At 59.8% G+C, this 121896-nt stretch overlaps 4 protein-coding genes across 4 annotated transcripts; 1 reads left to right on the top strand and 3 right to left on the bottom strand.

Moving 5' to 3' along the window:
* Positions 1-237: 237 nt before the first annotated feature.
* Positions 238-45724, bottom strand: CACNA1S (calcium voltage-gated channel subunit alpha1 S; the record flags this gene model as incomplete). Its single annotated transcript, XM_081038944.1, has 44 exons — positions 45517-45724; positions 43928-44033; positions 38195-38334; positions 36494-36636; positions 36175-36327; positions 35254-35459; positions 33890-33993; positions 33539-33684; positions 33139-33220; positions 31042-31202; positions 28185-28410; positions 27180-27387; positions 26103-26223; positions 25195-25309; positions 24057-24147; positions 23315-23384; positions 22771-22903; positions 22017-22146; positions 21057-21116; positions 19445-19551; positions 18866-18953; positions 18542-18649; positions 17616-17668; positions 17194-17340; positions 16613-16814; positions 16067-16225; positions 14690-14800; positions 14043-14126; positions 11703-11759; positions 10779-10907; positions 10588-10653; positions 10057-10148; positions 9260-9419; positions 8232-8359; positions 7234-7330; positions 6829-6931; positions 5935-6036; positions 5543-5667; positions 4100-4228; positions 3154-3404; positions 1844-1935; positions 943-1013; positions 623-751; positions 238-489 (listed from the first exon to the last, which is right to left on the bottom strand). The coding sequence occupies exons 1-44, from the start codon at positions 45666-45668 to the stop codon at positions 238-240; spliced, it is 5589 nt and encodes a 1862-aa protein (XP_080895070.1). The 5' UTR covers positions 45669-45724.
* Positions 45725-46443: 719 nt separating this feature from the next.
* Positions 46444-50478, bottom strand: ASCL5 (achaete-scute family bHLH transcription factor 5). The gene is made up of 2 exons (XM_081039250.1): positions 50319-50478; positions 46444-48235 (listed from the first exon to the last, which is right to left on the bottom strand). Exon 2 carries the CDS (start codon positions 47785-47787, stop codon positions 47278-47280), a length of 510 nt encoding a protein of 169 aa, XP_080895376.1. The 5' UTR covers positions 47788-48235; positions 50319-50478; the 3' UTR covers positions 46444-47277.
* Positions 50479-58277: 7799 nt separating this feature from the next.
* On the bottom strand, positions 58278-70761 carry TMEM9 (transmembrane protein 9). Its single transcript, XM_081039457.1, has 6 exons — positions 70613-70761; positions 70245-70341; positions 68871-68962; positions 67960-68068; positions 65612-65743; positions 58278-59213 (listed from the first exon to the last, which is right to left on the bottom strand). The coding sequence occupies exons 2-6, from the start codon at positions 70308-70310 to the stop codon at positions 59061-59063; spliced, it is 552 nt and encodes a 183-aa protein (XP_080895583.1). The 5' UTR covers positions 70311-70341; positions 70613-70761; the 3' UTR covers positions 58278-59060.
* Positions 70762-93286: 22525 nt separating this feature from the next.
* On the top strand, positions 93287-114998 carry IGFN1 (immunoglobulin like and fibronectin type III domain containing 1; the record flags this gene model as incomplete). The annotated part of the gene is made up of 24 exons (XM_081039175.1): positions 93287-93293; positions 93724-93843; positions 94988-95127; positions 95753-95852; positions 96342-96386; positions 96651-96693; positions 97240-97420; positions 98349-98462; positions 99184-99352; positions 100396-100668; positions 101384-102037; positions 102803-103394; positions 104157-105274; positions 105716-105840; positions 106568-106709; positions 107023-107322; positions 107740-108039; positions 108472-108645; positions 109327-109455; positions 110504-110806; positions 111646-111728; positions 113043-113238; positions 113897-114196; positions 114525-114998. 24 exons carry the CDS (start codon positions 93287-93289, stop codon positions 114926-114928), a joined length of 6012 nt encoding a protein of 2003 aa, XP_080895301.1. The 3' UTR covers positions 114929-114998.
* Positions 114999-121896: the final 6898 nt, after the last annotated feature.

Here is a 121896-nt window from a genome sequence, read left to right as displayed (position 1 = left end):
GGGTGGCCTCACACAGCCAGGCACTGTACTGACCAGGCCAATCTGAAGGACGGGACGATCGCCATCTAACTGCGCCTGGTCTGGTGGGGAGACCCGCCTGCCAATCTGCTTCCTCCCGACGTCTGGGGGCTCCTGACCATCCATTTAGCTGCTGGCAACGAGGTTGCCGCGGTGGCAGCCTTCTCCCTCCAGCAACCCGTCCCCAGCACTGGTCATGCTGGCTCCCAGGAGCGGGCTTCACGGCCTGGGGGGAATGAGGGTCTCCTGGGAGCCCTGCTGCTGGTCCAGGCTGCCCAGGGAGGACCTGAGGCTCAGGCTGCCCAAGGGACGGGCCAAGCCCTGGGGACACTCTCGTCCCCTCAGTAGCTCGGTGGCTGCCACCTCCACTTCTTCTGGTTCCATCCGGCAGGCGTCTGCCAGGGCGTGGCCTGTTGCCATGACAAAGCCAGCATCGGCCGCCAAAGTGTCCAGGCCCCCTCGAAGCAGAGCCTGCAGGGAGGACAGGAGCTGTGTGGGGTCTTCCTGGGGGGCTGCCTGGGGCCTGCCTCCTCTGGCCCTGCCTCGCCCTTCCCCAGGCCACCCCTGAATGCGGCCCGCAGCTCTCGCCCAGCCCTGGCCTCACCTCTTGGACCAGCAGGGCCGTAGCTGGAGCCGGGCACCTGGATGGACTCCCCTGGGTCCTACTGCTGTGGGGGGTTTCCTCAGGCAGAGACCCTGGCATGGGGCATCTCCTCGCCTCAGGCATGGGGGGCTGTTCCAAATGCACAAAAGCAAAGACTCACACAGGATGTTGGAGCCCAATGGGCCCAGCGAAACCACAGCTCTTTCAGGGGGAGCTCAGCCAAGACCCGAGAAAGGGGCAGAGCCAGGAGTCGGGTCCCCGCTGCAATGGACTGGAAGCCCTTCCTGAGCATGGAGTTCCTCCCTGCCCTGCCCTGTTACCTGGGCTGTGGGCGTCAACCTCTGAGTCAGCTGTCCTCTTCGCTTTGCCATGTGGGATTTGCTGAGGGGTCCTGTGGGCAAGACGGGGAAGGACAGGAGGGGCTGGGACTCCTACCAGCAGCCCTGTCAACAGAGCTGGGCTTGGCCAGTCAGCCACACTCAGAGGCCCTCGGCTGGGGAGGGAGTCCTGCAGGGTGGACACGTGCTGAGGCCCAGCCACGTCCAGGCTTGCGGGATGCGCTGCACTCTCCACTTGCCCTGCTCTTTGTCCTTGTGGGTTTGGGAGGGAGGATCAGGCCAGAGTCTGAGCAGCTCTGGCCAAGCTGCTTTGTGTCGGTGTGGATGTGTGCACAGGTGTGTGTGTGCACAGGTGTGTGTGCACACAGGTGTGTGTGTGTGTGAGCACAGGTGTGTGCGTGCACAGGTGTGTGTGTGCACAGGTGTGTGTGCGCACAGGTATGTGTGTATGTATGTGAGCATAGCTGTGTGTGTGCACAGGTGTGTGTGTGTATGTATGTGAGCACAGCTGTGTGTGTGTACAGGTGTATGTGTGTACGTGTGTGCACAGGTATGTGTGCACAGGTATGCGTGCACAGGTGTGTGTGTTGGGGATCAGGGCAAGTACCCACGCCTCCTCTGAAGTCCAGCTCCCTCAGGGCTCCCACTGTCACACACAGCGGCCTCGACCTACTGGGAGACTGCAGGCCATCTGCTGAAGGGCCCAGAGCCGTGTCCCGGGCGTGTCCTTAGGGTTCCCCTTGTCTCACTCACGCTTCTCCTCTGCCGGGCCGAGGAGCTGGCCCTGACAGCGCCCCCATTTCAGGCCCAGCTGCTTCTCCTTGAACAGGCTCCCCAGCTATCAGGCGAAGTGGGTTCCCCGGCCCCCTGGGAGGAGACTCACTTTCTGGGGTGCACAGAGCAGACGGATCCAGGGCTCCTCCTCTGGCAGCAGGCATCTCTGTCTCCCCAGGGGACTCCCTGTCATAGTGGACGCTGGAATGGAAGCAAGGCCGGTGAAGCAGAGCAGGCTGCTGGGCCTCTCGCTGGGCATCCTGTTCCCTCAGGCTCTGGACCCGGCACCTTCCAGTGGCCTGGACTCCAGGGCTGGCGCTCCCACCGCCCTGCCCAGCCAGCCCCGAGTCCCCAGGAGGAATCCGCTGCACACATTCCCACCTCCGCCCCTCGCTCCCTGTCAGAGATGCCATCGCTGCTCATCCTTTGGGGCCCAGCTGCAGCCCCTCAGCCCGAGGACACTGGTTCTCTGCACAGACTGCACCGTGGTCCCCCGGAAACTTGAAGACCTAACCGCGGCCGTGTGCCCCTTTCCACCCCGGGCCCAGAGCCACGGTGAGGCCCAGGTGCTGCCGTTTTCACAGCTCCCACGTGTTCCTCACGCTGCTGAGCTCAGCTCTGGGCTTCTCCAGCCCCTCTGCCTTCTCAGGACACCCACTCTTTGAAATGATTTGGTCCCGATTGTATCACAGGACGCATCCATCAATAGGACAACAACCCATCCTCTACACCCGGTAGCAGCACCAGCACCCAAAGGCGCAGCATCCCTCAAGGTGTCGGCCGAATTCCAGGCTCTCTGTCTGGAAGCGGGTGCCGGTGGCCCAGGTCACAGGAGGTGGCTTCTGGCCTGACCCGCCCACTCCTGAGGGCACAGGACTCAGCCTTTCTAGGCAGAGACCTCGGTCTCCTGGCCTCCTGCCCAGAACAGAAGCTCCGCTTGGCACTCAGGCCCACAGAGGACTGAGAGGCTCCCCATCCCGCTGTTGCCATGACGCTGACGTGACCACAGGTTTGGGGTTGCAGAGATGGGAAGCACCCAGCACAGCGGGGCCTCCCTGGGCCCCAAATCCAACACGTGGCCCTCAATTGTTCCCAGTGTTTCGTAGCATGTGCTGCCACTGAGGGTCCCTTTCCTGACCAAATATGTCAGGTCTCAGCTCCTGGACCTGCTGCTGGAGGTGATGGAGTAACGGACCCACTGACCGGTGCCAACGCCGACCCCAGACTGCCCCCTGCTGGCCGCAGGCTCTCTGCAGTCCAGGCCTGCCTCTGGCATTAAGGTGCTGGGTGGACTCCAGCAAAGGACACTCACTACACATTTCCGGGCGGCCCCTCCGAAACAGCCTGGGGCCCACTAACCATGTTTTCCCAGTCCTACCCCAGAGCGCCCACATCCAGGCTGGCAGGTGCCACCGCTACCTGGAAAACACCCGGCTGTCACTATGGCTGCTGCTGCCACGGGCCGCGTTGGCGTTAGCGTTATTGGTGTTGGCTCGAGCAAGGGGGTTGGCTCCCGGCTCCTGAGGGAAGTCCTCCAAGAAGACAGGTGATTCCAGCTCCTCCATCTCTATCTCAGCAAACTGCAGGGGTCTCTGGTTGGCCATGACGGGGGCCAGGGAGTTGGCCCTGTCCAGGAAGTTGTCCACCTGGCCAAACAGGCCTCCCGTCCTCTAGGGACAAAGGGGAGAGTGGAGGGACTGAGAGCAGTGATGGGGGTGAGGGCTGGAAGTGGGGGCTGTCGCCCTGGGATGGCCGCTGTGCTGGGCACAGTGATGGCTTGGGGAGACTAACCCCATGCAGAGGAGACTGGGCTGGGCTGGGGGCCAGAGAAGAGACCCTTCCCCTCAGAGAGTTCTCAAGTTGAGGGGGTGGACAGGACATGCCCGAGGAACTCTGCAGGAGATGTGGACACGGCGTAGTGGGCAGACCATGGATTTGGGGGCCTGGAGGGCTGGTCACAGTCCCACCTCTGAAACGACCTTGTCTCTTTGGGCCATTATTTTCTCACGAATGACCCAAGAAGGTTTAACCAGGTGTTCACGAGAACTTTCCAGCTTTACAGCGTCAGTAGACAGAGCTGAAGACTGAGAACTGGTGTAACTGGAAGCAGGGGTGGCATTTAGTGTTGGGGGGCTTGTGAGAGACGAGGGCTGACTAGGCGTTGTGGGGAGGGAGGGGGGGTGAGACTTGGCAGAGGAAGATGGGAAAGGATGTTATATCTGACACCTCGAGGCGGTTGGGTTATTGATTCTGAGTCCCTGGGGGTGTGGGTGCTGGTGTGCGGCTTCCGTGCTCCTTCCTGGGTGGCGGGTTCCTAGCCTGCCTTTCTGGGGGACGTTGCCGGCCCCTGTGCCGGAACACTTACCCGGAATATCCCTTCTTCCATCGCAGCCTCCACCATGGCTCGCTCCAGCTCCTCTTCAGCTGTCAGGTCTCCTGAGATGGTTCGACGGATCTCAGGAGCGGCCTCCTCCTCAATGGCCCGCAGTCCAGCCTGGGGATGGAAGAGAGACTCAGGGACCCCTCCAGCTCAGGACGGGAGACCAGACTGCTTCCCACCGCCTCACTCATTTCTAATCCTTGCAGCTGGGGCTCCAGCCTCTCCTGCTCTTCAATGTCCCAGGGCTCCATGAGGCCACCAGGTCCTGCTCAGGCCTCTGGAGTACTCCACATGCTCCTGGTCCCCGAGGAGTCTTCTCTCTATCTCATGGAGGATTTCATACCCTCCCAGGCCTCCAGGGTGAGAAATCCTTTCAGTCAGCACAGTTTTCTAGACAAATGATCTCGTGATTGCACATGCCACTAATACAATTCTTTTGAGCTGGTCAAAGCTCCTATCACCAGCAATGGGACAAATCAAGATTGGTATCACCTGATAGTTTGCAATGACAACACGGCATCACTTCTGTGACATTCCTGTCCAAGATGCGTATCCTAAATCTACCATGAGGAAACACTACACAAACCCACTCTGACGGACATCCAGGCCTGTGATCTTCCAAAGTGTCAAGGTCATGTCAAGGAAAGACCAAAGAACTTGTCCCACGTGCAAGTGACGAAAGAGCTATGACAACTAAATGCAATGGATGACTCTGGGTTGGATCTTTGGGCTGTAAAGGACATTACTGACAACTGGTGAAGCTGGCATGGGCAGCAATGTATCAGTGTTAACATCCTGAATTTGGTTGCATCGTGGCACCTTGGAGAATGATGTCAGAGAAGGCCCTCGTTTGCAGGAAATACACCTTAAGGAAATAGACTGTGTTGATGGAACATCATGTTGGGAAATGCTCTCAGATGGTTCAGGAAAAAATGTTTTTGTATTATACATGCAACTTTTACAATTGCGGGATTGTTTCAAAGTGAAAATCACAATGGAAGTAAAATTTTGAGCACACAGCCCATGCGCATGTGTATTTTTATAACTTTATAAATTATGTACATTGTAATTAACACCGAAAACTACAAATACAAAGCAGATGAGATAAAACAAAGTTGTAAATTCCTTTGCACACCCAGGGGCTTGTTTTAAGCACCCTTGGGAGCTCTGCCGTCTTTGGAGAATATGGTTCTTCTCTAGCTCAAATCTCTCCTTTGAGCAAACCCCAGTTCCTATGGTCTTATCACCCAGAGATGTGAGAGCTCCTGGCTCTTCTGAGGCTGAAACGTCTCCCACCGTGGACCACCCAGAACTGTCACTTCCTTTCCTCACTGGTCTCCATCACAGGCCCTCAAGGACGCGAAGAGGGAGCGGAGTCCTGAGACCTGGCTCGGGAGCAGGGTCCCTTGGGGCTCGGGCTGGACTCACCTGGATTTGGACGGCATCCTTCTTGGGCCTATACCCATAATACTCCTCCTGCCGTTTCATGAACTTCCGGAAGTGCTCCTGGATGAGGAACGTGGCGTAGAACTTGCCCACAGTCACCTCGTCATCTGCAGAGGGGCCAACAAGGCCGGTGGCAACGTGACATAGGGTTCAGCGTGGGAGCCAGGCGGAGCCAGGACCGGGCACTTCAGACCCCCCTCCTCTTGCTGACCTAGCCAGCGGGCAGTTTCAACCCTGATGGCCGCCATGGGGCCTATCCAAGGTATTCACGGAAGGCCTGAGCCCTTCTCACACTCCCACGAGGCTTCCTGGAGAAGTCCCCGTCCCCTTTCCTCAGCTGCCTCTGGGCTCCAGCCTCTCAGAGCAGCACCCACCTCCTATTGGAGGAATGACCTGGTCCAGAAGCTTCATGCTGGTTCTCTTCCAGATCTTCTTGATGATGGCCCTCAGCTCCTCGTTTGCCTGCTCAAAGTTACCTAGGGACGAGGGACAGGCAGGCGCGGCCCTAGGTCATCCAGGCCAAGCCAACTGCACTTGACAAAGCCACTTCTGAACTTCTCACTCGGAAACGTTGGCTGGGTTTCCTTTTGTGGCAGCTACTGTGCTGGTCACGGGCAATGGGGGGAGGGTGTCCCTGTCCCCCTGGGGCCTTGTGCTCACTCCCCATAGGCCTTGGCTCCCAGGGCCCCGAGTGGCTGACTTCCAAGGCTGTCATCTCCTGAGCGAGGTCTGCCCCGAGGACCCAGGCCAGCTCCCTGTGCTCTGACGGGGCTGCTTCCTGACTGTTGGCCTTTCTCTCCTGCCTTGTGGCTCCCAGCAGCCTCAACGGTCCTGACCTCCCGTGGGGATGGCTCTGACACAGCCCAGTCCCAAGCGAGGGCTCAAGGACAGTCCCGAGACCCCACCTGCTCTCATCACGTCTGTCTCCCCGGCAGGTGGGGACCTGCAGGTTCAGGGGCGCTCAGCGAGGACTCCATCAGGCTACCTGTGCTCATGCCCAGGACCGAACCTCAGGGCACCCCCAACCCCCTCTCTCTACTGCCACTTCTGGGCCACAGACACAGCTGTGTGGGGACAGATCCTTGCGACTGTGCCCAGTGGACAATGTCAGGCTCCCTCTGAGCCCCGAGGGGCATGATGGTTTTCTGGTCATGGGCTCGGGCCCTCCCTCTGCTTTTCCTCATGGCTCTTGGTTCCAACCTTTTTCTCAGAGGATCAGGCAGAATCTGCACCAGAAAACTCATCCTCGCGGGGTGGGGGGGGCTCACCTTCGGTCTTGATCTTGAGGGCCGTGCGGACCAGGGCGAAGAGAGTGGCGTTGAAGGTGACCGTGCCGTCACTGTTCAGGGGCATGTTCATGCCCACAAGTCGCTGTGGGGACAGGTGGGGACTCGCTGCTGAGCCAGCCAGGCCTGCAGGTCACCCTGACCCCGTCTGGGGGCCGGGAAATGAGACTGGCTGGGGGGTGGGCAGGCTGAGCAGGACGCCCTTCACGACGGGAGGGAGGGATGAGCTGGGGACATTGGCGACTTCAGATCCTCAGGGAGGCACTGGGGACCCAGGTGATGACCCAGGCTCTAAGGTGACTCAGCCCACCAGGCCTCCACCAGTTACCCCGCAGGCCCCTGTGCCCCCTGTTCTCCCAGGGCCACCCTCTTGGCAGCTCAGGTTACCTTACAGGCCACCCGGTGCGGGCAGAACTTCCCGAAGCCCAGAGGGGGCTGGATCCTTCTGAGCAGGGTCACCACATCCAAATGTTTGATTCTGCCCCTGCAGGAGGACACACAGCTCGGGACCTGGCAGCCCCACCCAGAGAATAGGCCAACGGGAAGAGAACCAGGACATGGGGAACGAATGCATCCTTATTTCCCAACTGTGTTTAGGAACTGGGAGCCTGCTTCCCACTTAGAGAAGAATGTTTGAACTCACAGGCGCCTGGTACCAGGCATGGGCTACCTCTGGGCAGGCAGGGCCAGGAGCCCCGCAGATATTGGGCTCCCAGGGCTGCACCTGGGCCTCTTTTCCCCACAGTGGGGCCTTCCTTAGGTTTTCATAAAGCTGGCTATGGGCTCTCAGACTATATCAATAGAAGGAGCAGGTGTGGTTCAAGGGAGGTGGAAGCCCATCGGGGGCGTGTGTCTCACAGGTTGTCGTAAGGATTAAATGCCACAGTGCACTTGGGGCAGTCATCAGGCATGAGCTCACGACCGTTTTAGAAAGGCTGTAAGGCGACAGTATCTGCTGATGCCCTGAGGAGTAGGCTAAGAGCGCGGAGTCTGAGCCTGCTGGGGTGGGGCCGGGGCTCTGCTGTTTTGTCAGGCTCCAAGCTGCTGGTCCGTGGACCACACTCTGAGTAGCCTGGGCCTGAGTGTCTGGTGAAGTGCTGAGCTCCCCACTCCTGGAAGTCTGCACGCAGAAGCTGGATGACCGTTTCCCCATGAAGTCAAGGGGATTTGGGCCCTGTGGGGGCGGGGGTGCAGGCAGTGGGACCCCTTCCAACCCTGAGAAGCTGCAGTTCTCTGATCTGGGACCTTGGGTACTGAAGGGATAGGAAGCCCGTGTGTTCTTATTAAACTGGAGAGTGCCCGCCTTTTGGACACCAGGACGGGCCTAGGATGGAGAGGTGGACAGGTGAGGGAGTGCCTGGCACGAGCCTGCAGCCTGGACTCACTTAGCCTCCGGGTCATACTCTGCCCAAATGGCCTTGAACTCATCCAGATGATGAGGACCCAGGATGGACCAGTCCCGCGTGAGGTAGTCAAAGTTGTCCATGATGACCGCCACGAAGAGGTTGATGATCTGTAAAAGGTGACCAAGGGCTCCCAACATGGCAGGCGGTACAGGGACAGGGTGGGGGCTGGGAGCGGCCTGCTGGGTACGGGGGGCCTATAGCTTCTCATACCTGGGCCTTCGGAGCAACCTGTCCTCCCCCGACAAGCAGCCTGTGTCCCAGCTGTGAGCTCTGGCACAGGCAGTGTCACTGCCAGGGAGCTTGGTGCCACCCTTTATCACCCAGCTCCAGCCCCTCCAGTCCCAGCCTGTTGTCCTCTCCCTGGAAGGCCATCTCCCCTGCATGGTGCCCTCCTGAGCCAGAGCCCCTGTCACTGCTCTTGCTTTTTCCGTATATACAGGTGTCCCCTGGAGTTGCAGGATTGCCGATACAGACACCCCCCTCGGTGCCCAGTGAGCTCCTGTGGGGCCAGGACTGTGTCCCTTCCTGTTTCTGTCCCCTGCACTGAGCCCAGCGCCTGGCACACATCAGATACTCACACAACTGTTCTAAGTGAATACAGGAAAGAAAACAGCGAGGGGCCGAGAGCCCAGTGCACGCTGCTGCTGGCTGTCTTCCAGGTGAGTGAGCAGACAGCAGCCCTGTGTCCAAAACAATGGGGGCCTCGGGGGGCACCTGGTTTCCAGGCCTTACTGTCCTCCTCATGGGAGGAGTAGAGGGCAAACAGCTCTGTTGGAAGCCCCACCTACTTAGGACGGAGCCTCATTAATTCTTTAGGTTAGAAAACAATTCTAACAACAACAACAACAAACAACCCAAGGAAAACCTGAAGCCACCCCTCTGGGGCACGAAAAAGCGAGGATGCCCAGAACGGGGGGGTCGGGGGGTGCCACCTGAGCAGAGCCTGAGGTCAAGCCCTGCAGAGCCAGCAGCTGACCAGGAAGGACCTGCGCCCTGCGGTGTCTCACCAGGAAGGCACACAGCATGTAGAAGCTGATAAAATAGTAGTAGGCAAAGTTCGTGCCGCAGGAGTACTCCTCGCCAGGTGCGTAGTCCGACGCGGGGTCGCACAGCTTGCCAGGGCTGCAGGCCAGCAGGATCTCCTGCCATGCCTCCCCTGTTGCACACCTGGAAGGGAGGGGCTCCTGTTGGCCCGTTGCGTGGCTGCAGGGAGGCCAGCAGCCAGGCCAGCAGCCGGGGCTGGGAGCAGGGCGGGCAGGAGGGCTGACTGGGCCACCCCTCCAAGTAGGGAGGCCAGACCCCGGGTTTACCATGCAGTTCAGGGCATGCCTGGCGTCAGTTTCCCCTCTGTGCTCTACCTATTGGGGCAGGAGCTAAAGGGGTTTCTTGGCTGGAGGGGCAAAATCAATCCACAATTCGAGTCCCTGGTTGGGGGTGGGGCACAGCAAGAGAGCACCTGTGCTGACCAAGCTCGGCAGGGTTGGAGGTCATCGAGGCTGTTTGACCTCTGTCTCCTGCTCTGGGGTGAGAGTGTGGGAACTGGACCGGCTACAATCTTTGGGGGCTCAGCGTGAAATGAAGACATGGGGCTGCTTGTTCAAAAATGCCTTGCAAAGTGGCCTTGGTTGTACAGTGGTGAGCCGAGCGGCCTTCCAGAAATGACAAGCACCATAGCCTGCTGTGCACAGGCCCCGTGTGGCCGCACAGGTCACGCCAGGCAGCCAGCCCTGCCTCCAGTGCAGGGAGTGCAGCGTAAAGGCCCAGGGGTGAGTGGGGTGGGAAGGAGGACAGGGGGGCCTCGTGCCTGAAGAGCAGCAGCACAGCCTGGGGGAAGGTCTGGAAGTTGTTGTTCCGGTTTATTTGGGTCCCGTCCACCAAGGCGATCTTCCCAAACATCTGCAAATCACACAGGGCTGACGGGGAGGCCTCCATAGTCTGCCTGCCGCCATCTGCCCCCTGAGCCCTGCCCAGCTCCTTCCACCTCCTCCTGTCCTTCCGCCCCAGACCTGAATACATCTGCCTGTTTGTGCGGTTGGTTCTTCCCAAGAAAAAAAAAAGCCCAAGAAAAGAAGCAGGTGCACGGGCTTTCCTAAGGGGACGCTCGCTGATTTGGGGACACCAAGTAGAGAAGGGGGACAGGGCTGTCGGGGAGCCTGACTGGGCGGCCTGGGCCTGCCGGAGGAGGGTCCCTCCAGCGCTCCTACCTGACTGCACCCCGGCTTTCGGGGCAGCCCCTGGGCTGCGGGGCTGCGAGGTGGGGGGGGCCCCCCCGCACCGGGATTCCCTGAGGCCCCGCCCGCTGGGCCAGGACGTTCGCGTGCCGGGGCCCCCTTACCTGCATGCCGATGACCGCGTAGATGAAGAAAAGCATGACGATGAGCAGGGCCACGTAGGGCAGGGCCTGGGGGAGGGGGGTCAGTCACGGGGCCTGCTCCCTTTGCAGCCTGACTGCCCCCTGCTCGCCAGGCCCCCAGGGCTCCCCCGCCCTCCTGGCGCGGCCCTGGAGCAGCGGCTGCACAAACACACCTGGAAGGACTTGATAAAGGTCCACAGCAGGGTCCGCACGCCCTCTGCCCGGTTCAGCAGCTTGATCAGCCTCATGACCCGGAACAGGCGGAAGAAGGCGCTGGAGATACGGGCGCTTTCGTCGGGGTCCTGCGGGCGGCACCTCCGTGGGGTCGGGGGCGGCAGGGGGGAGGGCAGGAGGAGATCCGTGGTGGGGCTCGTGCCAGGGACGCGTGACAGCGCTGGGCTATCCTGGGCTCAGGGCTCTGGGCTTGTCCCGCTGGGAGGAGGGGCGGGGTGTGGCGCCAAGCATGCAGGGAGCCCCTTGTCAGGAGAGGCCACTGGGACTTGGCCCTGTCCCGGGTGACGCTGGCCAGGCCCACGCTGGCCTCTGGGCCTCCGGCCTCATCGCACCTTGTGCTCAGGTTGCCACTGAGCCGAGGACCCCGGCAGCCCCACCCTCTAGGAGTCCCCAAGTACAGAGGATCCCTAAAGCTCAGTGCTCTGTCACCGTAATTTGGCTCGTCCCCACCACCCTACTCCACATATGCTGTCCTCTGACAAGGCCAGCCTCTGACCTTGTGCTAGCCTTAGACACCTGGTAACTTTGGAGGGGGCCCCCTCTGCCCAGCTTCCTGTGCCCCCAAAGCCTTGTGCCTGTGACCTGTCACTAAGGTCCTCTGCCAGCCAGCACCGCTGTCCTCTCTGGATATTCCCTTCTGCACAGAGGGTGCCAAAGAAACCCCTCGTCCCATTTCCCTGGGCTCTGAGAAAGCCACTACAACCATGCACGCTCTAGCAGAGAGCCCCTGCCCCAACCTTAACTTGGCCCTGGGGGGCCTGCTTTGGGGGAGGGAGCCCTGAGTGCCGGGTCCACCCCATGCAACCCATGGCCAGGCCTGAGCATGCAAGCTAGAGGGCAGAGCTCATGCAGCCTGGAATTACAACGGTCCCGCAGCCTCCACCCAGGCAATAGAGTCCCCCGCTGGAGGCCAGGAAAGTCTGTGGAGAGAAGAGATGGGGGGGGGAGGGAGGAGAGGAGGTAGGACATGGTGGGGGGGGGTATCAGAAAGGACAGATACGAGAAAAGTTAAGAGAGAAAAAGAGAGGCAGGGGGTGGAGACCTCAACTGGCTGCCCCTCAGGGTGGGGTAGGTGGGCGTGAGGACAAAGCTGTGGGGACGGGGGCAACAGGCTGGGGGCAAGGAAGCAGGAAGAGGGGGAAGGACGCACACAGATAGGTCCCTTTTTGTGTTCAGGCTGCATCTACAGCTGACAAGGGCCTCAGGCTCTTCCTGTGTGTCTGGGTTACGTGACACTGGGGACATACCAGAGGGGTCACTTTGGAAAGTACGTGCACACCATCGTGAAGGGGTTACCTCCCTATCTCCCTGGGTCAGGGGTGCTGGGCAGCGCCCTCATGCCACTGAGGCCCTTACAGATGTGCCATCCTCTAGGCTGAGACCATCCACCAGGTGCTTCTCCAGCCTGGCCTGGGAGCAGGACCACGGCTTCCAGCTCATGGCCGGGCTCTCAAAGGGCAGGCTCGGGGTGGGAGCACGTTTTTCTCCCACGCTCAACGTCTCCCTCGGCCACATGTCAGGGGCAGCCCTGTTCTGCCATTCTGGACAGGGGACGTCCTCGCTTCATATTCTAGTGATTTTGGGGTGGGCTGGTTCCCAGCACACGGGTGGTTTTCCCCACCAAGGCATTCTCTTGGGCAGCTTCTCCCTGGACCACCGGCTGTCATCCAACCCTGGCTGCATATCAGCACTTAGAGATATATGGGTTCCTTCTCTGGGTCCCCACCCAGGCTAGTGACATCAGCCTCCAGAGGATGGACCTGATTTGGGGATAACTGTGCCCTGGGTGCTTCATATGCAGCCAGGGTGACAGTGGCCACCAGGCTGTGTGGCTATTTGAATTATGGTGGAAAAGAAACACAAGCAGAAATTCATTTCCTCAGTTGCACTAGCCACAATCCGAGTGACCCACAGCCACGTGAGGCAGAACTTCCGTCACTGCAGGAAGTTCTGACAGACCGCGCTGGCCCAGCCTGCTCCCTGGTTTGTGTATCAGGAATATAGAGCAGCACCTGAATTTCAAGTCTCAACGTGGCTGCGAACAAACGTTACTGGTAAGGGACGTCTGCTGCTCCTAAACATCGAATGATGACCCAATGACACCCGCCGGTCCTCCAGCTGATGGGCCCGCCCAGACTCAGACCCCTGCCCCATGACGGTAGGGCACCCCTGTCATTTTCCTGTGGTGTATTCATCACAGCAGCTGTGTCTCAGGGGGCACGGTGCAGCCACCCTCACGCCCGCCATCCTCCCTGGCCACGGCCCTCAGACTCAGGGCCTTTGCACGAACTCGCTCCTCCCCCTGCAGCATGCTGTCCTGATTCCTGCCTGGCTCACTCCCTCGCTTCATTCAGGTCTCTGCTCAGACACCATCTTGACCCCCACCTCTCCTCTCATCCCTCCCGCCCCCCCAGCCTTTGACCTGCTTTGTCTTTATAGAGCTCGGCACACCTGCCGTGTTATAGATTGGTTTTTGTTGCCTATTCTACCCAATGCCCTGTTCATGCTGTGACTGCAGGGACGGGAAGCACCAGATACTGTTTGGGGAGGAAACGACAACTGACTCTGTAACAGGCCCCTATTTCCAGCTGTTCAGACGTCCTGCCCCTCGCCTCCAGGTGAACTCTGAAAAGAATCCTTCACTCCTCGCACTGCCCTGGTAGAGCTTCAGGGGCCTCGCACAGCCCCCCCACTCCCCAGCCGTACCTCCCCTTCCCTTCTCTGCGTGTTCAGACTTCTGCTGAACCAGACCACGCAGCGTGCCCAGAACCTTCTTTGCTGTGTTTCCTACTCTCTGCTGCTCCTCGTACATCCTGCTTGTGGTGCTTGTTCTCTTCCCCAAGTCCAGTCACCATGTGGGTTTCCCTCAGGCCCCACTTCAGGCTGCACCACCACCATGAAGCCTTCCCCACCCGGAGGTGACCACTGCCTTCCACTACAGCTCTTTCCTCGGTTAGGCACGCCCGTTATGTCCGCCTGGAATCTGAGTTGTCTGCTCTGCAGGACTGTCACTCCTGTCATTTCCGCCTTTGTCACCCCTGGGGTCCCAGGCTGGACATGCACTGGGTTCCCCACAAACATCTGTAGACAAGACACGTGCTTCCACCTGCCTCAGGGACGGCTCCACCCACCCCTCTGTTGGCCCCGCCCACCCCTCCGATGGCCCCGCCCACCCGGGACGCCTCCGCCCTCCCCATACTCACGTCAATCTCGCTGAGGATGACGTCAATGATACTGCCGATGACGATGAGGAAGTCGAACACGTTCCAAGGGTCCCCGAAGTAGCCCTGGGGGGACGGACGGAGGCGGGTGAGCTGTGAGCCGAGGCGCTGCGGCGGCCGGCAGGGGGTGCGGGCGCTGAGCGCGGGGCGCAGGGTGCGGGCCGCCCAGCGGGTGTCCCCTGCGCGCGCGCCGTCCTGCGCCCCCAGCTGCCGGCCTTTGGTGTGTCCTCCGGGGCGTAAGGTAGTGGGGGCGGGGGCGGAGGACGGGGCGCTGGGGCTCAGGCGGTGGGGTTCACGTCTGCACGGGGGGCCTTTCATCCTGCCCCCTCGAAACCCGGCTTGGGGCTGCACACAGGGGCTGGACTAGGGGACCGGAGACACGCGAGGTCGTCCCCCCACGCCCACGCGCAGCTCCGCCTGAGCTGTCAGGAGCTCTCTGGGCGGCAGGAGGGTGAGACCGGCGCCGGGAGGGGCGGCCCGATGTGTCGCCCACCCTGCGTCTGGAGGGAGATGTGGCCGAAGGCGTGAGCAGGCGGGGAGCAGACACGCGGGGTGAGGGGCTTCTGGGGACCAGGCTGGGCTGGGCTGCTCCGTGACAAGGTCCCCGCCCCGTCGGGCCCCACACTCACCCTGGCTTTGAACGCCATGAGCTTGAGCACCATCTCCAGGGTGAAGATGATGGTGAAGGCCACGTTGAGGATGTCTGAGATGTGGTTCATCTGCTCGGACTGGTTGTAGTGCTGGGGGAGGACCCGGAAGGGCGCTAGGAGGGCCGCGCTGCCCCATCCTGCATGCAGCATGCACACAGCCCCACCCTTTTCCTGGTGGCCCCATCACCTGCCTGGGTCCCCCCTTTTTTAAATCTCAAAACACTAGGAGCCTGGTTAGCAATCCCCCGAGTTCTACCCAGTCTAATGAGTATCCCCTCACCCCCCAAGTAGATGATGGAGGAGGAGGACAGGCGGCCCCGTCCATGTTCTGCTGAGTGGGTTCATCTACACACGGCTGCGAGGCCAGACTTGTTCACGTCTGTTCTGCGATGACCAGAGGAGGTCCCCCAGCAGGGCTGTGTGACATGCTCCTTCTGGTCATTTGGACACAGGACAAGGGAGAGAGGAGCCCTGGGTTCCAGAGCTGGTGGGATGCTGAGATCACCAAGTCCACTGCATGTGCACCTGGCCCCGTGATGGGAGGTAGCTCAGAGCCATAACCTTAGCCCCCTTCACCCACTATGGCCTTTCTTCTCAAACTTCCCAGGAATCCCTTACCCTCTTTCTTCCCTGGAAAGTGGATCACTTCCCACTTCTTCCACAAAACCTCCCAAGCCAGTTCAGGACAGTCTGCTGGTTGCCCCCATCCCACCGTCCTGGCAGGACGACCCTCGTCTACTGCCTGCCTTGGGCCCAAACGCGAGCCCTTGGTCCCGATGCTCTGTACGACCAGGGCCTGCTGGCACAGGGATTCCCTCCACGTCCTCACCGCCTGGCAGTGGGCGGTCACAGCTGGCTGTGTTGGCCTCCGGGGACCAGGAAGCCTCACTGTGAGGTTCTGTGTACACAGGCCCTAAGGGATCAGATCTTTAATTACGGCTTCCTGATGTTGCTGTCTAGGACATTGTCTGTGACGTGTGCTCGACTCCTAAGGGACTCCAGTTCTGCGAATATTAAATCCATTCTCCTTGGGACCAGAGCCAACATCCCAACGAGCTCAACCATCCAGATCTTCAGCAGCAGAGACACAGAGCATGGAGCACGTGCGTATCTGACACTCCCTCATCCTTCCGCATGGCCCTCTCCTGTTTACAGAGTTGCACAGCTGCTGGAATGCTTGAGTTACGCCCTTAACAAACCGCTAGGTGCTTGGCAACAAGGTGTGGGGCAGTTCCCTTGTTGGTCCCGCGTAGCACCCGCCCACACCATGCCTGGTGCGCAGCAGGTGGCAGGAAGAGTGGCCTGGGGAACCGGCCTGCAGCCCTGCCGTCGGGGCCGTGTGTCCGTGGTCCTCACCTGCATGCCCAGGCAGATGGTGTTGAGCATGATGAGGGCAAACATCAGGTACTCAAAGTAGGACGAGGTGACCAAGTACCACACCTGGTACTGGTACGGGTTCTTGGGAATGTAGCACCGCAGGGGGCGGGCCTTCAGGGCGTACTGCACACACTGGCGCTGAGATGGGACACAGTGGCCGGCCGTCAGCTCCTCCGAGGGCCCCACTCCTCCACACCCACATCCATGGGCTGGAGGGAGCCCGAGCCCGGGGCTGAGGGACTCTGCTGGACCGCTGAGGAGAGGCGTCCCATTGGCTGGTGGGGCCCTCAGGGTCCTCACGGCCCTTTCCTGACACGGCCGGAACCCAGCCCAGGGCTTTGAAGGGCTCCCTTCTTCTGGGCATCATGAGGGTCCCATGAGAAGCCCCCTCCCGACCAGCTGGTGTTGCTTCAGTTTGGCGATGGAGTGAGGTGCGTGGGGGCTGGGCTTCCTTAGAGGACCGGGGTCACCCCAGCCCCAGGACTCTTCACAGTCAGGAGGCCTGGGCCCCATGTCCCCAGGCACCTGGTTTTTGTCCAGCTCACAGTTCTTGTACTCGGTCTCCCCCTGCTCCTGGAAGGTGACGATGACAAAGCCCACGAAGATGTTCATCATGAAGAAGGCGATGAGGATGATGTAGACGATGAAGAAGATGGCCATCTCCACGCGGTTGTTGTACACGGGGCCCGTGTCGTCCTTGTTGGAGTCGATGGCCTTGAACAGTAGCCTGGGGCGGGCAGAGGGGACAGGGCGCTGGGCTGGGCGAGGGGGGCCGGGGCAGGGAGCCAGGGCTGTGCCCACCCCCAGGGGCCGCGGGAGCCTTGGGAACGGCTGAGCGACCGGAGAGGAGTCAGGGCCGGGCCAGGGACAGGTCCTGGACTGGCCTGCCTTTCCCGGGGGCCCTCTCCTGCCTCCGCTGTAGGGCGCCCCCTGTGGGGGACAGCGTCTTTGCTGAGAGCTCCCCTGTCAGACTCTCTGTGGAGTGACCAGCGCACACAGCAGTCCTGCAGACCCGCGAGCCGGCGGCGTCGGCTGAGCACCTACCCGGGCCTGGCCCTGCCCCGACCTGACTGGGCCCCAGGCCCCAGGCCCCAGGCGTCACTCACTGCGGCCACCCCTCGAAGGTGGACACTGTGAACAGGGACATCATGGCCGACAGCACGTTGTCAAAGTGGAATTCGTTGTGTATCCACTCGCGGGGGTGCAGCTCTATCTGCGTGGGGTCCCCATCCTTGTACTCGTAGTAATAGCCCCTGACGAGTGTGGGGAGACCTGGTCACCACTGCACACGGCCGTGCTGCCCCCCCGTGTCCTTGGGGTCCCAGGCAGTGGGTGTGCAGGAGAAATGAAGGTGCAGAAGGGACACCACTGGGCGCTCCCTTCCCACGGGGTTACCCAAGGCAAGGTGCTGGTGGGAGCACCCCTCCTGCACTGAGGGGCGCGGTTCCCAGCTCCTCCAGCCGGGAGGGCCACCTGCCCCCTCACACATCCCCGTCTGGTCACCCTTGGCCAGCAGAGCACAGCGCACCTGCACTCCTCCTCTGTCATCTTGGACAAGTCATTGCAGCTGAAGAACTTCCCCTGCATCCAGGAGGAGGGAGGGAGACATGTTGTCATGGAAACAAGATGGAAAATGGGTGTCAACAGAGCAGGAAGGCAGGGCCTCTGGAAGGAGGAGCCTGGGTCTTCCTCTCAGAGTGGGTGGGGGGCCTCCTTCCCCACCACCCTCAGCCTGTTCCTGGCTTTGCTTGGTGAGGCCCTCAGCCCTAGCAGAGGCCCCGACCCAGAGAACGAGCGCCGCAAACGTTTGCTGAATGAGCGCCTGATGGGCCACAGTGGCAGGGTACATCTGCGTCTGCCTGGGCTAAATCTCGTGCTTTAACAGACCACACTTGGCGGTGGGAACAGATTGGGTCACAAAAGGAGCATTCAGGGTGTCGATGGTGTGCCCAGCTATCAATTTCTGTGTCCTGCAGAAGATCCCAAAGCCAGAGGCTTCTGCAAACCAGCTCTGTGGGAGGGACACGCAGGTAGGGCTGGTTCCTGAAAAGGAGCTGAGCAGCCCTGTCCTTCCGGAAACTAACAGAGTGGGGTTGGCTCCCAGACCAGCAAAGATGGCCTGCCACTCTCAGAAGCTCCTGGAAGACAAGTGACAGCAGGAGTCCCAGCCAGCACATGGGGTGCGGAAACCCAGCTGACTGACAGTCCTGGGGTGGGGAGCGTTTTAGACAGGCCTGGCGGGGTGGGAGAAGGGGTGGGAGAGGGTGAGGATGGGGAGGGCTGACTGCAGGGCTGGCGAAGGGTGGGGGGCGGGGGGCGGTCCCTTCGTCATCCAGAAGCCAGGAAGATGGCAGATACCCTGGGAAGGCTGCCCACAGGGCCCTGGCGGACCCCTGGGGCCCCCTCCGCTTGGAGGGGAAATGGGCGGGCTCCAGCGAGGGCCTGCGGGCTCACCTTGAACAGCTGGACCCCAATGCAGGCAAACATGAACTGCAGGAGGGTGGTGACCAGTACGATGTTCCCGATGGTGCGGATGGCCACGAACACGCACTGCACCACGTGCTGGGGGGGGACGGGCTGGTGGGGGCCACGGCGGGAGCCCCCACCCTCCACATCCCAGCCGAGGGACCCCAGAAGTGCCAGCCGGCTGGGGGACATGGCCGCCCACCCTCACCCTCACCCTCACCCACGACCAGCACAGGGGATGGGCTGAGGACTGCGGGGTCAGGCCCCCGGAAGCCCCCGCACCCCCCACTAGGTGCCACCCGGTCCCCTCACCTTTAGCCCTTTCGCTCTGTTAATGGCTCGCAGGGGCCGCAGCACCCTCAGGACCCTCAGAATCTTCACCACCGATATGGAGCTGGACCTGGGCCGGTGGCCGGGGGCAGGGCTGAGGGCAGCGCCCAGCTTCCCGCCTCCTGCTCCCCACAGGCCTGTTTCTGCCTGAAAGCACTCCCGTCTTCCCCTCTGCTGCCCGTGGCTGCGTGTGCCTCCTGCTAATGGGCATGCCCCCCTCTGGTGCCGGCTGCACAGCAAGGGCTCCCTCTGCACTGGCTACAGGCTGTGTCCCACGTCTAGCTGGAGGCACCAAGGGCCGGGGCTGTGCTCCCCATGGGCAGCTGGGGGACAGCACTCTCCTCTCCGCATTCCCTCCTAGTCTCCGGCACGTCGCTCTGCTTACCTAGCACTGTCACTTGGGTCCAGTTGATGACACCCCAAGGGACCAGACCCCTGTGAATGTTGCTGAGACACCCTCCCCTTAAGGCTCAGTTTGACCACCGAGCAGCACTCCCACTCTGAGGCCCTGGCATGGAGCAGAGGGGCCCCCCGACCCCCGCCGGCCCTGCCGCTGCTCACGGAAGTCCCATGGAGATGAGGGACACGGCCACCACCAGCAGGTCCAGGATGTTGAAATAGTTGCGGCAGAAGGAGCCTTTGTGCAGGAAGGCACCGTAGGTGGTCATCTGGGGACAGAGAGGCAGTACCCTGGGTGGGGCCGGGCTGGGGACAGGCATGTCCCCAAAGGAAGGGCTTCTGGGGGGAAGATTTGCCTCAGTCTGCTCTGCAAGAGGCAAGGGTCTGCCAGAAGTTCTCTGTTTTTCTCCCCACTTCTCGCTGTGTCCTAAGCATGTTCCCCATTTTCTGCTCCCTGTTCGGGAAGCATAGGGCCCTCTCAAAGCCTGTCTCTTTTGTCAGATGCCATAGTCTCCATCCCTGTGGGGTCACAGAGTGGGGAAGCCCTGGCCTCCTCTCTCCTACAGGATGTGATACCATTCCTCCTTGCAAGAAGCTTCTTCAGACGTCACCTCTGCCCTAAGGATGCCTGAGTTGGCTGAAGAACCCCAGCAGGAGTTGAAGACCTTCACCAAGCCCCTGACCCCTCTCTTTCTAGCCCCCTGCACCCCTGGCTGCACCTCTCAGCTTCTCTCCCGCATTCTCTGACAATCCCCCAGGCCCTTTGCACAAACACATATGCCCCTAACGTCTGACAGGGTTGAGGACTTTCATGGCATTCAGGGCCCTGTGTGATTTCCTCTCAAGCTGCCTTCCCAGCCTCTGAAGCCAGGCCTCCCTGTATGTGTGTCATACCCCTGCCCAAAGGGGCCACTCTCTGAGCATGTCCCAAACATCTTACAGTGCATTTGTTACGGTTCTGTCCCCCCGGACTGCTCTTGTTCTCTCTCCCTAATGAAGTTCTTCAAGGTCTAACTGTAATGCCACCACCTTCAAGAAGTCCTCCTGGATCTCATGGAAGCCACCATCTCCTTCTGCTCAACTCCTTTGATAGTAAGGATCCTGAAATAAGGGACCGTCCTCATTTCATACTGTAGCGTGCTCAGCAGGGCTTTTCTCCTGCATGGCTGCCCTCTCCCCTCCTTGCTTGTGAAGGCGAAGGCTGGGGCTTCTGGGGCTCAGTCACACAGGTAGCCCCCCTCTGCCTCCCAGATCCTCCACCACGGTATTGTGGCCCCAGTGCGTCCACCTGGAGGATAGGCGAGCAGCAATGTGCTGTAGACAAGAAGTGGGACAGAGCAGGGCGGCCAGACACCCAGCCCAGGGCAGCAGACACTTCTCTGAGGGTGCCTGGCGAGGGGCCCTCTCAGTCACTGCTAATGAAGGTCTAGGAAGGAATCAGAGCTCCCCGGCTCTACTCTCAGGTGAACTGTGTCTTGAACATGGAAGGAAAATGCCCAGTGCTCCACATGACATGACATGACATGACTGTTTGGCTGAGAGGTGTGGGCTGCAGGGGCTACACGTCATGTCCCCACTGTCCACCTGCTCAAGCACTCAGCCCAGCCTGTGAGCGGAAACCTAAGCTGTCTCCAGGGTCAAGTCTCCCTGCTGCTCTCGGCCTCTCCTTGCTTTTCCCTCATCCCTGCCGTCCAGCTCCCAAGTGATGCTGTGTGAATAAGTTGGAGCCATGTCAGGCGTGGTTCCCTGGCCCCACATGACAGCCTCTACTCACCTTGAGGACAATCTCCACAGTGAAGACAGAGGTGAATGCAATGTCAAAATACCCGAGGATCTGGGGGCAGGACAGGGGAGGAGAAGTCAGTGAGAGGAAGGGTGGAGCAGAAATATCACCATCACCTCCATCACCACCACCATCACCACATTCACCACCATCACCATCATCACCACCATCATCATCATCACCACCATCACCATCATCATCACCACCATCACCATCATCACCACCATCATCATCATCACCACCATCACCACCACCACCACCACCACCATCACCCTTATCACCATCACCACCATCACCACCATCACCACCACCATCACCACCATCACCACCACCATCACCGCCACCATCACCACATTCACCACCACCACCACCACCATCACCACCACCATCACCACCACCACCACCACCACCACCCTCATCACCATCACCACCACCACCATCACCACCATCACCACCACCACCATCACCACCACCACCCTCATCACCATCACCACCACCACCATCACCACCACCACCATCACCACCACCATCACCACCACCACCACCATCACCACCACCACCACCACCACCACCCTCATCACCATCACCACCACCACCATCACCACCACCACCACCACCATCACCACCACCATCACCACCACCACCACCATCACCATCACCACCACCATCACCATCTTCATCACCCTCATCACCACCATCACCACCACCCTCACCACCATCATTAAAACCAGGCAACAAGAGCCCGTCTGTGCTACATGCTGTGACGATACTATTCAGAAGAAGTAGATTGGGCAGTCTTGGTCTTCCAGGGACTTAAAAGCTAAGAAACTCTGATACCTATAGGCACACAGATGATACAGTTGAACTTGGGAGCAGGGTGAGGTGTGCGGGTAGCTGAGGACTGGAGTAGGGCGGGGTGCTGAGCCGCCGAGGGCAGGGGTCTGCTGTCACCTGATTCCTCATGGACTCGGCCTGGATGGGGTCCTCGGCGGCCAGCGCAGCACTGCTGAGCATGATGAAGAGCAGAATGAAGTTGGTGAACCAGGTGGCGTTTACGATACGATGGCACGTGACACGGATCCTGCAAGGGCAGTGGGTGGGGTTCGGGGGGGCTGTGAGCCGCTGGGCCTTACCAGCCTCTGCCCTCCACGGGGACACTGGATCCCTCCCTCCCAGGTCAGTGGAGAAGGATGGCCGGCATCTGGCTGGACATGCAAGGTGCCCTGCCCTTCCTTCTGTCCCGTAGCCTTAGTCCCACGCCCCAGCAAGCCGCTCCCCACTACCCCACCACCACCACCCCGTTGCCCCACCAAAAGAGCGGGACAAGCGGGTCTCTATCTATGAGGCAGATACATGGGGCTCCTTGAAGATTACAGTCGGTGTTTCAAAGGTGTGAAGTATGAAGCCAGTAAGAACTACAGCTCCCCCAGCTCTCACCCCCTTGTCCTGTCTAAAATCGCTCTTGGAAAGGAACCAGTGTACCAGTGCCTCTCAAGTGCAAGTAACAGAGAAGACTGACAACTTTCCTTTGCCCAGAGATGCTAGCATTTTAGACAGGACACGAGCTATTAGCTGAAGGAATGAGTTTCTCATCGCGTAATTGTAGGCTCAGAGATCCGGAGATGGGAGTCTTTTTAGAGCAGGGAAAGAGCCTTCTCTGCGTGCCCCATAAATCACCCCACACAGCGGCCAGGGGGCCACTCACTTGTTGGTGGGGCTGAAGATGAAGAAGGAGCTGGCTTCTGGAATGGGCACCGCCTTCTCTTTCAGCTGCAGCTCAGCCAGGGGCCGTGGTCGGGGGCTCACTGGGATCTCGGGCTCATCTTCTTCATCATCCCCTACAGGGAGGGAGACAGAAATTGGCTGTGTTTCCATACTTTACTGCTCCCCTGGCTTCTGCACTCTGAACCCAACCATGAGCCCCAGCAGCCAGCAATCAAGGTGGTGCCAGACCAGAGCAGGACACGAGGACGGCAGCAGAGGCCAACCCAGGCATCTCCCTTTCCCTGCAGTGAACAGGATTGAACTATCGGGAATAACAGGCCCAGAACCTTCCAGAAATAGGGCCAGGAGCAAGGCCAAGGAGACTTGCTATTGCACTTCTGTCTCAGGGCTGGACTCACACCATCTCAGATGCTCATAAACTGGGAGCGGAGGGAGTCCAGGTCGGGGACACAGGAGAGACTGTCCCTGGGGAGAAACCAATCCTAGCACAAACCCTCCTCCCCGCGCAGTCCCAGGACCCTCACCTGGGAAGTCAGCCGAGGGGTAGGGGTCCTTCACCTCATTGACGTTAGACTCAAACTCATCGATTTTCAGCTGTCGGAAGGAACACAAGGAAGACGATGAGGAAAACAAGACCTGCAGTTTCCACTTGTGGAACATTTGCTGGAGGGCCAGTGTAGGTTTCCGCTCATGTAATGCTCCCTATAGCCTGGGGACAGGTGACGCAATGACCGTTCCCGTTTGACAGGTAAGAAGCCAGGCCCAGAAAGTCAGACAAGCTGGCCAAGCTCCCATGGGGTAAAGCCAGGACCCCAGCCTGTCTGTGCCTGTGCACTGTGCCCCCTGCTTAGCACCCCCACCCCCACCCCCAGGGCCTGTTCTCTGACCTTTGGAGCTCTGCTTCCTCAGCCCCGAGAGGGTTTGCGGAGCCAGGTCGGGGTAACCTGGGGCTAGAATGGTGGGAAGCCAGTCTGGGCCTCTCAGTGGAAAGAGGTGTCAAATGGTGGGGACACCTGCCTGGGGCGGGAAGCTAGGACTCTGAAGTCTGGTTCCCAGATCGGGACAAGTGTGCCTCTCAGCAGCCAGGATTCCCTTGTAGCCACTGACAGTACCCTCGTGGAGTGGAGGCAGGTGCCGTCGCCCGGCTGAGAGCAACTCTCCTACCTGCCACCTGCCCGCAGCACCCTCAGGCGTGGGGGAGCCAGGGACTTCCCGCGTGGAGGCCCGCCCCATGCTGGCCCGGGGAAGGCCGTGTGCGGAGCTCACCTTGGCCGTGGTGGGGATGCCCTCACCCTTGGGTTTCTGTTCCAGCTTCTTGGCCACTGACTTCTCCTCCTCAGGCTTCTCTGGGAGGCCCCTGGGTTGAGGAGACCAAGGAACACAAAGTGAAGGTCCAGCTAGAAAGTTCTTGAGGACGTGCTCAGCCTGGGGACACCCTCCGGGGACCCTGCACCAAGGGCTCAGGTAGCTCTGTGGAGGACGGGTCAGCGGTGGGCCCGGGCAAGGCCTCTGTGACGAGAGCGCCGACCGCCAGCTTACACGCATGGCCAAGTACAGCTCACCACCAGCCACGGGCAATGACTGCTGATGGGCGAGTGGGGGCTAGGTGGCTTTGCACCCAGGTCGGGGGGCGGAAGTTTGGTCCAAGACAAGGCCCAGGTCTTTGGAAAGTCTTAGGGCACGTGGGCACTCCACAGCTGGCCTCTCCTCCTCCCTCTCCCCTTCTTGCCTCCACCAGGAACGGACACTGGGGATGGGGGGTGGGGGGAACAGGTCTTTGTCTGGGACCACTCAGGGCAGCTGGTTCTCGAACCAGCCGCTTTGGCCCCACCTGGGAGCGTGCTGGAAATGCAGTCTCCACCCCATCCCAAGCTTCCTGATTCAGAATCTGCTTTTTGACAAGGTCCCCAGGCGACACACCCAGTGCGTTTCAGAAACTCTGTCCAGACCACACATCCTGCTTCTCCCGGAGGAGGGGCTCGGGCTATAGGTTCGATGACCAGCTCATGGATGGAGGCAATTAGAAAGGACCTGAGATGTCAACTCCACTTCACAGGTGAGATAACTGAGGCCCAGCAGAGGGAAATGACCGCCAAGATCTCGGGGACGCAGTGGCCGGCAGGGAGAATTCCTAGAACGCTCAGCAGGGCTCCGGGCCCGGCCTGCTGGCTCTGCCCCCACATTTCCGAGGCCTGTCTACACGCCGACTTGCCTCTCGTCCAGCCCCCAGGGACACCTCCCAGGACCTTAGCCCTCGCTGTGTCTGCTGGTCAAAGGCCTGCCCACTGGGCAGCTGTCACGGAGGCATGGTGTCTGCTCCTCAGGGGCCCAGGAGCCACTGCCCAGAGCTGCAGGCCACACAGCTGAGCACTGCAGGTCCCCCTGCCAAGGACGCAGCACTCACTTTGACATCTTCCGGCGTTTTCTCTCCTCAGCCTTGGCCTTCTGGGCAGAGGTCAGGCTCTCTGCCTCGGCCAGGTTGTCCACGGCAATGGCCAGGAAGACGTTGAGCAGAATGTCTGAGGGTGTCAGGCTAAGGAGCCTGAGCTTTGGGTGGAGGGGAGCCTCTGGCCGGCGCCCACCCTGCCCGCCTGCATCGGCAAGACTTCACCTCACTCCCTTGGTGGGGCCACTGGAGTCGCTCTTGCCAGAGCTACCCCCCAGGAAGGCATGGGCACAGGGACACAGACACACATCCAGGGGGGGCCTGCACAGGGTGCCCACGACGGGCCTGAATCCACCCGCATTGAACACCATCCATTTCCTGCCCTGGACTGACACCCACACACACACACACACCAGACTGTGTGGGGAGCCACTACGTCCTACACGGGAGAATCATGCTTGGCACCCATGAGCTCAAGGGACCAGGGTTCCCTCCCTCACTTATGCATAATATCAAGTTCCGTGGAGCAGACATCGGGACGTGGGCACTGCCCACCTCACCCTCCTGTCTCTTGCTCTGCCCAAGCTCACACTGTCTGGTACCTTCTTACTGCCTCCCAGCCTTCGGCCTTTGCAACAGGTATCCCACCATCTCCACTGCCCCTGCTCCAAGCCTTGTCCTTCCTCCCACCTGCTCCGGGCTCACCAGCCTTCCTGGATGAATGCCTCCCACCTGTAACCTGTCACCGTGGGCTCTCTAACCTCCCTGGTGGAAGGAATTATCCTCCAGTTACACCTGCACTTGCCATTTGCCGCGTCCTATCTCCCCCAGCTCCCCGTGAACCTGGGAGCCTGGCCAGGGGCACCCCGGCCCCTGTTTTAAGCCCATGTCCCAGCCCCCTCCCTACGCGTGCTGTGGACGGATACAGTTGCCACAGACGAAAAGGATGATGAAATAAATGCACACCAGCATGCCGGGGTAGGAGGGCCCCCCGTAGGCCAGGATTCCATTGTACATCACAGAGTTCCAGTCTTCACCTGTCAGGACCTGGGGGCAGGGAGCAAAGCTGGGCTCTCAGAGGGACTGAAGAGTCTTCGGCGGGGACTGCATGTCCCAAAGGTCCCTTCTAATGTGCCCATTCCTAGACCTTCCCTCTCTCCCTCCACGGCCAGGACAAAAGGCCCCTGCTCTCCTCTCTGCACCTCTTCCAATGAGCCAAAATCCTATCCGTGGTTTTCCAGGGCCAAGGAGTTTGACTGTCACCGTGGGGTCACTGCTACCCTGTGCTGTTTCGAACACTCAGGCTTCACTGTACCATCCCCACCCAGCCTACTGTCACTCCAGCCTCCAACAGACTGTGAAATGTCACATGCCTTTAAAGACATGTGTGGCCAGCCCACTGGCTGAATGGAAGACAGAGGACCCACGGATAGGACCAACTGGTTGTCACACACTTGTCCACTGTCCCAACGAGGGTGTCCCTCAGGGGTACTGGCTGCAGCGGACGGGAGCATTTCTCTACACTAAGGCAGCTCCTCCCAGGCGCCTCTTGGTGAGTCCCAGCCCTGCCCCCTTGGGTGGCACGGGGGCTGAGCCTCCCCAGGGCGAGATGGTCTGTGCTTCTTGGGGAGGCGCAGCCTTGGGGGGGACTCACGTTGTCTGGCTTTGTGCTCAGAGATAGGAGGGGCACACGGCAAAGAAAGCAAGCACCTGGCCTCCCAGCCACCCTGACCCCATTCATTCATGAGCTGTCACCCTACTGTGGGCCCGCCCTTTGCTGGCACCAGGGGCATGGGCACAGAGGACAAGCTGGACATAGTCCTAGCTCAGGAGTCTGGAGGACACAAGTAAGCAGTTGTCACATGGAAAGAAGCACAGGGGGCGCAAGCCGGCACAGGAACCTCGAACTCAAACCCGGAGATCCAAGGAGGCTTCCTGGAGGAGGTGGCGTCCACCCTGATCGGAAAGGACAGGCCTTGGGAGGGCACCTGCAGGGAGCGCACCTGGAAGACGCTGATGAGAGCCTGCGGGAAGTTGTCGAAGTTGCTGCGAGGCACCTCTGCGTCCTCGAAGTCGTACCTGCCCCCGAAGAGCTGCATGCCCAGCAGGGCGAAGATGACGATGAAGAGGAAGAGCAGCAGCAGCAGCGAGGCGATGGAGCGGATGGAGTTGAGCAGGGACGCCACCAGGTTGCTCAGCGACGTCCAGTACCTGAGGAGGCGGCCGCCAGGTGGAGAGGGGCCCTCCCACCGGTGTCCGTGGGGGGGGGACACGCCTGCATGTCCGCCCCCCACTCTTCCCTTCCTTCACAGCACGGCCCTCCATTTGTCATTTCACACTCGAAGTGGTTTCATGGCAACTTGCAGGACCCAGACCATGGGAGACGGGATGGGTGTGGACCCGCCCAAGTGTGCCGCCCAGGTGTGCCGCCCAGGTGTGATGCCCAGGTGTGCTGCCCAGGTGTGCCACCCAGGTGTGCCGCCCAGGTGTGCCGCCCAGGTGTGATGCCGAGGTGTGCCACCCAGGTGTGCCGCCCAGGTGTGATGCCCAGGTGTGCCGCCCAGGTGTGCCGCCCAGGTGTGATGTTCAGGTGTGCCGCCCAGGTGTGATGCCCAGGTGTGCCGCCCAGGTGTGATGCCCAGGTGTGCCGCCCAGGTGTGATGCCCAGGTGTGCCGCCCAGGTGTGCCGCCCAGGTGTGATGCCCAGGTGTGCCACCCAGGTGTGCCGCCCAGGTGTGCCGCCCAGGTGTGATGCCCAGGTGTGCCGCCCAGGTGTGATGCCCAGGTGTGCCGCCCAGGTGTGATGCCGAGGTGTGCCACCCAGGTGTGCCGCCCAGGTGTGATGCCCAGGTGTGCCGCCCAGGTGTGCCGCCCAGGTGTGATGTTCAGGTGTGCCGCCCAGGTGTGATGCCCAGGTGTGCCGCCCAGGTGTGCCGCCCACGTGTGCCGCCCAGGTGTGCCGCCCAGGGGTGCCGCCCAGGGGTGCCAGACCCGCCCGCCCTGCTCACTTGGTGACCTTGAAGAGCCTGAGGAGGCGAATGCAGCGCAGCACGGAGATGCCCAGGGGGCTCATGGCGCCCGAGGCCACGAGCAGGAGCTCCAGGAGACCGCTGCACACCACGAAGCAGTCGAAGCGGTTGAAGATGGACATGAAGTACTGGCGCAGGCCCAGCCCGTACATCTTCATCAGCATTTCGATGGTGAAGAGGGCCAGCAGCACCTGGTTGGCAACGTCTGGGGGACACGCGCAAGCTCAGGTCATGTCCCCTTTCCTGCCTCTGCGCCTGTGCCTGTCTGAGCCCTCCCCCCACTTCCGGGAGCCCCTCTCCACGTGTCCAAGCCATTGTCTGTTTCCTATTCTCAAAATCCAATGAACCCAGTGAATTTTTGCCCCTTGAAAGGACACTAATTAAGATTTCTAAAAGCTAAACAGCTCTACAGCTAAGAGGCCCTCCTCGTCACCCCACCAGTCACCAATCACTCCATGGGGTCGAATCCAATAGACATTTGACGCTCATTTTCCTGGCCTCCCGGAAGCACTGGGCACAGTGGACCAGACTCTTGCTTTTTCCCTGGCTTCTTGACACCACACCCTTCTGGGTTTCCTCTACTTCCACGTCTCCTCCACAGACGCCGTCTTCAGCTGGTCCCTGATGCTGGACTTGAGCTGTACCCTGTCCCCGGTGAGCTGGTGATGCCTTCTGAGACCATGCCTCCCACTGCCATCTCTGCCAATCCCTCCCAGACTTTAACTCTTCAACTCAGAACTTTCACTGAGTTCCAGGCCTATTTTGCCATCTGCCTCCTTTACAGCTCCATTCCCATGTCTCGAAGACACCTCAAACTCAACATGCCCAGGGCTAAGTCGATGGGTCTTGCCCATTCTCCCCATCCCTCAAAAGTACCTGGGAAGAGATGAACTCTCTTTCTCATCTCAGTAGGTGGCACTACCGTCCATTTATCTGCTCAGGTCAGGAACCTCAAACTCATGCCTGACTTCACTTGTTGGGCAGTGTTCACAGCTTGTCCACATTTGGTCACTGACAATGCATGGCACATTCAGAGGGCCCTCAACAAGATTGTTTGCATTGAATGGATTCACTGATGGATCGATGGATGGATGGATGGATGGATGGATGGATGGACGGATGGATGGATGAAGGATGGATGGGTGGATGGACAGATGGATGGATGAAGAATGGATGAAGGATGGATGGATGGATGAAGGATGGATGGATGGGTGGATGGACAGATGGATGGATGAAGGATGGATGAAGGATGGGTGGATGGATGGATGATGGATGGATGGATGGATGGATGGATGGATAAAGGATGGATGGATAAAGGATGGATAGATGAATAGATAATGGATGGATGGGTGGATGGATGGATGGTTACATGCATCTGATCTGTAGCATTGTTTCCCATCTCCTATTCACAGAAAAACATAGTCTTCTTTTCTAGCTATTTTCCTTTTTTAAAAAAAATATTTTCCATCATTTTAAACAAAGTGTGTATATCCTGTTCTCCTGTCTCCCGGAGATCGTGCCTGATAACTCTTCCTCACAGTGGCCCTGTTCCTGATTCAGTTTCAATCGTTTTGTTGTGAGCTCATCTCCAGGAAGCTCCTTTCCCAGAGGAATCCTGTAAACCTTGAGTTGAGAAACACCTTCAAGAATAGCTAATGCGTGCTTCTGCTGGGCCGCCGAGGGCTTTCCCTTGTCGGTCAGTAGTTTTCTATGTTTCGCTCAGCTCAGGAGCCCTCCCCCCTGAGGACAGTGCAAAGTGGACCTCACTGCTGTGCAGGGCCAGATGGGATCTGGGTTTTCCCTTCTTCCCAGAGCTTGTACTACAGCTGTGTCCACCCTCCTTCCCGGCCCAATGCGTGCTGAGATTTTGCTTCCCTTACATGGGAGCAGCCCTTCCACGGCCCTGGCTTTACACAGTGGTCAGTCCCAGTTTTCCACGTCACACGTGCCTGGACCCCATCTCGTGTCCCTGCACAGGCATTGAGCACTCAGTGCCATCTTTTAGGGTTTTGGGGGTAGGTCTGAAATGCTCCTGGAAGTCAGCTCGCGAGCTCTCTGCCCAGGTTTTCAGTCACCCAGAGACTTCCTTTTCTCTCCTTGGAATATTGTCATCACTTGGGCAGCATTGCTATGTGCTTGTCGTGTGGAGGACATTCAGTTTGATCACTGTGTTGGTGGAACTTTTGGTGGCTCCCTTTTTTCCTTACTCTGCTGCCTGTCACAGCCTGGAGCTCCACACACAGGGGACACCCACCGCCGGGGTGAGGCTGACTGATTTACTTGCCACCAAGACTCATCCTTCAAGAACTCAGGTCTGACCGTGTCATAGTCCCGCTTATGACTTTCCATTATCTTCTCACTGTAATCCTCCTCCTTATAGTTACTTCCTTTATCGCCCTCCCCAGAGTGACTTGACATTATTTATTAGCACCTGTCTTTGCCTCGGGCTAAGTGAGCTCATGAAGGCATGGTACTGTTAACTCTGTCTGCACCCTGAGGTCTTTCTCTGTGCCCTACATAGAGTATGTACCCAATAAACATTTGGTGAAACGGTGCTGTTTTGGGAGCAGAATTTCAACTTGGCAGCTTGAAGTTCTGAATTGCCAGCATTCTTCAGGTCTAGTGTCTGTAATGGGGATGATTTGCCCACACACCTGGGCGCACGTCTGGAGGTTTCCCAATGTGTTACTGTAACTGCCAGGAGGAGGAATATATCACCAGCCTGGAATGTCTAGAAAACAATGTCAGTTTCTAATTGACCACCTCTGCAAAACCCGAGGTGCCAGTGGCTGGCTCGGGCCATCAGCCAATCTGTCCTCTTCCTAGCCTGGCTCACCTTGCAAATGGGTCAACCAGAGAGGCTGGTTGTGGTGCTCAGAGGCGATGGACAGCGTGTTGAGGGCCACGATTAGTATCACCAGCCAGTAGAAGGTTCTGGTCTTGACCACGTCGTGGCACTTCCAGCGAAAGATACGGTTCCACTGCCTCCAGTGGCGGCTGAGGGCGGAAATGGAGCAGGAGGGGGGCAATGAGCTGCTTTACTCTGAGCCCCACCTGTCGGCTTTACTTCCGGACAGACTCTGGCCACACTGAGTCTGACCACCCCTCTCCCATCCAGCCACACGAGAGAGGCTGAGGGCACCAGCTGTGGAGCCAGGCTGAGCTATTAACACAATCTTGTCTCTTACTAGCTAAGTCCTTCCTCTTTCAAAGGACCATACAGTGATGCTAACCTCAGAGGGAACCAGAATTAATGGCACAGAACGTACAACACAGTGTCTGGCATGCAGTGGCTCCACACATTTTAATTTGAGTGAAGGCAACACTGGGAGGCCAAGTTTTGCCCATTATAAAAGCAATTCTTCAACAAATTAATGATATCTGGTGTTAGGGAGGGTGTGCGGCCAGGGCTCTTTCACAGTCAGTGCTGCTTTTTTGGAGAGCAATTTGGCAGCATTTACCAAGGTTTAAAATGCACACACCCTTTGAGCCTTTGAGCCAGCAAGTCCGGTTCGAGGGATCTGCCAGCAGAAATGTTCACACTTTCATACAACTGCTCCCTGTGCCGCCGCTGTTCGTATTGCCCCAACCTGGAAAGCCTAACTGAAACTATGTATCTAAGTATCCACACTGTGCGGTACTTAAAGATTACTAAGTATCCATACCATGAATAGTTTAAGTATTACTAAGTATCCACACTGTGGAATATTTTACATCAAAAGATATACCAAAAGTGGTGTGTGAGCTACATGGAGGAACCTTAAATGCACATTACCAAGTGACAGAAGTCAATCCGAGAAGGCTACTCACTGCATGATTCCTACTCTACGACCTGGAAAAGGCAAAACTATGCAGACAGTAGAAGGATCAGTGGTTCTTAGCAGTGGAAGGGTTGGGAAGGATGAGTAGGCAGAGCTCGGAGGATTTTTAGAGCAGCAAAATCTGTGTATGACACTATAATGATGGATACGTGTCATGATACATTTGTCCAAACCCGTAGAATGCGCAACACTGAGAGTGACCCTAATGTCAACTGTGGACTCTGGCTGATGACACGTCAATGTAGGCTCATCAGTGGTGACAAATGTACCACCTGGTGGGCATGTTGATGACGAGGAGATTGTGCATGTTTGGGGAAATTTCTGTACCTTCCACTCAATTTTGCCATAAACCTAAAACTGCTCTAAAAAAATGAAGTCTTGAAAAAGAAAGATGTGTATGTATAAGTATAAAGTTGCCCTCAATAGATAATTTTAAGGTAAAATGAAAGTCACTAGGTAATATGTATAACGCATTCATTTGTTCATCAAACATCTGGCGCGCCTCGTTGGGCACTGCTCTAGGCTCTGCAGTGACAATAGTTAATATAAATAACCCTGTCATGTAAAAAGCAAAAACAAAACCCAGAAAGCCTGGTGTGTGTGCGAGAGATGAAACCCTGGAAAAGCCTGGGAGGGACACTAATCCATTCCTATGGCCACCTCTGTAAAGGGCAGTGGGGCCTGCCTCCTGTCTTTGACGTGTTTCTCAGTTGTTTGATCTTTCAAAATCACAGTTGTATTTGCATTTGTAAAAGAAAGCAGCCAATCAAACAAACATACCCTCCTTTTGAGACAAAAGCATGGGCTGCCATTCTCCTTTCTGCAAAGCTCACTGGCTGCCTGTGTGGGGCACACACCTGCCCTTGTCCCCTGAAGAGGTTCCAGGACTAACTGCCCCACCAAGTCCACTCTGATCGGCGGGTAGCAGCCAGATGTGCTCCCTGCCCAGGCGGTGGTCTATGAACAGGTCACCTGCTCAGTGCCCTCCAACTGCACTAAGGGACTGGGAAAGTGACTCTAAAGCCACCTAGGAGGGAGGTCACTGGGTTCCAACACCATATCTCAGGGAGCCTGAGGCCGGGAGGACCCCAGAGAGAGGGGCAGATACTCACATGAACTGGATGATTTTGTTCAAACCCTCGATCTCATACAGACTCTCCGTGTCAGAGCCACCTTCGTCCAAAGACAGCTTTCCTGGGGAGAGAGAGAGAGAGACAGTGGGCCTGTCTTCTGGGCCCCCCTGTGCTGGACACAGCTGGAAAAGGGCCTGCTGACTGGACACACCTGTGACAGCAGGCCGTGGGTGGGCCTGGGTCCCTCTGCTTTCCTGAGGCCAGGCTCCCAGGAGCCCAAGGGGGAGGGCGGTGATGGACGGCAGTGCCTGGGCATGCCCGGCGCCGCCATTTTGAGCGGTAAGGTTTAGGCAAGTCGCTCACCCTCTCAGGGCCTCCTAGGTTTACTACGAGGGGCAGCTGGGAGGGGGGCATGCTGACCAGGGCCTGGGGTGCGAACCTTCTCGCAGATCGTCGACGTCCATGACCTCTCCCTGGGTGATCCAGCTCATGTAGCCGCGGAGATCCTCGTCCAGCTGCTGCTTCTCCCGGAGCTTCTGGAAGGTTCCCCTGGACTTGGCCTTCTCCCGCTCCTTGGTGAACTCCCTGTGAAGGAAAAGGGGCAGTGGGAGGAGGGGAGAACAGGGGGGTGGGGAAGGACTGCCTGCGGCTGGCTGTATCCCTCCTGGTGGCCTGGAGCCGCCTGGGGCCAGCCCTCCGCTGCCCTCCCCCTCCCTTTCCCCTGCCTCCCCTTCCTCCCCCTGCCCCTCTTCTCCCCCACTCCTCTCACCCCTCCTCCCAGCGCCCTTACCCGCTCAGGACACCCAGCACCAGGTTGAGGATGAAGAAGGACCCCAGCAGAATGAGGGTGACAAAGTAGATCCAGGGCCACTCATTCCCGATGGCATCGTTGACCTGGCCAGACGGAAATAAGAGTCCCCTCCCTGGGTCCCCACCCACCCACCCACCCTGGGGGACAATGAGAGAGGCCATCTGGTCCAAGGGAGGGCACTTTCTCTCCGGAAGACCTACGCCCTGAAGATAAAGGACCTCCCAGGGGGGCCTTGTGGGCTGCCTACCAGGCCCAGGTAAGACTCAACCATTTCACCCTTCACCCGCCCGCTGCCCTGGCCTGACTCACGAACACCATTTCCAGTTGGTGTCTTTACAACCAAGATTTTTCAAAGTAGAAGAAACAGTAAAAAGTCTTGGCCTGAGCTTGGCCAGCTCCTTCATGGACAAACCACTGCCTCTGAATATTATCCCATCTACCTAATGGGGATAAAGATGTACACTCCCTCTTAGAGCAGAGGTGAAATAACACGTGCAGCCCTTTCAAATGGTGAGCAATTTGCTCCCACAATAGATCACAAGAACTACTCATACTAATCCTTTATGTTTGCAAAGCACTTGACAGTGTTACACTGTTTCCCCACGGGCAGTGTCACACTTGGTTCTGGGATTGGAGCCAGGTGATTCGAGTAGACTTCTTCCATCTATTACTCATGAACTCCGTAACTGGGCAAGCTCTGAACCTCTCTGTGCCTCAGGTTCCCTATCTGTGAGATGGGAACAATGCTTTGCGTTGCGGGAGGATTAAATAAGAAATGCAACCTAGCTCTTAATAACATCAAATACATAATAGGCTCTACAACTAGACTGACAGTGTTGACTGCGCCAGCATTGTTGTAATTCAGTGCACCCCCCACTAACCATCACAGCTGCCCTGTGATGTGGGTAGAACCTATATTTTACAGACAAGGAAACTGGTACCTAATAACATGTATATAGGAAAGCAGTCTTGCCCAGTGGCAAAAAGGGAGACGCAAAGGGCCCCTCATCCCTCAAGAAATCTGACTCCAGGCCATCAGGAATGAGTCATCACAGCCAGGCTTAGGGACCAGTTAGGAACTGAGACCGGAGCCAGACCACGGAGCTACTGGCTTCCATTTCTCTACTGGTTGTGGGTCCTGCACAGACAGGCTGTACATTGGGGACTGCCCAAAGCATGCTGGGACACACACCTGGGGCGGGGGGGACATGCACCCTGTACAGGTTTCCGGGGGAGCGTAGCGAGAACAGTGGGTGACTCGGGTAGGTGACTGGCAGCCCCAGACCCAACCCCAGACAGCTGGGGCTGACGGGAGGTGACCGGGCAGGTGCGGGCCGACCCACCCAGTACAGCACATCGGTCCAGCCCTCCATGGTGATGCACTGGTACACGGTCAGCATGGAGAAGCCGAAGTTGTCAAAGTGGGTGACGCCGTGGTTGGGCCCCGGCCAGCCGCCCCGGCACTCGCTGCCGTTGATGGTGCACGGGCGGCCCGAGCCCGTCCTGGCACAGGGGGACGGCTTCTCGTTGTCCACGGTGGCCACGATGTCTGGAGGCGGGAGGCAGCGGGAGCATCGGACAGCAGGAGCCGGTGGACAACGATGGGAGAAAAGGCGTTAAAATCATTGATAGCAGATGGGAGCCGCTCTAGCTGGAGAGGGAAGGGCCGCAGGTGCAGAGGGCGCCTGGGGCCAACACCCTGCAATGGGTCCCCGTGGGCAGCAGGGAGCCAGCCCGGCGCTTGTTCACGGTCAGGTCAGCGACTCCCGGTGAGCCGTCCTAGGACCTCCCCGCGCCCCGCCCCCGGGCTCACCTAGGACCTCCCCGCGCCCCGCCCCCGGGCTCACCTAGGACCTCCCCGCGCCCCGCCCCCCGGGCTCACCTAGGACCTCCCCGCGCCCCGCCCCCCGGGCTCACCTAGGACCTCCCCGCGCCCCGCCCCCGGGCTCACCTAGGACCTCCCCTCGCCCCGCCCCCCGGGCTCACCTAGGACCTCCCCTCGCCCCGCCCCCCGGGCTCACCTAGGACCTCCCCTCGCCCCGCCCCCCGGGCTCACCTAGGACCTCCCCTCGCCCCGCCCCCCGGGCTCACCTAGGACCTCCCCTCGCCCCGCCCCCCGGGCTCACCTAGGACCTCCCCTCGCCCCGCCCCCCGGGCTCACCTAGGACCTCCCCTCGCCCCGCCCCCGGGCTCACCTAGGACCTCCCCGCGCCCCGCCCCCGGGCTCACCTAGGCCCTCCCCTCGCCCCGCCCCCCGGGCTCACCTGTCCCAATGAAGTAGCAGGTCTTGTGCATCTTGCCCTTAAAGAGCTCCAGCCCGATGATGGCGTAGATGGTGACCATGAAGAGGACCAGCAGGCCGATGTGGAGCAGCGGGAGCATGGCCTTGAAGATGGAGTTGAGGACCACCTGCAGACCTGGGGGCGGGGAGAGGGCGGCGCTCAGGACGCCCTCCCGGTGGTCCCACGGCCCTCCCGCCCTCCATATCCTGGGAAGACTGGGCCAGCAAGGTCAGAGGGGGACCCAGAACTGGGCCAGGGACCGGGTTGGGGGAGGGAGGGCTCTCAAGGTGCTGCCACCCACTGGGCACCCCCGACACCAGCCGGAGGGGGCGGAGCACGCGGAAGGCTCTCAGCGCCTTCACGTCCAGGCCGGCGCCTTTGCTGCTCATCGGGGCCGTGTGGCTTTGGATGACGTTCACCTGCTCCAGAATCACCGTGAAGACCCTGGAGTGGGGAGGGGGACAGAAGAGGGCCGGGCGGTCAGATAGCCACTGTCCTGGTGCTCTGGGACCTTGTGTCCCTTCTGTGCTCAGGAGACCTGTGCAAAGTCCTGGAGGAGAGATGGCGAACGGGCGTGTTCAGCTGCTAACTCTGGTCCGGTGATGCCTGCGGGAGGATTTTATCAGAAAAGGTGCTGAGGCCACGGTCAGACGCAAGGAAGACTAGATCCATCAGTGACTCCGAGGGGACGGCGGGATGCGTGTGTCACACGTGTCCCCGCGGGGGGCAGCCCCTCACGCAGTGGGGACCCCGGCAGGAAGCCACGAGCTGCACTGCCCGCTCACCTCCTCCTCAATTCACTCAAGTTCCCGTCACCCTTTGAAGTCCATGTCACGTCTTTTCTTATGAACCGGCCATTTGACGACACATTCTATGTGAAACAACCATACTCTGTGCGGGACTGTTTCCTGACCCTGGTGTTCTCTGTACATTTGGCCTCTACACAGAGGCTTTCTCACAGAATTCTTCTGTTTTCCCTCTGGGCCCAAACAGTACCGGGGAGCTAGTAAATAAATGACAGAATAGTTACTGAAGTGAAGGATGGCACAGCGTCCTTCAGACTTCCTTTGTCTGAATCCTGGCACTGCCACCAGCTAGCTGTGTGACGCCAGGCAAGTTGCTTGATTTCTCTGAGCCTTAGCTTCCTTACGTGGAGAAAAGAAGAGAATTGTTGGGAGAATTAAATGTTTCATGTAAAGCACAGAGTAAGTGCTTGATAAATGCTGCTGTTGTAAGAATGTGGTGGTTATTGAATGTTGTGTATGGACTAAACTGTGTGTCCCCGCACCCAATCCATGTGTTGAAGTCCCAACCCTCGGGACTTCGGAAGGTGACAGTGTTTGGGGACAGGGTCGTCAAAGGGCTGAGTTCAGTGCAGCTGTTAGACTGGGCCCTGATTGAACCTGGTTTCCTAAAAGCAGGGGGAGTTTGGAGCCACAGAGAAACACCAGGGTGTGTGTGCACAGGGGACGGACCCTGTGAGGACACAGGAGAGGGTGGCCATTGCAACCCAAGGAAGGAGGCCTCAGCAGAAACCAAACCTGCTGGCACCTTGATCTCGGACTTCCAGCCTCCAGAACTGGGAGGAAATAGATTTCTGTTGTTTAAGCCGCCCCGTCCGAGGTGCTTTGTTAGGGCAGCTCGAGCTGTCTGTCTTGGGTTACTAAATGTCCATTTTTGTGACCCCAAATAGCAGGTGCTTGGTACAGGTGGGAATAAATAGGTGAGAAACGTGGAGGAGTGGGTGGCTGCTGGAAGCACGCACGGCCGTTCCAGTTTTGTGTAATAGAAAAGAATAAAGGAACCGCCAGTGCCTCGCAGGGGAGGGGTGTGACCTCCCCCAACACCGGCCTGGGGCACCCTTGCGGGGCTGGCCCCCAATAGGAGCTGCTTCCCGGCCCAGTGCAGGCTCCACCCTGCCTCTGGGAGGCCGGGGGTGGAGGCTGTGGGCACCAGTGCTCAGAGAGCCCCTCTGACCTTGACGCCCCCCCTTGGGCCTCACCCCAGGAAGACAATGATGAAGTCCAGCACGTTCCAGCCGCTGCGCAGGTAAGCGTCCTGGTGGAACAGGAAGCCGTAGGCAATGATCTTCATGGCGGCTTCAATGGAGAAGACGATGAGGAAGAAATACTCCAGTTTCTCCTGTGGGAGGAAGTGCAGTCACGCCTCTCCTCTGCCCGCCGCACCCCTGCCGCGCCCTGGCTCCAGCAGTGCAGGCACACCGTTCCTCACCCCACTCAGGACTGTGGCACCTGCTGCCCCTCTGCCCACCTCCTGGGCGGCCACCTGCTACCATCTGAACCACTGCTGCCTGTCACAATCCTCCTCCCGCTGTGCACTGATCCCCGGCTAAAACTACCACCACATTTTTATCTTCTCCGTTTTCTATCTTACCCACTAGCACATAAGCTCCATGAAGTGTGGGTGTTTTTATTCATTTTGCTACCTATTACTCTTCTTCTGGGGCCTGCAATTGGATGAATAAGTGACCAGGCTGGGCGATCCCCAGAATGCAGGTCTCAGGGGTTGACTCCTCGCAGCACCCCAAGGACTGATGTAGGAATTGGGGGTGTTTCTCAGCGCTCTGGCTGCTCAGCGTCTTGCCTCACTTCCTGTTTCTGTAACCTCCCCTGCCCATCCCTCGGCCCACACCAGCTGCCCACAGGCGGCCACCTGAGGGCACCAGCATTACTCTGCAGGGTGAGGGGAACCAGGCTTCCCTGTGCATGGAGGAGCCCTCAAGGCAGAGGCCGAGGGTTTCAGCCTCACCCCTCCCTGCTGAAGGCCCTGCCGACTGCTCCAGGTCCTTCCCTTGTAGCCCACCCCTCTGTCACCCCACCTGGTACCCTCCCCGCTCCTCTGGGTCCAGGAGAAACCAATCCCTGTCGGGACTCCAGACTGCAGCTCTGCACCCCAGGGCTCACCAGATGAGCCCGGTCTCTGGGTGTGTGTCCAGCCTGCTGCCTGGACACCGCACAGCTGTAGGGCGTGGACAGAGAATTTGACCAGCACCCTCTGGAATTGATGACAAGGGGGGGTCTGTGTCCACGAGCTAAGCCCGCCCCTACCGTCAGCTCTGCACGCCCACCCAGGACCATCAGCTCTGCAGGCCCACCCAGGACCGTCAGCTCTGCAGGCCCACCCAGGACCGTCAGCTCTGCAGGCCCACCCAGGACCGTCAGCTCTGCAGGCCCACCCAGGACCGTCAGCTCTGCAGGCCCACCCAGGACCGTCAGCTCTGCAGGCCCACCCAGGACCGTCAGCTCTGCAGGCCCACCCAGGACCGTCAGCTCTGCACGCCCACCCAGGACCGTCAGCTCTGCCGGCCCACCCAGGACCGTCAGCTCTGCCGGCCCACCCAGGACCGTCAGCTCTGCCGGCCCACCCAGGACCGTCAGCTCTGCCGGCCCACCCAGGACCGTCAGCTCTGCCGGCCCACCCAGGACCGTCAGCTCTGCCGGCCCACCCAGGACCGTCAGCTCTGCCGGCCCACCCAGGACCGTCAGCTCTGCACGCCCACCCAGGACCGTCAGCTCTGCACGCCCACCCAGGACCGTCAGCTCTGCACGCCCACCCAGGACCGTCAGCTCTGCAGGCCCACCCAGGACCGTCAGCTCTGCCGGCCCACCCAGGACCGTCAGCTCTGCCGGCCCACCCAGGACCGTCAGCTCTGCCGGCCCACCCAGGACCGTCAGCTCTGCCGGCCCACCCAGGACCGTCAGCTCTGCACGCCCACCCAGGACCGTCAGCTCTGCAGGCCCACCCAGGACCGTCAGCTCTGCAGGCCCACCCAGGACCGTCAGCTCTGCACGCCCACCCAGGACCGTCAGCTCTGCACGCCCACCCAGGACCGCACACCCGGCCCAGGGCCCGCCATGCACACAGTGCAGACTCCGAGCTCTAATTCAGGGGGATGGCCACCCATCAATGATTTGGCAGGGAACTTATTTTCACTTCCAAGTGGGTAGGTGTGGGAGGCAAGGGGCAAGGTCTCCCAGTGGGTCACCAAGGTGGACATGGTCCCAGAATCCTCCAAACTTGTTATGCAGACAATTCTCCTGAAAGCATCATTTCCCATTCTGTAAGAGCGGAATCCATAGTCGCTGCAACCCCAAGGGCAAGGCAGGAGTGGGGTAGAGCGGAGGGACAACGGGGCCCAAAATAGTGGCTGTGCTGACAGGCCTGGCGGCCAGCCACTTGCCCGGAGAGCTGCCCACACCTGCTGGCCCCTGTCCCTGAGCCAGCCTGTGCAGGGCGCGGGCTGAGGAGGGGTCGCTCAGGTCCCCAGGCCCTATGGCTTCATGGCCCTGCGCGATGGGGTCGGCAGCGTTCCCGGCGAGCCAGCCTGCTGTCCAGGGCCCTGGGCTCTGTCTCCATGGCCACCTCAGCCCCCAGGTTTGGAATATGACCCGCTGAGGCGTGAGGAAAGTGGCTATATTTAGCCCAAGGAACTCTCACCCCAAAGACATGATCTCAGCGGTTCTGTCTTGCCTTCCACTCCCCCGCAGGGCCCGCACTGGCCCTCTGTCACACATGCAGGGCTTTCCAGACGAGGGAGACAGTGGAGCTGAAAGTCATGGGGTTCTGAACACTTGGGGTGGAGGTGAAGGGGCCAGGGCTGGGAGATGGGGGCTGCCTTGGGTTCCAACGGTCACAATAGCCAAGGTTTATGAAGCATCTGTTAGTTCAGCCACATACGTACACTCAATCCTCACACGACCCCAGGAAGGGAGGAAGTCTGCCCCTCATTCCACAGATGAGCAACTGAGGCACACAGAAGTTTAGTAATTTCTCCAGGATCACACAGCTGCTAAGTACTGTTTCCCTGAAAATAAGACCTAACCGGAAAATAAGCCCTACCACGATCTTTCGGGATGCCATCCCCTGAACATAAGCCCTAATGCGTCTTTTGGAGCAAAAATTAATATAAGACCTGGTCTTATTTTCGGAGAAACACAGTAGCAGAACCTCATGTGAATCCAGACAGAATTTAGGATCATGGTCTCAGCCACCTTGTCCTGTCGGGGGAGGGCGGGAAGCATGGCAGACTGGGACATCTGGGGGGCCTTGTCAGATCCTGCCCCCACCCCACCCAGGCCTGTTATTGCCCCCCACCTCCCAGACTTGGGCTGAGCTGCGAGTGCAGGGCAAGCCGAGAAAGAAAGGGATGAATCTGAGTGTGCAGGCGGGACACGATACGGGCACTCACTGATTCAGCAATTCTGAGGGGAGACACTAGCCCCTTGTGCACAGATGAGGGGCGCACAGAGGGTAGGAAGCTGCCGGCAAAAGGCCAGCTCAGGCGGGTGGGTCTGATTTCAAAACCCGAGCTTCCCCATGACTTCCCAAAGACAGCACAATCGGACAAAGCACCCGGGGTTTCTCAAAGGCTTTCCTCATTCATTCTCAGTGTCGCAGCCCCTTGCCCTGGAGAAAGGGGCGGGGACACTAAGGCTCCAGCTGGGAGCTGGTGCCTGCAGCAGGGAGGCAGGCCAAGGTGGGGCCTTCATTTCGTTTTCCAGACCCTGGTAGGGTGGCCCAGGCTCCCTGCCTGTGCCCTGAAGGTCTTGGCTCTCTGAGGGGCAAGGCCAGAGTTGGGGTCCTTCTGAGATGAGGTGGAGGGGGCTGTCAGCCACAGCAGTCTATGGGGACATTCCTGACCCTATAAAAAGACAACCATCCTGGATGCCAGAGGCTCGGGCTGCAGCCTCGCAAGGACTGCAGCAACCTGAGCCCCAGGAATGTCCCAGGGGCCTGGCCTCCTCTGCTGACAGCAGAGAGGCAGGCACCACTTGGGAGGCCAGGCAGGGGCTGGCCCACCCCCCATAGGGCAGCGCCAAGGCCCATCTCACTGCTGCTACCAAAAATCATCAAGAACTTGGAAGTTAAGCAAAGGGAGGCACCCCGGCCTTGCTACGTCATGTCAGACCCTGGTCCAGCGTAACGTAGTCACTGACTTCATGAGGTTTGTCAGCCACAGCCCTGTTCATATGTCTTTGTGGGTGGGAGGGGGGCGTCCTGAGCACTGCACCCTGGTCTCGACCCTCTGGATGCCAGCAGCACATGCTCTGCCCACCAGCTGGCCCGGGGTTGTCTCTCACCCTCAGCTAGAAGCTGGCTGTGCGACCTACCAGAAAGGGTCCCTCACTGATCTCTGATAGCCCACCCAGCTCTGACCTCCGAGGTGATATTGTTGCTTTGGGAAGGTTGCTGCCAGGCTTTCCTTTCCCTGGAGCTCATCGTCTTGTCTGCACAAGTTCCAGACCTGACCCAAGCCCACAGGCTGGGGCAAAGCACACCGACACTCGGAATTGCTGAGGGCGGCTATTCTTTTGTTTGTTTCTTATTAAACTTATTGGGGTGACATTGGTTAATAAAATCATAGAGGTTTCAAGGGCAGCTGTTCTGTTTCAAGACGGAAGACAACAGACCCACTGCGGTGTCACTTAATCCCGCCGGGAGAGCAGTTTCTCTCCAAACTTGGTGAGGAGTTGAAATGGAACCAGTACCCCAAATTGCAAACCTGAGGGTAGGGGACCCAGAGCCCTCCCAGACTCAGGACCTGTGAACTGGGCGTGCTGTAAAAGCCTGGGGCTCTGACACACGTCTCCCTGTAGGTTAATCCCGCTCCTGCCACACTCGGGAGCTCAGTTTCCCCGCTCACGGCCAAGCAAACAGAGCGTCCCAGCTTCTCCCCAACTTGAGACAGATTCCCCTAGAAATGGGCACAAGGAAGGGCAGAAATAACACCTTTATCTCTGGTGCTGGACGCTGCCCACCCCTGCAGGGTAAGTGCAGGAAAACAGCCACCGAGATGTGGGTCCATTGTCCGGTCCCCTCGCCAGCCTGGACCACACGCCTAAGGCCACCGTGTCAAGGGGCTTCCCCAGAAATCCTCCTACTGTCACAACGTTGGCAGCGCCGCCTTACAGGGTGGGGCTGAGTCACAGAGGCCTGAGTCTGAGACCCTCTGAGAAGACACCTGGGGGGTGACCCTGGGCCAGGTAACCCAGCTCTCTGAGCCTCAGTTTCCCATCTTATAATGTTTCCTACCTCACAGCAGCAGTTATGGGGACAAAAGTAGACAACAATGTAAAATATTTAGCACAGAATCTGGCATCTAATAAGCACTTAATAAATGGGAGGCATTTTTATTGCTATCTAGCTGTTGGGTAAGTACTAAGTAAGTACTAAGTAAGCCTCAGTTTTCTCTCCTACAGAACAATGAGGTTGGGAGGAGGTGGGACACCCCAAGTCTGGACAGTCTCTTCCAGCTCCGGCTGTTATGGTTCTTTCGTGTGGTGTGGGTGGACAGGGAGGAGACAGGGGCACAGAGCCCTACAGGTGTCCTGTGCTGGGAATCCTGGATGGAACCCTCCGAGGAAGTCAATCGGGCTCTTCTGGATCTGACCCAGGAGGGGAACTAGGCGTTCAGCACTCATCACACACTGGCTGACGTCCTCAGCCTCAGTTTCCACACCTGTCAGGGGGGACTGCTCTATGGGGCTGGGCAGAGGATCCAGGAGTTTCGTCTGCGAAGGGGCTGAGCCCAGCGAGCACGCCCACAGGGCTGGCTGGCAGTGTCACAGAATCTAGAAGGGGCAGCCCTGAGGGTGGTTTGGGGGGTCTGTATCCTCAGACAAAGCTCCAGCATCGTCCTCCAGCACACAGCCCACCCAGGGGGCCTCCCCCGATGGCCGCAGGCCCGCGGGACGGGGCGGGGAGGCCATCTTACCAGGCCGACGTTCAGGGCATTGTTGTCGTCCTCTGGCATGGGCAGGTACACGGCCAGTGCCACGCAGTTGGCAAAGATGGTCAGCAAGATGATTGTCTCGAAGGGTCTGGGGCCAGGGTTAAGGAGAGCCCTCGAGTGCAGCATGGGGTGTGCAGGGTGAAGGGGCAGAGGGCCTGAGGGTCAGTCTGGACAGTGACGATAACACCCAGCTGAGGGGCCCTCCTCCTGCAGGCTGTGGCGGGGCCAGGCTCTGCTCAGGAGCAGTGGCTTCCACTCAGATGCTTGGAGACCCTGCCGTTCCGGTTCCCAGCTGGGGCTCCTCATTTAAGGGCCAAGGAGTCTAAGGCTCCACTCCAAGGTCCTGTCTCCCTCCCAAGAAGCTGTGACTTTCTGAGATTCTAGTCAGACAACCTGGGGGGCTCGTTCGGAGAAATGGGCCAAAGGGGGATAGGCTAGGTGCCCATGAAGCAGGACTGAGGAAGGGACAGTGTGGGGTGAAACCTGAACCTCAGAGCCTGAGTGAGGAATGGATGACCCCCGATTGTCAGCACCCCCTCCAAGACACACCCAGCCTCCACAGCCACCTTCCAGAGGCACCCAGGCCCATTCCTTTCCTGCTCTGCTGGTGAGCAGCATGGCTGACCAGAGGCTGGCCCGTCAGAAAGCCTGGGAAGCAGCTGAGGGAAAGGAAGGGAAGGCGGGTGGAGGGGAGGGAGGCATGCGTGGAGACGGGCGTGGGTGAGAACCCCGTTCCCCAGGCGGCCACAGGGGCAGAGGCCTGGAGGAGAGTCCCCTGAAAACCTGACCTCACAGTAGGCAGCTGGCGAGGCAGCTGTGGGCTCAGGGCTGACTCCCACCCTAAGGATTCCAACTTGGTCCCACGTTTTTCTTGTCTTTGCAGTTACCCCTTCTTGGGAACAGCTGGCAGGAGTCGGGTCTCCCAGGGCCCTTCAGAAGTATTTCAAATATTCCTGACCATCTCTTTCAGAACCCACTTGACGTGGGCCTTCCCTCAGCCTGTATCTCCTTTCCCCAAGTAACCCAGAGATTTCCATCGTCTTCCTCCCAGAGCTGACGCAGACGTAGGAAGGGGTTTCGAGTGGGGCCTGCGTTAAGATCACCGGGCCTGCCCTGCCTGAGTCTGGGCCTCTCACAGCAGGGTTTCATCCAGGCCTGTTTCCTCCCCGCCCCCAGCTGGGCTCATCTCGCTCCACTGTCCCGCCTCCCATCCAGGGGGAGGGTTTTCTTGCAGAGCCCACCCACCACTTTGTTCTCCCTCATCCCATATCAAAATGAGCCTATTGCTTCAAAAGCCTGAGGGGAGCCTCACTATGATGGTGTGGGCCCAGGTACAGCTGCCAGCAGCTCCCAGACACAGCCCGGCCTTGCCCCCCTGATGGTCAGCAGGTACCTCTGGTGGAGCCCGGACCCAGCCGCACACTCAGGCCAGGGAGCTCCCCAGCTCCTCCTACCCCCCCACCCACGGCTGGGGCCTTCCTGCCCCCACGCTCCTCTGAGGCAGTCACCCCATCTCCAAGACCCTCTCCATGGCCTCCCTCTCCCACGTTGCACGCGGGCCCAGAGGATACTTCCATTCCACGATGCTGATGCAGGCTTTCCTCAGCGGGTTCTGGAGGGTCAGGCACAGCAAGGCCCGGGGCGGCCGTGGCAGAATCTCCGGGACAGGCTTCTTGGGCTGTTTCTTCCTCAGACTGTCGTCCTGTGGGGAGGGCGGCTCCATGTTCCCCGGCAGCCCGGCTCCTGCTCCCCACCCACTGCCCTCTCCTGTGTCCTCTGTGCCCTTGCCTTGGGGACTGGGCTGCTGAGTCTGAAGGGCCAGAGCTGGGCCAGGGGGTGGGGCCGGTGGATTACTCTCCCTGGTCCCGGCGAGTAAAATTAGCCTCTCACTCACTGGGCTGCCTGTGCCCCTGAGGCCAGGCAGCTGTCATTTTTTCCCAGCCTAGCCGGTGACATCCCAATATGTCCCAGGAGGGTGGGGGTGGCAGTAGCGGAATGGCATGCAGGCCTGGAATGGGCAGTAGGAGACAGGATGGAAGGTTTCACGGCTGGGGGAGAGCGGCTCCGGGGGGGCAGACCTCCGAGATGGCGCCTATGGCACGGCTACTTTCCCCTCCCCCAGCCCCATGACATTGTCCAGAAAAGGTGCTGGGTGGCCCCGATCCATAGCCACCTCCCACCGCAGTACCTGCAGCTATCAGGCCAGAACTCCTCCCCATGCCACAGTGAACCCCTGTACACGGGGGTGGAGACCCCCAGAAGAACCTGGAATGCACCCCCCTTGGGGACACTGCACCTGCCACTCTGAGCAGCGACTGCTTTGTACTCCCTGCCCCCTAATTCTGAGGGTCCAGTGCTTTCTCCCTGGGACTCGGGCCCCTCCCACACTGTCCCTGGATGTCATATGCTGAGCTCCGTAAATGCTAGTTGACTGTAAGGGCTAACAGGACACCTTACCCAGCTCGCCATAAGTGCGGGCCAACATTACCCAGGAATCACACAACTCAACAAATCTTTTATTTGGGCGCTTGGCACAGATGGCGCCACTGTACCCATACGGTCCTGCCGCCCACAGAGGCGCACAGGATGAGGTGGGAACACGCAGTCCTCACCCAAACAGGGGAAAAAACGAGGAAAAGGCCACGGGGGGGAGAGGGGCAGCGGGGTGACCGCCCTCCATCACGGACCCGGGGGTGCCACCAGAGGGCGCCGCCAGAGCGCACACAACGCCTCTTTCCAAATCCGCGGGTCCGTCCCGGCCGTTGCCTGCAGGAGGCCGCCTCCTCGTCCCGCCCTGGGCTCCTCTCGCGGGGGCGGGCGGAGGGGCGGGGGGCACACTCCCCAAGAGGCCGTCGGGAGGTGAGGCCAGCGCGCGGAGGTCCCGGCGGTGCGCGCCCCGAACACAGCGCGGCTGGCCTTCTGGGGACCCGCAGACCAAGGGCTGCGCACGTGGCACGGAGGCCGCGCAGGGCACGGCCGCCCGCGGTGCACAACCAGAGGCGGGGCCTCCGCGTTCCCCGCGCGGGGCCGGGGCCGAAGCTGATTCGGAGCCAGACCCCCCAGGTGACCGTCCTGGCCAGCCTTCCGGCGACCTGCAGGGCGCGGCACGCGCTGGAGTGTCCCCCAGGGCCTGCGCCCCGCTGCACCCGGATGTACTGGCCACTGGCAACGCTTGCCCTGCACGTCCGCGCAGGTGGCAGGGAGGAGGCCGGCGGTGGCCGGGGAAGGACGGTCGCAGACGTGGAGCGCCGCGCACCCCTGAGTGTCCCGGCCCGCGCCGCCCCGCAGTGACCCGAGGCGCTGTCGCAGTGGCGCGTCCCTGCGCAGGCGGGTCACTGGCTGGACTCCTCCGACTCCAGGCCGGGCGAGGAGGAGACGCGGGGGTCCTCCGGCGGCGGGGCGTCGCCGGGGCGTTCAGCCCGGGGACCGTCGGGGGCGGCGCGCAGCAGCTCCTGCAGGTGCCGGATGTAGCGGATGGCGGCGCGCAGCGTCTCCACCTTGCTCAGCCGCCGCTCGACCAGCGCGCCCGGCAGGTGGCCTCGGAGGCGCGCGTAGCCCTCGTTGACACAGCGCACGCGCTGCCGCTCGCGCTCGTTGCGCTTCTGGATGAAAGCTGGCTCGAAGGGGCCGTCGTAGCCCCCAAGGGCTCCCGGCCCGGGCGCGCAGGGGAACAGGCCGGCGTAGGCGGCGGCTGGGCCCGGGAACAGCAAGAAGGGCATGGCGCCCGAGGGCTCCGCTGGCAGGGGCGCTGGCCCGGAGGGGGGCGCGGCGCCCAACTGCATGCCACAGGGGTGCACCGTGGATCCCCGGTCCACCAGCCCCCGGCAGAAGTGACCGTTCATGGTGCCACGGGGGGCTGCTCCCAGAGGCAGGCCCTCCCTGAATCCCGCCTGCTCGGGGTCTGCACGTCCCCACCACGGGGACGAGTCACATCGCCAGCAGCAGCTCTGGGGTTCCAGGACTGGTTAGGGCTTCTCTTCACTCTTTGAGCTGGCTCCTGCCGCTCCCCTAACGCGCGCCATCGCTCCGGATTCGGGTGGCTCCAGGCAGAGGCTCGGCGCAAGCAGGACTCCGGGCCAGTGACCTCATCCGTCGGCCATGCCAACGCGACACACCTGGCAGCGCCTCGCCTGCAGCCCCGCGAGGGCGCCTCCCGCGGGCGCTAACCGTGAGGCTCGGTGCTGGGGCCACGGTGCCTGGGCCTCGTTCCTCACGGCCTTGGGGACCCCAGGCCGCCTGGGGGGTCAGCAACTGCCCTTCCAGCTCCGCAGAGGGTCCCCAGGAACGTTTCTAAAGAAGAGGAGAGAGGACATATGGGTTAGGAAAGGCCTGGTATGGTGGCCCCTGTGTCACCTCCAGCCCCACACCGGACTGTAGGTGTGGTGAGGGGAGGCCGCGTGCCTGCTGGGGCCACCATACAACACGCCAGAGCAGGGCTCCAATCCCACGTTCCCCCTTCCTGGTTGGACTGCCTCCGAGTGGTGTTTCCACACAGGAAGAGAATTAAAACACCCCTCACAGGACATTAATAATATGTGAGAACCAAATGAGAAAAAATATACCCCAAGCCACTCCTGGGCCTGGCTTAGGAACAGCGCGGGTGATGTCATTTTCCTTGAGTGGGGATGAGTCTTATCACTGATATCTTTCTGGATCTGCCATCCAAGGAGCTCAGAGACCAATCATTGGGTCAGCAGAAGAAATGCAGTGGTGACCACAGCCCGCCAAGGGGTCTCACGCTCCACTGGAGGACACTCATCTTTGATTCCAAGAACCTGGGGTGTTGGGATGTTCACGGCCTTCTCTCTGCCCGGTGGAGAGGCAGGACCGGAGCACACGGGTCCAGGACACACCTCTCACAGCACCCTGGCTTCTCCTCGGGGGCACTGCACCGGAGCGTGCGTGCCTGTGCGGCTGGGCCCAGAGCCTGGCCCGCCCCGGGCGCGTGAAGACGCTCTCAGGTACTGACTGAATAAGCGAGAGAGGACTGGGCCGCACGGGCAGCCTGCCTTACACACAGCCCTGCCCAGACTCGAGGAAGCGGCTATTTCAGAGGTCACTGGCCTGTGTTGAATGGAAATGCCACCAACCCTCATCAGCATGGGCTTACCAGGTCTACGCAGGTGCCATTTCCTCTAGGAATTCTCTCTGACCCTGCTTCCCTCTCTTGTGCGTGTCCATGATGTCCTGCAGAGGCCATCTGAGCACTTGTCACACTGCTGTTACTGTCCCCTCATGATGAAAACCTGAGATTCACTGACTGGGGGGTGGGCAAGTGGGCAGTGACGGACAGCTGGACTCCTGGGGCACTGGGCCAGGCCTCTCCACGGGACAGAAGGGGCCAGCTCTCTCCCGACGGAGAGGCTGGTCACAGGCTCATTCCCAACCGTCTCCTTCTGCACCTCCTGGCTTTGTCCTTTTCCTGTCCCCGAGGCCGGTCCCAGCTAGCTCTGCCCAGTGATTCTGACACCATGGGGACTCACTCTGCTTTCAAGAGTGGAAGCAAGTGTGTGAAACATCGGGACAGACTCCCCTGCTCGACAGCCTTCGAGGGCTCCCCACTACGGTCCAAGGAAGGTTCTGGAAAATCTCTTCAAACAGGGTCTCAGTTCCATCAGACCCAGGACACACAAAGTGTCCTGACCTTCCCCCTGGGCTCCCACTGACCTGACTGGCCCGCGCCCTCTCCACACCTCTGCTCCCCCAGTCCTGCCCTGGCGGGGTGCCAGAGCCCCAGCTTTGCAGCTCCCAGCGGGGGCTTTCCAGGTTGTGCGTCTCAAGCCTTGGGCCAGATTGGAGGCCACCAGAGGGCGCAGCTTCCACTCAGGAGTGACGGCCCTCAGTGCCTCCCCCAGTGCTGGGCACGTCACGGGTGCTCACAATTATTCACTAGGAATGCTTGGTTTTGTTTTGTTGGGTTTTTTGTAAAAATATGGGATTCAGACTGTACTCCCCGCATAATCCCTATTTATAGTTGACTTAATTATTTAAATTTGATTTGATGGAGGTCTGAAGCTTTTAGCTAATGACAATTTTAATAAATACAACTTAATATTATTTGTGTGGATTCCATTTTCAAAACTTATTTATTTCCCACACCTACTCATCAGAGCGGCCAACTATCATTCATGACGCATGAAGCACGGGGCCCTGACAGCCCATCTGACTGCTACACCTTTCTCGTGAGGAGGTACTGAGGTCAGCCAGCTTTACAGGTGGGGACAGAGGCTCCTGAAGGTTAGGTTACGGGCCGAGGCCCACAGGTAGGAAGCAGCACACGGGAACCAAGCGCTCGGTCTTTCCCCCTTCGTCCCCCAGTGCCCTCTTTGTGTCCTCACATGTGAACCAAAAGCTCAGCGGGGCTTGCACTGACCTAACAAACGTGTCCTGTTCAATGAGGGGGTGTCCCCCGCAGGTTCAAGGCGTCTGCTGTCGCTGAGTGGCTGCTCTGGGGGGACAGGTCCCAGGTCACCTTGGCGCATGGGAAGAGAACGCCCCCCATATGATGTTCTCAGAAGGGCGGCCGTGGGGCTCTGCGGTGGGAAAGCAAGAATAGGGTGTCCTCAGACTGAGTCCAGCACCACGAGCTGCACCCCCGCCAACTTGATGAGGAGCTCCCTTGCCTGAGCTCAGGAAACGCAGGACCCTCCCACTCAGAAGCCTGGCAAAAGCCGGTCCCTCCTCGGGTCGCCTGACTGGGCAGCACCGCTGGTCAGCAGCGCCACCGTGAGGCCCTGAGAAGCAATGGCAGCAGCAGGTTGCTGGAATTCCCCGTGGGGACCTCAGGCCTGTGGACGTCTGAACCCTCCGTTAAAACTCCCCTTGGGGACGGTGGGAGTCCCAGGTCTTCTGGGAAATTCGGGTGTTACTGAGTTCAGGTGTCACGGAGTTACTGGTCGCTGGTACTGTCAGCGAGGCAGGGGCAGCCTTGGGAAGAGCTCCCAGAGGCTCTGAGGTCCTTGGATGGGGCTGTGAACGACCTCAGACAGCATGTGCCACCTCCGGCTTGCACAGGACACAGCGCTGCTGCCATGTCCAGCGGCTTCCCACAGCCACACAGTCCTGGAAGCAGCCCAAGAGGACGTTTCCGTACACAAGGGCCTGATCTCAAGTCTGAGGGAACAGTGGAGCCAAACCCCCAGTTCTCTAAGTCAGCTGAGTGTTCAGTGTCCGTCCTGCCACCATCAGTGCACCCAGCACCATCCCCAGAGGCCCCCTGGAAGCGGCTGTGGCTGGGCTCACAGAGAACCAGCTGGAAGCAGTCCCCATCCGGTGGGGACAGTGCCCCCCACACACCTCGCGCTCTCCTGCCTGCACGCTCACAGCTGTCATCACAGCCCCGGCTGTCAGCACTGATGAGGTCCCCACCTTACAGACAAGGAGGTGGAGGCTCAGAGAGGTGAAGCGACTTGCCCAGGTAGCACAGCTGGTACCGGCCACAGCCGAGTCAGACCCAGACATCTGGGCTCCTCACTAAGCACGAACTCACTGTACACATGACAGAAGGGTGGAGAAAGTGGGGACACGCCGTGATGTGACCAGGTTGCACTGTCCTCCCATCTCGGCTCTGCTGGCCGCCCAGGGCTGGGACAGCCCCGTGGGCCCGATCTACTCAGGGGCCAGCCTGATGCTCAGATGAGTCCGTTTGTAGAACCACAGTGTGAACTGTAGAATTCCAGACAGTAAACGGGAGAGGAGTGTAACTGTGAGGGTCTGTGATCACCATTTTGAAGCAGCAGCCACCAGTCAGCTGCTGTCCTCCGACTAAAGGGCCAGGGAGTCCTCTCCCGTGTCCTTTCAAGCCTGCAATGAACTTTGGGGGAATTCATTCTTGCATTTATCACCAGGGACCTAGACCTTCAGAAACAGTGACCCACGGGCTCAGGTGCCACCGAGAGCTAGGACTGCCGAGCCAGCCTGGACCAGAGGACAACAGCCGACGTGGGTATCAGGCTATCTCCACATCAGGCGCGTGCTACATGCACACTCACATGCGCTGCCGTGTAATCCTCACCACCGGGCAGGCACTGTTATTGTCCTTGTTTTACAGTTAGGAAAAACAAAGCACAGAGAGGGCAAGTAACTTTCCTAAGGTCACACAGCTGATAAACGGTAAACGTGGCATTCAAGAGAAACCAGGGTGCACCTTGGGGCTGGCCGGGAATCCTCATTCTGTCCATAGTGAGGTTTTCTAACAGCCCGAGAGATGTCGGAGACAGAAAGGCTGTTTCACACGTTGCTCCCTTAGTCACAAATGGGCCTCCGTCGTAGGCGGTTAGTATTTCGTGGGGAAAACCCTTGGGGACACAGGACATGCATGTGAGGTTTCCCAAGGCCCCTCCTGATCAGAGACTCAGAGGATCTGAGGTGGGCAGGGACGCCTGCCACAGGGCTTCGGGGACTTGGCCCCTCCTGGAGTGAACTAATGTTGCTTAGCTCTTGAAACGCGTCACACTTGGTGTCCCTATGGCGAAGGTGCCTTCAGCCCACTGTAGAGAGGAAGCTGGGGCTGCAAGAGCCTGCACCTGTGACCAGATGGGACAGTGGTGCTCGCTTCTCACGTCCCCACCGTAGGTCCCTCTCCTGGTGGCTGAGGTCCTCTCAGGTCCCTGCACATACAGGCTGTCATTGATTGTCCCATCCGTCTCTTATTCATACACTTAACCACATTTTAGAGCGAATGGGTGCTCTCTGCAACTTGTCAAACCTTGGCTGATGACCAGGGACTCTAGGGCCAGCCAAAGGGCTTTGGACCCTGGCTTAGCCACTATCCAGCTACAGGACTGTGAGCAAGACTGTTTTCTCTCCTGTGGGAGGGGGACATTGCCCGCACTTACTTCCTGGGGGCACCGCAGTGTGGAGACGTGGTGACTGAGAGCATCTTGGCCTGCAGCTGACCGTGGCTCTCGGACCATGGCTCCTCTGATGTGGAGGGTCACGGGTCCCCCACTCTAGTCTTGCCCCCACACAATCTCTCTGCGTGCACATAGCCAGATTCTTGTTCTAAGAAATTTCGTTGATCGTGTGACTCCCCCACAAACAATGCCATAAGTCCCTTGCCTGGCACCGAAGGTCCTCAGCAGTCTGTGGTCGTCCTGCTGCCCCCCAACTGCACCCCCAAATCAGCCCTCTGCTCCAGCGGCACGGCCCTCTCCCCACTAGGCCGGGAGCGTCGGCCCTTCCCTGTCCCCAAGCCCTGCTCCTCCTTCCAGAACCAGCCTGTCCCTCTCCTGCCCCGTGCTTTGTCTCTCTGCACTGAATCCTGAGGCCTGTTGTTAGTCATGAGCTGTTTGGGGACGCTCTCTCTCGGGCTGCACCCTCACCTTGCCATTCACCTCGTCACACGTCAGCATCTCACCCCCTCAAGGAGAATGGCAGGATCATGCCCCATGCATCTCAGCATGCTGCAGGGCCAGCCCTGCTCCTGACACACTAGATGTCCCCAAGAAGTAGCCCAAAGGTAGAGGGGCGACTCAGCAGCTGAGCACGCGCTCACACGTGTCACTGATCTGACCACAGACCATTACGGTGAGGCGGGTGCGCTCACACCATGTCGTTTGTCTAATGTCCGGGGTGTCCAGAGCAGCTGCAGAGCGGTTTGGGCCTGAAGACACAAGCTTTTCTGCCCACACAGTGCCCTCTGGCACAGAAGGGGAGGAAACAGGGTGTCTCAATGAGGACACGGTCTTGGCTCACTTTACAAGGCAGGAGACCACGATTCCCCCATGCTAACAACCCATTTCATCCCCTCGAGGTAACAGATGGGGAAACTGAGGCTCAGAGAGCCTCAGTCGTGTTTCTACTGAATCGCAGGGTTACCAACAAGAATGTCTGTACAGTGGTCCATGCTGGACACTCGTCTAAGCACGTGGCTCCCACAGCAGAGCTACGAGGCTGACCCGTGTACCAGGGCTGGCACAGACCCACACTAGCAAGTGGCCGGTGGTCACCCAGCTACTAAGTGATGGAGCTGGGATCTGACCCGCGCAGTCGGCTCCAGAGGCCGTGCCCCCACCCTCTGCCCTGCACCACTCCAGCCTGCCCCTCAGTTGGATGCAGGGTGAGGCTCTCCCCGCCTACACCTTTCTCACTTCGGCTCGTTTTCAAGAAAGCCTCCTGGGAGAGCACACATTTCCTCTAAAATGTGGATAAGTGCAGGATTTGTACCCAAAAAAGTCACACGTTAGTCTGCACCCAGCAGGCGTCAGGCATCAGGCCAAACCCAGTCTCAGTGGGCTCTCCAGTGGGCAAGCCCACGGAGAAGTTCCCATGGGAGGCAATGCCCACGGCAGCCGGGCTCCCCTGCCTCCCCCCAGCCAGCGGGAACTGGGTTGCTCACTCTCCTTTGGGAGGAAAGCCATCAGGTGACTAAGCCCCTGGGAAACCCGGCCTCACGTCCCCCAGCCACCACCTCTGTGCTTACCTTCTACGTTGGCTCCGCTGCTCTGCTCACGGCCACCTGTGGCTTGTGCCCGTCCAGGGTGGGGGACAGCGGGACCTCTGGGCTGCCTGCCCGCCTCGGTGCCTCGCAGCCTCTGCCCGGCTTCCCGCCACGGCACCAGGAGCCAGGCACCAAGAGCCAGGCACACGTTACCTGATGGAGCTTCAAACGGTGACACACCCACCCAGAAGGGGAGGGCGGAGGGCGGAGGGGGCTCCTCTGATCTGGGAGGGGAGAGGGCCACTCCTGGTCTCCTGTGATTGGCCACCCGCAGCGCCTGCTGCCGCCAAGGGCAGGTGGAGGTGCTGGCGCCTGGGTGCTGGCCGGCTGAGGACCAGGGTTGGATGACACACCTAAGGGGGAAGCCTGTGCACTGAGCTGCCGACAGGCTCAGGTGTCAGGACGAGACGGGGGCGGGGGGTACGCCCTCTGGTTACGGGAAGACCTGTCTCTGAGCAGCTCTGATGCTGCCACTTGGTGTGTCAGGGCTGTTGGGTGACACTTGGGCCTCCAGGACTGGACTGGGGACCAGGAGGTTGCAGCGGCGTGGGTCCCGGTGGTGTCTGGTCTCAGCGGCCCTGGCCCCGCCACACAGCTCTTCTCACCCCCTTTGACCCGTGCGGGGACTGAAATCTACAGCTCACATAGCTTACAGATGTCCTATCTGCAGGGCACCCAGGCCAGCAGCACTGTCCTCAGCTCCTGCCCTTTGTGCACTTCCTGCTCTGCTCATTTGTTTTACATTGCCGCCTTTTTATCTGAAATTCATGTGCTAACTACGTTTTTTCCTAATGCTCATTAAAATAATGACGTAAGAATAAAAAGTACTCTTCTGGGCACTACCTGAACCGCCTGCGTGTGTATACCGTGCTTTGGGAAACAACGGGCTGGTGTAACATCCTCGCTCCGTGTGGAGAAGCTGAGGCTCAGGGACGCCAGCTGGGGACCAGGGCTCCTACCTTGCAGCTGGAACCCTACCCTCCATGTCCACGCTGACACAGGAGCTCCGCGCACTCAGGGTCAGCCTGCCTACAGCCTTTGCGTCGGCTCAGCTCCACGCCTGGGCAGTACGACACCAATGACTAGACGGAGGGAGACCCGTCATCACCCCCCAGAGGTTCTGTGCGAACTTGGAGGGAGGGATTTAGCCGTGGGGTCCAGGTTTCCTGGCGCCTGGGCCCCATTGCACTGAGGGGGACTGAGGGGAGTCCGTGTTCCATCTCCAGAGCCCTGACTGACAGCAGGGCTTAAGCTGGAACAGTAACACATCTTGGGTTTCTTCTGAGGCTTCACACATTAACTACTCGTGGCTGACGACAACCCCCAGTACAGTGAGGAGACAGGCACGTGAGGCTTGGAAAAGCACCGGGTGCCCAGCCAGTAAGTGCCGTCAGCAGGGGCTCCCGGGCTCCTCGACCACCCTGCTTTCTGGTCTTGGGGGTTTCGGTCCCAGCCCCCCTCACGGGCGCCATCACGTGACCACAACTGGGCTGTGCAGTTGTTAGGGACGCAGAGAGGGGCTCAGAGAGGACGGGTGGCCAAAGGGCCAAGCAGGTCCATCCCAGCCGTCAGGCCCCCATCCACGCGCCCTGCTGGCTCCCCTGACAGCCTGAGTGTGGACAGCAGATGCACAGGTCACTTCTCCAGGTTCTGCTCCCTCCTCAGCCCCCAGGGAGGAGAGGGAAGTGTGGGGTGAGGGTAGGGGGAGCCTGAGACGCAGGGCCTCCTGGGTGCCTGGGGGTCAGCTGTCCCCGCACCTAAGGCCAGCACCGCCTAGGTGAGCACATATCCAGAGGGCCCCCTTCCAAGGCCTTGCACCCAGTCACTCCTGCCAGTTGGCTCTGGGGCTCCAGGTCAGAGGGGTAGGCAGGTCATGGCCTTGAGGCCTTCTGGGCCTCGAGAAGGACCTGGGGCTCAGGGAATAGGGAGCCCCCGATGGCTGTGAAGGAGGCAGTGACATGACCTCTGGTGGCCCAGTGAGACGTGACGACGGTGTGGACGGGTGGTGCTGCAGGGGCAGAGGGGGCAGGAGGGACAGAGTCCTTGTGAGCGGATATGGGAACTGCAGGCGGGGAAGAACCTCCAGGTTTCTGGCTGGAACAACTTGGTGGGTGGTGGTACCACCAATGCAGATAAAGAACATGGAAGCCAATTAAAGATGAGTTTAGTTTGGGACACGCCCATTTCAACAGACCCTGTGGCTACTGGGGTGGGGAGGGTCCAGCCGAGAGCCAGATGGACAAGTCTGGAGCTCAGGGTGGGGTCTGGGCTAGAGCCAGAGATTCTAGAACTAACCCCAGGAAACCACGAAGGGAATACGCTTCTGGGGAGAGTAGTGTGACCTTCAAGTTGAGATGGAGCGGAGTAGGATGTGAACGGGAGCCTGGGAACAGCAGGATGAGGGGGCAGCGAAGACACGGGCAGAGCGACAAGGCCACAGGAGCCCAGCAAGTTCACGAAGGAGGGAGGACCACGGTGTCCAATGTGGCAGAGGGGCCAGACATCCTCTGGTCCGGCCAACGCAGCCGTCAGTGACCTTGCCTGCAGAGCGGGAAGGACGAAGTGGAAGGAGGAGGAGGCCATGGAAACGAGTGGGAGACGCCAGTACAGCCTGAGGCTCTTTGCAGAGCAAGAGACCTGAGCACAGCAATGGGCTGCGAAGGACCAGCTGTGGGGCGAGGCTGAAGCGATGACACAGGTCGCAGGAGAAGGGATGGGTGGGTGGGCTCCACACAGGAGGAACATGATACCCCAAGGCCACAGCGAAAGTCAAGGTGTTTTGCAGATGGGACAACTCAACTCCCAGGGGAGACTGAGAGGTCACACTGGCCTCGATTTTCTTAAAGGAGCAAGGCGAGATATTCTAGGGTCGCAGAAGGGAAGCCCTGAAGGTCACTCAGTGACCTCCCCACAGAGTAAGTCTCAATACAGACGAAGGCCAAAGGGCTCAGGGCCCATGAAGAGGGCGTGGGGTGGAGCGCACAGGTGCTGCTCAGTGCGCAGGAGCAGAGCCGAGCTGCCCAGCATGGCAGATACCACGGTCCACAGAAGCTTTCAGAGCAGCGTGTGCCAGGTACATGAGGGTGGCAAGGTCCTCCGTGCTGGTCCTTCTGTCCACCTTCTCATCTGTGACTCAAGGACCCAGCAGGCTTCACGGTGGCTGCACACACCTGCTCAGGGTTCCACAACCAACTCAGTCCCCTCGGCGTGGTGCCCCTTTGCCCCTTCCTTGCTTCCGATGCCAACCCGTCTCTGCTGCTCCTGGAAGCCCCACCTGCATGTCACCCCCTCCCATCCCCTTTAGAACTTGCATTTGGCTCTGAACTTTGGCAAATCTTTGCAAATGGGCATCCTTGCCTCACCAAAAACGCAGCTTGGGGCTCCACACAGAAGTTGCACACGGGGGTCCATTCAGACAGCCTGAGGACAGTCAGACCCACCGGTCCCTGTGGCCCCTTGTTTCTGTCTGGGCCCTGGACACGTCACACGATGGCCCCTGGAAGCCAGCACCCCCTCTTCCTGGGCAGCTTCTGCCCCCACCCTCTCTGCACACCTGCTGGTTTTCAGCGGTTTTGCGGTGAGCATCACCTGCTCTGTCTGCGACACTGACAGGAGACACTGCTCGGAGTGTCAGGGGACTCTGCCAGGAAGACGAAACACACTCAGGACAATCCCCACGGCCGCTTACGCCTGGACCCGTGAGGAGCGGCACCCCCAGCCCGCCAGGGTCTCGCCTGTCAGGTGAGCGGGACCCCACTGTGGGCGCGGCCAGACTCACCAGGACTGTCCAGGTGCTGCCTCCTGTCTGGGTCTGCCAAGGACAAGGCTCAGTCCCCTGTCTGGGACACGGCACTGACCAGGTCACGAGTGAAACAGTCTGTTCTCTAAATCTCTTAAAATCCAGAAAGTGAGAGAAGGGAGTTTAATGATGGCCTCCTTGACTTACAGGCACAGGGAACATACACACCTCTCTCCATGCTCCGGTGCAATGACACTCAGGGACAAGTGGGGATCCAAGGACCGGAGCCACGGCGTTCAGAGCCACAGCCCGGCCTGCTGTGCCCCATGGTCCCCCCAACTCTCTGGCTCAGGAACTGCAGACATAGGGGGGCTGCTTGGTTCCCTAAGGGGGGCGGGGAGCAGGTCGCAGAGTGAGCAAGGGGCACGGCCCCCCACGCGTCGGAGCGCATGTAGGGGAGGAGGGAGAGGACGAGTGTCCAGGTGTGCCCTAAGACCCTAGCGGAGGGACTCAGTGGGGTCAGCAGTCCCCGCACAGCCACCCTGAGGTCCTGGGGTTGGGAGGGAGGCGGCCACAGGAAGCCCAGAGGAAGGGGGTGCATGCTGAAGGCCGGGCTGGCTGTCCCCACGCAGCCATGGGAGCCCAGCTCCGCAGTCCATGGGGGAAGAGCAGTCCCGAGATTTGGAGCCGGGGCACAGACGGGCCCCAGGAAACTCGTCCCTTCCCTCCTGGCCTGCCGTCCCTGCCTCAACCCCAATGAGCTGACGCGGCAGCCAGTGGCCAGGACCCAGCCGTCTTCCTGATTAAATCAGCGGAGACCGTTTCTACAGAGAGGAGGAGGAGAGAAGCCCGAGCTTTTACAGGGCAGACGCAGGGGTGGCACCGAGGAGGGCGGCCTCGGCCCCTGGCCCGTCTGGCCCTGGCCGCACGGCCTCCTAGCTGAGCATCTTGTGCCGGTCGAAGACGGTCTTGCGCTGCTCCTGCACCTGCAGCTTCCAGCGCTGCTGGGCGCCCTCCACGCGTTCCAGGACCGTGTTGGCGCGGGGTCCCCCGAGGGCGGCCACGGCAGGAGCCACGGAGCGAGCGTCCTGCAGTGGGAGGGAAGAACGAGATGTGGGCTCTAGAAAGCCTGCCGTGCGGCCCCGAAGTCTGAACTCTCCCCCAGGCCGTGGGCTCCGCGAGTGCACGCACGCTGCCCCCCAGGGCGGCCACACTGCAGGCTCAGTGTTTGCACAATCTGTAGGACAGGCCCCGTGATCACACGGCCACTCGAGGCAGGTCCCCAGAGGCACCACACAGGCCTACTTCTAACCCTGAAGAGGAAGAGTGTCGGCCTCAGAGTGTCACGCAGAGGACTCGGAGAAAATGCCATCAACGTGCCTCTGGGCTGCTGGGAGGTGGCACGTCCCCCAGATGGGAGCAGGGGCCCCTGAGGAGCCTGCACAGCTGAGACCCAGAGGATCTGCTTGGAAGGGATGTGACGTCATGGGGCGCCTGGCAGGGAGGGGACCCAGGGGCAGGCGGTTAGCCCCATCCCGGCCCGTTCTTGGCCTTGGCCGGCTCAGCGTCTTCCCTTCCCCTTTGCTCTCAGAGCTGCTCCTGTCGTCAAAGGCGCATCCGCCCTAATTACCACTTCTGTGCCTCTGAAGCGAGGCTGTGCATTTCCGCAGGACCCAAACCTGGTCTTTGGGGGACTTAAAGCCCAGGGCCAGGCCCACCCCCCGTGGGGATTTCCTCCCCAGCTCTCCTGCCTCTCATCTCCTGCCACCCATCTCTTAAGGGATTAGTGCACCCCTCTAAGCTCAGAGCCGCCCAGTAAATGCAACTTTGCTTCTAAGGGGCCTGGGCTGGCACGGCTTCTGTCGCCACGCAGCTGCCAGGCTGGGGAGAGGGGGGCGGTTAGCTGAGGGTAGGGGAGGCAGAGAGAGCTGGCCGCTGCAGAGAGGGGTCTGTCACCACAGAGCTGAGTCACCGATCGTGCAAGCACGGCCCAAGGCGAGCCAGAGGTGGCCAGGGCCCCAGGAGGCCCATGTCCAGGGCCCGGAAGGTCCCTCTGCCAGGCCAGGTGAGGCAGATGTGGTGGCGTCAGGCAGGGGGCGCACTGGGCTGGGAGTCAGGGCCCCCCTCCCGCCTCAGACTCCCCAGGGCCCACCTCACGGGTCCACAGTGGGCACCAGGAAGGAGGGACGCCTCACCCCCCAGCAGCTGTGTGTTCCTGGACAAGCAACTTTATTTCTCTAGATTTCGAGTTAGTAAGTGCAGTGTATTCAGACTTTTGTGAGTATAGTGTCAGTAGGAATTACATTTACCCAAAAGTCTCATGCGCACACACACACACACACACACAGTTTCACAAAATACTGAATATGATGCCTCTGACACACTCTGCTCCACTTCACGGTTTAAAATTACTGGTCATGACACTAAATTGACTTCAGGACCTAGTGGGCTATCGCCCCCAACTTGGAAAACACGGCTGATGACTGGGAGACGCGTTTGGCGCGGCTGAGTAGAACCGCACCAGGAACGTCCGTGCACTGGCGGTGCCGGGCGGGGACCCCTCAGCGCTGCTTCCGCTTGTCCTCGGGCAGGTGGGAGGACCCTGTGCTCTCAGGCACCTGCCTGGCGCCTCCCAAACACAACCGTGGCCAAGAGACCTCATCCTCTGAACCACCTTCCCGGTCCATGAGAGACTGAAAGAGCTGCTGCTCGGTGAGACCCCGAGGGCAGAGAGCAAGCACTCGCGACAGACCCACTGGCAGACCCCAGCCCTGGGGGGACCAGGCGGGACACTGAGCCCCTCGGCCATGCACACCGTTTAGTTCCCTTCTCCCTCAGTTTGGCTGCACCGCCAGCGCTCCACGGTGCCAGGGACAGGTGTCCGTGTGGCCGCCTAGGTGAGTGGGCACAGAGGCCCGCTTGGGAAGCTGTGGGCCCAGCAGGACCCAGCTATCCCGGCTGCAGGCCACAGCGGCTTCTCTCCCTCCCCACGCCCAATCCTGGGCCTCCTCCCAGGACCCGCGAGGAGCCTCGGCCCTGCTCATGGGGAAGTGGGGGAGCCAGGAGCAGCGTAAGGGAGCACACTGACACCCACCGCATTACCGCAGTGTCGTCTGCTCCCCCTTCATGTGAAGTCCTGACAAACAGCTCCTAAGTGGGCTAAAGCTGCCGCTGACAGGCTCTGCGCTAACAGTCTGAGGAAAAGGTATTAAAGACTCCACATCTTTAGGGACGTCCAGGGACGTTCCAGGGACGCCCAGAGCGGGCCGTCGTCGCAGGACAAACACCCCCATTCTAAGCTGCCTCCCTCTAGGCTGCGTATCCTGCGACTCAGGGAGACGAGGGAAGTTAGGAGAGGAGGGGAGCCCCACCGATCAGGCCCCAGGAACCAGGGTTCCAGAGGAGGCCTCCTCTGCAACCCGGGAGGACCCCGACGCGTGTGTGGACGAGCCTGAGCTGACCCACAATCCCAGCAAACCTGCCTGGGAAACCCTCCCCCCCCCAGGAGCGCGGGTCTGAGCCCGCCCGGGACTCGCCCACACCGCCCTGAAGACAAGCAGACGAGGAGAGGACGCCCCCCATCAGGAAGCGACCCACTTTCTCCCTCAGTCTGGGCCTGGGGGCGGGACAGGTGGTCTTGTCATGGGCCCAGCCTCACAGCTAAGGACGGCCCTGGGACAAGGCCCTTCAGAGGGCGTCACGCAGCCTCCTTCCGTTCTCCACGTTTAGCCCCAACCCTTCCTGCTGTAGCCAATCCACAGCCTCTGGGCTGCGAGGTGCCCTGACTCCCGCACGGCAGTGCCAGCAGCCCCCTGCTCAGAGGCCCTGCCTGGTGACGCCGCCGCTGACAGACGCACGTGCCTGAGCTGATGGACCCCGTACCCCCGGCCAGGCCTCCGTGCCCGGTGCCCTCAGCCGTTCCCCCCAGTCACGAGGCCACTTAGGTCCTAGGACCCGAGGGAACTCCTCCCTCCTAAGGACGCAGAAACACTGAAGCCGCAGGCACCCCCACGTCCAATTCCGGATCCCGAAAACCAGCCCGGAGGTTAAGCACCATGGACAGCAGCCGGCAGGCCCTGCTCCCTGGCTTTCTCCTCACCACGTGCTGGGAGGACCTCACGGTTGTTCTAGAAATGTCTGTTGACCCCACACCTGCCTATCCTGTCCTCAGAGGAGATGAGGGAATTGTCCCTCAGCGTGTCTTCCCCAGGTTTCCTCGCCAGTTCCCTGGGGCCAGGGGCCTCGGCACACAGCACTGCCCACCCCTCCCTGGGAGAAGCAGGCCATTCTCGTGGCCCTGAGTCCTCTCCACCCCAGTCCTTTCATGTCCCCAGGTGCCATCACGTCTTCCCTGGGTTTCCACACTCGCTCCCTCCCACAGGGGTCAGCATTGTACCCAACCCCGGTGGCAGCAACCTCTCAGGCCACGCAGTGAGCAGCAGATACCCGAGCTTCGCCTCCCAGAAGCCCCGTTTCTCTTCAAAGAAGCCAAACCCATGCATCTGAATAGCTCTGTTTGCCGTTTCTGTCCCAGCAAACACGCTTGCTTCCTCCTTTCAAAGGGCGTCTGAGCCCAGGGATTAGGCCTAATGCTGCTGGAATCCTGGGGAGGCAGCCCAGTGCTTTCAAAGGGACAAGCCTGCTTTCATCTCCCTGCACGGGCTGGGCCTGCAGGAGGCCTCCTTCCTCTTCCAGCCCCCCAGCCCCAGGGCAGGAGAGCTCCTGGCTACAGGAATTGGGGGGCTGGAGCCAAGGGAGTGATCTGACCTCCAGATCTCCTCTGCCTGGGCCCCAGACTTGGGGTGCAGTGGGTGGGGGGGCATGGGGCTGGAGCTGGACAGCTTCCTTCTCACAGTCACTGAGCTGCACAGGCCGAGGAGCACGTTCAAAGAACCCAAGAGGTCCTGTTCTGACCTTCCTCCTCTTGGGGTGAGAGCTAAGTGCCCGGCCCTGGGGGTGTCCCTTTCTCTCTCTTAAGGGAAACCCTCCAGACCACTAATAAACCCAGGGACACAGCCTCCACTGGGCTGAGCCGCTGCGCGGACAGGTGGGACGCGCTCTCCTGACCCAAGCCCATACCTCCCTTCCCCATGTGCCCTGAGAGGGGAGGTCCAGCAGAGCGCCCTCCCCACCCGAGACTAGACGGGACCCCTGAGCTCTGCTCTGCCTGGCTGCCCCCCAGAAGCTGAGCAGACCCCACCTCGCCAGGAAGCCAGCCTTCCCCAGCTAACGTGAGGAAGGCAAGGCCCACCCTGGCTGCTGTCCTACCGTGGTCCTGCCCATGGCCTGTGAGCTCCTGCTTGCTGACCCACGGGGGGCTCCGTCTTAGGGCAGACACCCCTGCGGCCACACAAGAGTCTGCAAACCCACAGAGCACACCTGTGAGGACAGGGAGGACAGGTACGTGCCCAGGACAGAATGGACACGCTGGAGCCCATGAAGGGACGTCCAGGAGCACCTACGATGGGGTCACCCTCCAGAATCCTTAGGTGTGATGGGGATAGTCCTGGTTCAGGACGCCGGCAGGGGGCAGGCCCCTCAGCTGCCTGAGAACCTTCCCTGAACCATTCGGCAGAGCTGGCCACACCTCAGGTCAGCTGTCTAAACACGCTTTTTAGCACCTTCTAGGACCTCAGGGGGAAGCTCCCCCACCCCCCTTTCCTTGGCCAGGAGCCCCTCCTCAGTATGACGCGTGCAGTACCCGCTTCAGCGTGGGGGCTGCAGCTCCCAGGCACACCTGCCATGAGGGGTGCACAGCGGCCCACGCTGCAGACAATCCTCCTTCCTGCTCAGCCAGACCTGCCCCAGACGTCCACCCCCCGATTCAGGTTCTGCTCCAGGAACTAGACTGACCACATGGAACCCCTGCTTCCCCAGAGCCCATCACACGCAAAGGCAGCCGTGCATTAAGGCTCAAAGTGGGAGACCCCAGGGGGAGAGGAGCCTGGGCTCAGACCCCAGGGCACAGGCGTGCCCCCTCCGCTCCGCGTCCAGGAGGCAGGAGACGCGAGAAGGCCGGGCCGAGACCCGTGCATTCCGGGGAAATCGCAGCCTGGCTGTAATCATCGCGCATCTCTCAATTATGGCCCGCCAGGACTGCAATTACCACATTACCCTAATCGCCGAGTGTTTATTAGCGATGCCCCCCCCCATCAGAGCTGCTATTACTGTGCATTAATGACCAGGTAGGCACACCGGGCTTCCTCTCGAACACAGACCACCCAGCTGCCAGCGCCACCACCTCCAACGGGCGAGGCTCATCCTCGGCCCCACCTTTGGCCAAACCCATGTCAGCAGGAGGCTGGGGCAGCTAGCAACCTGGCAACCGTCCGAGCGCGTACCCAGGAGCAGCTCGGTCCACGGGAGCGGCCAGGCCTCCCTCCCTCCCTGGCCCTGTGCAGCTTCACTCAGAGCTGAGCCCCAACCCTCGCCCATCTTCAATCCTGGGCTCAAACTGCTCTCAACTGTGCCTCCTCATGGCAGTTCAACCCATGCCTGGTGACCTCTAGTGACCCTGAACTCACCGTCTTACAGGGGAGCCCACCCCATCGCCCCATCGCTGATTGCGTCGCCTGCAAGACACGCCTGGCTGTGGTCCTTCTGTCCCCAGCTTTACCCAGGACGAGGCCAAGCCCTCGTCTGCCGTCATGCACCTCCTTGAGTTTGATTTCTATTTTTTTCAAGCTAAACATCTCCCAGTTTCTTCAATTAATTGACCCAGGACGTGGCAGAGACGAGACTCCCTGGTGGGGAGGCGCGGTGGCTCGTCCCCTGCCGTCCTCCCTCCCGCGCTGGCTTCCTCTGCAGGCTGCCATAACTGCAGTCGGGGTCATTCACTGCCGGCCCATCACGGCCTGAGGCTGCCTGGGTCCCACCTTCCTCAGGTAACAAAGCCAAGGTCCCTGGAGTGACACTGGAGGCCCTCAATAATCTGGCCATCCCTGACCAGCAGCTCTGTCTGCCACCCTCCTGCCGTGCCTCCCTGTCCCTGAAATGCTGACGTCCGCCACACACACACGCCGGCCCACGCCTTCCCACCTACCTGCCTCCGGCCGGCACCTGGAATCCCGCTTTCCCTTGAGGCTGCAGGACCACGCTGTACCCTGAGCAGGTGTCTGAGGCCACTGAAGATGAACCCGCCACCACACAGCCCACGGCCAACCTGACACCCCTGAGCCACCGGGACGCCGCGTGTACCCATGTGTGACTGGCCTGGTCAGCTCATGCCCCTCTGTCTGCAAGTGCAGTGTAACAGGGAGACATGGCGCCCCCGCCGCCACTGAGGCTGCCCAATGCCGGACGTCAGGAGACACGCAGGGCCGCCCCATGCCATCTGGAGGTCCACAGGGCAGTCCCCAGCGAGGAAAACACTGGAGTCTGGGTGACACGTGGGATACTTAACTGGAGCACGGGGGAGGGGCAGGGACCCCGGGCCCAGCGGGTGCCGTGCAGGGTGGCAGGCCCGGCCCCAGAGCCCGGTCAGTACCTCGCTCTCCTGCTCGTTGTGCAGCTGCTCTGTGTACGCGTCTGGCTTCCGGATCAGCGGGTCCACCAGCATCAGGAAAGCCATGTACAGCAGCAGGGCCCCCACCACCGACAGGTACACGACAATGATGACCTGGGGACAGACCCACGGCCTGTGAGCCAGCCCGTCCTCTGCCGCAGTGCTGCTCAGGGGAAGGGCCGGAGACTGCGGGCTGGGAGGGGCAGAGTGCCAGGGAGGGCAGCATGGCCCACGCCACGCAGTCGCTGACTCTGCCCGAGACCAAGGGCCCCATGAGAACCATCAGTCCTCCATCAGACAAAGGACGCCTGAATCAGGAGGCCGAGAGGACCCCAGGGGTGAGGGTGGGGAAACGGCCCACCAGCTGGACAAGAGCCTACAAGACACAGCACAGAGCCATCCGACGCCAAGCAGAGCACACAGGGGCGGCCAGGGGAGGCTGGGAGCAGGGGCCCAGGAGACCGGACCCGGGTGTGTGCACCACTCCCCACCGCCGAGAGCAGGGCGGCTGGCGGGAAGGGAGCTTCGGTGCTCCAGGGACAGTCACCCTGCAGGGAGAGGAGAGGCAGGGCAGCAGGCAGCCTCAGGAGTCTCCTACAGATATGGAAAGCCTCACAAGCTGGAGAGATCCCTGTTTTACAGAAAAGAGCTCCAACAAGGCAAATTCAACGCCTGTCATTCTCCACGTGGGTGCTGGGGGCACGTCAGACAGGACCGTCCAGGACACAGCGCTGCCGTCCCTGTAACAGGGTGTCCCTGTAACCGTGTCAGTAACACCCTGTTGCTGGGACCACAGAAGCACCTCCACTCATTTCCTTGTCCCCTGGAGGGCGGTATGTACTCGACTGGGGACCCCTGGGCTAAAGCCTTCACCCTTAGGTCCCAGGCAAGAAAATGGTAGAAGTGTCACCTGCAGCCCAGTTTGTGGACTCCACCTGTGACGCTCTCTCTACCTCCACAATGCCTGGCCGTCCGCCCCTGGCCTCTGACTCCAGCCCTGGCCCTGAATGGACTGAGACGAAGGGTGGAAGAGACAGAAACCTCGAGACTTGCAAGTTTGCTGCCCAGCTCAGCCAACACACAAGTTCAACTCACTTCCTCCCTCGATGGGGCAGCAAGTTCATGCCGCTTTAAACAGGTAGACAACCAGACCTCCTGTCTGCACCTGGGAAGGGGTGGGGAGTGCCAGCTGGGTCTCTAACAGGCTGGAGGTAGGGGTGTGTCCCCCCATGGAGAAGGACTCAGGGAAATTTGAGGGATTAGGACGTGTGTCTGATGGAGTCCTGTGCCGGGAAGTCCCTCCCTGCCAAACAGGGAGAGGCGACATCTGGCTCAGAATTTAAGGTCTCAGGCATCTGGTCCCCAGAGGGGGGGACCCACTGGAGCAAGTTCAGAGAAGGAGAAAGGCGGCTGCAGGAGGGGCAGACTGGGCGGAAGGATGAAAAGGCAGAGTCTGCAGAGCCTGCTGGGGCGATGGCTGAGGGAGATGGGCAGCTGCTTTCCACCTGAGAGGTGAAGACATGGAACTAAGGACGCGGAAGGCGCTGGTCCAGACAGCAGGACAGCGGTGAGGGTCACCTCCCATCCCAATGAGCCTCAGAGGAGAAACCCGACTCAGCAGTGCCCCTAAACCCTGAGTTCTTTCCCGATCTGGTCCTAGACTCTTCACAGGGCAAGCAGGAATAGCTTAAAAACTGGACCAGGAAGGCCTGTCGGAAGTCAGCGAGTGGGGCCTGGCGCCGGACAGTCCGAGCGTAGACTAGCAGACAGGGAGGCTCTAGGCAGCCGAGGTCCAAGCCAGTCCTGCTGGTGGCGGAGAAACGGACAGGCCCTTGTGGGGTGGCCACGCCTGCCTCTTCTCTCGGATCTGGGGGTGCGGGTCAGGGGAGCACAGAGGACGCAGTCTGACGCCCCTGCTGCCCGTCCCAGCACCCGGACCCCACCCCGGGGCCACAGCTCTCTGGAGCCCTCACAGAAGGCTGCTGTCACTCTGGAAGCGCAGGTAGACTGAGCTCTAGGGAGGCGGGCTTACCTGTCTACTTGCCCAGAAGAGATGTTTACTGAATGAAGAGGAGAGAAAGGGAAAGAACGGGGAAAAATGCGGGGGACAGAATGGAGAGCATCTCCTAGGCTCTCACCCCCAGTGAAACGGGGGGCCCCTGGATGGAGGACAGAGGAGGGCTGGCTCCAAGCGGTGGCAAGTGGGTCCCTGTGTCTGGGACAGGCCAGGCCAGAAGCCAGTCCCATAGCCACGTGGCATGTTCCAGAACAATACCCTGCGGGAATGTGGCAGCCGGGACCTGGGGCGGGGCTGTGGGGGGCAGGGTCACCTTGATGGTGGCGGTGCTGCGCTCCTCGTATTCACACTCACACAGCAGGCAGTAGGCCTCCACGTCACGGCTGGGCACGGGCATGGGCTCCACCACGTGCAGGCAGGTACTGCAAGAGAGACGGGCGGGCGGGCCATGGGGCGGGGGTGCTGTGGGCGTGGGGGTGCCTTATGCGGGGCGGCCGGGGGCGGGGCCTGCCTCACCCAGGCCTCCGCTGTGGGGCTGGCTGCTGCCTGCAGGACGTGGCCTCAGCATCTGGGCTGTGGGCTCCGGCTACCACCTCACTCACTGCTGCCCTTCACTGTAACCACAAGATACAAGGATGTCCCGGGGCTCCCCCAGGATTTCAGGCATTAGGCCTTCGTGAATCAAAGTTGTTGTTTTCTTTGGAGGGGCAATGTACAGCATGGTGACTGTACTTAACAAAACTGTATTATGAACCTGAAAGTTGCTAATCTTAGATGTTCTCACCTCACACACAAAAGGAAACTGGGAGGTGATGGAGGTGGTAACTAGCCTTATACACCTCCAACTTACACAGTGTTGCTGTCAATTATATCTCAGTGAAACTGGGGGGAAAAACATGACACCAACTCTTGGAGGCAGGAGGCGCCGGGAGACCTGTCTTTTCTCAAAGCCCGCCTGGTGAATCTATTGAACAACCAAGTAGAAGTAACGGGACCTGGACCCCCACGATGTTTGTTAATCCTTTCTTATCAAGGAACCCCCAGCTCCTCTGTGCTCAGCTCCCTCCCAGGATGGGGCGTCCAGCTGCTGAGAAGCCAGGATTAGAAACACTCCCTGGAGCACTTCAAGCTGTTCCCCGTGGCCCCAACTCTACACCAAAGCCACCCCGAGCATAACTGACCGTCCTGGCACAGCAGCCCCGAACCAGCCTGCGCAGGCCTTACCAGTCCTTCTGCGACACGTTCTGGTTATAAATGTGCCCGCTGATGTTTCTGTACGGGGGACAGATGCATTTGCAGCGGATATCTTCAGAGCTCTGGACGAGAAAGCATATATCAGGGACATCTTGCTGGTTCAGGTTCCAGCAAGACTCATGTCTCAGCTCCCATTCCACAAGGGTCACCACACGAGTGCCCGGACCTCCCCCGAGGCCCACGGTCAGCACCGAATGGCTTCTGTTGGAAGCATGCCACATCACAGGGTCCTCAGGACAGGCGGTCCAGGTGGCAACTGAGTCACATAGAGCTGCCTAGGGCTCCACGCCCTTGCAGGGTGCTGTGGTGGGGGCACGTGGCAAGCAAAGCTATAGTCCTCTAGCCTGGGCCCACACCTGTGTGTGCACCTCTGTCCAGCAGACCTGGTGGCTGGCGTCTTCCCACCCGTTCCACCTCCAACTTCCTAGGGGAGGCTTGGGGGAGGAACAGGATGGGATGAACGAGAAAAAGTGGGTGGTTTCCATGGGAACACCCAAGATGCCCCTCTGAATGGAGGTTCTTCCCCTCTGGACCAGGGAGGAGACAATGCCACAAACAGTTTCCAGTGAGGAATTCAATTCCCCAGAGGGAGTGCGAGCAAAACCCCACAGGCCCCAAATGGTGTCTCTCCTGCTAAAAGCCCTTGATGACAAACCTAGGAGATTATACCCAGGTTTTGTGTAACCCTAGGAGATCGACCTACAGCTAACGGCTGAGCCAGTCGCCATCTCAGCCTCTCCCAGAAACATGACGTTAGTCAATCAGTCTGGGAGTTTTCTGGCCAAGCACCAGGGAGGTAAGGAGCCCTGTCCATTCCCCACGGAAAGAGGCAACGATCTACTTAAAAACCTTCCCCTGCCCCCGAAACCCCTTCCTTTTCTTGGCAACAGCCCCCGGGCCTGCCTTCTTCCTATGAAATCCTTCCACGTGGCACCCCCGGCACCCCGCCCGTTCCTAGAAGGGACGCCTTAGCAAAGCCAACTGGCTCTGGGGACCCACGCGGCTGTGTTTTGTCCGTGTAAGGCCGCGGATTGCTCAGAGTCCGGGTGACCCGCATCTCAAGTCCCACGGACCCACCGAAACCCCGGCCCGGGTCACCTCCCGGCTGTCAGGCGGGTCGTCGTCCCCACGAGGCGCCCACCTGGGGGACGTGCCACTCGGGGCGCGTGGCTGCCGTCACGCTGCCCACGCCCCCCGGGGGGCAGTCACTAAGGTCGCCGCCCAGCCCCCCCGGGACACCCCCAGAGGCGGGGTGCCGGGGGCGAGGGGAGGGCGGCGGCGCCGTCCCGCCCGGCAGTGTCCCCGCCCGGCCGCGTCCCCGCCCGGCAGTGTCCCCGCCCTCACCTTGTTGGCTCGGGCCGGAGGCGCCAGCAGACAGGCGACCACGGCCACCACGCACAGGAGCGTCATGCTCGTCGGCCTGGGGACGGACGCCCGACACCTGCAGAGGGACACGAGTCGGGATGGGGGCCCCGCACCCCGCCAGCGCCCCGATCCGTCCCCGGGTCCCCGACACGGGGCGCCCTCCGCGGCCCAGATCCCAGCACGGCCCGCCGACCCTGCCCCCGCCACCTCGGGCCCCGCGACGTCGGGGACGCAGAGCCCGGGGGCCCCGACGCCCTGGCAAGGCCGGCCCGTCCCACCCGGCCCTGGGGCCCACGCGGACCCCGACCCCCCACGGCCCGCGCCCCTCCCCCACGCCGTCCGCTCACCTGCGAGCCCCACCGCGGCCGCGCGAGCCCCGCTGGCCCCGCCTCTTCCGGCTTCCCGGGGCCGCGGGAGCAGCCTCCCCCGCGCGCCGCCGCGTCGCCCAGGCAACCAGGCCCGCTTCCGCCGGGACGCCGGCTCCGCGCCAGGGACCGGGGGGCAGTTCCCGGCTCGAGCCGAGAAGAAAAGGGAGCGTCGGACGGGCCGCGCTCGGGCCGCGGGGCGGGGCTGCGATGGCTCCGCCGCGCGGCTTTACGCGGAAAGCGCTTTATACACAACAGCAACACAGTACAAATACCACAATAGCAATAAAACCAGATTAAGGGGCGTCGTCCTGACTCACAGCCTGCGGATGCTCGTTAGGAATAGGAAGCATCTGAGCCCCTTTTCCCAGAGGCAAGCAGACGCGCCCAGTGGGGACAGGCCTCCCGCTGCCACAGATTCCGCTGCTGCCATCTGCCCATCACCATCTTCAGGTCCCCAGGTTTCAGCGTCATTTCCAGGGTCTTAGGAGCAGGCCCCCTGCTACCCAAAGATTCCGGTCACCAAGAAGGGGCAACGTGATTGAAACATCTCTCCTGCATCCCACTTAAGGGCAAAGAGCCTTTACGAAGGCAGGTGTTTGTAGACTGATGGAGGGAGACGCAGGTGGGACCCATGCTTTTGTATGTCTGTGTCACAAGGGGCACCTTTAAGGCAGCGGATCACCTTGTCTTTGTTACCTGGAGGGGAATTTCATTAGCTTCCCAATGAAATCGAAGGACAAACGCAAATAAATGTTCCTTTGAAAATCCTCTAAGGTCGTCCCGCACGCCCTGGAGAAGGCAACCTTGTCAACTTTGGGAAGGGGACAATGGCACGGCCCCGAGCAGCCCACACTGCCGTCTGGTGGCCGAGTGACACATGGCGGCCGGAGCGCCGCGGAGCCCAGGGTCCTGTCACCCAAGCCCGCAGCCAGCTGAAGCATCAGCCCAGGCTGCGGTGAGACCAAAATAAATTCTGTGAGAGTCAGTGCCTCGGGGCGCCTTCTCGCAGGAGCCGTTGTCTTGTAATTTCACACCAGGCCTCGTCCCAAGCCCGGTATTTCAGAGGGTGCTTTTTGAACTCCTGAGTCAGGCCCTGGGTTCCAGGACAGGAAAGAGATGAGGTCACATCCCTGAACTCGCTGGGGGAGGGAGGGGGGCTGGGAAGTGTTGGGGTCTCTGCTCTACCGTACGGTGCCTTATGTCTGGTTGAAGAAAAGTGTATATCAACACAAAGCATCTTGATGGAAACCTGCCGATTAAACACTAAACATTTAAGCGAATCGGAAGACTATCCTTCAACATATTTGTGTACTTTCATCTACATTTAGACAGAGTTACTCCCCAAATGGCGTCAGCCTATGTTCCCAGTCACTTTTCGTTTCATATGCATAATTACCTTTAATATTGCCCTTAATATTCCCGAATCGACAGTTTTCACGGCTGCACAGCACCCCCTCTCGTATGTTGTAACGTCTCTGCTTCTAGGCTGCCTGGCGCTGGCTTCCTCCACCAGCCAGATCCTGTTTGTCCCTGAAAGCGGAGTTCAGCTGCTGTGAGCTCCAGGCAGCTCCCCAACCTAGAATTAATTACTTGCTGAAATTCCCGAGCGCTCTCACGGTGTCCTTTTCTCGTAGGATGCTGAACTCTTCATGCCATGCCTTATCTCCCTCTTTAGTTCGGGAGCTTCTCCCAGGCCGGGTGCTGTTCGGGCATCTCTCCCTCTGGCTCCTGGCACAGTGCTTGGCATATGGTAAAAACTCAGCAAAGATCTGAGAAACACAGTCATTCTAAATGAGTTACTCGTGTCAGAGAACTTGCAATGTCCACCACAATCCATTCGCCCCTCTTGGGGCACACAGCTGGACAGCATTTTCCAGCCTCCCTGTGGCCTTATGACCTTGTCGTTGCCAGTGGAAGACAAGTGCTATGTGCCATTGCAGACCTGGTGGCTACAGTGCCCCCACCCCACCCCCATGTGCATTCCTCTAGGTTCTGTCCCCTCAGACTGACGGAAGCAGATAGGGGTGATGTCCCAGGGACGGAGAAGGTACATGATGGAAGAACCTTGGGTTCCTGAATAGCCACGTGAAGGACTTCCTTCCCTCTAATCTGAACCCTCCCGCCCCCAGCGCTGTGACATGGAAAAATACACAGTGATATGCTACAGAAATTTGGGGCTTATTCGCTAACTCAGCATAACTTAATATGCTCATGAGAAGGTTTAAATCACGGGATCAACTTAAATAGTTATCAGTCTAGTCCATTTAAAACGACCCATCAATTTGGCTCTAACGACTGAGCTGGTCAGTAGCATGGATCTTCTCATCTGTTCACTCAGCAACCATGCCCTGAACACTGCCACTGTGCCCGTGCTGGGAAAACCAACAAGGCCCCTGCCCTCTGGGAGCTCATCGTCTGGAGGGAAAGGTGCACAAAACCACGAAAACAAAAACATGTGAGAGGAAAGAGCCAAGCTATGTGGAAACACAGCAGGTGTTACGAGGAGGGCTGAGGCTGTGGGGTGAGAGGCTGAAAAGGCCGCACTGAGGTGACAAGTGATATTTCCAGCAGCGTGACCAGAAGAGCCAGCCCTGCACGAACTCAGGTATATTTAGCCTGGCACGAGGCATAGCTGTGCAGACACTTGGGGGCAGAAGGGGTCTGAGCAGAGAGGAGGTTAGCAAGTAACTCGGTGTGGCTGCAGGGAGTTTGGGAGGAGGCGAGAGGGAGGGAGGAGGGCAAGGCCAGGGGCTGTTGCTGTGTGACAGCATTTCCCCCGCACTTAGTGGCCTGTTACCTGGCACTTTCTATGGACCAGGAATGCAGCATGGCTCAGCTGCGTCCTTCAGCCAGTGTGTCTCAGGGCATTGGAACTGCGGTCTCAACTGAAGCAGGATCTGCTTCACTCTGGGCCTGAGCCCACCCGGGGGTCTTGGCAGGATTCAGTGACTTCCTCTCTATCTGTTGGTCTCCCTCAGTCCTAGGCCCGGTGGGACTCCTCAGATCGCAACTCACAACACAGAGTCTTGTTTCCTGGAGTGAGAGAACTGAGAGAACAGAGACATAGGGAGAGAGAGACAGAGAGAGAGACAGACATAGGGAGAGAGACGGGGAGAGAGAGAGACGGAGAGAGACAGACAGACAGAGACAGACAGCGAGACAGAGAAAGGAGAGAGACAGAGAGAACACAGGTCAGAGTGAGCAAGTGGTTAGGCACTGACTTTTTACAACCAAACCTTGGAAGTGACGTTGGATCCTTTGCCATCTCCTGTGGAGTCACTAAGGTGGTCCACACTTAAGGGGCGGAGGTCACATGAGGATGTGCCCCCCAGGAGGCGGGGAGACACTGAGGGAGAAACACAAGGGCTTGGGAGGTTCACGCCTCACAGACTTGGTCAGAACGCAGCCAGTATGAGCCCAGCTCTATGTCTCCGAAGTCGGGGGCCTGGCTGCACCCAGGCTTTCTCACACACACACTCACACATGTGCACACACATACACACACACGTGCTAGATGTAAGGACTGTGGGTGGGACCAGAAGAGGAGGTGACAAGAGGAAGGAGAAGAGTTTGGAGGCACTCCGTACACGTGACAGCAGGGCCCGTGTTACGGCTCTCACCCTACACACGCCTGAACGTCCCTAGAGGTACAGGCTAGTACCACTGTGCAGGCAGGAGATGGACAGGCCCTAAGAGGCACAGTGGCTTATACAGGCTCAAGAAGAGGTAAGAATGAGCAGTCCATCTGAGCCCAGGTCTGTCTCCTCAAAGCTGGGGCCCTGGCTACACCCCGACCTCCCCAGGGAGGAGCAATGAGAGGGGTGTGTTGGCGTCATTGGGTACAGACACAGTATTGGGTGGAGAACGGGGTCAAGCAGGCAGCAGCCCAGAGGGCTATCTGGTAGCTGTTACTTGAGGAGGGGACTTGGGGAAGGAGAGCCCAGGAAGTGATATCACTTCCCTGACAACAGAACCCAACAGAACTTGGACCCCCGTAACCAGGCACCCACATTCTAGTGACAGCCCCATAGGTAGCTCACTTGGCAAGAGACACTTGAAGGTGCAAGATGTTCTCTTGTTGTGTTTCAGCTTCCCGGGGCTCTTGCTTCCAGAAACCCCACGGCGAGAGTTTTTCCAGACGTTTGTTCAACTCTCACCTGCGATGTCTCTGGCCATTTACAAGGAGGTCCCCTAGAGAAACACAAGGCGACCTCGGTCAGGCTAGTTCAGGCCAGACCACCTTGGTGAGCCACCCCTGGCAGCCCCCCCTACCCCACACCCTCATGTGGGGGGAAGAGGGACTTCAAGGGAGGGTGTCTGGCAAGGAACAGGTGGCTGGCCGGTGGGTAACCTGGTGGTCCTTCACCATCACACCCCAGGACAGGGCTGGCAGGGTGGAGAGGGATGTCCTGAGGGGCCTCTTATCTGCCAGTGGGAATCCAGGGCCCTCTGCTCTCACGTCATTTCTCCCCTCGGTGGAGGTCTGTGCGTCTGGGGTCTGAGGACCAGCAATGACAGGGCTTGAGGCACAGGCACTGTCTTTACAGAGCTCCACACAGGAGACCGGACAGAAGCTGACTGATGGGGTCCTCGGCTCCATGCCCCTGAAGGATGGGCAGGTGCCCCCCACTACCAAGCGAGTAGCGCGGGCTCGGGGTGAGTGCCAGTGCTGAGGACACACGCCATCCAGGACCCCACACGCTCAAGGGGGGCCCTGGGTCCCAGAAGTCACTCTGCTGCTCCCTCCTGGAGTCCTGCTCCCAGAGGAATCCAGGTCCCCATGTCCTTCCCAGCCCGCTCTCACTGCCCAGCCCAGTCCTGGGCCAGATGCAAAGTCATCTTCCCCACATCCAAGAAGAGACTTTTGTACCGTTTCACCTCATTTCAGTCAAGAGTATTCATGCATTTCCGTACAGATTCTCCTGCTTTAACGCCTGTCCCCAGGCGTCCACGTTGGCCTGGTGGCCCTTGCACACCTCCTCCCAATCTTACCCATCGCCGCAATTAGCAGGGGTGCTTTTCCCCCAAAAGGACCACAACTATGGCTCTGCCGTGTGCTGTGACCCTCCAGGCCAGGAGCTGGGCCTCTCACAGAGGCAGCCACGCCAGGAGGGGGACTGGTTACCGCGGCGAGCAGCTGTTCACTGCTGTGGAAGCTTGATGTGATCCCTTTCTGTTGCCATTGCAACAGTGCAGCCCCAAACACCCCACACGTCCTGACGTGCCGACCCGCCCCCCCCAGCGAGAGCCTCTGTGTTCTTCTGTCCTAATGCGATGTTCTGTCAGAAATCGCAGGGATGGCACAATCGCTACAGGGAGGTGCCATCCATCCTGCCATGACCAACGACACTAAGATGTGTCCCACCCCATATCACAGTCTCCTTTAGTGCCATGGACCTTTCCTCTCCTGCGAGCACTAGTGTCCCACCTCTCGCCACCAGTCACTCAGGGCTGGCGGCTTCGGTTTCAGCTCCAGCCCCAACCCTCCTAGGGGTCCATGGCGCTGCTTCTGACTGCACGCCCCTCCTCTGTCCCCACCCCCAGGCGGGAACGCATCAAACATGAGAAGAAACAAGGCCTGTGTGGTGAGGACCACCGAGGCACGTCAGCTGGACAAGATGGTGGATCAGCTGGTGCACTCCTTCCTGGGCAGGGACCCCACCTTCGTCCCTACCTTTCTGGGAAGTTATAGAACCTTTGCCACCACCCAACAGGTGCTGGACATCCTATTTGCAAGGTGAGCCGCCCCCCCCCCAGTGCCGTGGTCACCTGGCCGCCTGCTGGCTGTGAGTCTTCAGAAGGTTACAGCACCTCTGAGTCTGCTTGTTTTGCTGCACAGAGGGGTGGACAGAGGACCAACGCCATGGGGTTCTGGAAAGTGCTCCCTGCCTGTCTGCCCTGCGGAGACTCAGCTGGAGGGGTTGTGGCTGTGCTACGTGCTCACTTTTTCTTCCTCATACAAAGCCTCTGCCTTATCCAACACTGTCCCCGGGGCCTAGGGCTGGGCTGTCTTCTCATTTGAAAAGGAGCTTGGAGGCTCCATGTGGTCCGTAGGTACCCCAGAACAGAAATCCCAGGGCTGAGCAGGGGGCCCAGGTTCACCCAGGAATCTGCGGTGGGACTGGCTGGGGCTCATACATGCAGCAAATGTGTTGGAAGCCCCACTGGGTGCGGGCATGTTTTTAGGCACTTACCGTAGTCCAGGGCCCAGAGCAGACAGCTACCCGGGCCCCCAGAGCGGGCCCCTAGGCAGCAGTGACATGGTCACTCTACACTCCACGGGCGGGCAGCGTCCACAGGGCGGGCGATGTGACATCTTCCTGGCCCCCTCTAGGTATGGCTGCATCTTCCCACATTCAGAAGAGGACGGTGGACCTCTGGATCAGCTGAAAATGTGAGTGGGCTTTGGATCAGAATTGTGAGAAGAGAGTGGGGACTGTGAATTGGGGGTGATAGCAGAACCCTGCCTCCCTCACGTCACGGGATTTCTGCAACAGGGCGAGGTCCGAGGGCCTCTCCTAGAAAAGAGGAAAAGAATCAAAGAAAGCTGTGGGTGTGGCGTTGGGTGCCGTGGGAGAGCACTGGGCAGTCGGCCCCTCAGAAAACCCATCCTGTCCTAGCCCCAGCCCAGCCCCACCTCCACCCCGTCCTGGGACCCAGACGAGGGGGTGTGGGGAGCACCCTGCTCACTGATCTGGTAGAATCTTGGGTGTTTGGCTGGTGCTTCCCCCACTGTGGGAGACGAGTGCCCTTGGGAGGAGAAGACCCACAAGGGTACCTAGTATACCAGGCAGCATGTGGGGGCAGTAGCTAAAGTTGGAGGTTAGGACGGCCTGGGAGCTGGGGCCTGAGACAGTCCGTTTGTCATCTCATCGGTCAGATATTCATGGAACACTTACTGTGTGCCAACGAGTGCAATGAATAGAGCAGACACCACCCCTCCCTGCCCTCGTGGAGTTGACATTCCAGTGGCAAGGGGACAGGGACACTGATCGAGTGTGCCAGGCTTCCCTGAAGAAGGGGACAGGTGGTCACGCCATTGATCAAGAGCTCTCAGTTACAAAGGCTTTGTGCCAGCCCTCCTGGGTGACCCAGCGTACCTCTGCCAGGACTGCCAGACTGAAGACGCAGCAGGAGTCGGAGGGGCTTGTGGATGGGCAAAACCCCAGAGCCCACACGGTGGTTTGAGGAAGGGCCAGGCCTCAGACTCTGCTGCCCACCTGTCTCTCCCCAGGGCCATGTCGTCCATCCTGGCCACCTGGCTGAACTGGTACCCTGAGGACTTTTTCCAGCCCCCAGCCTTTCCGTGCCTGAACATGCTTGTGGCCTACTTAGGGCTCAACTTCCCAGGTTCAGACCTGGAGCATCAGGCCCAGCTTCTCCTCTCGGAGCTGGAGCACCTTGAGCCCACCCAGGGGGACGCAGAGGGTGAGGAGGACCCGTAGAGGTGACATGGGCGTGTGGGGAGGCGCGGGGCCGGGGCCACAGTGACAAGAGCTCCCAGAGGCTGGGGCTCAGCCGGGAGCACTGTCTTCATGACTGCAGTCTGGGAAGGCTTCCTGGGGGTGGTGCTGGCACTGAGACTTCATTGATGGAGATGAGAGAGTTCTGTGGGAGGCACCTAAAGGCCCCCATGCTGATCAAATGCTGTCTTCTTGGATCCGCAGCACCAGTGCCGCCTTCCACTCCACTGCCCTCCGCAGAGCTGGGACAGGCTGAGGGCACAGCCTTCCCTGGGGCGTCTGCATCACATCGGCGGCTCACCCCAGCTCCTGCGACGGCTTGAGTGTCCATCGTCGTTCCAGGGAGCTCCTTCTCCTCCTGTCCAACTGCATTTTGAAAAAAATCTTTGTTTGTAGCTGACATCAACTTAAAGTGTTATTGTGTTTTTCTCATAATATTCAGTTAAGATACAATGGATTTTTCATAAAATTTAACATTAAAATAAAATTTAATTTAAATAAAATTGACCCTGGGATCCTTCCAAGTGGCCATTCCAGCGGCAATGGAATCCATGTGCCGTTTCTCACAGCCGCCCCGTCACCTCACAGCCACTCCCTAGTTCTAGAACATTCTCATCAAAGACAAACCCCGCACCCAGTAGCCAGCCAGTCCTCCCACCAAGCCCCTGACAGTCACCAATCTCTTTCTCTCCAGGCACTTATCTCATGTGGATTTTTCATACAAGTGGAATCATACCTTATGTGGCCGTTTGTGTTTGACCACCTACTAGCTGAGGTGACTGACTGCTTTTTGGTTTTAATAAAAATAACATTCTTTATTAGGAGAAAACCTCCCTACAAGGCAAAGATTCTGTGTAAGAGACAAAGCCCCAATATTAAATATTTTCATTGCCTCGGGACGGGGACCACTTCTGTAATTATAGCACGAAAGGTGGCAACTATCCCGGAGACGCCTGGGTCTCTGAGATGCCTTGAAAATCCTTCTTGTCCTGGATCGGTAGTGTTTAAATTTTTCTAATGTGCACATTATAAAAATATTAAAATCACATGTTAAATGTTTCCCTTTATTACCAACATATTAGGTAATAAAATATACAGTTTTTTAAAAAAGGTTTTAGACAAAGATAACTAATGCTTATTAGCAAAATAACGACTTAAACATGAAGAAAAAAACATGATACACTTCTCCTACTAAGAAATAATTGCCCTTAACAAAAGATGCCCCTCTTTCCAGTCCTTTCCCTCTCAGTGCAGGGGTGCGGCCAGGGGAATGTGAGGGCTGTGCTCTTCTGTAACCTGAGGCCCCCACAGGTGGACACAGCACGGTCAGTGTCGTCCCCCCCCCCCCGTGCTCAGTGACCGTCACAGACTTTCTGACTTCTTGAGTTCGTGGCTCGCTCACTGTCTTGTGGTCACTGACCCGCCCACTTTCAGTAGCTGAGTTGTGTTTGGGGCAGTGCCAGGCAATGGAAAACCACATCTTGACTTTGTATACACAGGTATGCAAAGTCTTTGCTTGAATGTCCAGCCACACACCCTCTCCGTATCCCTTGACCAGAAGTACCCACTCGAGAGCTGGCCGCCTCATCCAACCCACGGGCTGAGAACAAAGAACACTCCTCAGAACTTGAAGTTGACCTTGAAGTTAACTGGCTGCGGATGGGTTCCACTCGTCCTTCGGTCACTGTTCCATATTCAAAGTCAAAGGTGGAGTCAGCCTCATGGACCTAACTCGTCCTCCACCGCCCCTCGGCAAGAAAGGTCAGGACGCCTTGATGGTCAGCCCAAGGGCATCCCCCAAGGTGAAACCAGAAGGCAGGTAACCAGAAGTTACCTGCACTTGAGCCAGCTCAGCCACCTGAGCATTTTGCTTCAAAATGCTTCAGGATGCTTTCTGAAGACATGGCTGGACTCTTGTGGGGAAGAAGAATGCAGGGACCCAGGGGGCACCGGCCAGGCCTGCCACACGGGGATGTTAAGTCTTCCTCGGCTCGTTCAATAGAAAATCACAACAGCTGCAGGTTTTCTTAAGGAAGGGCATAAGTCTCCAAGCACAAACCTGCATAAGGGTGCCGTCACCTTTCCACTGGAAAGCGACAGCAGGGCCAGACAGACGCTTTGGGTCCCTCTGGAATGAGCACATAGTAAGTGGGGTATCTGGTCACTTGATGAAACCAAATACCAGTTACACCTCCCAAACTAGGGAATGGGTAACTTGTGACACCTAGGTATTTAGAAGAAAAACCTCATCTCAGCTCCCAAACAGCTTGGGGAGAGGGAAAATGCGTGGAACCATGGAAAGCCACCACTGGCAAGAATCCACAGGAAACACGACAGACGGCCCGAAACGCAGCTCTGATCACATGACTTCCCAGGCCGAAACCCTCAGTGGTGCCCCACGCCCGCTGGAATTCCTATGACCAGCACACCAGGCCCCCGCCTGCTTCCCCATCGCCACCCCACACGTCCTCTGTCATCTGCTTAGTCAGCCTGGACCCCTGGCTCTTTGGGGATCTGAGTTCCCGGGACTGGGGCAGCCCTGCGATGCTCTTAGCCACTCCTGGCCTGGCTGTCTCCACAACATGGCCTTCTGCACATCTGAGCACATCTGAGCTCCGTTGAACAGCGGCCTGAGCCGGCCACGTGCTCAGCCACTCTGTGCCTCAGTGGCCTCGGACGAGACGATGGTGAATAGATCCTATGCCCTGAGTTAGTGTGTGACATGCAGGTCTGTGTGCTCGTGGTCTCAACCACCTGGTGAAGCAGAATCCATGCTCTGCAGGGGAGACCGCTGGAGCACAAGCGGGCTTGTTGACGTCTGACAGCCGGACAGGGCCGCGATGGGACACGCCCTGCTCCCTGGCTGACACGGGGACAGGAGGATGGGCTCTGTCCTGGGGCTTTGCTGACAAGTAAAGCGAATAAACCACAGGTCAGCCCCAAAGCTGAAACTAAGGTGACTGGTGAACGGGCCAAGTTTTGGGGTCCTGGAAGATACAAGAGCCCAGAATTTCAAGTTCCGATAGGGAGGCAAGAAGGGAAACGTCAGAACGGCTCCCCTTTCCTCTGGTGGACAGAGCAGTGCTGAGCTGAGTGTGGGAGGCGGGGGACAATTGTGACTGTCACAGACCTAGGGCAGCGGTAGAGCTGATGCGACTGGAGGTGAAGCCCCTTGGATTCCACTGCCTCTTCTCTCAACATACAGTAAAATGCCCACGGTGTGCCCTGCGAGGCCTGGCACGCAGGGCTCCGACCTCAGGGGACATGCTGGGGGTGGGTACAGACCTCCAAGCTTCACACACCTCTGACTAGAGCTGTGCAGACAGCACGTGCCAGGAGGCCCCGGCCTGGGAGTTCAGGGAAGGCTTCTCTGAGGAGCAGTCACGTTGGCCAGGCCGGGACACAACCTGTGGGGAAGAGCTGTCCAGGTGAACGGGCTGCGGATGGGTTCCGCTCGTCCCTCGGTCACTGTTCCATATTCAAAGTCAAAGGTGGAGTCAGCCTCATGGACCTAACTAGTCCTCCACCGCCCCTCGGCAAGAAAGGTCAGGACGCCTTGATGGTCAGCCCAAGGGCATCCCCCAAGGTGAAACCAGAACGCCCAATAGCGTCCTCTATGATTTCCAGCCTTGTCTCTCCCTCTCAGGATAGCACAGCAGAGCTCAAGAGACCGACAATGCTTTCGACACCTTATCAGGAATCATTTCCGATTCATTCTAACTTATCTTTAAAAGTGAGAAATGCACCCGTCTGGGTGCTAACGTTCTTACCAGCAGCACATGTGACACTTGTCTTAACTGTGTGGTAAAAATGCCGACAGCGCTGAGAACACGACTCCCCTGGAAGACGGACAAGCGGACAGACCTGTGAATCAGCAAACAGGCATGAGGTGCATACGACATGTCAAACCCCGAGCTGGGCGCCAAGACTTATTAAGCCAGTGCAAAAATGGAAAGGTTAAATGTTTGCCCCGTGTACTCGGAAAGGGCAAGTGCAGTTCCCTGGGGCTGAACAGGGTGGGGCCGGCCAAGGAGGGGGGCCGTGCCGCCCCGACCCCCAGTGACCTCACATTCCAGCTGTCAATCCCTGCTCAGCACACCCTGGAGGCTCTCTCCTGGTCTAGACCCTCTGGGGGGAGGTGGCACCCCCAGAATGAGGACATTTCTGTCCCGGGCCAGCAGCTGTCACCTGAGAAAGATGGAGATTACTCCACCAGGCGACAAGGCTTGTTGTACAGACACAGGCACAGCTCAGCTTCCCCCTGAGGTGCTTAACCCCGGGGAGAAATGTGGCTCATTGCCCTGGGCATCCGCCCTCCAGCCGGCCGCCTACCCAGATGGGGCTGAGCCTGGAAGGGCCTGGGGGACAGATCTCCTGGGTGTGCATGTGGGAGGACTTGCGACGGACCCCGTGGGGATGTCCCGGGCTACAGACCCTGGCCCCCTGCCCAGGTGTGGGCTAGAAGCAAAAGGCTACAGAAAATGAGCTGGGCCACAGCGGGGGTGTCCTGGCCAATGGGCCACAGGTGCCTGCTGAGCCCTGAGGTCACCGCTGGCGTCCTTGCCAGCTGCCCGGGTCCTGGTGATCCCAGGAGACATAGCAACACAGAGATACTAATCCACAGTTTTTACACAGACTCTCTTCACACTTACGTACCTCACATTGTACTCAAAGCTGGCGGGGTTGATGGCTTTAGAGGCTTTCCTCTTGGTGCCCAGGGCTTTGAGGGACAGGGCCTCAGGGAGGGACCAGACGTCCGGCCTCATCTCAGAGCTGCCACTCTCTCTATATCTCAGCCTCTCTCTGGGCCTCGGTTTTCCCACCTGGTCAATGGGTTACACTAAACTCCACACATCTCACCGCCTGTTAAAGAGAGACCAGAAGAGTAGAAATGGGTCAGAGGTGGAGGCTCTGTCTTTCTGTGAATCTCACACCCATCTCGGGTGTCTGCCCGCCCAGGAGTGCGAGTTCATGCTTTAAAAAGTCTGTAATTGACTTGAAGGAAACCAGCCTAACTGCTTGGTCAGGAGTGCGGGAGGCGAGCGTGGATGACGTGGCTCGGGGCAGCTGGTGTCCTGTGTGTGTGTGACTTCTGTCTGGAGGGCCGTTCTCCGAGCCACGGGGATGTCTGCTGCTTCGAGTGCAAAGCTGGGAATCACGGCACTGGGTCCCTCATGGGACAGACAAGGAAACTGAGGCCCAGATGGGTGGTGACTTGCCCCATGGCACAGCTGGTGCCAGAGCCAGCTCTGGGTTGCAAGCTTCCCTGGCCGGGACTCAGCCACCCCCAGCCTCTACCCTGAAGTGAAACCAGGATTTAGGATTTGGATCTTTCACCCAAATGGTTAAGGAGTGTTTCCTCCTTGCAATGCAGCTGCTCTGCTCAGCCCAGGAGCAGGGGTTCAGGGCTCAGGAGTGTCCCCTACTGTGGACTCAGAGGGGAGATCTTCCTGGGTACCTGCACCTGGGTACTGAGGAGAGGCTCCGAAGAGAGGCTAGTACTCACAGCCGGCTGCAGCGGCCTCAGCCTGGGACAGGACGGCTCCCATCTTTGGGGGGCAGGCAGAGGCACCGCGGAGGGTCTCCTTCAGTCAGCCCCGAGGCCCGAACACCAGTCGCAGGAAGGAGGCGGGGGAATAAGTGCCCCCCCCATGACAGTGGCATTTGTGCGGTGCGTCTCCCTCTTCCCAGTTGAGTCCCCAGCTGTCTCAACCTGAGGGAGGCGCTCCACACGAGGTGGTTAATGAGTGCTCTAACAGAGGCCCTGCCCCAGGTCAGGAGAGGCGGAGGGGAGGTTTGGGGGGCTTCCCCTGCCACCTGGATCAGCACCCACAGCAGCAGAAACTGCCATGGGGCAGGGGGCTCAGGGGCAGAGTTTCCCTGCAAGGCGGCCGTGGAGGGGGGCACTGGCAAGGTCAGAGGCGCCAGGTGTCAGCCACGTCTCAGAGCTCACTTCTGTCTGCGGCCTCCGGTGGGCCCAGCTGCTCTGAGTCTCGGACTGGAGACCCTGGGCCCTCGGATCTACTTAGGCCAGGACCGGGCTCTGGCACACCAGTCTTCTGGGCCTCCCTGCAGAGCCCGTTCCCCTGGGGCTCGCTGTCAGAGGCCAGTTGCAGCCCTCAGGCAGTGCCAGGCCTGCGGCTGGGGAGTGGCTGTCTCTCAATTTCAGGGCTTTGTGCCTTTGAAGGGATAAGCTCTGAGGTATTCTCGGGGGGCCACTGGAATGAGCTTGCCTGGCAGCTCAGCCAGGCCTTAGTTACAAGCAAGACATATTTACGGGATATTAAAAATAGGCTGCAAACAAATATGTCATTCTCTTTCTCTCCCTGACACGTTGCCTCTGATCTGTCACCTCCTGGGTGCACAGAGTCCCTTTGACTTGACTCCAGCTCCCTGTCATAGGACACCTGCCGACCCCTGTTCCACGTTGTAAGTTCCTCCCAGCTCTGCCCTCACCCGTGAGTGCCCCTGGCAGGAAAGCTGACGAAGCACTTAACAGCCTGGGCAGCTGATGACACACTCGAGCTGAGAGGCGCTAAGTCTTCCCCAATCAGTCAAGGGCACCCGCCTGCAGCTTGTGCAGGAGGGAAGGTCTGTCTCAAGTTCTGACATTGGCCCTCATGGGCGCGGTGCTTAACCCCAGCGCCTGCAGCGCTGAACTGGACACCTGGCCATCCCGCCCACCCAGGAGTTACGCGTAAACATGTGATATGCTTCGTCGGCTCGAGCCTCTGCCTGAAGGATCCGATCTGGCCACACACCCAGGGATGAGTAATTCCTGGGCAGAACCCACGTGTGCTGTGGGGACAACCAGACGGAGAAGGAGAACGTCCTTTCCTCGGGGACCGCGCGGAGATTGTGTCCGAGTGTGGGGCAGAGAACAGGGACGAGACACAGGCCACTCTGTGGCCAGCGTCCCTGCATCGTGTGATGTTGGAGTGGATGTGAGGGAGGGGGGCGGGCAGGACGGAAGCATGTTAAGGGGAATGAGCCAGGAAGCTTTCTGACAGAGCAGGACCTTAACAGGCTTTATACGATGGTGCTCACCAGAAGGAAAGAGACCTGGAGGCAGGGCAAGAGTGACCGCAAAAGCAGGCTCGCAGTCAGCACAGGGGCCTTCCCGTGGGAGGACCTCGGAGGCGCACAGGGCTGGGGTAAAAACACTTCCAGGGAGTTCCTCTCCAGATCAGACCTGGGAGAACAGTGAGGCAAGAAGGGAAGGACTTCCGATCTTAAGACTGAGTTTCCTGGTACCCAGGCGTGTGTGCGTGTGTGTGTGTGTGTGTGTGTATGTGTGTGCGTGTGCATGCATGTGTTTGTGTATGCATGTGTGTGTGCATGCATGTGCTGCGTGTGTATGTGCGTGTGTGTATGTGCATGTGTGTGCGTACTTTGCGTGTGTGCGTGTGTGCTTTGCGTGTGTGCGCGTGCGTGTGTGTGCCTGGTGATGGCTCCCGCCTCCCTCACCTCTCCGATGAAATCTCCTCCCACCTCCTCTCCGCTCAGGGCTCTCCAAGCTCCGACATGACGGCCTGGCCTCCAGGCAGTAAAAGGACATTTACCCCCCCCCCCCATCAATGAGGGGACTGACGTGCAATAAGTTTAAGACCAGGCTGCGTCACAGGCCTGGGAAATGTGACTATAACGGCACATTATATCCAGTTTCCTGCGTCCTGGGATAGAGCCCCTGCCAACTCTTCTAGAAGACGGTAAATGTCCACCACACCTACCGGGAAATAGTATCAGTGGCTGTTCACATCATTTGCACCATTTCCCCTTGATTTCTCTTTCTACTTAGCTTGTGGTCGTGGCCCTTCTAGCCTAAGCTCATCTTACACTGATCTCAGAAAGTCAGCCAGGAAACGAACACTTTTCTCCCTTTACCTTCTTACACTACCCACAATGTCAGAGCAGGTTTTTCATCCCCATAGTGTTTGTGAAGAAAGCTGAGGGTAGCACCCAGGAGGTCTGAGGTCACACCTTCTGCTCCCAGCCTCCGCAGAGGTAATGCATGGCCAGTGCAGGAGGCGAGGGAAAGCCCTCCTTGTATCATCAGGACCATCGTGGGCACAGAGGGCAGCCCACCAGACAAGGTAACCCCGGGGCAGCATCTCCCACTCGTCACACCCACAGGACCAGTCACACCCACAGGACGAGAGGAGGTGACCAGAGCATCCGGGAGAACTCTCTCCAGCATGGGCATGAACCTGAGTTACCATCTCCGGGAGGGACAAAAGGCTGGACCGAGAGTGGCCCTCTGGTCTTCAGTTCCCCGGCCCCATGGAGCCACCATGCTGGCGCCCTGTCAACTGGTTCCTGATTGAGTTTCTCCAGGGGCACAAGTCAGTCACCAGAGAGCAAAGCCCTTTTCCGCCTTGCGTATTAATGAGACCCAGGCGCTCCTGTCAATCTCCTAGCAGCCAGCGTCTAACGACCTTGGTTGACAGGTGGCCCCTGGGATGAGGTCTCTGGTGGAGCCCAGGCACTGCCGGGGGCATCTTTGGAGAATTAACTGCAGCGATAGTGGAATGCATGGCAGTTCTAGGAAAAGGAAGTGAGGACAGAAGGGAGGCACGCTCCCTGGGACCTGAGACCGCTTATTGATGCTGGGAGAGCATTTGGAAGGAACAGCACCGAAGGTGGCACTGAGCTGACAAACCAGAAGTGTGTGTCACCTTCCCTTGTGACTGGTGCTGACAGCATTCCCTGGTGGAACTCTGGTTTTCTTTTTCTTTTCTTTTTTTTTTGTTTTTGTTCTTGTTTGTTTGGTTTGTTTTGCTTGTTTTGGTGGGGTCTTTCTTTGGCTCTCTTCCTCCCTCCCTTCTTTCTTTTTTGTCTATCTTTTCTAGTTCTCTAGGAGAAAGTTCGTTTGGGGAGTTGAACAGGATTGCAGTCAAGCAGACCTAGATGGCTCTTGTTTTACAAATAGGACAAACCCAAGTTTGGAGGAGTGAGGAGACGTGTCTGCCTGGCGCCCCTCCCAGCTCTGCCACCGTATCAGGGCTCCCTCTGTGACCTAAGTCACTTCACCTCTCCCTGTGTCAGGTTCCCTCTCTGCAAACTGCAGACGGAATTTCACCTTACGGCATGGTCCCCTGTGGCATGTGGCACCAGCTCAGGATGCTGAGTGATTTTCCCGTAAAGGTCATGTCCACCTGACCATGCCATCATCACTGGAATCTGACCACAGCTCACACCTCCCAAAATGTGGGATTTAATCTTTGGAAGAAAAACTGAACATTTGTTTGGAGCCGTGCTTGAGAAATCAAATGTGTGGAAATCAATTACGGTGAAAATGTTTGGATGCGCTCGGGTGGTGTTTATCTGAAACCATCGGTCCTCGTGGGCTTGGCTCGTCCACCTGTTGGAGACAAATGCCTGGTGTGTCACCAAACAGAGTTGTCACTCTTCCTTGGTAGTAACTACTGTCCGCCCACACTCAACGTTATTTCCTGTCACTGGGCTGGATCTGTGTTTGAGAATCTTTCATGCTGTGATGGATGTTTAGCCCTTTCATCTGATATTCTGGGTGGGTAGCTGGAGCCCTGATTGTTACTTCTGAACCAGCGTAATAAAGAGAAGTGTTTTGACTATTGACTGTGGGGCCTTTTGTGTCTTCAAATGTCAACCAGCCTCCATCTCTGTGCAGAGGTCGGGGAGTGTGTGTCTTTAGTGTAGCAGTTTGGTGACAATGCATTTGGGCCGACGGAGGAAGGGTCCTCTGTTCATCCTACATCCTGACCGCAGCAGCGTTCAGCCCTTGACGGTGGGGCGTCTAACAGTTTGCTCCCGAGTGGGCTGTGGGAGACCCATTCCAAGCCTCGTTGTCCCTTTTAATTGGATCCCCTCGCTTCCCCATCTTCCAGTCTTACTGTACAGAGACGTGTGGGCACCTTCTTCCCCGTACCTTCGTCATTGCAGTTATGGGGCAGCCTCCAAACGCGCCCGCTTAAAATCAAGTACGGGTGTGGGGGAGACTTAGTCTCCCCACAGTAAGGGAGACTATTTGTGGATTCTCTGGGGGAATGAGGTGGGCATGCATTCAAGGAAGGAGAGCCAAGCACACCCTCAACAAAACAGAATTGCTGTCTCACGGGGTTTCCATCTCAAACTGGGGAGAGAGCCCGTAAACAAATACACAGACGGAGCAATCAGCATCAGGAAGGGCTGGCTACTTTGCTTTGGATAATCACAGAAGTAACAAGGCATGACAACCAAGTGACAGGGAGTCGGCCAGGCAGAGGCAGTGGCCTACGCAAACGTCTCCCTACAACCCAGCGGAAACAGTAAATGCGCTGAGTAAACGACGGAGTCATATGAAGGGACCAGCTGAGCGGCCCACTGAGGCTGCTGAACGCACACTCGTCTCCATTGCTACTCCATCTCTGTGCAGAGAGCTGGCTGTCGGCCGTCACAGCAATGGCAGACACCATTTACTGGTGACCTGACCGTGGAGATTATGTGTCCCCAACCAGACGGGAACTCTCGGAGGGGGAGCTGTGCTGCTATTGCTATGGGGAGGGCAGGGGCCTGTTCCTGCTGCAGGAAGAGCCCCCGAGGGCAGCCATGGCGCCTCTCTAGTCCCATGGGAGGGTTCTGTCCTTGGGTTTCTTAAGGAGGAGACGGACAGCCACCTTTCCTCACCATGGCTGGGCCTCCCAAGGACGCGAAGTGCCCGGAAGGCCCAGCCTAGCTCCCAGCCCAGCCTCAGCCTCGGTCCTTCTGTGGCGCCCCGCTTTGGCCCAGTGGCCCAGGGCCAGGCCACTGGGCAGGGATGGGGTTTCAGCCTGATCTTTACCACCAGCTGCGTGTAGCTAGGCTGCTGGGAATTTCAGAACTTGGTGCCAAAGGCAGGACAGCTGAACCCAAGGAAGGAGCCATACTGCCCTTAGAACCCGAGCTACAGGGATGGTGTCACGGGTTCCCGTCCCCGGGGCCTGGTCTCTGCTGGCCAGTGGGAGTGACGGTTCCCAGGGACAAGTTGTTTCCCCACCTGGACCTCAATTTCTAGCTCAGATAATGAAGGCAGAGACTTGTTCCTTTACTTCCCAAAGGAAATGCCTACCAGGAGGTTTAATACCATGTTTCCCCAAAAATAAGACCGGGTCTTATATTAAGTTTTGCTCCAAAAGACACATTAGGGCTTGTGTTCAGGGGATGTCATCCTGAAAAAATCACGCTAGGGCTTATTTTGCGGTTAGGTCTTATTTTCGGGGAAATACGGTAGGTTATGCCACTGGGAGAGGCGGGGTGAGAATGTCACCACTGGCTGAAATCTGGGTACTGGGAAAGGTCACCGGAGAACACCCTGACATTGGCTTGACTGGTAGCCTGGAAATTTCCAGAAGGAGCTGAACTGGGGGCTGGGCACCCCCTCTGACCCCCTCCCTTACCTACTGCCCATCGCAGGAGCAACCCCACGTCTGACCCAGGACCCGTCACACAGTTGAAGACGCCCACCTTTGTGCCAGCAGAGCTGAACACTGTTGGGCTAGAAGATGAAGGGCAGACTAGAGGGCGGGTGAAAACCCTTTGGCTCATGTCAGTTCCCTGGAGTCCTAAAATTTCCATCTTATTACAAGGAGGGGGACCCCAGTAGGGCCCAGGGCAGAGCGGAGATGCACCCAATGTGGTCTGCTGGACATCTCCAGGCTTCAGGGAAGAACTACCAGCTTCCTGGGGGCCAACAGGGGCACCCAAACGGCAGAGGTCTCCCCTCCCCCTTCTGGGACCGTGCGGCATGGGGCTCAGGATGTCCCCTGGAGCCCAGGGACCCACTATAAGAAAGAGCACCGTGGGGTGGGGGCTGACTCAGTTCCACCCTCCTCCAGCTCCTTTTCTGTCCTGCACCGGAGGGAGGTTTTGAAAATACAAATGGATCCTGTCCCGCCCCCAGCTTAAACAAATCTCCACAACCTTTAGCACAGATCTATTTTCCAGCGTCTTCCAAAGCTTACCTGCGCCAACTCACCTGCACTGCTCTTCCCAGCCCCCGCAGCTCCCCACTCTCTGTGGGCCCCTCCAAGCACACGTGGCTGTCTATAACTGGCCACGCGACATCTGTGGGGGCTGTGATGTGCTCACCTCTGTATTCCGCGGCCCACACATGTAGGTGCTCACAAGTGTTTGCTGAGTAGATGAAACACCTGCCTCTGACACTCAGGAACACACAGGGGGACACCCAAGGATGTGCGTGTGAGCACACACACGTCCCCTCTGAGAGCACGTGCAGGATCGGCTCTGTGATAGTGAGGACGCGTGACTCTTCCCAGCCCCATTTTCATTCTCCTTCACTGGAACCCTCCATCAGTCCTGGCTTATTGGCAGCAACAAACTAGTTCTCTGACCTTCAGGAGAGAACAGATGGTTCCTCCCCAGCAGACCAGGTAGCCTTATCACATCTCTTTCTGGGCCTCACCTGCCCTCCACTCTCTTAAGCAGATCTTAAGTATTCCCAGCTCTTTCCTTCTACTCACCCAACCATCTGCCCAGCTGGCTGGGTCACTCTTTCTATCCCGAGAAAGCTCACCTCCTCCCAGAAGGCCTCCTGGCTGCATAACGCCCAGGGTCCTCTCAGGGCAGAGCCTGTGGGAGCACACCCTCTTCTCTGTCTGGGTCTGTGACTAGCTCCCGAAATGTGTTGCCTGTTTGGTGCCACTTTGAGTTGTGATTCCCATGAGGGCGGTGGCTTTATATATCTGTGTGACTTATGGGTCCCTGGGGATCAGCTTAGCTGAAAAGCTAAGGCTTCGGAGGATGAGAACACCCCCGCTGAGAGGGGTCATCTAAATGAGGCAGCAGAGAACAAACGCAACGAAGCCAGTCTGGTGAGCAGCTTAAAGCTTTGCAAGACCAAGCGTTGAAGGAGCTGTGTCCCTGAGCCCTTCCATCTCTGATCTCCCGCAGGCTAGGGCATTAGCCCTGGGGGGGCCTGCCCTGCCAACCCCGGGCAGGAGGAGGAGGAGGGAGGCGGGGCGAGTGGGAGGGGCAGAGGAGCCCAGAGGCTGCAGTGACCTACATCTGCCCCAGCACTGCCTGTCCACGGGCAGTCCCTGCAGAGCCCCTGCAGCGTGCAGCAGCTGGAAACGAGGAGGAGGGGGCAGCAGGAGGCCGGAGGCCGTCTGTGCGCCCAGGTAAGTGGGCACCGTACACCTGTCTGCTCAGCGGGGCAGAGGCAGGGCACAGATGGACGGCTCTCTAACTTTTCCACTCAAGTAGGAGAAGGCAGAGGGCATGAGAATAGCGGGGAAATCCCCTGGCGGCCATTCACACCCTGGGGTCACCCCTCTGGACAGGGCAGAGGGTTTCAGTGACCCTGTCTGGGTGCACGTGTCCTGGCCCTGGCTTTCTCGGCACTGTTTGGCTGACAGCGTGGACAAAACGATGGCCCGGCTACAGGGCTGACTAGCTGTCCAGAATCAGGGCCTCAGGGCTGCCCTGGGTCCGTCCGATTCATAACACCATCATGCAGGTGCGAGAAACCCCACGTGCCTCTTTCGGCCTCAGCTCCTCCCAGCTGAGGAGCTGGAGGCGGCAGGAACCCGGGTCTGTGGGGTGAAGCTGCCGCTGGGGGCAGGGGGTGCTGGAGGGAGAGCAGGGGCCACGGCCCTGGGTCCAGCGCGGAAGTCTTGTTGGGCTGGAGTGAGGACACAGCTGCTGTTTGGCAGAATTGGGCTCTTCTCAGAATGAAGCATGGAGAGGATTCATTTCCTCCCCACCCCCAGCTGAGGCCACCTCCCTCCTGTCTCCAACCAAGCAGATCTCTTGTCCATTCGTCATTGACCTTGCACCCAATCTGGCTTCTTTCTGGAAGAACAGAGGTCCAGAGGGTGAGATGGCTTACCTTTGGGCCCCTAAGTCCCCGTGGGGGCTCTGCGTCTCTCTCCCTTCTCAGCTGGGACCTGTAGGCAGGAAGCTGGAGGAGAGGACCGTGTTAGTGTTACCTCTCCATGTGTGACAAACAGCCACGTAAGGGACTGAGCTGGTGGTGATGAGGACACATAATGAAGATGACAATGTAGGGTGTTGTGCTGAATTTCTCCAGGGTGGGGTCGTGGACGGGTCCCAGGCGGCGGTGCTGGGGCGTGGGTGTGACGGGCCCCTTTGCCAGCTTGGCGGCTGTCCCCCCGGCCTCCCTCGTGACTGTTGGGTCGCGGCAGTGACCGCTGCAGAACGCCTCTGGTGTGCCATGGCATTCCAACAGGCTGGGGGGCAGTGGCTGGGCTGGAAGGGACGCTGTGGGCCAGAAATGCCAGTGGGTGGGCACTTGTGAAATGGAAGGTGTCATGTGTGGAGGAATGCGCTCTGTCACGTGTGGGTCCACTCTGAGAACAGGGCTCTTGGGGCAGGAAACGGAGTCTCCAAAATGGAATGCCACAGCCACGGGCCAATCACACCGGAGGTGGGCCCCTGGAGAATCCTGCCAAGACGTCCCCTCCCACGGCTCCCACCCCAGCCCAGAGCCAGCCCCTCCCTCCCCTGGGGGGGGTACTCCCCTTGGCCACCCTGAGAGGGAACTGGAGGGATCGCGGTGTGGTTAGAAGAGGCTGGAGGGCCCTTGCTTACCTGACATCATACCTCACGGGCCTCAGAGTGGGCGCAGATGGATTTTTGAGGATCGCACCATCCAGAGCGGACAAGAGCTCGTGAGCAGCCAAGTGGGGGACTCCCCCCCGCAGACCCAGTGATCCAAGGGGTCCAGACTGGCTGAGCACGGGAGGCAGAGGGCTGCTGGGCCCCTGGAAAACCCGAGTTCGTCTCTGGGAAATTCACGTCCAAAGTCAAGGGGGCCAGGCTGCCGGAGCCGAACGAGTCCTGGATACCGGGAGCTGGACCTCCTGAGGTGGGGGAGGCTGCGTCTCACCCTCTGAGTGGTCATCGGGCCTGGGGTCCCACCAGGAGGCCGGGCCACCCGCACAGTGTGTAGGCTCAGCCCCACGGTTTCCTTTACCCGGAAAGGCACCACTGGGCAGCATCCCACCCCTCCCGAGGTCTGGGCAATTGGTTTTGCTGGGCCCCGGGGTTCGACGAGCACGGGGGCAGCCACTCCATCGGCTCCCCCCCGGACACCGGCCGATACACTGATGCTGTGGGAAGGATGGGTTAGCCCAGCCGACCTCCTAGAGGCAGTTCTGTCCTCTGTTCCCAGGAGATCACTCGCCATCCCCAGGAGCCAACGAGGAGCCAGACCATGGCAGGTGAGACGGCTGCCTGCCCCCCTCCCGGGGCCCCTCCCTGGGTGGGGGGGTACTCAGAGACCTTCAGACCGCTCCTGCCTGCTTCTTCCAGTGTCCGCTTTGGGTTTTGATTTATTTTCCCGAATAAAGGGTGCAGAGCTCCCTGCATGGCCCTGCTTCCTGAGAAGGACCCTTTCCCACTCTCCCTTGTCCAGCTTTTCCCCAGGGACACTCCCAGGGTCTCCCCAAGGCGACCCCCGCCCCCTCCCAGGGGCTCCATGCACGCTGCTGGAGGACCAACCCAGCCACCACCAGAAAATTCAGAAGCACCCTCACCAGCAGGGGAGCGAGGGGGCTTTGTGCCTGGGGTCTGTGGGTCAGCGCTCCACTGTGTCCAGGGCCACCCATGAGAGAGGGGCAGGGCCCACGTGCCTTTCTCCCACCTCCTCAGGGAAGCTGAAGAAGTCTTCCATGCATGGGGTCACCATCCGGCAGCTGGTGGACGAGATACCCGAAGGCTGCAGCACGCCAGACTTTGAGCAAAAGCCGGTCACCTTGGCACTGCAGGAAGGTGAGGCTGGGCTGGGGGACGGAGACGAGCCTGCGCCCCACCTCCCGCATGCACCGCGGGGGCTGGGGTCCTCCCCGGCCTGCCTGTCGGCCTGGATCCCGAGAAGAGGGAAGGGACCTGAGGAGCAGGGTGGGTCAAGGGAGTGAACGCATGCTGTGGGGGCCTGGTGCAAGGCCTCTGGGAACAAGGAAGGGGCCATGCTACACTGGGGACAGGGAGAGGTTGTGACGTTTCCCAGCGGCCCTCCCTTCCCTCCCCCTGCCTCCAAGCGGCTCCTGCAGGGGCCACTGTTCCAACTGAGTGAACCTGGGCTCTTCCCAGCCCTTGCCTCCAGACCCCCTTGTGGAAGGCCACACAAGAAAAGACCCCAGGAGAGTGGTGGGGACACAGGCTGCGGGGGGAAGGGCTGCATACTGCTGTGTTTTCCCCAACACAGGTTCCTGCACTAAATTTCTCTTTATAACCTTCTGTATACGTAAACCACGGTACATTATTTTCCTAAATCTGACTGCAAATCCTCACTGGACAAAGTCATAAGAAACTGCCTCATCATGGAGAAGGACCCTCGGGTGTTTATACTGTTCTCTGTTGACATATTCCAGGAGGAGCTGCAGAGTCCTTGAGAGGACCAGCTCCCAGGCCTCTGTGCCAAGCCCGGAGCTTGGGGTCTTTCTGAGGCTGGAGCCCTGTTGTCTCAGAGCCAATTCCTTTAAGGTGCCAAAGGGTCATTCCTTTCCAAGGTTGTCATTCCCGCCCATTGAGTGACACGGAACCCACAAAAACTCACCCCCTTCCCAGTCCTGGGAGAGCCCTTCAGATCCCTCATGCCACCTACTTGCAAAGACACGCCCCTCCCTCCTAAGCCCTGCTTTCTCCGTGGACAGTCCAGCCGCATGCCTCCCTGAAGACCCCAGCTCCTGCCATACAAAACCAGGCGGGGACGGCCTCTGGGTGCCTGGAAACTGCTGCTCTCCACCTGGCACCATCAGAGTCCTCAAGGCCGGGGACTGCAGCCTGCCATCCTTCCTGAATGAGCGGTCGAGATACCTGGAGCACTGAGAAAAACATTAATTAACAGCTGTATCAAGTGTACTGTCACTCTGTCCCCCAGCTGGTCAACCTCCCCCTGCTCTTCCTGCCACAGGAAGAAATGCCATCTTCCGGGCTGTGGTCTGCGGGGAGCCCAAGCCCGAGGTGTACTGGCAGAGCAGCAAGGGCGACCTCAGCAACTCCAGCAAGTACCAGATCTCCTCCGCCCCGGGCAGCAGGGAGCACGTGCTCCAGGTGAGGACGCTAGCACCTCCTGGGGCGCCCCTGCGTCTGCCTGTCCCATGAAGGGCTTATCAGTGGCCTCCAGTCCCCAGAGGAGTAAGAGGGGTCGAGGACCCAGCTCCATCCTGTGGTTCCAGGTGGCCTGAGCCAGGTGTGGACCTGGCAGGCTCCCCGGCCCCTCTGTGGACGTTGGTCACCGCGAGAAATATGTGTAGCTACCAATCATGGAAACCCTACTATGTGCTGGACCCTGGGCTAACCACACGGCACAGAGGATGTCATTGAACCCTGACCACTCACGACGTTGTGGGTGAATTGTCCTCATGTTCTAAGTAAAGCCACTGAGGTTCAGAGAAGTTCGGTAAACCGCCAAGGTTCCACGGCCCTAAGTCCTGGCAGAGGCCGAGGTGCCCGGGTCCAGATGCCGCACACGCTGAACGACCAGCTCCCCTTGCCTCTGATGGCACAGCTGGTGTTGCCCCCGGGTGGTCCAGGGTTTGTTTGGCCTCTGTCTTTCCTGAGGAGCATGGCGAGCTCCCTGAGGACGAGGACGTGTGTCTGTCCCCAGCACATAGCCGTGTGTGGTGACAGAGGAGGGAAGTGTTAGCCCGTGCCCCGGCCCTTGGCCTCTCTGCAGATCAACAAGATTATGGGCGAGGACACGGACCAGTACCGCTGCCGGGTGGTGAACGTGTACGGGGAGGCCATGTGCTCAGCCCGGCTCACGGTCATCGAAGGTGGGCTTGCCCCTGCCCCTCATCCGTGCTCAGGGTGTGGGGGGCCTGAGAGGAGTCGGGGGCCTCGCATGGTGGGCGAGCCGGGGAGCAGCTAGCAGGACGTAGGTGAGTGGCGGCAGGACCAGCCCACAGCTGTCGGGCACGTCGGGCCACACGGGACACAAACCATGGCAGCTCTCGGGTGAGCGAAAGAGCAGCTGCCCCTTCAGCTGTGCTTCAGTTTGTGGTCGCCCGTGGGTGCCACCTCCCTAGCCCCTGTAGACTCGTGAGTGGCCCCCCACCCCGTGTGGGGTGATAAGCAGGTGGGTCCCACCTCGGGGCGTATTAACGCTCGTGATGGACAGACCCTCTGCCTGGGGCATCCCTGCTGCTGGGGGGCGGGGCGGGGGCGGCGGGGCCCTGGCGCCGTCTTTCTCAGGAAGACCGTCGTGAGTCTGGCTTCTCTCCCTGCACGTCCACATTAACGCCCTCTTGTCCCCAATGGTCCAGTTGGCTTTCGGAAAAGTCGGAAGAGGCACAAGGAACCCCAGGAGGGTAGGTGGAAGGGGCGACAGAGACCGCCATGGGGCCTGTAGGGGTGGGCTACTCCTTGCCTGCTGCTCTCCACTTGGCCGGTCCCCCACGGACACCTCACGGGTCCTCACCAGTCCACGGGAGACCCCCTTTCAAAAGCTCGGTTGTCACCGCGGACCACAGGGCCCCCCTTCAGTCCCCACCGCACTTCCTATAAGAAAGCCCTGCCTTGACTCCTTGGGATGCCCCCCTGGGGTTGGGGCCTCATGCCTGTTCCTTTTGCAGACCTCAGGCAGCAGCTGGCCGAGTTCCGGAAGATGCTGAAGAGGTGGGTGTGGCCAGTCGTGGGGATGGGAGGCGCAGGTACCGTCCCCTGCGGCTTCCATCAGCAAGCTGGGCTCAGCTCTCACCTCCACCTCCACCTCCACGCAGGACGCGGGCAGGGCTAGACTGAGGCAGCCGGTGGGCGGGAAGACGGGATCTGGACGCGGCTACGCCACCTTTAGGCCCCACATCCTTGCGTTATCACCTCTCCTCCTGGAGCCTGATTTGCTCCTCAGTGAAATGGGGCGCTCCGCTGGAACAGTAGTTTAAAAAAAGTGTTGTTAAAGCAACAGAACAATTCCCCTAAAAGACGTCTTGCCCAGAAATGCACAGTACAGGTTGTTAGGAGCAGACTCTCTCGGGAAGCTGGTGCTGTAGCGTGAGGGCCGCCCCTGCCCATCTCTGGGTCCTCCTGTCCCGACAGGGGTCAGTCCCACACCCCCGGCTGTCTGTCCCTTTCCTCTCTGGAGAGGAGAGCTCCCCATGTGCCCCCGGGGTCCCAGCTCCTGGGGCTCCCTGGCCTCTGACCTGCAAGCTTGCTGTTCCCCAGGGCGCAGCCTTCCGCCTCTGAGAAGACAAAGGTGGATCGGGAACAGGTGTGGCAGCTGCTGATGACAGCGGACCGGAAGGACTACGAGAGGCTGTGCCTGAAGTACGGCATCATGGACTTCCGGGGCATGCTGCGCAAGCTGCAGGAGATGCGCAGGGAGCGGGAGGACAAGATGGCTCAGGTACCCGCCGCCCCGCCGCCCCGCGCCCGCCCCGCCAGGCACCTCGCGGCCCACTGCAGCTGGGTTTGCAGAAACCAAGCCTGCTGGGGGGCCCGCCCGCATCCAGCCCCCCAGCGTTTGTGCGTCTGGCCAGGGACCCAGGCTTCCAAGTGGGTCCTGGCTGTGAAAGCCGCTTCTGCTCCTCAGTCCAGGGCTTGGGGAAAGCTCGGCCCGCGTCGTGGTCTCCTCCTTGTAAGACGAGTGTTACAGCGTGTCTACCTCGTAGGGTTCCTGCGCGGGCGGTGAGAGAATGTACTTAGAGCACTCAGCCGAGTACGGGACACATAGCAAGGGCTTCCTGGCAGCTGCCGTCATCATCACTGCCACTGTCACCATCACCACTGCTGTCATCACAGACTGTGGGGACCTATCTTATTTCCAAAGGCTTCAGGGAAGGGAAGCTCACAGTTCCCACTGGCATTTTCATTCCAGCGTCTTATAAACGGCAGAAAGTTCTTTCCTGTGTCAAACCTAACTAGAGTCTAAGTCTGATTTGGGAAATTCAAAACACTTCTTTTCATCATCCTGAAAATGCTGTGTTATCAAACCTCCCGTCTAGGGCCTCAGTCATGTCTCCTTCAAACCTTCTCATCTGCTTTAGCACAAGGCTTTGCACACAGTAGGTGCTCGGCTCATTTGGATTGGACGGAATAAGTGATGAACAGAAATTCCTACTGTGTCCTCAGAGCCCCTGGACACCTGGGGTTCACTCTCGCTCCCCTTCCCGACCTGATAGCTCAACTTGGAGAATTTCCTTCCTCACGGGGCTTAAGTCTCCCACTTGGGAAATGCGTTTTCCACTGGGATATTGGGGGGCCGGGGTCTGAGGGGTTGGAGTGCCCTGAGCAGCGAGCTCAGAGAGCTCCCCTGGTGGGTTTGTCTTTCCTAGTACCTCAACTCCGTATCCAACTGGAAACACATCACAATCACCAAGGAGGGAATTGCAACATTTGAACTGGAGCTGGATCTTAAGGATTCTGAGACCAAGATATACCTGTATAAGGTGAGCCTGGAGGGGCCGCTGAGGGGGAAGGGCTCTGGCAGGGCTGCTGCATGTCCTTGTGACAGGAATTGGGGGGACCCTGCCGTGTCCCCCAGCCCCACCCTGGCACTCCTAAACCAACATCCTCCTCTCTCTGCCCCCGCGTTCTAGTTCTTCCTAGCATATTCTATTATTTATTTACCACGTGTATTATTTGTCGGCCTCCCCCATACCATCTGAGCTCCCTGGGGCAGAAGTCCTTGCTCTTTTAATGCCCTGTTGTGTTCCAGTATCTAAAACCCTCAGCAAATAGCAACTCTGTGGGGTTCAGCTGAGGGGGGCGTGTGTGAGTGGATCCCTGGGTTCTGCAGAGCCGGGAGGACACCCAAGAGTCCTCTGGCATTGTCATGAATGGACGCCCCAGTGCCTGGCACTGTCTCCTGTCCCCGCTAACCTTGCAGGGCTGTGGGGGTGGTAGCTCTGCCCAGTGTCAGCTGCCTGCTGGGTAGTGTCAGGTGCCTCCTGCACCACACTGGCCAGTAATTTACTCCTGGGTCTGAAGCGAGGACATTCCTAGAGCATTTGTTTCCCTCCAAACCTGCTCTGCACCCCGCCCGGCCCTCCCCTTTGTGGTCCTGGAAGGGGTCAGTGGGAGAGAACTGCTGAGGGCAGCCGGAGTGGGGCTGTGACAGGAGGTGCTGGGGCCCTGCCGAGGCCCTGAGCCCTTCTTTTCTGGCCTCAGGATGGCGAGATGGTTCGCTACGGCTTCGACAGCCAGAGCAAGCGCCACGTGCGCCGGCTGGGGAAACACTACCAGTTCCAGATCCAGGATCTGTGGCCCGAGGACGCTGGCATCTACCAGGTCAGGGTGGAGGACGCGGAAATCTTCTCCACAGAACTGGAGGCCAGCGGTGAGCAAGTCGGAGTGGGCGGGCCCGCGGGGGGTGGCCACGTCAGTGCCACAGCTGGGGGTGCATGCGTGTGAGGAGACCGAGGGGAGAGGGGCACACACCCAGAGGGGGAAATGACAATGATCCCTTTTCCGGAAGTCTCGCTCCATGCTCTGTGCTCTCCTGGTGCTGAGCTGGGCTCTTCTGCGTTTCGGCCCCACACGTACACAGTACACGCCACGCCCCAGCTATCAGCTTCCGATCAGGTACAAACTGAGTTCACAGCCCCCAGAATCCCGCTCCTTTTTCATCTGCCACCCTTCTGCCCATCCTCATCTCCCAGCACTGCTTAGCAAGACTCCCCTGCGTTGGGCACACCTGTGCCCCATTCAGACCTGTGCCTCCCATGCCCCTCCCCACCTGGGAACTGTCCCGTCCACACGAGTAGAGTAGCTGCATACACACCACCTCCTGGACCCCTGACAACCCCAGGAGCCCCTGGAAAGGAGAGGCAGAGGTATCATAAAGTATGTGGCTGAGCAGGATTGAGGAAGAAGGAAGGGGTGGGACCTCCAGCATGCCTGGTGGGGTTTGGAAAAGCCTGGAGACGACGAGGGTGGGGGATGAGCAGGGGCTTTGGAGCCTGCAGACCTGGGTGTGAATGCTGGCAGGGCCACCTCTGAGCTGGGGAAGACTGGGGCACGTCATTTAACTCTAGAAGCCTCCATTTCCTTACTTGTCCAATGGACATAGTCACGCCGGCCTCGGAGATGGCTGTGAGGATAAGGCACTTGGCATGAAGCTGTCCTTCACATACCCACTTTGCCCCCAGACATAACTTTTGGATGCAGAATTACAGAATTCTAGAGCTAAAAATAGTCTTCCCATTCATATCCTAATTATAACCCCTCGTTTTCTGGGGGGTAAGAGGTGACCCGTCCAAGGTGACACAGGGGTTTGTGACGTAGCTGTCTGAACTGGGGTTTCTGAACAACCAGCCTCGCCGCATCGGCTCACACTGTGTACATGGCCAGTCTGAAGGTCCGTTCCTACTTCCCCGACAGCCATCCCCCCCCGAGTGGTCGTGCCACTGGCCGAGGTCCATTGTGAAGAGCAGAGTGACGCCATGTTTCAGTGCGTCCTCTCCAGCGCCTGTCCCAAAGCTGCCTGGAGTTTCCAGCACCGCTCACTCCAGCCAGGCGACAAGTACGAAATGTCGGTGTCCCCTGACGGGCTGACCCACCAGCTGCTGGTGAGGGGGGCCCGGCTCTCAGACATGGGCGCCTACTCCCTGAGTACTGGGCTCTATACCTCCAGCGCCTGGCTGGTGGTTGAAGGTACGTGGGTCATACCTGTCCCTCCCTGTCCCCGGAGACTTGACCTCAGGCCCAGGAGGGCGTGAGGAAGACCAGGGCAGGGGCTCCCTTTGGCCAGTCGCTTGCTTTGGATGGAACTGTCACCCTCGGAGGAGGAGGGGAGCTCCTTCCGTCTGTCTTGACCCCCTGCCGTGCGGCTTCCCAGCCAGCTCAGTGCTGCCCAGTGGCGTCTGCTCCACTGGGCCTCTGGGAGTTCTCTGGGGCACAGACCCAAGCTGGCCCTGGGGGCTGGTCCAGGGCTTGGCACAGAGGCCCGGGCTCTGTGGGTGAGAGGCCCCTGGGTCGGGCCAAAGAACGCCCTGAGCCACCGCACCCTCTGCTTTGGGGTTCAGGGTGAGCCCAGCAGGCAGTAAGGCGGGCTTTTAGAAGCCACGTAGCTGCTCGTGGCAGTTTGATAAGCAGGTGACTTTGGGCTCCCGTATTTTCTCCAGAGGTCCTCAGGAACTGCACAGCGGGGCGCAGTGGGCTGAGGGCTCAGAGCTGAGGAAGTGCCCAGTGATGGCGTTTATCGGTCACATCCTGGCGCACCCTGGCTTCCTTCTCAGATGGTCAGCTTGGGTCTCTATGGGGGAAACAGGGTCAGGCAAAGCAGTGGCCGTCGGACAGGTAACAATCGACCTGATTTAGTGGGTCTTTTCTCCTGTCTCTCTGTGGGCACGCTGACCTCTCACCAAAGATGGGAAGGACAAAAGTCTTCTGACCACAAGTGCTGACCTCCAAGTTCAGCTGCAAGGAGCCCAGACCTCAGACGCAGAAGGATCCAGGAGCACCAGCAGCGAGGGGGGGCAGCTCAGAGGGCAGGGCCCCCCAGGGAGCTCCCACCAGGGGGCTGGGCTGTCTCCTGGGCTCCAGCTCACAGCTGGCCCAGACACACGTGGCCTGGGCGGGCATAACTACTCCTTGATGGTGGATGAGGGAGCAGCTGACTCAGCCTGGGGCCCTGGGCAGGCCAGAAAGGGCCTTCTGGAAGCAGAGGGGCGCACCGCCACTCCTCCTGGGGAAAGTCAGCTCCACAGCGAGGGAGGCTGGGACGGGAGCTTCCTGGGGAGGCCCCATCCACAGGGAGAGGGCCCGGGGTCAGGGTTGGGCCTGATGGAAGGTCATCAGCCAGACGGCAGGGACAGTCATGGGGACAGACTTGGTGGGGCAGCAGGGTCCAGGGAGCCTTGGGCTGGAGGACATGGGAGCAGTGAGGAAGGACAGGAACAACTCCGGGGGGCCCAGTCGGGAACTGGGACAGAAACAAGGGCCCTGCAGGGGTCCCAGTCTGGTCCTATGGGGTCTTGGTCAGAAGGGGAGGCAATGGAGATTTTGCAGGGGGAGAGCCTAGGTGAGGTAGGGGGAGGGGATGGTCTGAGCAGGGACAGGGGGAGGGGAGCAGCCGGGGCAGTGTGGGGTGCTGGCCCTGGCCTGGGGGAGGCTGGAGACAGCAGTGCTGCAGGAGGTCCTGGCACCCTGGGGGCTCCTGGCGGAAGAGGAAGGGGCTCTGAGTCCTGGGGCTCTCAGGGAGGTACCAGTGAGCATGGGGAAGCAGGGGGCCACGGTGGGTCAGGGCAGTCTCCAGGACAGGCATCTGCAGGCAAGGCCCTCCAGGAAACCCCAGGATCTGATGGCAGAAAATTCCTTCTGGGGTGCGGCAGTCCTGAGGCCCAAACTAAGGGTTCATGGCAGGAGGCAGATGGGCAGGGCCCAGGGGGGCTTGTGGGTGGGGGAAGGGGCTCCAAAGCCAGTGCTGGAGGACCAGGGGGTGCTGGGGACTGGGACAGGGGTCCTTGGGGACCCCAGGGAAAGGAGGGCCAGCAGACAGGAGTCGCCTTGGGCGAGGCAGGAGATGGCTGTGGAACCCCCGAGGGTTCCCAAAGGTGGACAGCAGGTCAGAGGGGAGCAGGGGTGGCTGGCAGAGGAGAGGCTGAGAGAAGCCACGGGCTAATGGGGTCTCCAGGCCAGAGTGCTCAGGGGTCTGGGGGGACACTGGGAGGCACGGATGGAGCAAGTGGTCCAGGGGCCATGGGGTCAGAACCAGATTTCCGGAATGGGACATGGAGCAGCAGGGGCGGGGGACCCAGAGGTGAAATGGGCTCTGAGGCTGGTTTAGGTGGCCTGGGGGGAGTGGGGTCCAGCTGTGGCGATGGCCTAAAGAATTTTAGGGGACTCGGGCCTGAAAACGGGGCTGGTTATGGTGATGGCTCAGGGGCGCCAGGAGAAATAGGGTCTGCTCGCGGTGCTGGCTACAGGGCTGCCTCCGGTGCGCCTGGGGGAGCAGAGGCTGAGCAGGGCGCTGGTCAGGGGCCTGGGGCACTATGGTCTGGAAGCCAAGACGGGCACGGTCCTGCGGGAAGGGAGTCCGGCAGACTTACTGGGCTCCAGGACGGCCCAGGAGGCCCTGGCGGCGCGCACCTGGGTGAAACCAGCACGTGTCCAGGGCCCGGGGTTGCCCCCACAGGCCGTGGGGAGGCTGGCCCTGGGGGAAAGCATAGTTCTGATGGGGCCCTAGGGAGTCTGGGGACAGTGGGGGCAGAACCAGGCAACTCTGGAAGAACAAGGCCTCTGGGGGCAGTGGGCAAAGTGAGCAGTGGGGATGGAACCCGTGCCCCGGGAGCTGGAGCCGGTCGTGGGGACGACACCAGGCGCCCCGAGGCACAGGCTCTGCACACAGAGGCCGGTTCCAAGAGCCAGCGACCTTCTGGGTCTGGCAATGGGCTGGGTCATGGGGAAGGATCAGGAACTCTGGGGCCTCAGCACAGTGGAGGCAGAACAGCTTATGGAGGAGGGGGTCTTGGGCCTGGGGGGTCAGGGCCAGGGAGCGAGGGGGGCTTTAGAGATGGTGCGGGGGGCCTGGGAGGAATGGGGTCAGAGGCCAAGGCAGGTCACAGGGATGGGATTGGGTCAGCCGATGAGGCAGTTTATGGGAAGGATTTGGGGGCTCCTGAGGGAATGGGGTCAGGGAGCAAAGCAGGTGATAGTGATGGTTTAGGGGGTTCTGGGAAAGCCATGTCAGGGGCCGAGGCAGGTCATAGGGGAGGCTCGGGAAGGTCTGGGGGAACAGGGCCAGAGAGTGAGAAGGGCTGCAGAGATGGTTCAGAGCGGTTTGGAGTAGCAGGCTCACTGGCTGGGACAGGACATGAGGGTAGACCCAGAGGCCGAGAAACCATGGGACACGGGTCAGGAGATGGGACAGCATCAGAGGGGTCTTACGGAGGCACAAGCCCCCAGGATGGTCCAGAGAGGAGCAGGGGAATGGGGCTGGTGGATGGGGCCGGTCCTGGGGTGGGTTCTGGAGTGACTGGTATGGGTGCTGTAGATGGGCGGGGCTCCGAGAATAGCCATGGGGGCTCTGCAACCTCAGGGACCCCTGGGGATTTGGGGGCTATTGGATCAAAGGGAAAAGCAGGTGTCAGAGAGTGGCAAGATGGCCCTGGGACCTCACGGTCTCCTGGGGCTTCCAGTAGGGAGGGTGGGTGTGCAGACCAAGGAGGTGTGCAGGCTTCTGGCTCTCTTGATGGTCAGGGGGCAGTGGAGAATGACACCTGGGCAGAGACAGCTGCTCTGGCATCGAGACGTGAAGGGGACTTGTGGAAAGCAGCCCCAGCGACAGCAGACAGGGGTGGAGCTGCTGGCCAGGCAGAACTGGCGTCTCGGGGGGCAGAGGACTTACAGCCAGGAGGCAAGGGGTTGGCAGTGGCACGTGGGAGCCCGGCAGGCACAGGCCAGGCTCTGGACGGCATCCAGACGCCCCAGGAAAGGGGCAGATCCGCGTCAGAGTCTGCCGAGGGGCGAGCGGTAAGCCGCGCTCGGGCGCCAGGCTGGGAAGACCAAGGGCTTGGCCAACGCAGCACGGGAACTGGGGGGCAGCTCCCAGGCTCCAGGGTGTCCAGTTCTCTGCATGGGAAAGACGCCACTTCCAGTGGGAGCCAGGAAGGGCCAGAGGGCCGCAGGGCCCAGGAGGGGGCTGCAGGCCAAGAAGCGGCTGGTGGGAGGCAAGGCCCAAGGTCCCTGGACAGCCAGGGTTCAGGTCCTAGAAAGGGCAGTTCTGCTGGCCCAGGGGACTCAGATGGAGCCTGGAATGGCCGAGAAGGTGCTTTTCGCAGGAGAGACTCTGGAGACAGATCCGGGGATATCTGGGGCCCGGGGTCTCAGCTGGGCAGAAGACAGAGGGGAGAAAAAGACACACTGGAGGAGGAGGGGTTCCCGAACGACAGGGCCCGAAGTCCAGGGTCCCTGAAGGAACATGAGGGACAGGGAGCAGAAGAGTCTGGCCGGTCAGGCAGGAGGCCTGCACCACTCAGGAGCAGGACCCAAACACAGTCAGAGGCCGAGGCTGGAGCCACAGAGAGGGGGGTAGCAGGTGAGGCCAGAGGTAGGAGGCAGCTGCCTACGGAAGAAGACAGAGGGTACCCTGGGGAGACTCTGCACGAAGACCGGAGCCGCAAGCCCCAGAGTCACCTTGGCGGCAGGAGAGCTGGCGCAGAAAGCAGGTTGGACGTCTGTGGCCAGGAGAGGAACTCCACCCAGAGCCCCCGATCCAGGCGCAAGCCTGACACTGGGGCTTTCTCTGAGGAGGCCCGAGGTAGGTTTTCTCAGTTGCGCTGGCTCCACACTGGGTGCTTGGGTCGTTCCCCGTTTTGCTTTCAGCCCCAGGCGTTTGTTCCTGCCGGTGCCTCCTGTTTTGGGGGGCCTCCTCCTACTCCCAGAAGCAGCCTCTTCCTCCTATGCAGGCGGTATCCAGACTGTGGGGCTCAGGGGTGTCCTGGGCGTCTGTCTGGACACCCTACGTCCAAAGCACAGAAACGTGGGTCACCCAGCTTCCCATCTCTGACTTAGATGCCCTTCATCCACCTGCGCCCACGTCTCCTGCACTCGCCATAGGGACCTTCCTGTGCCAGCACTGGCTAAGCCCAGCTGGCAGGACGTGCGAGCCGGCCAGGGTGCAGGGCAGCCCATGGTCTGGGAGGCGGGGCTGCGGGGGGCCCTGGCTGACTGACCCCAGCATCTTTCTGTGTCTCTTCAGCCCCCCTAGGCCACTTCTCCCAGGGCCTGGCTGACACGGAAGCACAACTGGGAGAGACTGCCGTGCTCTCCTGTACCCTCACCAGGGACATGGGACCTGGTTCCTGGTTTAAGGATGGAGTCAAGGTACTGTCCCCTCCCTTTACCAACATGTTTGGGGAAGGAGAAGAGAGGAGAGGAAAGGAGGGGAGAGGAGAGGAGAGGAGAGGAGAGGAGAGGAGAGGAGAGGAGAGGAGAGGAGAGGAGAGGAGAGGAGAGGAGGTGAAAGGAGGGGAGAGGGCAGGGTTTTCATTCTTATTTTCCTCATGCATCTACCCTGGGAGTTTAAATAACCAAGAACTCGGTGTGTTTACGATACACTGGACTTTGAACTGATATCTGCCCTGTTTACCCCATCCCCACACTTCTCAGTCTCCTGCCGCTGCCCCAAATGCCTTCTCAGCCCAACACCTGTTGAATTCTCAGGTCCTTTAAGGCCAATACAAAGGCCATCTTCTCAGCCCACGCAGGGGAATCTCTCAGCCCTGGGATGGCCATCTGTCCTCCAACAGGAAAGCACGTCACAGTGCTTCAGAGCGGGGGCCTGGCGCCAGCGAGACCTGGCTTCCCGTGCACTTACGTGACCTCTGGTTCCATGTATGGACTGGGCTAACTGCACGTGCTGCCGTAGGCAGTGGTGGCCATTCAGTGAGGGACATAGCAGACAGCGTCAGCGCATGCCTGGCACGTGCTAAGTGTTTCATTCTCACCCGTTACCGTGATTCCTGCTACTGCGTTAGTGAGGGGCCCTGCAGAGCTGGGCCGGGAGGAGCCTGGGCTGGGCTGACGGGCTCCGCTCTGACGCTGCCTCCAGCTCAGCGCCCAGGATGGACTCGTCTTCGAGCAGGATGGTCCGGTGCACAGACTCATTATTGAGGACGTGCAGGGGACCCAGGCCGGGAAGTACAGCTTTGCAGTCGGCAGCCAGAAGACCGAGGCCACGCTGACCGTCCAAGGTGAGCCCAGGCTGCCCTTCCCGCCAGGCGACCTGCAAATTCCAGGACGTGGGGCTGGTATGCAGCCAGGCTGTGACCTCATGCTGTCTGAGAAGACGATTTTAAAATTCCTTGTCAGAAGTCCTTGGAGAGACCCCTGGGCCGCGGTCCCTGTTGCTGCAGCTGAGGCCACCGTCCTGTCTCCCGGCTGTTAGTCCTGGGGGGGGGGGCTGGCGTCCTGGCTCTGAGCCCAGACCCCCCCGGGTCCTTCTGTCCCCACGCCTGGGCGCCGGTGCCCTGCCCTCTTTGACTCCCTTGTGTTGCCTGTGTCTAGATCCGCCTGTCATCGCTCCGGATGTGACAGACAGACTGAAGGAGCCTCTGACGGTCAAGGCTGGGAAGCCGCTGACCGTGAAGATCCCCTTCCAGAGTCGCCTCCCTGTCCAGGCCACCTGGAGGAAGGACGGGGTCCCGGTGGAGGGCAGCGGCAGTGGGGGCGCCCAGGTGGCCCTGGGCGACGGCTTCACCCGGCTGTGCGTCCCCAGCACCCGAAGGAAGGATGGCGGCCAGTACAGCGTGACGCTGAGAAGCGAGGGGGGCTCTGTGCAGGCCACGCTCACCCTGCAAGTCATAGGTGTCCGCCCAGGCTCCCCGGCCAAGGCCCGAGCATGCAAACCTGCTCCTTCCTGTCCTCCCCCCAGACTGGGAGGGGACATGCAGTTCCAAAGAGGAAAGGGCAGGGAGGGGGCCCTGGGATAGTTGCTGGTGGGAAGGCGGCCCCAGCCTGGAACGGGCCGGCATGGCGAGGCTGGAGGGCTGAGGAGGTGCCCACACCGGCCACCGAGTGGGGGACTGGCTCCGGCCAGCGCTGTCCATGTCACCTCCCTGGGGGTGTGCGTGTGTCCCGGGACAGACATCTCTGGGTCCTGCCCGAGTCTCTCTGGGTGTTGCAACCATGGCAGGCTTCTCCGCTGATGGGGGAGGTCCAGCTCCGCTGCCTTGCAGCGGCTCTGAAGCCCCTTCTCTTTCTGCTCCTCTTGGGGTCTCCCAGACAAGCCCCAGCCCCCACAGGGCCCCCTGGAGGTGCAGGACTGCCATGGGGCTGGTGTCTGCCTCCGCTGGCGGCCCCCGCGGGATGACGGAGGCCGGGCCGTGGAGCGCTACGTGGTGGAGAGGAGGCAGGCCAGCAGGAGCACGTGGCTGAAGGTGGGAGAGGCCCCTGCAGACAGCACCTCCTTCACCGACGCCCAGGTGGAGCAGGGCAAGAAGTACGCCTTCCGCGTGCGGGCCGTGTCCTCGGAGGGGGCCGGGGAGGCCCTGGAGTCTGCGGAGGTGCTGGTGGCTCCTGAGGGTGAGAGGACAGTTTGGGGTGGGGTGGAGAACGTCCTGGGGTCCCCGCTGTGCCCCCGAGGGCACCATGGAGAGGCCTCAGCACAGTATCACTTAGGGTGTGGGAACAAGGTCTTTGGGGTCTTCCCCCCACTGTGGCTCTGCAGGCAGGGGGATGGACACGCAGAGACCACTCTCAGACCGACCGTGCTGGGCCGGCGTTGTCCTCCACCAGGGGGGCCCTCCGTCTGGAGCCCCCACCAGGGCCCAGGGCTGGCGGGACTCCTGGGCCACAGTGCTTCCCCGTTCCCGTCATTCCATGAGCGGCGGGAGCAGTGTCTCCAGCCGTCCCCAGAAGGGACAGAGTGCGGCCCACCCCCGACGCCTCCCAGGACCTCTCTGAGCTGGCAGCTCTCCTCGGCCTCTGGCTGACCGGCAACTGGTCTGCCCGCAGCGCTGCCCGGGCCCCCTTCCTCCCCAGCAATCCTGTCGGCCTCCAGCCGGGGCATCACTCTGACGTGGACGGCCCCTCGGGGCCGCAGCCGCGTCCACATCCTGGGCTACCTGATTGAGAAGCGCAAGAAGGGGAGTAATAGCTGGACGGCAGTGACCGACGAGCCCGTGCCTGGTGAGCGCCTGACTGCGTGTTCCACGTTGTCCTGGCACCCCAGCTCTGGGGTCCTGTGTCACCATCATGCCACATGGGCCTGGCAGAGTGGCTCTCACCTGGGTGGCTGTGCTCCTGGGAACACAGGGTCATGTCTGGCAATTGGGTTGTTATAACTGAAGTGGCGGAGGGTGGGGAGTGGCTTCTGGTGAGAAGAGGCCAGACGTGCCGCTAAACACGATGCACAGACACCCCCTCCCGCCCCCACCTCCCCAACAAACAATTGTCTGTCTGACATGTCCACAGTGCCGGGGCAGAAAGCCTGGTCCAGGGGGCATCTCAGGATGGAAGCCGGGCCTGGAGCTGTTCTCCCTGCCCCTCCGTCTGCCCTTGACCTCTGGCAGCTGTCTTTTGTCAAGATCTTAGCTTCCTCATCCATAAAACGGAGTTTAGGGCACTTGCCCACGACCACCCAGCAAGCGGGTGCAGAACCAGCCAGGATGTGGGGGCCCTGACTTCCTGAGATGTGCTGTCCCCACCTAGAAGGGAGCTGAGTCACGCCTCCTGGCTGGGTGTGGGGGAGGGCTATGTTAGGGCCCCAGGCTGGGTCGTCTCTTTTCCAGAACGGATGCGCCAAGCCATCTGTGTCCCCTGGTCACCTGGTCCTGTCACAGGGGGACTAATGGCGTGGGCTTTCCACAGAGCGGAAGTGGACGGTTGTGGACTTGCGGCACGACTGTCAGTATGAGTTCCGGGTCACGGCCGTGGCCCCTGCTGGCCCTGGGGAGCCAGGACCCCCGTCGGATGCCGTGTTTGCTCGGGACCCCATGAGTAAGTGGACACCAACCCGGGGTGGTGGCAAGCAGGGGATGGCTCTGGAGCCAGTGGGACAGGACAGGGGGCACAGGTCAGGGACAGTCCCGAAGGGGTCGGCCAGGCGGACTGCAAGGTAAAGGTCAAAGTCCTCTGAGATGAGGCGTATCTTAGGGGCCGGCGGTGGCTAAGTCCTCAAACGGAGCTCCAACAGACCCAAGGACCAGGCAACGGGGATTAGAAGAGCCCCGCCCCAGGTCACTTCATGCACTTGTCAGCCTCTGGGCAGGTCAGTCCCCAGGCGGGCCCACCTGTCCCCGAGTGAGGGAGTTTTGTCCCTGCAGGCGGTGGGGGAACCCCATGCAGTGAGTGTTTGCTCATCACCTGTTGGGCAGCCAGCACTGTGCCAGGACGAGGTAGATACACCCCGGCCTCTGCTGTTGAGACACTTCCGGTCTAGAATAGCATTTCCTTGCTGTGGTCTCAGAAAGAGCAGAGTACCGAGGTGTGACAGAAATTGTGAGAGTGACGGTGACTGCAAGGCCTGTGGCCAAAGGAGCTTGAGGTGCAGCCTGTGACATCCCAAGTCCCACGGAAAGAACACCTGTCCTGCTTTGTTTGACCCAGATTTCCCAAAGCTGAGCAGAGAATGCCTTTTCCACAAAACTCCGAGGCATGCAGCCTGGAAACGCTGCTCTGGGCACCTCCATGAAAGAGTCCTGCCCGGGGCTCAGAGCTCACAATAAAAAGCACAGAATTCTAGTCTTCAGGGCCTTGGAGCCTAAGAAATCGTCCCCTGAAACTCCAGATCTCGGGAATCTCGGGAAGATAGTTAGGGGGAGGGGCTGGTGGAATGAGCTGGGAGGCTCCCTGAGAGGTGAGCTGGGATCTGTGGTCACGCCTGCGGCAGGAGTGGGACGGAGTAAGGGTTTGGCTCTAGGTAGGTGACCAGGAAGGTCTGGAGGCAGGACCCCAGCCTCCCACAGGAACATGAATCATCCCCAGTGAGGGGCCTCCCTCAGGAGAGGGCGGTGCCACTCCTGACATTGCCATGGTGCCCGGCCAGGGCGCCCCGGGCCTGTGAGGGACCTCGAGGTCACGGACACGTCACACACCAGCATCACCCTGCGCTGGGCCCCGCCGGACACAGAGGATGGGGACGAAGCGCAGGGATACGTGGTGGAGCTGTGCAGCTCAGACAGTCTGCAGTGGAGCCCGTGCCACATGGGCACCGTGTCCGCCACCACCTACACCGCCAAGGGGCTTCGGCCCCGACAGGGCTACTTTGTGCGGGTGACAGCAGTTAACGACGGGGGCCGCAGCCAGCCCACTGCCCTGGACATGTTAGTGGAAGCCATGCCCGTTTCTGGTGAGTGCCACCTCCCTGCCCCCCCTCTCCTGAGAGGGGCCTCTGGGCGGCACCTCTGATCTCGCTGAGCCCTCAGTTTCATCAAGTGACACTTACTGGGCACCTGCTATGTGCCAGGCAGGCCCTTTCAGAAATGTTTTCTCATTACAACTCATAAAAATCCTGCAAGGTTAATATTTGTATCCCCAGTTTACAAACAAGGAGACTGAGGTGAAAGGGACATTGCCCTGGGTCACACCACTAGCTGTGGCCGGTCAGGATGACACCAGTGACCCCACGTGAGCTGCACGCTCAGCGAGGAGGACGCCGGCCTCCTGTTATGGACAGGTGGACTGTCCTCCCTGGGCTCTAATGTGGACGCAGCTGACCCGTCTTCAGCCCAAGACACGGGGCCATCCCAACAGCCCCTCGTTGTCACTGGACAGTAAGGGGACATGTCCAGGGAAAAGCATGTTGCACCTGAGTCCAGAATCCCTGGACCTCATCCTGGCTCTCCCCCATCCCTGTGGTCTCAGGCCTGTCACTTCCTGTCTCAGACCAGGGGCCAGCTCACCTGCAAAAGGAAGTGCTGGGTAACTTTTCAGCGTCCTTTCTGTTCAGGCCGAGCCCTGTCCGACAGCTTTCCTCTCTCAGCCCCCATCCCTCACCCGCTAGCACCCCCCCACCAGCTCCTGCGCCCCCCAAGCCCTCCTCCCAGCTCCCCTGAAGTCCCTTCAGAGCCACCTGGCCAGTTAGGGCTCAGAGTCAGTGAGATCCGCCCGCCTTTCCCCACCTGCTCGGGGACCAGGGGCTGGGGCCCAACTGCAAAGGGAGGTGACAAGCTGTCTTGTGTGTCCCAGTCTCTCCCAGGTTCCTCATGGATTCAAAGGACTCGCTGATGGTCAGAGTTGGGGACACCATTCGCGTGCCTGTCTCGTTTGAGGTGAGTGTATCTAATGGATGTGGAGAAGGGCAGAGCAGCCAAGGGAGCCAGGCTCAGCCCTCTGGTTCTTGTCTCATGCTGCTCCCGCTGGACCCTAGTCAGTGACCGGAGCTTATGCTGGACATCAGGCCGGAGTGAGGAAGGAGGGAAGAGGGCCTTCCTTGAAGGTCCAGCGCTCAGGCCGCCGGGCAGCCATTCTGCTCCGGCCTGCACGGCCCTCTGGTGGGAGCTCCCGGTACTGCACCTCCAAACCAGGGCTCCCACTTTGTCTGGAATTGAGGGGCCTGCAGTGTGGGTCACCCCCTTTGACTTCAGAATGCATTAATACTTTGTGCAAGCACATGACCTGCACGTGACTCAGGATGACCCTCAGCCAACACCACCTCTCTCCTAGTATTGCGGTACAGGGTAGTGGGTAGAAAGAAGCTCACACCGGGTTCCAATTTCGGCCTCATTGTTTAACTTTGGACAAATCTCTCAACCTCTCTGTGTACCAACTTCCTCACCTGTCAGATGGGGACCATGATAGTAACTTACCTCAAAGGATTGTTCTGAGGATTCGAGGAACTCGTACATTGAAAGCACATAAACAGTGCCAGCGCACGGCTAGCCCCCCCACATGCACTGCCCGTTGTCATAGAAACCGTCACTGTCACCATCGCCATCTGTGGGAAGCACACCGGTGGCAGAATGACACCCAAACCCAGGCCTTAGTCCAAATCGCCTGTTCTGAATGAACTATGGGATTGTAACAGTGACACGATGGCAGAAATGGGTGACACAGGCCGAGTGTCTGCGGTGCTTTGCTCCCCATTGCTGCACTTTCCTTGTATTATTAACTTCTGGGTCCTCAGAACGTCCCTGTGGGTCAGTCACTGGTACCACCCCATTCGACTGATGCCAGAGGACCCCGTGCTGAGGGCCTCCCGGGGTGCTGGTGGCGTGGCCATCCCGTCCTGCACAGGGTCAGCACTGCATGGGCCAGGCGACCATACGCCCCTCCTGGACAGCTGCTGGGCCCAGTCCTGGGCATGAAGTGGTTAGCGTTCACCTCTGCATGAGCCCCTCATTCCCATCTCATCCCCACACCCCTGCCATGTGTGTCCTGCTCTAATTATGTTTTCCTGCAGAATAAAATCCACGTGTCTGCGAGGGTGTGGCATTGAGGACACCTGGCGTTTTTGCCCACCCCCATTCCTACTTGCATCCCCATCCCAGCCAGCACTCCCCCCAGAGCCTGTCTTTGCCCCTCAGGGGCCACTATTGTGGCTTCCACAGATCATCCCACCTCACTTTTCCTTCCTTGCTCCTCAGGCTGCCCCCATGCCGGAGGTGACCTGGCTGAAGGACGGCCTGCCCTTGCCTAAGAGAAATGTGACCTCCAGCAAGGACGGCCTCACCCAGCTCCTGGTTCCTGCGGCCAGCCTCTCAGACAGTGGTTTCTACACCGTGGTGCTCAGGGGCCTGCAGGGGGAGGAGGCCACCTACTCCTTCCACCTCAGGGTGGCAGGTAAAGCTGTGGATGCTGGCTTGGCCACTCACCAAGGTGTGGGGCTTCCGTGTGGCCTGCTCCCAGGTCTTGGCTTTTCTACCAGGCCTGAGGATGCAGGTGACCACACCCCAACCCTCGTAGGTGCTGCAGAGAGAACGGAGGAGAGGCCAAGGGGGTCTGGGGACTCTCTTCTGCCTCAGGAGCTCAGGGACAGTTAAGCCACAGCCCCTTAGCAGACCTCCGTTAGTCTTCACTTCGAGTCAGTGAGCAAAGACGGTCACCCCATAACCTCACTCAGAGCTGTGGGGAGAGCTATCTGGTCCCTGTGGAGGTGAAGGGTGCCCCCCCACAATGCATCCTGCACACCCACCCACCCGGGAGGTGACTCGGGACACAGAAGATGAACCATTGACAAAGGGCTTTGGAAGGTGGCCGTGAAAGCCCCCCATGTGTTCCCATCCCGGGTCATTTTACATAGAAACCAAAGTGAGGTTCCCACCCCCAGAGAGAACTGTGGACCCTGGAATCTCTCTCTGGCTCCAGCTTCCTGCACAGCAAGACTGTCCCCTAGAAGATGTGGGGACTCAGGGAGAGCCACGCAGGAGCCCGTGGGTGTTGTCAGGCGCTCTGCTGGGTCGCCCCCCAAACTCGGCTCCCTCTGGCCTCTCTCCCGCAGACTACCCGCAGTCCCCCGGGCCCATCAGCCTGCAGGAGAACGTGCCTGGGACAGTGACGGCCGAGTGGGAGCCGTCTCCGGACGAGGCCCGGGGCATTCCTCTGCACTACACGGTACTGACACGCTCCTCCAGCCACGGCTCCTGGCGCGAGGTGGCCGACCGTGTCCACACCAACCGCTTCACCCTGCTGGGCATCGTCCCCGGCCACGAGTATCACTTCCGCGTGGTGGCCAAGAACGCGCTGGGGGCCAGTATGCCCTCGGACACCAGCCAGCCCTGGTGCGTCCCACGGCAGCGAGGTGAGCTCGGTGAACCCCAGGATGGCAGGGCACACGGGGTGCTGGGCTACCTGGCTGAGGGTGCCAGAACACGTCTCCATGAATAGATGGACCCAGGGTCTAATGTGTGTTCCAATTTGTCCACAGTGAATGTGTGTTAGCTTATAGTTAAAAAAAAAAAATCCCCAGAGTATTTATAGAAAAAGATGACAAAGTGAGTGAAGTCTAAGGGCCCGAATGTGCAGGAAGGCCCAGGAAGTGCCGCATCCCACCAGGTCTTTCTGCCGGTGGTGGCCCTGCCCACCTGTCACCTTCTGACCCTCCTGTCTCGTGCCGGCTTTCACCACAGATGGGCTCACGGTGAAAACTCCCAGCTACCGGGAGCCCAACCTGAGCCAGAAGCCCTGGTTCCTGGTGGGCCTCCGGCCCCACATGCTGCCACCCGGCTGTGAGTGCTGCATGAGCTGTGCTGTGCGTGGCTGGCCCCAGCCCCACGTCACCTGGTTCAAGGACGACCAGAGCCTGACAGGAAACCCCAGGGTGTACAGCACGGACACGATGGGCGTGTGCTCCCTGGTCATCCCCAGCGTCTCCCCCAAGGACAGCGGCCAGTACAAGGCAGTGGCTGAGAACACGCTGGGCCAGGCTGTCAGCACGACCACCCTCCTTGTCACAGGTAAAGGCGCCGCCCTGGCCACATGCCTGCCTCCAGGCCTGTCAGCTCTAGAGAGATCGGGCCTGGGTAGGACGTAGGGCTCTCTGCGCAGCTGCCCGTGGACTCTGCCCTTGAACCTGGACTTCACTGGTCATCCTGGGCCCGGCACATCCCATCTGAAAGTGCAGTATTTGGACCAGACCAGTGAAGGGCAACCCGTGGCATAAGGGTCTCCGTGCCACTCACCTCAGCTTCCCAGGCTGCTTTGCAACACGTTTCCACAGGCAACAGAGAGGCTTCTTCTATGTTGTACCTTCGTAAATATGCCCAGATTTGGACACTCAGTGCCCTAAAGCCATGCCAGTTCTCTCAGTGGTGACCTTGTCCTATGTAAAGCAAATAATATCTGTTCATAAGAGAACATTTTTCCCCAATAGGATTTTAAATAAATAAATAACCAAATAAATAAATAACCCCTAACATTTTTAATTATTCAGAATTGAACTTTGTTCAGACAAACAGCCTTTCGGGCCTGGCCCAGGACCCTGGTTCTGTCTGTGGCGCCTGTCCCAGGCGCTCAGGGAGCCTCTCAGAGACCCATCTTGTGTGGGCGCCTGGTGTCTGGGTGGCCTGGGGAAGGCTTTTGCCCCAAGAGCACACGGTGGCTGTGGATTTGAACCCATGACCCTGATGGCAGAGCCCCACGCTTAACCCTCTTGTTGTACGGTCTTCAACACTTATATACCTGGGGGTGGGCAGCTGCCCCTGCAGGACCAGCCACGTACCCTGGGGCCTCGTGTCTTACAGAATCCAGCTCCTAGCCCTGCCTCACCCTGGGATGGCCCTGCCAGGCCACAAGCCACGCTGATGACAGATGCCTGAGGCTGACACCTACACTGGCCTAGAGAGCCAGTCCCCAAAGATGGAAGACACCGGCAATGCCCAGAACCCCAGGGAGGTAGGAGAGGGGCTTCTGAGAAGGTTTCACCAGGAAGCCATGGAGTCCTTGGGGAAGGAAAAGAAGAATGGGGGGCACTCGGCCTCAGTGAACAGGGTACCGGTGACCTCCACTCACCACGCAGCCGTCTTTCTTCTTCACCTGAGGAGATCCAGGGAGAACCTGCCTGCAGGAAGGAGGCCACGTCCTCTTCTCCTGAGCCGTGCCCTCTGTGGGCATGAGCTGAGTGTGCTGTGACCACAGGGAGAGGAGAGTAAGGGAGGCCCATGGACCTGGGCCGGGACTGGGGCATGGAGGGCACGTGTAAGGAGTGATGTCTGTACTTTTCTTCATTAAAACATTAGGTAAATAGAGGCAAATCATCTGCAAATGAGCGAGAGGTTGGTGTGTTGGGGGAAAGGTTCCCAAGCAGAGCCTTTTGCCCAGGCTCCGGTTGCCAGGGTGGGTGGGTCCCGGCTTGGGGGAAGCACTCGGTTGGAATCAGAGCTGGGTTCTTCTGCAGCACAGGCCTGTGGTCACCTCGATTCCAGACAGGAAAGGGTCTGTGGGGGGGAGACCGCGCTCCCTCCCAGCCGCCGCTCCTGCCTGCCTCTGCCTGGCAGAAAGCCTGTGGGTAGCAGAGCCAGTGGTTCCCCAGTGTCACCTGTCGGGAGCACAGCGCCAGATGCCTCTCAGCCCCTGGGGCCACACAGATCCCAGGCTGGCGAGTACCTGCTCCAGGAGGGGCTCTGGGGACCCCCGTCAGAAGAGGGCAAGAGACCGTCAGATGCATGGGAACCTGTCCCTTACTCAGGCCTCTGGGGTCCCCTCCTCACCTTCTGCACTGCGCGCTCTGCCCCGGGTCGCAGATGGAAGCGGACGTCAGCCTTTCCTGGGAGGACCTCTGTGTGCCCCACGCCCACCGCTAGAAGGCTTTGTCCTTCTCATCCTCAAGCCCCGAACCTCCCAGCTCCCAGGAAATGTTGGGGGTCCTCGGGGCCAGAGGAAGGAGGGAGCCCTGGGAAGGCTGAGCTCGGCTCTCTCCCATTATGTGGGCTCCAAGGCCTACGGTTCTCTAAAGAGCAGAGACGTAGCCTGCTCCGATCCAGGCCCCCACTTTCCGCTGCCTCCCCTGCAGCCAAGGATGGGGTCAGGCCCAGGGAGGGAGGATGACGCAGGGAAATGGAGAGATAACTGTCCACCCAGATAACCCAAGAGTAGCCCCTGAGGAAGGGGCACAGGATAGACGCCTTGTCTGTGTGGGAGCCATGGGTCACACCTGCCCCCACCAGGGGGACCTACGAGGCCTGTCCTCCTGGGGCCTCCCACCTTTCTGCTCCCACAGAGGCCAAAACCAGGCCACAGGAAAAAGGAGTTCCTGGAAGGGAGAGGCAGTGGCTGGACCCCTCAGCCCACAGGGGCTGCGTCTCAGCGCTTCCTGTGTCTGTGCCCTCTGGCTCCTCCGTCAGTGAGGCTCTCCGGCCATACTGGGGCTGGGTATCGCCTAACCCCTTCACCAGAGTGCATCTCCCAGCATGTGCTTTCCTGCCTCAGATTGCCTGTCACATGGGCACTGGGGACCCAGCATGGCGGGCTGCAGCCAGGACTTGAGGAGCCCCCGGCAGCAGCCTTCCCCCAATCCGTGTGAGGAGAGGGGGGCATAGCTCCTGTTGGTGAATGGGCAGGAGGGGCGAGGGCAGGGGTCCAGGGAGTCCCAGTGTCAGGCGGCCTGCCATCCCAGACGTGACCACCAGGTGGCGGCACAAGCTCCTCAGCGGCTGGGAAGGAGGCAGAAAGGTGCGCGATCTGGGGACAGCCTGGGGCCAGGGCACAGGGAGAGGGATGGAAGGTGGGCTGACGCTGGCGCTTCTGTGGGCACGAGCGGGCTACCCCTCCCCCGCACGTCTCCCCCAGGTCGCCTGGGGGATTTCACGCTGAACCCAGGAACCCTGTACCCGGGGGCACAGGGATATGCAGAGCACCCTCCTCTCCCCGCCTCCCTGGTCCTCGGCCTGGCCAGATCCGCAGCCTGGGGCCTCCGGGAGGTCGGGACTCGGGCCCTGGGTGTCACTGAGAGGGACTTCAGAGTGGAGGTCAAGGGGCAGGACCTTTGGAGGTCTGGGTGTCCTGGACAGCCCTGGATGGGGGGGGACAGAGGGTGAGACCAGTGGGCCCCGGCCAGCACACTGCCCCTCCCCGGCTGCTGCCTGTGACCTCTCCTCGGCAGCACCAGCCCCTGGGTCCTGGGCCTGGGCCAGACCCCTTCCTTCTCTCCCCTGCTCATACTGGGGAGCAGGCTAGAGCAGAGGCCAGGCGCGCACCACAGACCCTCCCCTCTTCTTTCTGAGTGCAAAGTTGGGTGTCCCTGAGGGTCCAGGCATGGTGCCAGGGCACAGCCAGAGTGAGCCGCTCAGGGCCTGGCCTCGCATGGCCTGGACAGGACTGCAGAGTGACCCATCAGAGACAGGGAGCAGCCACGGTCCAGGAAGAGCGACCGAGGCTAGTGGCAGAGGAAACTGAGGCCAGGCCTGGCCAGGGGCTCAGACCCAGAGCGGGCATCAGCTGCCTGGCAAGCCGTCCCATGGCTGGGCCAGGAGGGCACTTCCCCTCCCACCGTGCCCACCTCAGCTGGGGAGCTGGCAGACCGGTCAGGAGGGAGGCACCCAGGGTGCAGCCTCGGCATCGAGGACATAGTGTCCCGGGTGAGGTGGCTGGGGTGTGGGCTGCAGGCTGGGCCCAGGCTCGGGGAGGGTGGGGCCCCACGCGCAGGGGACAGGTGCTCCTGCAGATTTGGCTGCAGTGGACGCTGCAGGGCAGCCTGGGGGAAGCTGCCTGCACACAGCTGCCCAGAAGGGCTCCTCCCAGCACCCGCCCTGGGCCTCTGTCTGCCAGCTGCAGCCGCCCATGAAGCCCAGACCCTACAGTCCACCCTGCTGTCCTCTGTGCAGCTCTCCTCCCTGTGGGAACCCCCACCCCGAAACCCAGCCCTGTCCTCTGTCCTCCTCCCCCCTCCCCAACTGCACAAACAGTTCCCACACCCAGGGCCGTGTTCTCCAGGCTGGGGACTCGAGGGCACCCTCTTGGCTCATGCTGGGTCACTAAGGAGGAGCCCACCTCCCCCCACCCTGCCTGGAGCAGCCTCCCTGGGGCCTGGGGGCAGTGTGCACGGGCAGAGCCTGCCTGGGGGCGGGCAGCAGGGCCCTGGACCGCACTTCAGTGGTCCTGCAGACCCAGGTGAGCCCCGCCACCCCTGCTCTAGCTTGCTAGGGGGGAAAGGCCCCAGCTCTGTGGAGCTTACCATTTTCTATTTCTTTCCTGAGCTTTTTGTTTTTGCAATGATCAGGGACTGAGTCCCTGTTGGGCCATCTGGGCAGCACTTCCAGCTCTGTCGAGCTCCCCAGCAGTCCTGGGAATGGGCTCTGCCTGCGGCCCACTGCCCCTTCTCTGGGGGGAGGGTCTGGCCTCCCCCTGGAGCTGGGGGAGCCCGGCTTGTCAGAGTACCAGATGGCAGGGACCCCTCAGGCTGCATCATGGCCACTACATGAGCTTTGGAGAGGGAGGGGATGGGTTTGGCCCCAGGAAGTGGAGGTGAGGGGTTCTCACCATTACAGGTGAGAGGTGTGGCTTTGCTGTGGGGAGGGGAGCCCCTCTCCCCCAGGCCTGGCTTCGCCCAGGGAGCTGCCACCCAGGAGCCCTCCTATTGTGCAGCCAGGAAAGGCTGCCTGCCCCACCAGGAGGCCAGGCCCCAGCTGTGGCTCCAGACGCCCTGGAGAAGTGTGCTGGGCCCATGGAGGCTCACTGGGGTCCCCCCACGCCCAGCACTGGTGAGGCCGCCCTGGGGACAGTGGGCTGCTCCCCTGGCAGCAGCACCTGACACCGCCCCCCCCCCGCCCCGGCTGCGTCAGGGGAGCTGTTCACGCTTGCATGGCTTCCCAAGCAATGAGACACACTCCCAGCCCGCCGCCCCAAGGGGCTGGCAGCTCACGCCCTACCATCTGGGGCCGCCCATCCCCTGGAGCCATGTCCAGGGCCCCCTCTGCCAGGGCCCTGCCACTGCCTGCAGTGTCCCCAGCGGCACTGGACCTCTGGAGGACAGGACCAGGCAGGGTGGGGCTGAGGGCCGGAAAGGGACCAGAGCGCGTTAGCCTGACGGCCAGAGCGGGGTGTGTGTGGCCTGCGCAGCACAGGTCCTGGTACCAACGCACACCAGGTGGGTGGGTCTGGCCTTGGCTTCTGGGCTGGGAATCTTCCTGTCACTCCCAGTTTTCTCAGGCTGTCTCTGGACCATGACTGGCCCCAGTCTGTAATTCCCCTCCCTCTGAGTCTCTCCTTCGATGACTAGTTTTAGCCATTGAGGTGTGTTACCTACAGTCACAGGTACAGGCCTCAACGTACCTTCCGATGAGCTCTGACAAACGCACACAAATCAGGACATAGCACCTGTCCCCCCGCCTCCCCCCGCCTCCCCTGCCGCGGGAGTCCCTCCCTGAGACCAGTAACGGGAAGGCAGGGCCTGTGTCACGACTGCCTGTGTCCCTTTAGCACCCGGCACCAACTGCCATTTGTCCCTAGAAAGCCTTTCCTCGCTCGATTTGCCTTCCCTGCACTCAGGGCCCCAGCTCACTCCCGAGAAGAGGGGTTTGTGGGGGCAGCGTCTCCCGTGGACTCGGGACAAGTCTGCTGAGCTCCTAGGGCCCAGCCTGAGACCATTCACCACAGGCTCCGCGCTCTGCCCACCGCTCACGGTTCCCCTCACCCCTGACACGGCGCCTGCCTGACCCACAGCATCCAGAAGGGGGGCTATGGCCCCGCGTCAGGAGCCCCCGCTCAGCGTCGGCCGGCACCCGCGTGGGGCAGGTACATCCCACTTAACGCTCATGACACACTATGTTATCTCCATTCATGTCTGAGGAAACGGAGCCCCTGAGACGAACGCACCTCAGCTGTCCCGAGGCTCAGAAGTGGCCAAGCTGTGACGCAGAGAACACCTATGGGACTTCAGGGACCCTGCCCTTGACCGCTAGCGTGTCCCACGAGGGGGTCTCGGAGTCCCAGAGGTGGAGTGGGGTTAGGCACAAGCTTCAAAGGTCAGAGCAATGGGCGCAGCTTGCCCAAGGTGAGTGTCGTGGGGCTGCACGTGGAGGGCAGGACTCCTGTCGGTGACATTCTGCTGTCCGGGCGCTGACCAGGTGGGCTGGCAAAGCCCAGGGACAGCGAGGCCACAGGCTCAAAACAGAGCCCTCGTGTTGTGGGCTCGGGGGAAGATGAGGAAGACTGAGGCCATTTATTGCCACTTGCTGTGTAATTAATGATTTAATGACCTTGGGAGGCCAACGGAGCCATGACGTGTGAGAGCATGACCCCAGGAGCTGAGTGTCTGCCTGCAGGTCAGTGGGTGGGGTCACCACCATGACTTTGGCTGCTCTCTGGCCTCAGTCTTCCTGGCCCCTCCTCTCTAGAGCCTGCGGCTCTCCATGGAGGACCTGCGGCCTGAGCCAGGCGCTGCCCACTGCTGCTGGGGCTGGTCCCAGAGCCCAGGACTGTCTGCAGTGGCGCCGCTCACTGCTCCCTCCCCGCCCGGCCTCACTGCCATTACGCTGTAGCTCTGAGGGCAATCCCTGCTGGGTTCACACGGTCACAAGGTCCTCTCTCCCTCCGCCTGGCACACGCTTCTCCTCGGAGTTCTGCCCCTGGGAGGCCAGGTCCCAGCACTGCTGGTTGGTTCCCAGCAGGCCTGTGCTTTGTGCTCTGTCTGCCCTGTTCTTCCTTTGCTTTCCTCTCTGGCCTCAGTTTTCTTACCCATAAAATGGACATGATACTACTTACTCCACAGACTTCAGAAGTTTACGTAAGATAATCCGTAAAATGCCTGAGGGCTGGGCGGCGGGGTAGGCAAAACAGATGCCCATTTGTCAAGGTCCATCTCAAAGGCCATCTCCACTGAAGAAACCTCCTCTTGTGTCCCACCACCCTGGTCATGCGCAGAAGGAGCCGATGCGCCCATCCCCGACAACCCGCCCACCCCCAGCTCTAGGACTCACTTTAGGCTATAAGCCCTTGAACCTTTCATGTTTCTAGTCACAATTTCCATGTTTGTTTTTTGGGGTTTTTTTGGTCAAAATGGCATAT

The sequence above is a fragment of the Rhinolophus hipposideros genome (assembly GCF_964194185.1).
Source record: "Rhinolophus hipposideros genome assembly, chromosome: 26".
NCBI classification, from domain to species: Eukaryota; Metazoa; Chordata; class Mammalia; order Chiroptera; family Rhinolophidae; genus Rhinolophus; species Rhinolophus hipposideros.
Note: the sequence above shows the minus strand (reverse complement) of the source record. Positions and strands in the feature narration are given on the sequence as shown.

Bases quoted from the DNA above. Each gene is read 5' to 3' on its own strand.
- ASCL5 (XM_081039250.1), bottom strand. From the start codon at position 47,787: ATGAACGGTCACTTCTGCCGGGGGCTGGTGGACCGGGGATCCACGGTG.
- TMEM9 (XM_081039457.1), bottom strand. From the start codon at position 70,310: ATGACGCTCCTGTGCGTGGTGGCCGTGGTCGCCTGTCTGCTGGCGCCT. The intron at 68,069-68,870 runs GTAAGGCCTGCG...TCTCTCTTGCAG, and splicing joins AACGTGTCGCAGAAGGACTG to TACCTGCCTGCACGTGGTGG. The intron at 59,214-65,611 runs GTACTGACCGGG...CTCCCACTGCAG, and splicing joins ACAACGAGCAGGAGAGCGAG to GACGCTCGCTCCGTGGCTCC.